This window comes from Muscardinus avellanarius (assembly GCF_963383645.1).
Source record: "Muscardinus avellanarius genome assembly, chromosome: 13".
NCBI classification, from domain to species: domain Eukaryota; kingdom Metazoa; phylum Chordata; class Mammalia; order Rodentia; family Gliridae; genus Muscardinus; species Muscardinus avellanarius.
This window is the reverse complement of record NC_137799.1, coordinates 84,186,948-84,331,126: the sequence shown is the minus strand read 5'-3', so window position 1 is coordinate 84,331,126 and position 144,179 is coordinate 84,186,948.

Genomic DNA, 144,179 nt, shown 5'->3' with positions numbered 1-144,179 from the left:
AGACAGTGGCCTTACTTGATTAAAGTTAAAATACTTCACTTTTGAAAAATTTGCAAAACATATGATTATATGAATTAATTTCAAGGGTTCCCCCTAAAACCTAAAAAGATACCTATTGAGAAGCAAGTATGAAATCTTAAATTTTAAGCTTCATTAGCTTCAAGATAAATTTCTTCCATAAGGTGGTGAGAAGATGTAAAGAAGAAGGGTTACGTCCAGGCAACACTCTCACAACCTAATGAAACTCTACTTCAAAATAAAAAATTAAAAAGGCTGAAAATGTAGCTCAAAGGTGGAATGCCCTGGAGTTCAATCCCTACTACCAAAGACACAAATAACAACAACAACAACAACAACAACAACAACAACAACAACAACAATAATAATAATAAAAGAATTTATAAGCATGATATTTTTTTCACATTGACTAAATAAATGACGAAGAAAAGTCATGTTTTTCATTCCCAACCAGCAGGGAAAAGATATGAAAATACTAACTTTTGACTTTTTTCTAAGGCAGATGCATAAACAATTTTTATTCCCCAATGAGAGGAAAATTTTATGGAAGAGGCCAGTATTAAGAAATACTCAGCTAGGTGGTTAGTTTCTACATCAAATTATTCTTTCCCTGCCTGTCAGTGTTGTTAACAGAGACTATTGTTTTACTAATTCTTATGACCCCCAACAATTTCTTTTTTTATGTTTGGAACACAGTAGGTGAGAAGTGGATTTGTTAAGCTGGGTTTATTCTTTTATATGTTCCTTCAGTTTTATGTTCATTTACTTATTGTACACATATGGCAATGAAAGCTGTGAAAGCAAACACTGTTATCCTTTAGAATAACAAAGTTCAGAGGCAGATGTTGTGTTTCTGAAATTATTTTTAAACCCAGCATTATTATGATTAAAGATTCTTTTCCTCCCCACCCCCTTGGAAGGGAGCCAGGGATTGCTTGCTGCTGGAGGCTTCCTAGAAATTCTGGAAAGGCTTAAATATCCCCAAATTGTGGCATTCCAGCCTAGGCACAAATCACATGAAAACATTGTGCATTTATTTTATTTTTATATCTTGCAAAGGTACTATTCAGCCCATTTGAGCTAAAAAAACAACATACTAGCAAACTTTAAAATCACTTGGATAAAGAAAATCACTAAAGTAGCATCATATTGTTTGTTATAGCTGCATTAAAAACACAAAACAGCATTTATTTCAAACTGAAAAATAATGTTGGCAAACTCAAAGTTACCATTGCACATGGGAGACTGGTCTTAGGAAAAGAAGACTTAATTCACACTGGGGTAAGAGGTTAGATAGCTTCTGTTTTGGGCCACATTTTAGTTTAAGAATTAACACCATGAAGAACATAGAATATAAAGAAAAGAAAGCATTCTTTGTATTAGAAAGAGAATTTAAAGTTTTTCTTTTTTTTTTAAAGTAAAATGCCTTTTCACTGAGATAGAAGAGCTATGTTTGCTTTCTTTTTTTTCTTTTCTCTTATCTCTGTTTTTAAAATAACTTTTACTTTGGATATTGGGTCTCTAAGCTGGGATAATCACAGCTGCCTTCTTTGAATAACAGCCTTTTTGAGATACTTCTTCTGTTCACCAAGTATCATTTGTCTCTTGATGGCATTGTCTACATCACTCACCAACAAGCAAGCATTTGTCCTATTACTAAATGCTGAGGATTCCTGATAAGAGTGGTGCTGAAAAGAAGAACTGAAGGTCAATATGTTTATTTTGCTCTCCAGTGCATTGGGGGAGGGGAGTAAATCTGAGTGTGTGTAGTGGGTAAAGACTGTGATGCTGTTGATGAACTTATAAGTTTAGAGCTGCATTAGGATGAGCATTTTCATTATCTTGAAGAGGAGAGTAGAGCTAATTTACAAGAGCTTCTAACTAAATGCATGAGGCAATGAGTAAATGATAAACATTTGTGCATTTACTCCTCCTCCCTCCCTTTTCAAGGTAATTGGAAATTTCAATCCATTTCAGAGAATCAACACAACCATCAGACATTTCCATAGCACCAATCTTCCAGGAGGAAAATACTGGAATACACTTAGCAACAGAGCTCCAGTAATAGTCCTTGTGTCTTAGATTTATATATGATCATTGGCCTGCATTCAATAGGCAGTCCACAAATTTACTACACATTAGGGTCAACTGGGGAAATTTGATAAATCTTCAAGCCCAGACTCCTCCCTAGAACCATTATGTGAGAATTTTTGGAGGGGGTGCCAGCGTCTCATAAAACTTTTTAAGTAATTCAGATGAACAAAAAAGTTTGAGAACCATTTCAATTATCAAACAAATATATTTTATACACAAGAAGTAGATACAATTATAATGGCAAAAGAATATAATAAAAAGTTGTCCTTCCATATCTGTGGGATTTGCATCTATGGATTCCAACAGTAGATCAAAATTAATGGAAAAAATAGTTGTATCTGTATTGAACATATTCAGACATTTTTCTTATCATTATTTCTTGTAAAATGCAGTATAACAACATTTACATAGCACTTATATTGTATCAGGAATTATAAGTAGTCTAAAGATTGTTTAAATTGTGTAAGAGGATGTGCTTGGGGTATATGCAACTATTACACCATTTTATATAAGAGACTTCAGCATCCTCATATTTTATTATCTGTGGTGGTCCTAAAAATAATGTTCTTTAGACACTCAGGGATAACTCTGTGTGTGTGTGTGTGTGTGTGTGTGTGTGTGTGTGTGTGTGTGTGATATGTGTATGTGTGTGTGTGTGTGTGTGTGTGTGTCTGTGTGTGTTAAACTATTTTCCTCTATTTTTCTTGAGTTTCAAACAGGCTGTGATATAAATAAACACAAATTGTAACCATAAGCAAAACCTACCCTCTCCCCCACAAAATAATTAGAGAACATAAGTTTTTATTTCTTTCGACTAAATACCCAAGATTTCAATTGCTGGACTGTGGGGAAAATATATTTTCAGGTTTAAAAGAGATTGCCAACTTATTTTTCAAGAGTGCCTAAATCATTTAATATTCCCACTAGCAATATATAAATAATTTAGTTTCTCTACATTCTCTTCAGTGTTTGAAATCACCATATTTAAAATTTTTTCTTATGTGGTTAGTGTGATATTATAATTTTAATTTGCATTTTTTCTAATGGCTAAAGATATTGAACATCTATTGATGTGCTTATTTTTTATTTATACATCTTCTTTGGTGAAATGTCTATTCATGTCTTTTGCTCATTTTGTAGCTGCATACTTTTTTTTTTTTTCCGGGTCTGGGGATAGAACCCAGAGGCATTTGACCTCTGAGCTACACCCCCTGCCCAATTTTTTATTCTTTATTTTTGAAACAGGGTCTCACTGATTTGCGGAGGGCCTCACTAAGTAGCTGAGGCTGTCCTCAAACTGTGATCCTTTGGTTTCAGCCTCCCAAGTGCTGGGACTACAAGTGTGCACCATCATACCCGGCTCCTGCATACTTTTTTTAAAGTTGAGTTTTGAAAGTTCTCTGTATATTTTTTATTCAAATCAGTCTAATCTGTGATTTGTAATTATGTTTTATCAGTAATTTTTCTTTTCTTATCTTAACAGGATCTTTTGCAATGCATTTTATAATTTATTGTAATGCTGTTGAGTTTATCACTTTTTCTTTTGTGAATTATGTTTTGGTCTAAGAACTCTTTACCTGGTACCAGATTTCAGAATTTTTTTCTTATGTTACTTCATAAAAGTTTCAGACTTTTATATTTGGGTTATGTTCCATTTGAATAATTTTTATAAGGCTTAGAGGCTTTAGTTGAGGTTCTTTTCTAAAAGAATCTATGTAATGTGTGCCAAATTGTTCCAGTACTATATTGTTGAAAGGTCTATTCTTTTATTAAATTTCTTTTGTGTTTTTAAAAATCAGTTAATTATATTCATGTGGGCCTATTACTGGATTTTCTATTTTGTTGCATTGATGTATGTGTATATCTCTCCACCAAACAGCACAATTTTCAAATAATGTGGGTTGACTTCAGCCAGTTTATTTTCTTAAAAAAATATTTTTTGTCCTCTACCTTTAACATAAATATTAGGGTAATTTTTTCAATAATGGGGATAGAACCAAGGGGTTTTCTACCTCTGAATGACACACCTAGCCATATTTTTTATTTTTATTTTTTTTTAAACAGGGTCTCACTGAGTTGCAAAGGGCCTCACTAAATAGCTGAGGCTGTCTTCAAACTGTGATTCTTCTGTGTCAGTCTCCTGAATGCTGGAATTACAAGCATGCACCACCACCACCATGCCCAGCTAATATTAGGGTAAGCTTGTACATGTTTATAAATATATTCATGGTATCTTAATATAAATTATGTTAGTTAGGCCTTATCAACTTGGGGAGAACTGCCTTTTTTTTCTAGCTTGAATTTTGTAATCCAGGAACATTTGTTGAGACTTCTTCATTTCCTTCATAAGCATTTTGTAATCGTCAGTATGTAGTATTACATACTGATTTACAGATCCTGTAAATGTCGTATTATTTTACATCTAAGTACTTCATTTTATTTTTTTGTACTTTTATTGGTGTGTTGTAGTCTCACATCATAATGCTGTTTATAGTAATATGGATACACATGCACATAGCACTTGTTTGGCTTTCCCCCAGCTCTCTCTCCACTCCCTGCCTTCACCATACAGGGCATTGAGACTGAATTTGGTATTCTCACATATGTATAGGTAATGTTGATGGAAATGATTCCTTAATTGATTTTTTAGCTCAATTTTAAGTGGTATGTTTTTCATTCCATTTCCACATTTATTGTTAGTATATAGAAAGTTTATTTTTGTTGATTTTGTGCCTTACAATAATTATTAACTTATATCTGTAAGTTTTTGTAGATTCCTTGAAATATTTCCTGTTTAAATTCTGTCGTTTGCACATACTTGTACCTCTCAAGTACTGGGTTATAGGAATGCACTACTGTAATGCCCTAACAAGAGCCAAACCAAAATCATTTAATTCTCCTCCTTAGTTTTTCAGGGAGTTAAAGTAACATCCTGCCTACCCTATAGTAAATGTAGCAAGCAAAGACCAACATCCTACTTACCCTATAGTTAACATTCTAGAACACTGAGCCCCACTAACATCAATAGAGAGTGTTAGATGTAGCAAGCATAGACCAATATCCCGCTTACATCCTAAAACATGGAGCCCCACTCCAGAAATGTTGCAGTTTTGTCAAAGTTACAATTTTATCAGACTTTTATTTCCCCTACCCTCAGTCACCTTTGCATGGCTTTTGCCTTTAAAAAAAAAAAAAAACAAAAACAACAACAACAAAAAAAACCCTTGTAAGTTCAGCTTTTGGTCGCAGTTCTGGACTGAGTGCAGGACTGTGTCCCTAGCCTGGCTAGTCTGTTATCCTAGCCTGGCCAATCTGTGTCCCTAGCCTGGTTAGTTTGTTGTCCCTAGCCTGGCTAGTCTGTTTTTTCTGTGGTTAAATAAACTGATCTTCCAAGTTCAGTTGGTGCTCTCTTTCTCTTCCTGTGACATTGGCCTGGGTGCAACACCATTATGCCCAGCTATATTATATTTATTGATATTCAAATACAACAAGCTTTGAATATCTGAAATAATTTGTACTTGGACATAGCTTATTATTGCTTTTATATATTTCTAGATTTAATTTTTAATATTTGCAGATTTTTGCATGTATTATAAGAAATACTGATCTGTATGTTTCTATACTATTTGGTTTTGGTGTCAAGTTACTAATAATCTCATAAAATTAATTAGAAAGTGTTACCTTTTGTTTCTCTTTTAAAATAGTATGTAATATCAGCATTAATTATTAAGTATTTTGTAAAAGTGAAGACATTTAGGCATGGTTATATTTTGAACTTTAAAATAAAAACCCTGTATTTAATGGTTGCAAGAAGTTCATATTTTTCAATTATGATGAGTTTTTGTAGTCTGTGATTTAGAAGAACTACCCTTTTTTTCTGTTATAACTTACCTGTAAACTGTTTATAATACATCCTTATTATGAAAGATTTATCTAATATACCTGATAATATTTATAATATGTGTAATTTGTGTCTTTTCTCGTATCTTCATTAGTCTTGCTAAATTTTTAAGATTATTTTTTAAAAAGTCTTTTTTTTTTTGCCAGGCATGGTGGCACATGATTATAATCCCAGCATTTGGGAGGCTGAGACAGGAGGATTGTGCAGGTTTGAAATGAGCCTTAGCTACTTAGTGAGGCCCTTTGCAACTCAGTGAGATCCTGCTTCCAAATAAAGAATAAAAAATAGCACTGGGGGTTTTGCTCAGAGGTAGAATGTTCCTGAATTCCATTCCCAGTACCTAAAAAAATAGTCTTTTAAAAAAATTTTATACTTTTATTGGAGAGCAACTGTTTTGATTCATTAATTTTTTTATTATTCTCATGCTATCAATTTTGTTTGCTTTTATGTTTATTATTTCTTTCTGTTTATTTTATATTTAATTTTATAATATCTTCATATAGGAAATTAGATTATAGCTGTGGGATATTTTTTCTTTTCTAAGTTAGCACTATATGCTTTTTTTAAAGTATGGCTTTAGCTGCGTCTCACAAATTTTTGATACATTTTGCTTTTTTATTGTATTCACTTTTAAAATTCCCTTGAAATTTTCTTTTCTACTTGTGAATAATTTGGAAGTGTGCTGTTTTATTTTTGTGTATTTGAAGATTTTTTGTTGTCTTTCTGTTACTAATTTTGGATTTTATTCTATTCTAGTCATAAAAACATACTTTGTTTTATTTCAGTTTTTTTTAAATCCACCAAACATCTAATGTACATGTTATGAAATAGTATATGGTCTAAGGTTAAATGTTCCATGGACATTATAAAGAAGTGAATATTTTGCTCTTGTTGAGTAAAGTATGCTCTAAAAACATCAGTTAAATCCTGTTGCATGATGGTACTGTTCAGGTCTTAGTGATATTGTGTTTTGTAGTTCTGTCAACTTCTGTGTTTATGTCTCAAATAATAATTGTGACTATTTTTATTTCCTCTTTTAGCTCTTTCAATGTTTGCTTCATGTATTTTGAAGCTCTATTGTTTGGTGCCCCACACATAGGATGATAGTATCATCTTGACTGGCTGATCTTGTTGTTGTAGATCTTTATCCATAGTGGTTTATTTGACTCTGAAGCCTTCTTTGCTATTAATATAGTCACTTCTTTTTTTTCACTAATGTTCACATGATGTATCTTTTTTATTCTTTCACATTAAGACTACATATATTTTTGGAAGTCCATTTATTATAAGATGCATATGGTTGTACCCTCCTTGGTACTTTTTAAGGTACTCTCCTAGTCTCTGAATTTTACTTGATATGCTAATACCATCTACATTTCTATAGTTTTGTTAAAAAGTAGACCAGATTTTTTAAAATATTTGTTTCTTCCAATTATCACTCCTCTATTTCTTTTTCTTTTTTGCCTTCCTGTGTTATGTGAACAATTTTACATTTTGTATTAATTTATTTATAAGTTATGATAGGTGTGTTATTATTTCAAGCAAAGTTTTTAAACTTTATTTCAATATTTAAGTATCTTATTTACATATTTTGACTTCTTTTTAGGAGTACTGGTGATTGAACCTAGAAGCATTCTACTTCTTTATTTAAATTTTTTATTGGTGCATTATAGTCATACATCTTAATGGAGTACAGGATGGTGGAGGTATAATATATACACACATCACCCAAGTAGTTCTTACCCAATTCCTGGCCCATTCTCCTCCTCTCTCTTTCTTATGTTTGACTTAATGATTGAATTTGATATGTTTGTTAATGTACATCATCATAAACATTAGTGAATTTTCCTCTCCTGCCTATAGTAACTTCATTTTTGTCTAGAATTCCCCCTATGATCAATTTTCTCCCTATCTTACATATCTAAGGGAGAGCATTTGATTTATTACTTTTTGTGACTGATAAATCTCACTTAGCACAATGTTCTCCAGTTTTATCCATTTCCTTGTAAATGATGTAATTGTGTTTTTCTTTATGGCTGCATAAAATTCAATTGTGTATATATCTGATAGATTTGAAATCCATTCATCTGTTGATGGACATTTTGGCTGGTTCCTTCATTTGGCAATTGTGAATTGTATAGCTATGAACATAGATACACATGCTTTAGTTTGAAAGTTTGGTTTCAAATTTTTGGTAGAAACCCAGGATTGATATTGCTGGATTATATGATAAGTTTGTTCCCATTCTTCTGAGGATCCTCCATACTATTTTCCAAAGTGGCTTCATTAATTTGCAGTCTCACCAACAATGTATTCCCATTTCTCCACATTTTCAGCAGCATTTGTTGTTGTTTGTGTTTTGAATGATTGCCATTCTAGTTGGAGTTAGGTGAAATCTCAGGGTAGTTTTGATTTGCATTTTTGATTGCTAATGATGATGAGCACTTTTAATGCATTTATTGGCATTTGAATTTCTTATTTTATGAAGTGTTTCTTAAGTTCATTAGCTCATTTTTATTGGATTATTTGATTCTTAGTTCTGAGTTTCTTGAGTTCTCTGAATATTCTAGATATTACTCTACTGTCAGAGGAGTAGGTGGCAAAAATCTTCTCCCATTCTGTTTGCTCTCTATTGAGGTTTTTGATAGTTTCCTTTGCAGTACAGAAGCTTTTCAGTTTAATGCAATCCCTCATATTGATATGCCTTTTAGTTTAGTTTTTTTGTGTCTTTGGAGTCTTGTTGAGAAAGATTTTACGTGTGCCTCTGTGTTGCAATGTTGGATCTATGACCACTTCAAGGAGCCTCAAAGTCTATGGTCTAATTTCCAAGCCTTTGATTCTTCTTGAATTGACTCTTGTTCAGGGTGAGAAAGTGGTGTTTATTTTCATTTTTCTGCATATCATTAACCAATTTTGCCAATATCATTTGTTGAAAAGCTTTTTTTTCCAGTTTTTATTGTTTTGTAAAAAACCAATTGGCTATAAGTGTGTGGCTTTGGTTCTGAGTATTCTATTCTTTTCCATTGGTCTATGTATCTGTTTTGTGCCAGTACCATGCTATTTTTATTACTATGGCTTTGTAGTTTAGTTTAAAATTCAGGTATTGCAATTACTCCTGCATGGTTTTTGTTGCTGAGAACTACTTTGGTTATTCTGTTTTTTTTTGTTGTTGTTGTTCCAAATGAATTTATGGGATAATTTTCTATGTCTGTGTTGAGTAATTTTGTTAATTTATTTGGTATCAAATTGACTCTGTATATCACTTTTGGAAGTATGACCATATTGATGATATTTATTTTGCGTATTAATGAACATGGAAGATCTTTCCATCTTCTAAGGTCTTCTTTGATTTCTTTTTTCAATGTTTTATAATTTTCTTTCTAAAGTTCTTTTTACTCCTTGGTTAAGTTTATTTTTAAGTATTTTATTTTTTGGTGGAAATTCCTGAGTGGAAGTGTTTTCTGGATTTTTTTCAGTGGATATATGGCTGGTATATAGAAAAGTTTCTGTATTTTAAGATTGATTTTGTATCCAGAATCCATGCTGAATTTGTTGGTAAGTTCTATAAGCCTTTTCCTTGAGTTTGTTGGGTCTTCAAAGTATAGTATCATGTTATCTGCAAATAGTGAAAGTTTGAGTTCTTCTTTTCCTATCTGTACTCCTTTGATTTTCTTTTCTTGACTTATTGTTCTGGCTAGAGTCTCAAGTATTACATTGAAAAGAAGTGGTGATTATGAACATCCTTGTCTTGTTTTTGTTTAAAGCAGAAATTTTTGAAATTTTTTTCTCAATTAATATGATGTGTTGGCTATCTATGGGGCTATTGTAGATAGCCTCTATGATGTTGAGATGTGTTCCTTCTATTATGATTTTCTGCAATGCTTTTATCATAAATGAATGTTGAATTTTGTCAAATGCTTTTTCAGCATCTATTGAAATGATCATGTGATTTTTGTATTTGGTTCTTTTTATGTGATGAATTACATGAATTGATTGTTTTATGTTGAACAAGTCTTGTATCTCTGGGATGAACCCTACTTGGTCCTGGTTTATAAATTTCTTGATGTGGTTTTTAGTGCATGTTGCTAGTATTTTGTTGGGCAGTTTTGCATCCAAGCTCACCAATATTATAGAAAAACCTGTAGTTTTTCTTCCTTGAGCTATCTTTATTTGGTTTTTGTATTAGTGTGATGTTGGCTTTATTGAAAGTATTTGGGAGAGTCCCATTTCTTTCTATTTCATGACTAGATTGAGGAGTATCAGGATTAGCGCTTCTATAAAAGTTTTATAAAGTTCACTTGGGAAACAGTCTGGTCTTTGGCTTTTCTTTGATGGTAGGCTCTTTATTGCTGTTTCAATCTCTTTGATTACTATTGTTAAGTTTAAATTTTCTATATCTTCTTGACTCAGTTTAGGAAGGTTGTATTTATCCAGAAAGTTGTCAATTTTGTCCAGATTTTTAATTTTTTGGAGTATAGTTTTTCAAAGTAGTTTCTAATAATCTTCTGGATTTCTACACTGTTGGTAATAATATCTCATTTTTCATCTCTTATCTTTGTAATTTGGGTTAAGTTGGCTAGTGGTTTATCTATCTTGTTAATATTTTTAAAAAAAGCTTTTGGTTTTGTTGATTTTCTGTATTGTTTTATATTCTCCACTTCTGTGGTATCTGCTCTTATTTTAATAATTTTCTGTCTTCTACTGGCTTTGGGGTTAGACTCTTTGAGTTTTTCAAGGGCTTTGAGGTGTGTCATTAGGTTATTTATTTGGTGTTTATCTGTTCTTATGTGGGCACTCAGTGCTATAAATTTTCCTCTTAATACTGCTTTCAAAGTGTTCCAGAGGTTTTGATATGTTGTATCTCTATTTACATTTGTTTCTAGAAATTTCTTGATTTTACTCATTTCTTCTATGACCCATTCTTCATTCAGCAGTGTGGTGTTCAGTATCCACATATTTATGTAGTTTTTCTGGGTCTTCTTATAGTTGATTTCTAGTTTCATTTCACTATGACCTGAAAAGACACATGGATATATCACATTTTTTAAATTTGCTAGTTATCACTTTTTGTCAAAGCATGTGATCTATTTTGTAAAAGTTTTCATGATCAGCTGAGGGAAATGTAAACTCTGATATAGTTGGCTGAAATATTCTTTATATGTCTAAGAGGTCAATTTGGTTGATGATGTTCTAACTTGTCTGATATCATAGTTGCTACTCCTGCTTGTCTTTGAGTTCCATTGGCATGAATTACCTTGCTCTAGCCCTTTACAATTAATCTGTTACTATATTTGTAAGGCATGTTTCTTGCAGGCAGCAGATAGATAGCTTCTGGGTTTTAACCCATTTTGCCACCTTATGTCTTTATACTGAGGGATTGAGGTCATTTTTGTTCAGTCTGATTATTTAGAGATGTTTTTTTAATTCCTAAAATATTGAAATTTAAATTCTGTTTGAGGTAGTGTTTGTTCTTCTTTGCTTAGTTGTTTGCTGGGAAGAAATTCTTTTTTTTCTGGTTCTTATGTGTATTACTTATTTCTTCTTTGCAGTTAATATCTTTGAGTATTTTCTCTAGTGCTGGTTTGGAGGTCATAAATTTCTTCAGCTTTTGTTTGCTGTGTAAGATTTACATTTCCCCATCTAATTTCAGAGATAGTTTTACTGGGTGGAAATTTTTAGCTACAAATTTTTAGAGTTTGGAATATGTTACTCCAGGCCCTTCTGTCTTTCATGACTTGGTTTGGGAAATCTAGAGTGATTTTAATTGGTTTTCCTCTGAATTTCAATCTGAATTTCAATTGGTCTTTTTGTTGTTGTTGTTGTTGTTGTTGTTGTTGCCTTTAAGATATTCCCCAGGGCTTCTACATTGCTCACTTTGACTATTATGTGGCATGTTTTTGTCTAAAGGGGTTTCTATAAGTTTCCTGTACCTGTATATTGACATCTTGCTCTATGTTCGGAAAATTTTCTGATATTACTTCTTTGAAAAGATTGCTTATCACTTTGGTTTTACATTCTATTCCCTATTCTATGCCAATTATTCTTAGGTTAACTCTTTTAAAATGTGTTCATATTTCTTTGGTGCTGTCAAATTGTTTTTTCTAAGTTATATACTATGTATTCATTTTTGGACTGATCATCTTCTAGGAGTGAAATTCTATTATCTATGTTGTCAATCAATTGTTCATAGTTTGAATTGATACCTTCACTTCAATTATTGCATCTTTTATTGCTTTCAGATTCTCTCTAAATTCTTTTTGGAAGTCCTGTATTATTTCTAAAGTTACATTCCTGATTTGACCTTCTTGAGATCTCTGAAATTCTGTGTTGTCAGGTTCTGTTATTGTGGTTCTGCAGGGGTTAGTTACTGCAGCGATTCCTTTCCCTTATCAAATAAAGCTCCTGCAAGTCCCCTGTCACAATACTAAATGTAGGGATTTCATCCCCAGGGTCTTGGGAGAAAGAAATCTGAAAAAATGACATGAAAAACTGCCTCTTGTGCAAAAACCCAAGGAAATTTATATTCTTCCACCAGTGAGATTAATAGTAAAAAGTGTAAACACCACAAAACAATAGTGAAGGACATATAAACAAGGTAAAAGGACACTAGTCCGGCATTGAAGATTAGCTCTGGATCCTGCGACCAAATCCAGCCACCTGCCCTTGCAGAAAGGCGGCTCCAGAGGGCAAATTCCAGAAGGCACAGGCACGCCCAGGGCTTGGAGAATTTGGCCTCTTATGGAATCTCCTTTACCTCTTTTCAGAACTTTCCATTCCTAGGTCTTACTCCATATAGTTAGCATAGGAAGATATGTCAATCCAAGGGGCTGCAATGGAGGTCTGCCAGGTTTTGTCTGCAACACCATCTGAAGTCTGAAAGCTTAAACAAGCTCACAACACAGTTTAGCAGATAAACACCAAAAAGTAACATGAAGTTTGTGATTTAATTGTCAGATGTACTTCTCCAGCTACTGAGCACTTTTCCTCAAGTGATAGGCTTATTAGAAGCCTATTGCTCTTTTAATAATCCATTTTCCTACCACAAACCTTCTGCAACTTCCTTTTAATCTTTATGATTATCCTGGTTCTGTCTTTCCTGTTTGGGACAATCTTAGTATAAACTCTTCTTCATACAAAAATGCTTTCTTATTCTCACAATATTTCCTTTCTTCATACCTGTATATTTATTATATCTGTCCTTTGTTATGACATATTCATTTCTTAACCACATGGCATCTCCCTATCTCAGGCAGCACACATACTGGGTGTAAAGTTCAAGAATCTTCCTAGCCTTTGGCTCTATTGTATCGGGCAGTATTGGCTGCTCATCAACTAGGCTGCTTTGAAGTCACACACAAAGTTTATCCTCTCTGTATCTAGGCCAGATCACAAGGAGAGGGGGTAAACAGAGGCACCGGTTGCCTCTCTTGCAAGTTTTTAGGGCTAATGGCTTCAGCTGACCCTCAAGGCTTTTACTATAGGTTAATGATTAGAATGAAGGTCAGAGATAGAGAGGAATTATGCATTTGTAATTGCTGCACCTGGACTACAGTTTGAGCAAAGCCAAGGACATTTAAATGCTCAGACAAATTACTAGAAAATTTATTTTCCACGGACTCAGTTTCTCCCAAAGTCCTGATCTTACATCACCGGAGCAATTCGTGTGGAAAGTTAAAACAATCATTACCAAAAGAATAATAGCTATGAAAGAATATCTAAGAGTGGGGGAGTACTCTGGCCAAAGACAATGCTCCTCTCTTCAGGGCACTGCTTTCTTTAAGCATTCAGCCAATTATGCATGCGAATTTCTCACACAAGCAGATGCTGAGGAAGAGGAAGCTGAGGCAGTCTGTATTGATGGGGCTGGATCTAGTGTTAAGCACAGGTTACCCTCCACACTTTACACAGATTTGGAGTCTCGTCTCTCCCAGCCTTGTAGGTGGTTGGTGCCTCTGAGACCAAATCCAATGTAAGAGTCTCTGTTCTCCACAGCTGTGGCTGGTCTGGTCTAACTTCTCCCCATTCAACACAATTGAGTGGTCTGTGATGATCCCGGATATCATACTAGTTGAATAAATGTTAAGCATAGGTCTCTCTCCACACTTTCTACTGATGCAGAGCCTGAGTCTGTTTGAGCCTCTGCTATGTCCAACAGCAGACTCCACTTCTGACTTTTGTAAAATACAGTTTTTAAGACAATGCAGATCGGGTATTAGCAGGACTGGTATGTGCTTTATGTCTTAGACAAGAGTGGGCTTACAGGCATGTACCTCTGTGCCTACCTAAACACCTTTTACACTTTAAAACTATTATTTTCTTTTGTATTTTTAATGCATACACTGAGAACCACATCAGGTGGTACCATAACTTTTGATTTACTGTCAAATAAGACGTAAAAACCAAGCATGATGGCACATGCTTGTAATTCCAGTACTTGGGAGGCTAACACAGGAGGATTGCAGGTTTGCAGCTAACCTCAGTTATTTAGTGAGTCTCTTGGCAATTTAGTGAATCACTGTTTCAAAATAAAGAATAAAATATTAGGGCTTGGGGTACAGCTCAAAGATAGAATGTCCCTGGGTTGTTTCATTCCCAGTAACACACACATGTGCACACACACACACCCTAGAAACTCATGAAGTAAACAAGTAAACAATACTCTTTTATATTTATAACTACTTTTGGTCATTTCATTTTTTTCTTTTTTTCTTTCTAAAATTCCCAGTCATCTTGTGTTGTATTTCTGTTTGTAGAGTGTCAATTGCAGTATGTGCTGCTGGGCTTCCAGTGCAATTGAGTATGAGCTTAGGAAACACTATTCCTGCAGCTAAGTGAAGGGTGGAAATATCTAGGGCCTGTTGGTCCAGAAGGTGCCACCAGATTAGGTTGTCAGAGTTGAGAAGTGTGAGACAGGTGATGGTCCCTATTCTGTCACTGACTAGATACTCTTCTACCACAAGCAGGGAACCACTGCTATTGTCACTGTTTTGCATTAGGACATTTTCACCCGGTGTGGGAGTAAAATCCTATTAAAGCTGCTACTGCTATATTAATAAGGCTGTACTCCAGCTTACAAATGCTTAGATATGAATGTATAACCTATCTCTTTTAGGACCTCTTCTTTGTTTTATTTCTGTTGTACAGATTTCCACAGATTACATGACTTAAAAATCATTTTATAGTTCCTTGTATCTGAAGTATGACATGGATCTCAGTAGGCTACAATAAATAATGAGGCAGCAGTGCATTCCTTTCTGGAGGCTTCAGGGGGTGAAACTTTTTCCTAGACTTGAACTTATAGGGCCTGTTTTTGAAACTTGACTCAGGGACCACTTTTTGTTTTTGTCCCAGCTACATTGCATCACTCTGACCTCTCTCTATTTCTCTCTGTCTGTGTGTTTTTTTCTCCCCAGGTAGTAGTGGTTCTCTGCATTTAGGGACTTGTTTGGTTAGATTTAGCACATAAGCGGATACAAAATAATCTGTCTGAGGTCTGTAGCTTTAAGGATATGTTACAACATGTAAGGTAAAATTTTTGGAGGTTCTGGGGCTTGGGTCAGTGCCTCTGTAAAAGACCATTATGCTGCCTATGAGATTATTACATAGCCTTGAGAAAATTGTTGAGCTTTTGTAACTATTTTCCTCATCAATAAAATAAAAATAAAGGTAGCTAGTTTGTGTTATGAAAAGAAAATGGCATATATGAAATAAAATACTATAGAAAATAACATTTTTTCTTGAGGACTTTCATCATTCTGAGGGTTTATTCACTTGAAGAGTTACTTTTTTAAAAACTGAATTAAGGAATTTCAAGGTTTGGGTGCTATAAGATTGTCAGAATTATCTGAGTGGCAATTAGCTAGGCCCAGGTGTAAAGCATTTGATTTCCTACTTCCTGTTAAATCTATAAGCCCTTGTCTAGCTGCAGGCTTGTTTTACTACTTAAACCTAGTTAAACTTAAATTCTCTCTACATCTCTATTATATGTGTAGAATTGGATATGGTTGTGGTTCTCAGCCATAGTTGCACATTGTAAGCACCTGACATAGTTGCACATTGTAAGCACCTGAGATACTTTCAAGAAACACTAATGCCAAATTTCTACACATTACACATATTTTGAGAGGGGCATGAGAAGGACCAGCTCTGGTCTGGGTTTCTGGAGCCAAATCATGGTCTTCACTGAGTAAAATGATCTGAGATATCATTGTCTACAATACACAAGTCACAACTAGTGTTTTTCTTTGCTAATATGCTTGATTTGTGCTGATTTGGGAAGAAACTGCAGTTTTTTTTTCTCCTGAATTACATCCTAGTGCTGTGCAGTTAGTGTGGCTCAGAGAGGGTATCTTCCCATGCCTATTTCTTTCTTCTGGTTCCAGCCTAATAGACTCAAATCCTGGGCCAGCTCTTAATCCACTAGACTGTTCTGCTTCTGGTCTTAGCAAGTCAAGTTTTCCAATGTTAAAAATAAACATTCTCTGTGACCCATTGGGAGTGTAACTCACTCTGTGCAAAATTAAGCACAGAACATTGTTTTTTGGAAAGGATTGAGTAAATTAAGTGAATAAAATTCTCACTGAGGTCTAAGAAACCTGTGGCTGGTATGGTTAATTTTAATAAGTAGTTTGGTGAGGCTGTAATACCCAGATATTTGGTCAGGTATCATTCTACATATATCCGTGAGGATGTTCTTTCTTGGATAAAACAAACTTTTAAATGGGTGGGCTTTGAATAAAGAACATGCTCCTCCTGAGCACAAAGGGATTTTACCATCTTATTGCCTTTGTATTTTAACAATAATTTTCCACTGAGTTTCCAATTGGCTGGCCTACCTTGAAAATTTCAGATTTACCACACCTCCACAGTCACATGAGCTCATTCCTTAAGAAACTCTCTCTCTCTCTCTCTCTCTCTCTCTCTCTCTCTCTCTCTCTCTCACACACACACACACACTCTCTCTCTCTCTCTCTCTCTCTCTCTCTCTCTCTCTCTCTCTGTTTCTCTCCGTTTACTATATATAATATAATATAATATAACATATTACATATATATATATATATTTCTGTTTTGTCTGAATAACCCTGACTAATATACAGCCTCATATAAATAAAGAATCAATCCCTAGTCATTCAGGTGGAAAGGGGCACAGTGAGAACTAGAACTTAGTCTGCTGAATCATTCACCACCATCTCTCATGTGGTGTGGGAGCCTGTGTCAAGGTCAAAGTTGGAATACATACTTAATGACCTTGAATCTCAAAGCAACTGTGAGTTTAATTATGATTCATTGTAATTCCACATCTCAGTAAATATATTGTTAAAAAGAGCTTTCAAAAAATCAACTGCGTAGATCATGTTCTTAGCCCATGTGAATGCCTGGGTTCAATCTCCTTCTGTCCCTAAAAAAAGGAATTGCTTCATGTAATTTAGTACAGGGCAGGCTTTTATGAAATTTCCATTTACTTTTTGAATTATTCAGTTTTGGTTAGAAGGCATGACTTTTGCTTTGTTCCTTTCCTAAAAAAATGCAACTTTTCAGACCTGGTACTTCATTCTACCGAGAGGACAATGCAGGTTTTTATAATTGGAAAAAGTGGGGCAGGCTGAGTTTATTCAGATAACACACACAAAAATTACTGGAATAACTGAAATTAGAACACGAGCTTCCAGATTTCCCATCCTGTGCTCTTTGGTAGGTAGCACCTGTCTCTTGGGGCAGGCAATAATCATTTTTGACCTTTAGCTCTCCAGCCTATTGTGAAGTACTTTTGGGCTTTGTTAGCTTTCTTATAGGTTTGTGCTAAATTGTGTCCATAAAGTAGACTAAATTCCTCAGGGAAGTGTGATAACTATATTACTGCATTATTACTTTAAAATGTTGTGTTGGTTACTTTTCCTCCCTTTTTGTCAAGCTCGATTTGGAACTTAAAAATATATATTTTCCAATATGAAAGATGTGCATCTGGTGAAAAACACTAATTTGAGTAAAGAGAATTCCTGGTGATTGATTCTGTCAACCCTTAAAAAACACTGAGCTTCATTAGTGAATTGACTGCCTTTAGATCTTTTCCTGGGAACACATCACATAATCGGCCTTTGTGTTGATTTCTCATCTCATTCTTTAGAAACAGAACAAATTAGAATAATTGGCTGGTAGGAGAAAATCACAAAGAACTTTCCTATATTTTCATTATGCATCTCTTAATAGAGGTTGGAAAGGAGATCAGAGGCATGACTGTGAAACTTGAAGGGCAATGGGGAAAGAATATTATTTCTTTATAAATATTCTTTTAGTGTTAGCTCAGAAAAGGAAATGGCAGAAATATAAAGCTAAGGAGAATATAAAAGAAACAATATGATTTTTGCATTAATGATGAGAGTATGGAATTAGAAAGAATCAGGAGGAATCCTTTTCAACAAGGACCCAGAAACAAATGAAACTGTAAATACTCTCTGCTCTTGGAAAGCCCTTTGTAGCAGAAATAATGGAAGATTAGAGGTAGTGCATCAGGACATAGGTATTGGGAGTTAAGGGGAGGAAGGAGGACAAAGGAGAGAGGGTATTTTTAGAGCTGTCATGTTCAAATTTACCTGCTTCTGCTTCAGTGCTTCATTGCCACTGTATTGGTCCAGTAAAGATCTTTCAAAGCAGACATATTTTAAAATAATTGAATTAGAGCAATTTACTTTAATCAAGGTCTACAAGGTTCAAGTGCATGGGGGAGAATGTGGCAAAGAATGAGGCTGCAAGATAATGTCACAAGGTTTCCCCAAACCTTAGTAACTTGGAGAAAATGACCAGGAGATGATGGCCTTTGAAGGAAAGCAAAACTATTGAAAGCAAAGTAACAAAATGTGAGCCCTGTTTGGAACACCTGCAGATGATGACAGCATTGGCTAGAATTTAATAGACCTGAAAATTTACAATTAAGAGTCTCCTGGGTAATGCATTCCAGGAGGGCATCAACTGAGTATTTCTGGTTTAGCAACATACCCTTAGATCCCAGTGAATTATTCATACAAATAAGTCTTAAAAGGGAATGTGTGTTGATTGGCTTAATGAGCTTATGTGTGTGATTCATATCCTCTTTGCTAGGAACTATGCTGTATTTGTTCACTTCCTACTATTATAACAGAGTACCTGCAGCCAATAAAAAAGTTGATTTAGTTCATACTTATGGAGGCTGAAAGTTAAATCCAAACAACACAATTTACCTTGTCACTGGTAGAATCCTTTGAAAGATACTCCATGACTCTAAATGATTGGATGAATTTGTGCAGGGCTGTACTGTCTGGTGGAGCCTATCTTAATTGGAAGTCAGCCTACATAGAATATTGCTCTGATCAAGCTCGTGTTAATGCTAAGACAGGGCAACCTGCTTGTAATTTGGATATGTTAATGGGACAGGGACCATTTGCTAATAATCAAAATGGGTACCCACAGCAGGTGTATGGGCAAATTAATCAAGCAGCATTAAGGGCATGGAAGATGTTATCAGGGACAGGTAATTTAGGAGCCAGTTTGTCAAAAGTTACTCAAGGACCCAATGAGCCTTTTGCTGATTTTTTATCATGGCTTGTGGAAAGAGCTTCTCTGGTTTTCCCTGATGTGGACGCTGCCATGCCATTGATTAAACAGCTAGCTTATGAGCAAGCCAATAAGCCTTGTCGGGATGCAATATGTCCCTATAAAAATAAGGGCCTAGATATATGGATCAAGGTATACAGAGACATAACTGACTCTGTCATACAAGGACAAGCCATAGGTGCTGCCATTTTTGCTGGGTTGCAAGGCAAGCCTTACAATCAAAAGCAGAGAGGCGGTTCAGGGAATTGTTTCCGATGTGGTCAACCAGGACACTTTAAAAGAGATTGTATACAGACTAATTCTGGAGCATCTTCTAGACCAGCCCAGAGGATTCCCAATCTGTGTCCTCAGTGTAGAAAAGGCAATCATTGGGCTGTAGAGTGCAGATCTCGATGGGATGTAGATGGAAAGCCTCTTACCCCCACCGCAATCAAGTGCTAGGCCAAAAAACGGGCAAAGGGGCCCTGTGCCTCAGGGCCCTCAAATGTATGGGGCAATTCAACAGGAGACAGGGAATGCAGGACCACAGATGAGGCAGGTGCCTCGATTTCAGCAGCCTCTCCCACCATACGGAGAGCAACCCCAGGGAGTGCAGGATTGGACGTCTGTGCCACCACCCGACTCATATTAACCCCTGAAATGGGAGTTCAAAAAGTAGATTCACATAATCATGGACCCTTTCCTTCTAATACTGTAGGACTGCTTCTAGGCCGAAGTTCCACTACCTTATCGGGTCTAGTGGTGCATCCAGGAGTTATTGACCAGGACTATACAGGCAATGTGAAAATATTAGTTTCTTTCCCTTGTGGGATTTCTGTTATAAATGATGGGGACTGCATTGCTCAGATAATTCTGTTGCCTAGTAAACATTCTCTTTTTCCTAGTCAAAGACAGGCAAGAAAAAATAAGGGCTTTGGTTCTACAGGTCCTCCTGGAGCATGGCTCACTATGGATATGGGGTCACATCCCATGTGTCAACTCACTATACAGGGAGTCTCTTTTTGGGGTCTCTTGGACTCAGGTGCAGACTGTAGTATCATTAGATTATCTGAATGGCCAAAAGATTGGGGATTACAACAGACAGATCAATTACTTAAGGGGTTAGGATATGCAAATAGTCCAAGCTGCAGTGCTGTTCACCTTAATTGGACAGATCAAGAAGGTCATTCAGGGACATTCCAACCTTTTGTTCTGGAGCTTCCTGTATCCTTGTGGGGTCGGGATATGTTATAACAAATGGGAGTAAAATTGACTACTGAATCTGTATATAGCCCTCAAAGTCAACAACTTATGCATGATGCAGGCTATTCAGGGACAGGTCGGCTTGGCCGATTTGAACAAGGTCGAAAGTCCCCTGTTCCCATGATGGGAAGAAACAATCTTAAAGATAAAAGAGGACTGGATTTTTCTATGGGGCCACTGAAAAATTAAAGATGAAATGGAAAACAGATGTGCCAGTGTGGGTCTCTCAGTGGCCCCTTCCTAAAGAAAAAGTTACAGCAGCCCACGAGCTGGTACAGGAGCAGTTATCAGCAGGACATTTACAGTCCTCCACATCTCCATGGAATACCCCTATTTTTGTTATCAAAAAGAAATCAGGTAAATGGAGATTGTTACATGATCTCCGAGCAGTAAATAATAGTATGGAGATCATGGGACCAGTGCAATTGGGGCTACCAGTCATATCAGCCCTCCCTGCCAATTGGCCCACTGTTGTGTTGGACATCAAAGACTGTTTCTTCTCTATCCCACTGCATCCTGCAGATACCCCTCAATTTGCTTTTACAATATCGTCCATTAACCATCAGCATGTGGATCAAAGATATGAATGGACAATGCTACCACAGGGTATGGCTAATAGTCCCACGTTGTGCCAAATATATGTAGATAAAGCCCTACAATCTATTAGGAGAGAATTTACCTCTTCCATGATTTGTCATTATATGGATGATATTTTATTATGTGCTAAAACCCCAGAAATTTTGGACGAAATGCTTATAAAAACTATACTATGTCTTAAACAATGGAACTTAATTATAGCTCCAGAAAAAATACAACAGGGAAATGTTAAACAATACCTTGGCACCAAATTAGAAGATACTATTATTTGTCCTCTTAAGGTTAGCTTGAGGGTGGACAATTTACAAACTTTAAATGATTTTCAAAAACTTTTAGGGGATATAAATTGGATTCGACCATATTGCAGACTTAATAATGCTGACCCAAAACCTTTGTTTGATTTGCTAAAAGGGGATTCAGATTTACTTCGCGATCTTTAACACCTAAGGCACGAACATGTATTCAACTTGTAGAGGAAATATTATCTGAAGCACAAGTGGATCGTATAGATTATCAGAAAAAACTGCTCTTATGTATTCTTACCACAGATCTCACACCCACTGGAGTGTTGTGGCAAGAGGGTCCCATAATGTGGGTACACCTCCCTCATTCTCCCAAAAAAGTGTTGCCATGGTATCCAGCCTGTGTTGCACAAATAATTATTAAGGCACTAAAGGCAACTCTGACTGCATTTGGGATGCAGCCTGATCTTATCATCACTCCATATACTAAAGAACAGCTTGCCACTCTAGCAGCCACCAATTCCGACTGGGCTATTGTCCATGTAATGGCCACAGGACAATTCGATAATCATTATCCACAACATCCATGGCTCAGATTTGTTTTGGCTCATCCTATTATTTTTCCTAAAATCACTCGATCTGCACCGATTGCTGGAGCGCCAAATATTTTTACAGATGAATCCAAAGGAGGTATGGGAGTGATATTCAAAGAGGGCTCAGATCCACAAACTTTTCTTTTTCCCCATTCATCAGCACAGGCAGTAGAGATTTTGACAGTGATTCAAGTATTTATGCTCTATGATTACACTCCATTCAAATTAATTTCAGATAGCTTATATGTAGTACAGGCACTTAATAGCCTTGAATGTGTAGGACATATTAAGGAACAATCTACTATTCTTTTTTTATTGGCTATGTTATGACAATATATTTGGAACCGAAAATGTTCCTTCTATGCAACCCACATACGAGCTCATTCAGGACTTCCTGGACCACTTGCTGAAGGCAATGCTATTGCAGATTTTCATACTTGAACTGTACTTATTTTTTCAAATGAGGACAAAGTGTTACAGGCTCAAAAATTTCACAATAAATTTCATGTAAATTCCCAAATGCTGAGACTAAAATTTAAAATCACTAAAGAACAAGCTCAACGCATTGTATTGCAATGCAAAAATTGTTTGACATTATTGCCACAGCCTACTACAGGAGTAAATCCTCGAGGTCTGCGACCTCTTCACCTATGGCAAATGGATGTCACGCATGTTCTTGAATTTGGCTCTCTTAAATATGTACATGTTTCCGTGGATACATGTTCCGGAGTCATCTGTGCCTCTGCTCATACTGGAGAAAAGGACCAACATGTAATTTCCCATTGTCTGCAGGCTTTTGCTGCCTGGGGCATCCCTCACCAAATTAAAACTGATAATGGACCTGCTTATGTTTCTCAGAGATTTTCTCATTTTTGTGCCCAAATGGCTATACACTTAAATCATGGATTACCATATAATCCACAGGGCCAAGGCATAGTAGAACGAGCACATGCCACTATTAAGTCTGCTTTAATAAAACAAAAAGGGGGAATAGGGGCTCAATGGAACACACCAAAAGATAAACTAAATCTTATATTATTTATTCTAAATTTTTTAACGCTGGATGCCAATGGATGAACGGCAGCGGAAAGACATTACAGGCCTCATGAGTGCTATGCAGGGCAAGCAATGGGGAAAGATATTCTTACAGGAGCATGGAATGGTCCAGATCCAGTGCTAACATGGGGTCGAGGGTCGGTGTGTGTTTTCCCACAGGACAAAGACTCACCGATTTGGGTTCCTAAAAGATTGGTGCACCATGTACAGGAGCCAATGGAAGATGCCAAGCAACAAATGGATATTGCTAACTCTGTTGGTAATGTTTCACATTGGAATGGGTGAAAAGATCTTTGGGGAATTATTTCTGCTTTCCCTCTTCCTTTACCTGTGTCCACCATTGCCATCATTTTTCTATGATTTCAGGGTGAACTGTAAAAAAAAATTGCAGCTATTCTCAAAATTTTTCCGATACTTTTGAGGCTAGCTTCAAGGTAAATTGTTCAATGGGACCACGATTCCCATTTCGGCCCACTCCTGTTTGTGTAACTACTCAATTTTTTTGGCTTGTTTCTAATAGTTCTTTGGTTAATGATAGTCTAGGTTGTTTTATTGATACCTGTTTTCTAACTTTCTGCTGGAATGCTTCTATGCACCCTTGGGCAGTAGCAATGCGACTGCCTATAGCAGTACCTTGGCCAATATGAGTGAATGTAAATTCCCTTCCAGTTTTGTTGAAATGAGAAAAGAGAAACTTTGGAATTTTTGCTCTTATTGCTGTAATTGTGGCCTCTGTGGCTGTGGCAGTTACAGCTGCTGCCGCTTTGGCGACATCTATAAATACTGCAGCCACTATGAATGCTCTATCCTCACATGTGGCTACTGCCATGGCTCAGCAAGCTCAAATAAATGGGCAACTTAAAGCTGGCATATTAATGGTAAATCAAAGAGTAGACCTGTTACAAGAACAGGTTGACATTCTGGGGCAAATGGCCATGGTACCATGTATTCATAAATTATCTGGATTATGTATAATGTATGTGCAGTATCAAAATTTCTCCCATGCAGGCAATTTGTTTCATCAATTAAGCAAGATGCTTCTAGGAACTTGGAGCTGTGAATTTGAACACGCCATGATTGAGCTTCGAGCATCTATCATTGCAATTAATTCTACCCGCGTAGAAGTCACCACAGTACAACAATGGATGGACTTGATACATGGAACATTGGGTTTCTTAAAAGATTGGGGTGGCATGGCATTCTGGACATTTTTGCTGGTGGTAGCATGCTGTTTCCTGGTTGGATATATCAGGCAAACTCGAAAACGCCCACTGCAACAACAGCTCATATTGGTGCAAGCTATGGCAGCCCTTGATGTTGGCTCATCTCCTTAGGTTTGGCTCAAAGACCCAGAAATAAAATCAGAAACTAAAATTCATAGAGGAAACAACCAACTCTTCAACTTATAGGTACTGGAATATACTTTTTCAATAAGAGCCCCTGAAAACTAGGAAATAAAACCAAGAATAAAGAAATGGAGTCATGTCAAATTAAAAAGTTTCTATTCAGCAAAGGAAATAGCCAAGAGTCTACAGAGAGAGCCTACAAAATGGCAGAAAAATCTTTGCCAGCTGCTCCTCTATAGATAAATAATATGTAGAAGATGTAAAGAACTCAAAACACCCAACAATAAAAAAAAATTAAAAATGTGCAATTGAACTGAATAGACACTTCTCCAAATGGCAAAAAAATATATGAAAAAAATGTTCGACACCATTAGTAATCAGGGTAGTGCAAACCAAAACTATACAAATTTTATCTAATTCCAGTTAGAATGGCACTCATAAAAGAATACAAACAATATGAAATGCTGGTGAGGGTATGGTGAAATAGAAGCTCATATAAACTCTTAGTATAATTGTATATTAATATGACCATTATAGTAATCAGTATGGAGGTTTCTCAAAATACTAAGAATAAAACCACCTTATGATGCTGTTATACTACTCCTAGGTATCTTTCCAAATTCAGAGTATTTTGGTGAATCATGAAAACCCATTTTTACAGCAGCAGAATTCACAACACTTAAATTGTGGAATCAACCCAGGTGTCCAACAACAGATCAATGGATAAAGAAATGTGGTATATATCCCCATTAACCACAGCAAAGGATATGCAGAAAAATTTTAAAATAAAAATTTTATTATATATTTTTATTTAAGTCTTCGTGGCATGTAATGGTAATTTAAAATATTCTAAGGTTAGTTTTTGGTCCACTTTGAAGTATTCTATATTTACCTTTTGTTTTCCCTCCATTTCTCCCTTTTTTCCTCTTTTTTTTTTTTTTGTTGGTACTGGGGGTGGAACCCAGGGGCTTTCTACCTCTGGGCTATACTCCCCAGACCTATTTTCTATTTTATTTGGAAACAGGGTCTCACTAAGTTACTGAGAGTCTCACTAGGTAGCTGAGGCTGGCTTCAAACCTGTGTGATCCTCCTGTCTAAGCCTCCCAAGCTTGGGGATTACAAGCGTGCACCACCATGTCTGACCATGTTTTTCACCATGTTTTTCTCTTTTGATCTTTATCTTTTCCTTTATTTCAATTTTTTAAAACCCACCATACTTTTCCTTGCATCTTTGAGATACCAGTTAATTACAGGAATGTTGTATGTAAATAGTGTGAAAGTTCTGAATGCATGCTGCCTAGATTCTATATTGAGGAGAAGTCCAAAATGGCCCACAGTAACTTTTCCTCCATTTTGTGTATACATACTAATGAAGTTGAGTTATAGTATCTTAATAAACACAGATTTCATAACAATTGCCTGAAAGATCTCATGAACATTGCCTGCTATTTACCACTGTATACCTTCTTAATGATGTGGTTACTAATGGCTTGTTAATTTTATGGCCAAATACTATTGTAATTTATTGTGTGCTTTAGTGTGGAAGTCAGAGACTCTATAAATTCTTGTGCATTTGCCCCCTTTGGGATGTTAAACAGAAATCAGGCAAAGCAATAAATTTATTTTAAATGCATTTGATGGGCAAACATTAATTAGGACTGATGGGCCATATTTCTTCTACCAGCAGTGACTATTTTTAAAGATTATAGGATTCAATTCATTGGGATCACTTCTTAGAAAAATAAGGAAAATTTTAAGATGGCTATCTGTGGCTTATTCAAATACTGACTAATCTGCTACATCTTGGCTAAAATATAATGTGCAATAATCATTTAGCCTTTTATTAAGTCTTATTACTTTATCCTGTGACTCATGAGAATATATCATTAGACTCTTAAAAGATGCTAGATCATCTTCAATCTCTGCAAATCTAACTATAAAAGTACTGCCTACTTGTCTAATTTGTCTATTGTCTTTTTGAGTAATCAGGGTTTAATTCTTTCAAAATTGAAGCAGATGAAGAAAATGCAGTATTTCAAGAAGCCACTGAATTTTGGAGCTAGAGAAAAGCAACTTGAAAGTTAAGTGTAATGCTTGACCTACGGAGACCTACTTAAGAAAATGGCCACACGCAATTTACAAAAAGAGAGAGGAGATCAGGTTTCTGGGTGAGAGACTCAGCTAAGACTCAATCAGACTACCTCAGAAACTAAAATATTGGCCATGAGTGTTTGGAGAACACTGGAGTCTGGGCACAAGATTGAGGCTTCAGACTCACAGTGACCTAGTAGGTGGGTCCTGAGCTCCTGCAGTGGGCAGGACTGCCAGCTACACTGAGCCATGCCAATACCCCATACTCCTTGATAAGGAAGTAGTTTAAAATAAGTTTAACCACACATGCAACAATAATTATGAGGCTCAAGATTTTACACCAGAAATTTTTCTTTTTTGGCTTCCAAAAGTAGAAAGAAAGAAGAAAGAGAGAAAGAAAGAAAGAAAGAAAGAAAGAAAGAAAGAAAGAAAGAAAGAAAGAAAGAAAGAAAGAAATTAGCTTTTTTGTTTTTGGTTAAATTCCTAGATATTTATGACCATAATAAAAAATAAAATTTTGTTTTATATCTTAAACTTTGATCTGAGTCAACAGTGAATATTGTAGTGTGCATGAAGACTGCGTGTTAAATATAGTTCCTAACTTCAAAGAACATTTAACTTGCTGGGAAAAACAGAGATACACAAAGTAATCATGGCAACTGTGTTTACTAAGTGAAAGTGAAATGGATAGAGTGCTATGGAAGCTTTGAATAGCCACATAAGATACAAAAATAGATATGCAGGTTTTGAAGATTAGTTTTAAGAGATAACTTGCAACATTTTCCCAGCTACATGTAGAAAATAACATAGCATTAAAAAGACATGACTTTAACTTTTAACAGTTTAGCATCTTGACTTTCTGAACATAATCATAATGAAATAAAATCTAAAAGGAGGTTTCTCTTTATGATCTCTTAAAATGGCCCTGCTCTCCCACAATATTTTTCATAATCACAAAGGTGATACCAAGGGCAAGAAATTACAATATTATTAAAGTTTCATAAAGCTAAGGAAATTTTAACAATATAATGTTCTGCTTGAGATGTAACTCTGTGGTAGACTGCTAGCCCCTGGGTTCTGTTAGGTGCACGCAGGAAGTAAAAGGGACAAGAGAGTTTTAATGTGATCCTCTCTGGGATGGGGGCTGGACTGCCCCAGAGACCTTTGGTCCCTCCGAAGCTGGAGGGAAAATGCCTCTCTTTTTAAGGTTTACATCTTGGGGGTGGGACTGTTCGTGAGAATGCCGCTTCTCTCATGATATTGCCTGTCTCGAGGTATCACCTGCGATATCTCCTAGCAGAGTCTCCTCTTCCTTCTCCAGGGTTCCACCTTAATTATGAAGCAGGAGGGACCCAACTTGTCAGGTTCAATCCTTAGCATCTCCTCTCCTCAAACAACAACAACAAAAATATATTAGTTCCAAACTGCCAAAGAGCTTCAACAATAATTTTTAAGTAATTCTAAATTATTTTCTACTTCTCAAAAGGCAGAAATATTTAAGTTGAGTTAATAATGATAGAGAGAGTACAGATTCATCTGGCTCTATATTGTAAATGTGATATGCAATAGATATATGGGGCTATTTATATATAATAAAATTTAAGTAAAATTTAAAGTTCAGTTCTTAAGGATTCAAAATGGCGTCTGAGGGACACAGCACTTCTCAGTAGCTGAAACAAATAAAGTTCAACTACTTAGAGGGCAGTGTCTTAATCAACAAAATAAATACATACCAGGAACCAAAACAGACCCAGGTACCTCAGCAGAACCCTGAACTTGAAGAAGAAGAACAAAGATCGACATCAGACCTGCTGCAGATACAATCAGGATGTCCGCCAGTGGGCTGCCTGCATGGCTACCTGCCACCCCAAATGGCGGCACTCCCGAGCCCTGACTGAAATCACTGTGGCAAGATAATCCGGGACTGAAAATGGACATAGGACCTCATCTTAAGCAGCGAGCAGCACCCACATCAGAATTCTGTGTGCTCACCAGGGACTGGATCACAAAAGCACGGGGACTCCCATGGAAGCCTGAACCAAGGAAGCCAGGTACCTGAGTGCATCCAAGGAAAGTGTGGGTCCTAGCATGCACCCCAGCCCCAACCCCAACACTGGCCCGGGGCATCTGTCCCATGCCTCAGGACCCAGCACTGTCCTCACGCACACTGTCTGTGCACCAGACCACTGCTAGTAGTCAATGCCTGTGCCACTGCCACCCCTAAATGGGAACCTACTTTTTGTGTCTAGCCCCTGTCCCCCACTGGAGCCCAGACATCCACCTTGCCAGAGGCCTGCCTTCCAGGCAGCGAAAGCTCTGTGCGCCCCTGAAATCTCCTCCCCCCCCCCCCAGCTTCTACGTCCCGCGGGAGGCAGAGATCACTGCTGTACACCACGCACTGCCTAGGCACCCGGACCCTTGTGCACCTATCCTGCACCCCTGGCCCACCGCTGGGAGTTCCCGCCTGCCTGGTAGCATGATGCTTAGTTCTAATCGAGAACACAGCTCAATACACCTTGGAAGAGTATAGCAGCAGCAATAGGCAGCTGCACCCACTCATAACTGGGTCCAGTAATAGCAATACACCCAGCCTGCACTCTCAGAATAGGCAGAGCTCTGGCTGTAAATGTGGGCATCCGGGAACCGGCATCTCTTTGTCCAGGGTACATCTTGGGACCACACCGGCTAGCCCAGTTGGAATTTCCAGAGACACAGGAAAATCCATTGAGACACAATATCTGCAAAGAACCTCAGGGGGAGGTTCCAAGTATACTTTGGACATCCTCCACCCCTGCTGTAGGGAAGCACATGTGGGAGTCTAGGGTGGTGAGTGCAGAGGTGCTGACTACAGGTTAGAATTTCGCAGAACCTGGGAACTGTACAGAATCTAATAACAGTGGAACCAGACATCCTGACACATAAACCCAGAGCAGTTAAAGGAAAGAAAGGTGTCCAAACACCCAGAGTGACCTAAGAAGATAAAAATAGAGTACAAAGAAAACTAAGAGACATTGGATTATATTCTGAAAGCTACCAAAGCAATCAGATATGCAAATATTACATGGACCTGACCACATATTCATAAATAAGTAGGACTGTTTGTTTTACTTTTATTGTGGATGTTTTGTTTTGTTTTGCTTTTACAGTGCTTTTGTTTTGGTATGGTTATTGCTGTTTTATATTTTTTTCCTTAACCCACCCTTCTTTTACTTTAACTTGTGGTTTTTTTTTATATAAATATTTGATAGTTTGCCTTATTTTCTGATTTCACACAGCTGCTAGTTCCTTTTATTTTATTCTTGTCCTTTTTTCCTCTTTCTTCCTCTTTCCTTCCTTTTTCGTTCTCCTCCTTTTATTGGTTTTTCCTTTCTTTTTCTTGGATTACATAATAGTCTTGGTATCTTGTGTGGAATTTTTTTTTGTCTGATCTTTCCATCACCCCTCTTTACAAACTTTTCCACACTAACCTACATTCTCTTCTCCTCCAAAACTTTTCCCCATAAATTATCTCCTTGTTTAATACTCAAAGTATTTCATATATCCATACTTATTCTACTAATGACAAGAGCTCTACTAGTTAACTCTCTCTCATTCTTAGCAAGATATTACCTTATCATACTTAAAGTCTTTCTCAACCTAAACATATCCTCTACCTAATCCGACTCCTTTACCCATCACCCCAGCTCCTCCCATATCACCCACCCTCAACTGGAAAAGCTCTGCTGACTTGCTGCTACCCCTAAACTCCTAATATTAAGATTGGACTAAGCATAATACTCACAAACGATGGGTAGAAATCAGAAAAACAGGACAGAGAATGCTATAAATATGAGAACCAGAAATTATGAAGAGACAGCAAAAATCATGAATACTGACCTACTGAAATGCAAGAAGGGGAGTTCAGAATCTTGATGTACAATATGATGAAAGGATTTAAAACAAGTATAAAGGAGGTTAAAGGTGAGTTATAAACACTAAAAAAGAATCAGAAAGAGGTCTGAAATGAAATGAAAGAAGCAATAAGTGAAATGAAGACAGCAATAGATAGAAATTCTGTAAAATTAGATGAAATGGAAAAGAGAATATCAATATTAGAAGACAGTACATCCCAAACCCAAAACACAGTCAGCGATATACAGGAATCTCTACAGCAACAAAACCTAAATATCCAGCAAATATGGGATAATATGAAACATCCTAACTTACGGATAATAGGCATTGAAGAAGGAATAGAGGTACAGACCAGTGGTATCTGTAATGTCTTCAAGGAAATAATCTCAGAGAATTTTCCAAATTTGGAAAGAGACTTGGATCTTCATGCCCAGGAGGCATACAGAACACTGATGAGACAGGACAAAAGAAGGACCACCCCATGCCACATAATAACCAAAATGACCAACATAGAGGCCAAGGAAGGAATCTTAAAATCAGTGAGAGCAAAAGGAAGGATGACATATAGAGGCAAAACAATAAGAATCACCCCAGACTATACAAGCCAGGTCAGGAATGCTAGGAGAGACTGGTACAACCTGATTCAGTCCCTGGAAGAAAATAACTTCCAACCAAAGCTCATGTATTCAGCAAAACTACTATTCAAGATCAATGGTGAAACCAAAGTCTTTCAGGATAAACAGAATCTTAAAAAATTCATGAATTCAAAGCCAACACTAGAGAAAATTCTTAAAGAAATAAACCATAAGGAAGAAAAAAGAAGCAGACTTCAGAACCAGAGAAGAGAGGAAGTTAATAAGTGGGCCATTTAAGTAAAGAAGAAAGATCACACCACCCAAGAGTAGACAGAACACAAAATGGCAGAAAATAAAAATCATATTTCAATAATATCTCTTAATGTCAAAGGACTTAACTCACAAATCAAAAGACATAGACTGGCAATATGGATTAGGAAACATAATCCAAATAAATGCTGTCTGCAAGAAACTCACCTCACAGCCAAAGACATTCACAGGCTGAAGGTGAAAGGATGGAAAACTATATACTATGCCAAACGGTGACCAAAAAAGAGTAGGGGTCACAACCCTGATATCCAACAAAACAGACTTTAAAACACATCAAAAGAGACAAATCAGGGTATTTCCTTTTATTAAAAGGAACAATACACTAAGAAGATATAATGATAGTAAATATTTATGCCCCAAATGTGGGTGAAACCACATTTGTAAAACAAAACCTTCTGGACATAAGATTCCCCAATACAATAATTCTCGGAGACTTTAATATGCCTCTCACACCACTGGATCGATCTTCTAGGCAAAAGATGAGTAAAGATGCTGTTGAACTAAAGGAAACCATATACCAAATGGAACTAATAGACATTTTCAGAGTATTTCAACCAGGAACTACAGAATACACATTCTTCTCAGCAGCCCATGGAACCTTCTCCAAAATAGACCACATCCTGGGAAACAAAGAAAACACCAGCAAATTAAAAAAAATGTGATATAATTCCTTGCATCTTTTCAGACCACAATGGAATAAAAGTAGAAATCAACAACAGGAAACTCGAAAGGAAGTATTCAAATTCATGGAGAATGAATGATACACGATTGAATGATAAATGGGTAAGAGCAGAAATTAGGGAAGAAATAAAGAAATTTATGGAAACAAACGAAAACAGAGATACAACCTACCAAAATCTATGGGACACCATGAAGGCAGTATTAAGAGGAAAGTTTATTGCCTTGAGTGCCCACATAAGGACAGAAAACCACCAAGTAAAGAACCTAATGACACAACTCAAGGACCTAGAAATTCTGCAACAGTCTATTCCCAAAGCCAGCAGAAGGCAATAAATCATTAAAATTAGAGCAGAAATAAATGAAATAGAGAACAAAAAAAAAAACAATTCAAAGAATCAATAAAACATAAAACTTGGTTCTTTGAAAAGATTAATAGAATTGATAAACCCCTGGCCAACCTAACCAAAAGAAAAAGAGAATCAACTCAAATTTTTAAAATTAGAAATGAAAAAGGAGATATCACCACAGATAGTGAAGAAACTCAAAAGATTATCAGAAACTACTTCAAAAATTTATACTCCAATAGACTTGAAAAAAAGGAAGAAATTGATAGATTTCTAAGCACAGTTAACCTTCCTACACTCAACCAAGAGGACATAGCAAGCCTAAACGAACCAATAACAACCAAAGAAATAGAAACTTCAATAAAAATTCTTCCAGCAAAGAAAAGCCCAGGCCCAGATGGGTTTCCAGCTGAATTCTACAAATCCTTCAGTGAACAACTAATACCAATACTTCATAACATGTTCCAGGAAATCGAAAGAGATGGAACTCTCTCAAATTCCTTCTATGAGGCAAGTATCACATTAATCCCCAAAACAAATAAAGACACCTCAAGAAAGGAAAACTACAGACCAATATCCTTAATGAACATAGATGCAAAAATTCTAAACAAAATACTAGCTATACACATTAAAAACTATATCAAGAGAATAATGCATCATGACCAAGTCGGTTTCATCCCAGAAAAACAAGGCTGGTTCAACATATGCAAATCAACACTTGTTATTCAACACATAAATAGAACCAAGAACAAAAACCACATCATCATAACAATAGATGCTAAAAAAGCATTCGACAAAATCCAACATCCATTTATATTAAAAACACTGCAAAAATTAGGATAGAAGGAAAGTACTTCAACATCATTAAGGCAATAATCTGTAAACCCAAAGCCAACAGTATATTGAATGGGGAAAAACTCCAAGAATTTCCTCTAAAGTCGGGAACAATACAAGGATGCCCACTATCACCACTCCTTTTCAATATAGTCCTTGAGACTCTTACTGCAGGAATCAGACAAGAAAAGGAAATCAAAGGAATTCACATAGGAAGAGAGGAATTAAAATTATCCTTATTCACAGATGACATGATCCTTTATCTGGAATACCTAAAGCACTCAACCAAAAGACTTCTGGAGCTGATTGACAAATTCAGCAAAGTGGCAAGTTACAAAATCAACCTAAAGAAATCAGTGGCCTTTCTTTACACCAACAATGAATCCACAATGAAAGAAACAAAGAAAACAATTCCATTCACTATATCCTCAAAACCAATAAAATACCTAGGAATAAACCTAACCCAAGATGTAAAAGACCTCTACAACAAAAAACTATAAAACATTAAAGAAAGAAATTGAATAAGACCTTGGGAGATGGAAAGATCTCCCATGCTCATGGATAGGCAGAATAAGTATCATTAAAATGGCCATTCTGCCAAAACTGATCTATAGGTTCAATGCAATTTCCATTAAAATACCAGTGACATTCTTCAGAGACCTAGAAAAATCAATCATGAACTTCATACGGAGAAAGAAAAGACCTAGAATAGCCAAAGCAATTCTCAACAATAAGAAACATGCAGGAGGCATTACAATCCCAGACTTCAAACTATACCATAGAGCAATAGTAGTAAAAACAGCATGGTACTGGCACAAAAACAGATATACTGACCAGTGGATTAGAATAGAAGATACAGAAACAAAGCCACACATCTTTAGTCAATTAATCTTTGACAAAGGGGCCAAAGACATACACTGGAGAAAACACAGCCTTTTCAACAAGTGGTGCTGGGAGAACTGGCTAACCGTTTGTAAAAAGATTAATCTAAACCCCTATATCTCACCAAACACAGGAATCAACTCAAGATGGATCAAAGACTTAGAAATTAGACCTGAGACTGTAGAGTTAGTAGGGGAGAGCATAGGTTCAACACTACAACATATTGGCACAGGCAATAACTTTCTCAACAAAACCCCCAAAGCTCAGGAAATTAAAGGAAGAATAAACAAGTGGGATAACATCAAACTAAAAACTTTCTTCTCATCATAGGAAACTATCAATAACCTAAAGAGGAAGCCTACAGAATGGGAAAGGATCTTTACCAGCCACCATTCTGATAGGGGGCTAATATCCAGAATATACAAAGAGCTCAAAAGTCTCTACACTAGCAAAACAAACAACCCAATCAAGAAATGGGCAAATGAACTAAATAGACACTTCACAAAAGAAGAGATACAAAGGGCCAATAGATACATGAAAAAATGTTCTTCATCACTGGCCATCAGGGAGATGCAAATCAAAACTACACTGAGATTTCATCTAAGCCCAGTCAGAGTGGCAAGTATAAAGAAATCAAACAACAACAAATGCTGGTGAGGATGTGGGGAAAGAGGAACTCTTTTACACTGTTGGTGGAAATGCAAACTAGTTCAACCACTATGGAGATCTATGTGGAGATTCCTAAGAAAGGTGGGAATAGATCCACCATATGATCCAGCTATACCACTCCTGGGTATCTTTCCAAAGGGGTTGAATTCAGGGAAATACAGAAACATATGCATACCTATGTTCATAGCAGCACAATTTGTAATAGCCAAAATATGAAACCAACCCAGACCACCATCAACAGATGAATGGTTGGCAAAACTTTGGGAAGTACACACAATGGAATTTTATTCAGCCATAAAGAAGAACAAAATTATATCATTTGCAAGAAGATGGAAAGCCCTGGAAAACATTATGTTAAGTGAGATCAGCCAAGCACAGAAGGAGAAGGTACATATGTTTCCTCCAATATGCCCAAACTAGGAAATGCAAAGGATACCAGTGGGACTCCAAATAATGGAGGGGAAATACCAGCAAAGTTTGAATGGAAAGATAGGAGAGGAGGAAGGCTGATCTTGATTGATGAGGGTCTACATCTGAATCTGTGTAAAATTATGAATAAGACATGTTTAAACTAGACAACCATTGGTGGGAGGGGGGAAGGGAAAACGGGGGCAGGGGGAGAGGGCACCAAATATAGTTTAAATGTATACAATTTATGTTCAATAAAAAATTTTAAAAGAAAAGTAAATTAAAATCTTATTTAAAAAATATGGCAGGAGGTGTAGCTTGGAGGTTGAATGCCCCCGGGTTCCATACCCAAACCTGCAAAAATAAAATAAAATAAAATAAAATAAAATAAAATAAAATAAAATAAATAAAATAAATAAAAGCCATTTCTTTTTTTAAAAAAAAAAGAAATGCTAAAAACTGTGGTGAAATTTTATTTCAAGCAGGTTTATTTGTTTCCACACATTACTAACTCAGTAAAATATCTATTGAGTGATACAATTTTTTGCTTTTTCTCTCTCACGTTTTTATTCTCTAGTGACCTAGAAGTACAGCTTGATTTAAGGGAGAAGGGGTACTGGGGATTGAACCAGGGGCATTCTATCTCTGAGCTACAACCTCCAGCCCTATTTTATTTTTATTTTTGAAACAAGGTCTTGATAGTTTGATGACAGTCTCACTACTTGCGGAAGCTGTCTTCAAGACTGCAGTCCTCAGCCTCCCAAGTCCTGGGATTACAGGCCTGCACCACCACACTCAGCACAAGTACTTATCAACCCTCCTGGACATGGTTGAAGTCTTCAGCCTCCAGGCAGGCTCCAAATCCCAAGTTTGAGTTTTGCCCTTTTATGACATTTACTGGAATTTCACATCAATACTTTCAAGTACTTCATTTGCATTTCTCTAACATCAGCTACATTAATCCCATTCTATATTATTAATTTGTGAAGCCACACTCTGATATAATTCAGAAAATTGCAAATGAAGAGACTATATGAGCCGTCCACACCTGGGCCATTGGTGCATCTAAAATGGAGATAATAATTACCTGAGAGCTTACAGTGTTATTGAAATGGATTTAAAACTTTTATTTAAATTTCATAGATTAGTTTACAAATGTATTTACCTGAAAATATTTTAAGATGTCAAGACACCCTGTCACTGGAATAAATCCAATTTTATTAGAAAAATAAACTTCAGTTCTTCAGTTATATAAGCCTCATTTCAAGTGGTTATTAGTTAACATATAGAAATGAATACCATATTGAACAGAACTAATAACATTCTATTTATTAGAGAAAGTTCTACTGAACAGTCCTAGAAGATATGGTTAGATATTTACAGATATGTAAACAGGTAAAAAGAAATGTAACTTTTTGAAGGTCACACAGTTGTTTTCCTAAAACACAGAATGATAGAAAGAAAATAGTAACAAAGGGATAAGGGAAACCCAATAGCTTCTGAAACTGTCCAGGTAGGTTTTTTATAATGAACAGTTATCTGTAGGCAGGATTGGTCCTCCTGATGATTGGCAAGATCTACCTGTATGAATCTGAACACTTTATGTTTTGTGTAATCAATTTAGTAACATAACTCATCTCAACAAACTGCTGCGAGCTCCACATTTTTAGTTACTGTCCTACTGCCAAATTATGTTAATCAGTCTCAAGCACAGGGTACCACTCCACAGTGTGATCTCTCCCCAGAGACAACAGGGAACCTTGTAGAGGTTGTGGCTATATAGAAAAGGCTGATTTTTAAAAGCATCAGGCAGACTGGCTTGATTTTAAAATAGACTCCTGACATCTCATAATCAAAATGTGAAATCTTTTCTCACCTTGCAAAAGTCAAAGACAGTCCCCGAATTTTCATTATTTTGTTGAAATCCAAATATTATTTTTCCATTCTCTAACTTATTTTCATCATACTGTGATCAACTATTTCCAGGAAAGAAAAGGTTAGCTTTATCAATCAAAGTTTGCTACAGGGCCTATAAATAATTGAACCCTCAGGAGAAGCAATCCTTGTATCTTCTTTCCCTGTTGTTTCAATATCTTCTTTAAAAGTCATTTCAATATGTCTGGTTCTGTAGCAGAGATTCTAGAAAGTGCTTATCTTTGTCCTCTCTCCAGGAAGCCTGTGAAGCAGCTGAGAAAGAAGAGTGAGGCCAGGCATAGAGTGAGGAGAGGCACATTTCTGAGGAAAGAACCCTGCTCCCAAGAGTCCAGGCCAAGATCTTCTCTAAACAATTTGCATTACTGAGTAGCTCTATACTGGGTCATGTGATCAAAATTTTTTCTAGAAATAGAAATTGGCCTCTTTTACTCATCTCTTGTTAAATAATAAACTGCTCTAAAATTTAGTTGCTTAAAATAATAATTTATTATTTCCTATGGTTCTGTGAGTTGATTGGGCCCAATTGAGAAAGTTTAGATTGTGGTCTCCCTAGAAATTAGGTGCCATGTCTTACTGGTTTCCTGGAGACTCAATGTGGCTGAATGTCCAAGTTGGCTCCCTTATAAGACACACAGTTGATATCAGCTGTATTGTGGAAAATCAGCTGGGGATGTAGAATGGGGTGTCTATACTGACTTCCCCATGTGGCTTGGGATTCTTCAACCATTGCAGATGAGTTTTGACAAAGAGAGGCTTTTAAAAGCAAGTACTCCAAGAACTAAGATGAAAACTTTAAGGCTCATCTCTTCCTGTAAGATGCAGAAAGTGCCTTTAGGAAGGACTAACTTTATGGCACTCTTCTTTGTAGACTGTATCAGCTGTATTCTTCAACCCTCCAAGGATGACAGGATCACATACACTTCCATTACATTTTCATTTCCCAGTCTTTTTCTCATCTATTATTTTATTTTGGTGATTTTGTGTGTTTACCCATGTGTTCATGCACTCTCCCACACACAATTTGTCACTTCTATTCTTTAAAAATGTTATTTGGCTATCTTTAAATTCTATTATGAAAAGTGCTGTTATGAAAAATCATGTACATATATTTTACTGAACACATATAAGCACAATGATAACATGATAAAATCTGAATAAAAGACATTGTGATAAATATAATATCTCCTCCACCAAGACACAACTTCAGATCTCTCCAAAAGCCATCAGAAGCACTTACATAAGTGTGGCATATACCATATATAGCTTTTTAAAGATGTTTGTTTCTCATGAGTTGCTATCATTCAAAGCTAAGGTCCTTATCAACCATTTTGAAAATTGTTTTCTTTTCTACAAATTCTTTGATTACTTCACCCCATTTTTTCTAGCTTTTCCTACCCCAAACTACTCTATTGTCACAGCCTGATTATTTTATGAAATTGGAATGGTACATAAAACCCAGAGCATATTATTTAAATGGAAGACAATATTGTATTTCTCTCTAGTTCTGAGGTAAACTTCTTCGTACCTGCCAATCTTATTTGACTAATGTATTGTTTTCACAGTGCATTAGTGGAAATTAAATGGTAAATTCAGTCATATAGTCATTTCATACATCAAAAAGAAAAATCAGTCAACACAACTGTATGACTTAAATGAATGGAGAAAACAACTCAGTGCAAACAATTGTCCCAGTAGACTTTTACAAATGCAGTAGTGATACCATGTGCAGAATTAATCTTTCCCCTCTCTTAACTGGGAACATTCTGCCAGCAAATTCAGTCACTCAAATAATACTGAATTGTAATAGTCCAGTTTCATTTACTCTAAGTAATGGTAGCTGCCCTTCATTCTTCTTCATCTGTCAATCAATGGAAACAGTTAGAGCAAGAGAATGGATTAGTAATACTGGTATATTTTAATGTACTGACTTGAATTCTACAGTTTCAAAATTCTCTAACTCAATGATGATCTTAAAAAGCCTGGTGCAGAAAGATATGTAAATTGAATAACAAACCGTGGGCAGTTCCTTTCAACACTAACACCCCATATCTCTGGCTCTAATATATCATAAAATACTTCAAGAAGAACATTTTTAAGTGGTCAGCAGAAAATGGCCCCAAGGTAGTCAATCTGAGAAGAAACACTGTCATCTCTGATTGACTTTAAAGATGAATTGTCTTTTGGAAACTGGAATTACAGATTCTGCTGGGGAAGTGTGCTCAGTTATCTTTATTGTTTCTATGCTCTAACATTTAAGATGAGTTGCCCTTAAAATAGTTTAAGCATTATTTGAATACTATATAAGGGTTGCTTTTATTTTTAGATTGCAATTTGCTAGAATAAATTTTTATGCTTAAAGTGCTTAACTGCAGTTTGTGTATAGTACATAAAAAGCAAGAAAAAAATATTTTTTTCTGTTTTGAAAAAACACCACTTGTGTACATAAGCAAGAGAACACATTTTTCATGAAATAATATGTCAGGATAAAAATGATTTTTTTGGTATAATTTGTGGTACAGAAGACTCTAATAATATATTTATAAAGAAAATATGCATAAAACAGAATTATCTTTAGAAGGGATAAACCAAGTGTTTGCTAAAAGTGTTTGCTAGAGTTAACTGTCAAGTTGGTTTAGTTTTCCACTTTATAGCATATCTGATAATATAAGTATTGAGAGCTTTAGGTTAATAGAAAATGAAAGTTGCTTGGATCAATAGTATGTTTTTGATTCTTGGGTGAGTTTATATTTATTTAGGAGGCCAAATAACAATTGAATACATAGTATGAGTCAATAGAAATGTGTGAACTACTAATTCAGCAAATAAATGCATATTCAGATACCATACATAAGCCAAAAAATGTCTTTATTTGTTCTGCTCTTGCATCTCAACATTAACGGACATTGGGGAAATCTATCAATCCATCATCTATCATCTATCTATCCAGACACAAACATTTCTGAATTTTATAGGTTGGTTTTCTCTGCACAAATTTCCTCTCAGATATACTCCTTTTTTGCCTTGTTCTGATGACCTCTGGAGGTTGCATATCCAGGAATACACTGTTAACTGCCATGGTTTGCTTTAGCCAGTGGGAATTTCTGATGTGAGACTGGGGAGCAAGAAAGAGTCAATTTGAAAAAAAGAGTATGTTTTTTGCCTTTCCTTCTATCTTGGTGACATTTTATGGCACTAGTCTCTTCAGTACTGAAGTTCTAGTCCCTGCCTGAAAAGCTGAATCAGTCAAATAATCCCATTTTCTGGGCTTTTATGACACACCTGCTCCCCTGGGTCCTCCCGGCTAAAGCTAGTGACTTCCTTTTAATTTTCTCTGGGTTTTCACCATCCCTTGCTTCTTCTCAGAGCTCTTCCAGTGATGCCAACTTTTTATTCTACATTCCCTTTATTTAAATATGTAATTTTATTTGTTAAATCCTAAAGGATATATTGGATAGGACTTTTTTTCTAAAGCCTCACCATAGATCAATGTGTATTAACAAATTCCTAATAATTGCAATATTTTTATTTTTTTCAGCTTCTTTTTTTTTTTGGTGGTACTGGGGTTCCTGGAAGCCCTTCTACCTCCGGGCTACACTCCCATACCTATTTTTACATTTTTACTTGGAAACAGGGTCTCCTAAGCCAGCACGCGCGGCTGGCTTCGAACCTGCGTGATCCTCCTGTCTCTGCCTCCCAAGCGCGGGGATTACAAGCGTGCGCCACCATGCCCGGCATTTTTTTCAGCTTCTAAGTTGCACCAACTTAACTGTAATATCTCAGCCACCCTTAGAATGTCTCTCAAATAGCATGGTATTTGGGGCCACAGGAGAGCCCATATGCCTCCATTATTCACTTTATCAATTCTCCTTCCCATGGTCCTATAAAAATTATTTTTTAACCTCAAAACAACTAATAAACGGGAGGATGATTGTAATGATAAAGCCTAATAAGTATGCTGGGGTCATATTCACACATGTGAAATGTCAATCACACTTCTATTTGTTTTATAACAGTAAAAAATTTAAATATTTGGTTTCTAGAAAACCTATAAACATATATAAAAACATCTGAGATACACTACTTTCATACCTAATGTTTTTCTACAAGATATTTTCCCCACAACCTTATATAGTAAGTCTACTCTCTCTCTCTCTCTCTCTCTCTCTCTCTCTCTCTCTCTCTCTCTCTCCACACACACACACACACACACACACACACACACACACCCCTTAATATCATCAGTGAATTAGTTCTAGAATCTCTCAGTATTTAAATCTGTATATGCTCAGTCTTTTATATAAAATGGTGTAATATTTGCATATAGCCTATAAATATGCTTCCATTTGCCTTATTTTTTTCTAATAAAATATGATACCTAATGTAATACAAATGCTATAAAGTAATGCTTACAATGTATTGTTTTTGAAAAACAAAAGAAAAAGTGTACATATTCATTATATATCCAGTTTTTTACAAATATGTTTAATCCATTGGTGGTTGGATTCACAGATATGAAACCCAAAGATTTGTGGGACCAAATATTTATATATCATATAATGTCTCTATTAAAAAATCCTTATTTCAGATAAAACCACCAGTTTGACAAATGTACAGTGTCAGTGTCTAGTGCACTGGAGACCTAAGGGTAAAGCTGATTAATCACAGGACACAGGGGATGCAGGTTTCATGTACACTGCATGTTTTATTGAGAGAACAATCAGACTTTTATAGAGAAAGCTTCTATGGGATCCATAGACAAATTAACTATTTTAGACATTACAAGCTATCTTAAAGCAACAACGGATGTGTGTGAGTAAAGCCAAAGGACTAGTCTCAAAGTAACTCTTTGTTTTACAAATAGAAGCAAAGAAGACCTGTGACTGCTCATAACATCTCAAGCTGTTTATCATACCAGTAAGTTTTCTGAGAGATGTCTATGCTGGGAAGGACATGCAAAGAGGCCCAGAGCTGCTTCCCGACCTTGATGAGAACTTGGCAAAACTCATAGCTCACTGATTAGAGGCATTCCAAGCTGCTTCTCAGGAGCCAGAGGTGCTTTGTTAATGCTTTAATCAGGAGCCTGCATCTCAGTACTCTCACAGTACGGTACCAGACAATAGTGGGAAACTTAAATTGAAGAAGAAATCTGAGGGTTTTACTCTACTTCAAAAAGTGGGGAAGGACTTGGTTTTTAATAGCAAAGGTCAACTTGCAAATACTCTGCGATCAGATTAGATGGGTCTCTTCTCTGGAGGGAGGGATTTCAAAATATCATAATTTAGAATCCAGTTGCCATGAATACACTTCACTTTATTTATAGTCTGGGTACTGTTTTCAAATTGTAACCATCTTCCTCTTTTTATTCCTCAGTGATTTCATGCTAACATAGGATCAGATCACTCTCACTGTATGCCTGACACTCCCAGCTTCAGATTCATCTTGTACAAGTAAATGTTTAGTAATCAGCTTACTATAAAAATGAAGCCCCAATTACCCTGGGCATGGTGGCTCACGCTTGTAATCCCAGTATTTGGGAGGCTGAGATCAAAGGATCGCGGTTTGTGGACAGCCTCAGCTCCTTAGCGAGGCACTCTGTAACTCCGTGAAACCCGATTTCAAAATAAAGAATTAAAAAATAGGGCAGAGGTTGAGTGCACATGGGGTCCATCCCCAGACCCCACACACAAAAATGAAGCTCCAATTATAGTCTTGGTCGATTTCTATGATGTGAATGCTCCTACCATGATGAATTTTAAGTTACTAATGTGATGTCACTGAAGTTATAGTTGGGAAGAAATGTGTCCTAGTACATATTTCTATAGTATTTCTGCCATGCCACTTTATCATATGTAAATAACTTGAAGAGCACAGACAATAGTAAAATAATTAGGGAATTATGATTTTAAGTATTTACTGACTGTTTTAGCTAATTTATTTTATTTATTTTTATTTTTATTATTTATTTAGTTATTTTCCATATTTGATTTATAAGTGGAACATATTGAAAATGTACATTTAGATTGTGCATTGTGCCCTATATTCCTCCACTTCCCTCCCCCCTCCCAATAGTGTCCAGGTTAACCATGTTATATTTATTCTATTACACATATTCAGATGTACCTACTATATCGAACAACCTCAGCTTTCTTCTTCTCCTATCCTTCCATTCTAGCTTTGCTGAGATTTTTCCTCCATGATCTGAAGTCCCTCTGGTATTACCACTATTCCCTAGCTTGGAAATATTAGAGAAAATATATGTCCCTCCTCTTTCTCTGCTTGACTAATCTGACTTAACATAATGGTCTCCAGGAGTTTCCATCTTCTTGCGAATTACATGATTTTGTTCTTCTTTATAGCTGAATAGAATTACATTGTGTGTATTTCCCATAATTTTGCAATCCATTCATCTGTTGATGGGAACCTGGGTTGGTTCCATATTTTGGCTATTACAAATTGTGCTGCTATGAACATAGGTATGCATATGTTGCTGTAGTTCTGTGATTTCAACCCCTTTGGAAAAATACCCAGAAGTGGTAGAACTGGTTCATATGGTGGATCTATTCACAGTTTTCTAAGGAATCTCCACACAGATCTTCATAGTGACTGAACTAGTTTGCATTCCCACCAACAGTGTAAGAGAGTTCCTCTTTCCCCACATCCTCACCAGCATTTGTTGTTATTTGATTTCTTTATGCTTGCCAATCTGACTGGGGTTAGATGGAATCTCAGCATAGTTTTAATTTGTATCTTCCTAATGGCTAATGGTGTAGAACATCTTTTAATGTATCTATTGGCCATTTGTATCTCTTCTTTTGTGAAGTGTATATTCAGTTCAATTGCCCATTTCTTGATTGGGTTGTTTGTTTTGCTATTGTAGAGTCTTTTGAGCTCTTTGTATATTCTGGATATTAGCACCCTATCAGAGTGGTGGCTGGTAAATATCTTCTTCCATTCTGTAGGCTTCCTCTTTAGGTTATTGATGGTTTCTTTTGATGAGCAGAAACTTTTTAGTTTGATGCCATCCCACTGTTAATTCTTCCTTTAATTTTCTGCATCTTGGAAGTATTATTGAGAAAGTTACTGCCTGGGCCTATATGTTGGAGTGTTGATCCTATGTCTTTCTCCAGTAACTTCACAGTCTCTGGTCTAAATTCTAAGTCTTTGATCCATCTCTAGTTGATTCCTGTGCATGGTGAAAAATAAAGATTCAGATCCAACTTTCTAAAAATGGATAACCAGTTCTCCCAGCACTATTTGTTGAAAAGGCTGTCTTTTCTCCAGCATATGAGTTTGGCCCCTTTGTCAAAGATCAATTGACTATAGATATGTGGGTTTGTTTCTGTATCTTCTATTCTTTTGTGCAAATACCATGCTGTTTTTACTACTATTGCTCTATAGTATAATTTGAGGTTCGGGATTGTGATGCTTCTTGACTGGTTCTTGCTGCTGAGAATTGCTTTGGCTATTCTGGGTCTTTTCTTTCTCCATACAAAATTCATAACTGATTTTTCCAGGTCTTTGAGAAATGTTGTTGGTATTTTAATGGGAATTGCATTGAATCTATAGATTACTTTTGTCAGAATGGCCATTTTGATGATATTTATTCTGCCTATCCATGAGCAAGGCAGATCTTTCCATATTCCAAGGTCTTTTAAAATTTATTTCTTTAATGTTTTGTAGTTTTTTCTGTAGAGGTCTTTTGTATCTTTGGTTAGGTTTATTCCTAGGTATTTTATTGGTTTAGAAGTTATAGTAAATGAAATAGTTTTCTTTATTTCTTTCATTTTGTATTCATTGTTGGCATAAAGAAAAGCAACTGATTTCTTTAGGTTGATTTTGCATCCTGCAACTTTACTGAATTGGTTAATCAGGTCCAGAAGTCCTTTGGTTAAGTTTATTGGATATTCTAAATAAAAAAATCATATCATCTGCAAATAAGGCTAATTTTAGCTCCTCTCTTCCTATTTGAATTCCTTTGATTTCCTTCTGTTGTCTTATTCCTATGGCAAGAGTCTCAAGGACTATATTGAAAAGAAGTGGTGATAATGGGCATACTTGTTTTGTTCCTGATTTTAAAGGCAATTCTTGCAGTTATTAACCATTCAGTATGATGTTGGCTTTGGGTTTATTGTATATAGCCTTAATGATGTTGAAATATTTTACTTCTATTCCAATTTTCTGCAGTGTTTTAACATAAATAAGTGTTGGATTTTGTCAAATGCTTTTTAGCATCTATTGATATGTTCATGTGGTTTTTGTTTTTGGTTCTATTTATGTGGTGAATAACATGTATTTATTTACATATGTTGAAACAGTCTTGCTTTTCTGGGATGAATTTAACTTGGTCATGGGGGCTTGATATGGTTTTGAATGCTTATTCTGTATATGTCTACTAAGACCATTTGGTTTATAGTTTTCATTAATTCTCAAGAGTCTTTAATCATCTTTTGCCTTAAAGGTCAATCCCATGGTGCAAGAGGTGTATTGAAGTTTCCCACTATTATTGTATTTAGGTTTATTTGAGATCTGATGTCCAAGATGGTTTGTTTTACAAATGTGGCTACACCCACATTTGGGGCATAAAATTTACAATAATTATATTTTCTTGGTGGATTGTTCCTTTTAATAATAAGGAAATGCCTTACTTTGTCTCTTCTGATGTGTTTTAGCTTAAAGTCTATTTTGTTGGATATCAGTGTTGCTACTCCTGCCCATTTTTGGTTCCCATTGGCATGATATATCTTTTTCCATTCTTTCACTTTCAGTCTATGAATGTCTTTTGCTGTAAGGTGTGTTTCTTGCAAAGAGCACATATTTGGATTATATTTCTTTAACCCACATTGCCAGTCTGTAGTTTTTAATTGGAGAGTTAAGTCCTTTGACATTCATTGTTATTATTGAAATATGTTGTTTGTTTTCTGTCATTTTGTGTTCTATCTTCTGTTGGATATAGTATTATTTCCTCTTACTTAGGTGCCCTGCTGATCAAGGGATGAAAAAACTTCATCCCTTCTCTGGTTCAGGAGTTGGCTTTTTTTTCTTCTTTATGGTTTATTTCTTTAAGTATTTTCTCTAGTGTTGGCTAGAATTCATGAATTTTTTGAAGTTCTGCTTATTTTGAAACACTTTTGTTTCTCCATCAATTTTGAATAATAGTTTTGCTGCATATAGCAGTTTTGATTGAAAGTTGTTTACTTCCAGGGTCTGGATCACATCATACCAGTCTCTCCTGGCATTCAGGCCTTGGGATATAAAGTCTGGAGTGATTCTAATTGTTTTGCCTCTATACCCGTCCTTTTGTTCTCATTGCTTTTAAGATTCTTTCCTTGACATCTATGTTGGTCATTTTGATTATTATATGATGTGGGGAAGTTATTCATTCTATGATCTTGTCTTAATGGTGTTCTGTATGTCTCCTGAACATGAAGATCCAAGTCTCTTTCCATGTTTGGAAAATTCTCTGAAATTATTTCTTTGAAGAAATTATGGATGCCCTTGGTCTTTCCTTCTATCCCTTCTTCAATGACATTTATCCATAAGTTTGGACGCTTCATATTGTCCCTTAGTTGCTGGATGTTTAAGTTTTATTGCTGTAATTACTTCTGTATGCTGTTGACTGTGTTTTCAGTTTTGAATGAACTGTCTTCTAAGTGATATTCTACTTTCCATTTCATCTAATCTTCCAGAATTTCTTTCTATTGCTGTCTTCATTTCATTTATTGACTTTCATTTCATTCCAGACCTCTTTCTGATTCTTTATTAGTGTTTCTATTTCCTCTTTCATTTTCTGTAGACTTGTTTTAAAGCCTTTCATCATATTGTAGATCAAGATTATGAATTCCCCTTCTTGCATTTCTTGTAAGTCAGTATTCGTAATTTCTGTTGTCTCGTCATTATTTTCAACATTCTCAGTCCTATTTTTCTGACGTCTACCCATTGTTTGTGAGTATTATGTCTAATACAATCTTAGTATTAGGAATTTGGAGGTATCAGCAGGTCAGCAGTGTTTTTTCCAATGTTGAGGTTTGGGTGATGGTGGAGGAGCTGGGGTGATGGGTACAGGAGTTGGGTTAGGTAGAGGATATGTTTAGGTTGAGTAAGAATTTAAGTATGATAAGGTAATACCTTGTTGAGAATAAGAGTTAAATAGGAGGACTCTTGTAGTCAGTAGAGTATTTAAGTTTGGAGATATAAAATGCTTTGAATATTAAACAAGGAGATATAGTATGGGATAAAGTTTTGAGGGAAGGGAGTAGATAGGTTAGAGTGGGGAGTTTTGTAAGAGGGGTTGGGGAAGGAGCAATGTCTCTTAATTTGCTCTGTACTCAATTGCCAGCTTCTTAAGCCACTCTCTATGTGTTTGAACACGTTTTTTTTTTTCCTTTGGCACCTTTGGGTTTAGGTGTCAGGGCATCTGGTGTCACTGTTAATAAATTCTGTACAAGTCCTGGGTTCTGTGTGTTTCCAGCCTGTAATCAGCGCCTCTGAACTCTCCACCCTAGACTCAGGTCTGTGCTTCCCTACTGCAGGAGTGGAGGATGTCCAAAGTAGTGTTGGAACCTCCCCCTGAGGCCCTGTGCAGGTATTGTGTCTTGATGATTTTTCCTGTGTCTCTGGAAATTCTAACTAACTGCGTTAGCCTGTGGGGTCCCAAGATGTACCCTGGGCAAAAGGTTGCTATAGGGTCCCTGGGCACACACAATTACTGTCAGAGCTCTTCCAGATCCCAGGGCATGGGCTGGGTGCACAGCTATCACTGGACCCAGGCTCAGGTGGGTGCAGATGCCTAGTTCCTAGTCCTGGGCTTAGGTAGGGTGCACATGGCAAGATCCTGACCCTGTGCACAGGCTGGGTGCTCTAGACTAGCACCAAGTCTCTGGCTACAGGGAGGGCACAGCCAGCCAGCAGTAGGTCAGGGGTTTGGGGCGGGTGCAGATGGGTCCTGGGGGTGCAGACATAGCACAGGGTCTATCACTGGTCTCTGACTCAGGCAGGGCATATGAGGGTAACACTAGGTCCCAGGGCATGGGGCGGGCATATACGGCTAGTGCTAGACCTGGTGCATGGGCTGTGGGCTCAAAGATGGCTCCTAGTCTCCTAGGATCCTAGTCTTGCAGGCAGGGCCTGCAAGGTTAGTGCCCAGGCTCAGGCAGGCCGAATAGGCTAGATGCACAAGGTGAGTGCCTAGTCTAGGACTGCGGGTGGCACTGACAACTAGTGCAGGTTCTGTGGCATGGGCAGAGCATAGGAGGATAGTTCTGGGCTCTGGAGCATGGGACAGGTGCTTAGGGCTAGTGCTGGACCTGGGCCACACGCCAAGACCTGCAGCTTCTCTGGACGCACTCAGATACCTGGCTTCCTTTATCCAGGTGTCTGGAGGACTCACTGTGCTGCTCTGGTTCCATCTTTGGTGAGCACACAGGCTTCTGGCTTAGGCACTGCTCGCTGCTTAAGATGTTGGAGCTCTATGTCCATTTTTAAACTCTTGGGGGGTTACTTTGACACGGTGGTGTCAGTCAGATGCAGGGATTGTAGGTTTGGGCCGGCAACTCACGCTGGTGCTGGTGAGTGGCCTGGTTGTGTCTGCAGCAGGTCAGATGCCCAAAAGTTTTTTGGTTTTGTTTTGTTTTGTTTTGTTTTGTTAGTAGATCTCGCAGTTCAGGGTTTCTGGATTCCTTCTGCTGAGTTTCCTGGATATGTTTAGGTTCCTGAGATATATTTATTTTATGGTTTAAGACACTGCATTCTAGGTAGTTGAACTTTATTTATTTCAGCTACTGAGAAGTTCTGTGTCCCACATTGCCATTTTGAATCCACCCCTAGGTAATTTATTTTCCAATGAATTTATAAGGGAGCCTGGTCTATGCTATATCTCATGAACCAAAACAGACTCGGAGACCAAGACAGAAGAAATCCATTAACATTGACCTGTGAGATTCACCACAATGCACACAGACAAAAGCACAAGCAAGCTGCAGATGCAGGCATCTGCCAGTGCCATAATGAGCCACTGGCCAAAACCAGATTTTTGGAACTGCCAGTCTGTGGTAGTCCAAGAATTGCTCAAGAGTCTGAAAGTGGCCTAGAGTTCTAACATCTTAAGCTGCGATCTCACCTGAGCACCTGAATGACATTGTTTGCTCACCAGAGGTGGCACCCACAGAGGTGCCGGGAGACCTTCAGGGACCCAGAACTGGACCTGATAACAATGAAGGCTGAGAATCAGCGGGATATGGAAGAGCTTCCAGCCTTTCAGATCCCCAGACTGGGCTGCCAGGTAACAGCATGAGCTTAAATGAGCCACGGGACTTAGCGGGCACACGGTGAGTGCCACCAGATGCGGTGATAACTGTGGGTGTCAATGTGAGCTGAGGGGGCAAGTTCAACTCCAGTGACACAGGAAGGGCATGATATCTGCACAGGGCCACAAGGGGTCACTCCAAGCAAGTAAGAGACACTGGCTTATACACCATATATTCATCAAGTAGTAGGACTGTTTATTTTTTCTTTTTTTTTTGCAGCTTTGTTTTGTTTTTTGTTTTTTGTTTTTTGAGGGATTATTCTTTTCTTCTCTTTTAACTTTTATTTGGGTTTCTTCAGTGCTTTCACTTCATATCACATGGTTGTTAGATTGTTTTATTTTATTTTTATCCTGTTTATTCTCTTAACCCTTTTTGTTCTCTCTTGGCAGGCTATTTTTGTTTTTGTCGATGTTGTTGTTTATATTTGATGTATAATATTAGCCTTTGTACCTTATTTTGGTACTTTGCTTGTTTGTGTTTGCTCCTTCCCCCCACTCCTTCTACAAAAGTCTCCAATTTAGGCTATATACTATCTTCCCTCAAAACTTTCTCTTTGTCCCCTAACTGTATCTCTTTGTTTAATATACAAAGTTTTTCACATTTCCATACTTAAATATTCTAATAAATACAAGAGTCCTACTATCTAACCTTCTTCCATTCTCAACCTGATATAATCTTAATATACTTAAATTCTTCCACAACCTAATTATATCCTCTACCTTACCTGACTCCTGCACCGATCACCCAAACTACTCCACAATCACCCAACCATCACCACTTGAAAAAGTGCTGCTTGCCTGTTGATTCTTCTAAAGTTCTACTACTAAGTATGGACTAAATATAATACCCACAAACTATGGGAAGACATGAGAAAAACAGGCCTGAGATCTTTGAAAATATGAGAACTGGGAATAGTGGAGAAATGACAGAAGTCATGAACACTGACCTACAAGAAATGCAAGAATGGGAGTTCTGAATCTTGATCTATAGTATGATGAAAGGATTGAAACAAGTCTAGAGGAGATGAAATATTAACTAGAAATACTAAGAAAGAAGGAGAAAGATGTCTGGAATAAAATGAAAAGAGTCAATAAATGAAATGAAGACAGAAATAGAAAAAATTCTGGAAGATTAGATAAAATGAAAAGTAGAATATTACTGTTAGAAGACAGTTAATCTCAAACTGAAATCACAGTCAACAGTACACAGAACTCATTACAAAACCTAAACATTCAACAAATATGGGACAACATGAAGCATCCCAACTTACAGATACAAGGCATTGAAGAAAGGGTAAAGGTACAGACTAGAGGCATCTGTAATCTCTTCAAAGAAATAATTTTGGAGAATTTCACAAACATTGAAAGAGACTTGTATTTTCATGTCCAGGAGACATACAGAACACCATTAAGACAAGATCAAAGAAGGACCATGCCACATAATAGTCAAAATGACTAACATAGTGGCCAAGAAAATTATCTTAAAAGCAGTGAGAACAAAAGGACTGGTGACATAGATGCAAAATGATAAGAATCACTCCAGACTATAAAACCTTGTCATGAATGCTAGGAGAGACTGGTATGATGTAAATCAGACCCTGGAAAAAGTATCTTCCAACTAAAAACTACTATATCCAGCAAAACTGCTATTCAAAATTGATGGAGACACAAAAGTGTTTCAAGATAAACAAAATCTCAAAAAATTCATGAATTCAAAGCCAACACTAGAGAAAATTCTCAAAGAAATAAACCATAAAGAAGAAAAAAGAAGCAGACTTCAGAACCAGAGAGGAGAGGAAGGTGATCAGTGGGGCTTCTAAGTAAGGAAGAAAGAACAAGCTACCAAACAGATGACAGAACACAAAATGACAGAAAAAAAATCACATTTCAATAATTAGTCTTAATGTCAGAGGACTTAACTCATCAATCAAAAGACATAGACTGGAAATGTGGATTAAAAAATATAATCCAAATATATGATGTTTGCAAGAAACTTACGTAACAGCCAAAGACAGTCACAGACTGAAAGTGAAAGGATGAAAAAATATATACCATGCTATTATAGAACAAAAAAGGGCAGGGGTAGAAACCCTGATATCCAACAAAACAGACTTTAAACTAAATCAGCAGAGACAAAACAGGGACCTTCCTTTTATTAAAGGAACAATACACCAAGAAGATACAATGGTAGTAAATATTTATACCCAAATGTGGGTGCAATCTCATTTGAAAACATACCCTTCTGGACATCAGATCTCAAGTAGACCAGAATACAATAATTCTGAGAGATATTAACACACCTCTCACACCACTGGATGGATCTTCAAGGCAAACGATGACAAAAGACTCTTTAGAACTAAAGAAAACTATAAACCAAATGGACTTAATAGACATATTCAGAATATTTCAACCAGGAACTACAGAATACACATTATTCTCATCAGCCCATGGAAGCTTCTCCAAAATAGATCACATGCTGGTACACAAAGAAGATACCAGAAAATTCAAAAGATGTAATATAATTCCTTGCATCTTTTCAGACCATAATGGAATGAAAGTAGAAATCAACTACAGGAAAGTCAAAAGAAACTATTCAAATACATGGAGATTGAATGATACACTATTGAATGATGAATGGGTAAGAGTGGAAATTAGGGGAGAAATAGAGAACTTTATGGAAACAAATGAAAACAGAGACACAATTTACCAAAACCTATGGGACACTATGAAGGCAGTATTAAGAGGAAAGTTTATAGCATTGAGGGCTCGCATAAGAAGGACAGAAAATCACCAAGTAAAGAACCTAATGAAACAATTCAATGACCTAGAAAGACTGCAACAGTCTAATCCCAAAGTCAGCAGAAGGCAGAAAACTATTAAAATTAGAGCAGAAATAAATGAAATAGAGAACAAAAACAAATAAAAGAATCAACAAAACAAAACCTGGTTCTTTGAAAAGATTAATAGAATTGATAAAACCCTGGACAACCTAACCAAAAGAAAAAGAAAATCAACTTAAATTAGTAAAATCAGAAATTAAAAAGGAGACATCACCACAGATATTGGAGACATTCAAAGGATTATCAGAAACTATTTAAAAATTTATACTCCAACAGACTAGAAAACATGGAAGAAACTGATAGATTTCTAAGTAGAGTTAACCAACCTAAACTGAACCAAGAGGACATAGCAAGCCTAAACCAACTAATAGAAAACAAATAAATAGAAATTCCTCCAATAAAGAAAAGCACAGGTCCAGATGGGTTTCCAGCTGAATTCTACAAAACCTTCAGTGAACAACTAATACCAATACTTCATAACTTGTTCCAGGAAACTGAAAGAGATGGAACTCTCCCAAATTCCTTGTATAAGACCAGTATCACATTAATCCCCAAACCAAATAAAGATACCTCAAGAAAGGAAAACTACAGGCCAATATCCTTAATGAACATAGATGCAAAAATCCTAAACAAAATACTAGCCATATGCAGTAAAAACCATATCAAGAGAATAATACATCATGACCAAGTTGGTTTCATTCCAGAAAAACAAGGCTGGTTCAACATACGCAAATCAATACATGTTATTCACCACATAAATAGAAAGAAGAAGAAAACCCACATCATATTAGCAATAGGTGCTGAATAAACTTTTGACAAAATCCAACACCCATTTATGTTAAAAACACTGCAGAAAATTGGAATAGAAGGAACGTTCTTTAACATCATTATGGCCATACACAACAAAATGAAAGTCAACATTATATTGAATGAGGAAAAACTGCAAGAATTTCCTCTAAAATCAGGAACAAACAGGAATGCCCATTATCACCATTCCTTTTCAATATATTCCTTGAGACTCTTGGTGCAGCAATAAGAGAGGGAAATCAAAGGAATTCAAATAGAAAGAGAGAAATTAAAATTATTCTTATTTGTAGATGACATGATCCTTTATCTAGAAGAAACAAAGAACTAAACCAAAAGACTTCTGGAGCTGATTAACAAATTCAGCAAAGTTGCAGGATACAAAATCAACCTAAAAAAATCAGTGGCTTTTCTTTACAGCAACAATGAATACACAATGAAAGAAATAAAGAAAACAATTCCATTCACTATAAACTCAAAATTAATAAAATACCTAGGAATAAACCTAAGCAAAGATGTAAAAGCCCTCTACAAAAAATCTATAAACATTAAAGAAAGAAATTGAAGAAGACCCTGCAAGATGGAAAGATCTCCTATGCTCATGGATAGGCAGAATATATTTCATCAAAGTGGCCATTCTGCCAAAAGTGATCTACATATTCAATGCAATTCCCATTAAAATACCAATGGCATTCTTCATAGACCAAGAAAAGACTCAGAATAGCCAAAGCATTTCTCGGCAATAAGAATCATGCAGGAGGCATCACATTCCCAGACTTCAAATTATACTATAGATCAATTGTTGTAAAAACAGCATGATACTGGCACAATAACAGTTATACTGACCAGTGGATTAGAATAGAAGATACAGAAACAAATCCACACACTTATAGTCAATTAATCTTTGACAAAGGGGCCAAACTCATACACTGGAGAAAAGACAGCCATTTCAAAAATGTTGCTGGGAAAACTGTCTATCCCTTTGTAGAAAGATGGAACTAAATCCTTACCTTTTACCATGCACAGGAATCAACTGAAGATGGATCAAAGACTTAGAAATTAGATTAGAGACTGGGTTGTTATTAGAGGAGGGCATAGGCTCAAAATTACAACATATAGGCACAGGCAGTAACTTTATCAACAAAACCTCCAAAGCTCAGAAAATTAAAGGAAGAATTAACAGTGGGATGGCATCAAACTAAGAAGTTTCTGCTCATAAAAAGAAACCATCAATAACCTAAAGAGGAAGCCTACAGAATGGGAGAAGATATTTACCAGCCACCACTCTGATAGGGTGCTAATATCCAGAATATACAAAGAGCTCAAAAGACTCTACAATAGCAAAACAAACAACCCAATCAAGAAATGGGCAATTGAACTGAATAGACACTTCACAAAAAAGGAGATACAACTGGCCAATAGATACATAAAAAGATGTTCTACATCATTAGCCATCAGAAAGATGCAAATTAAAACTATGCTGAGATTCCATCTAACCCCAGTCAGATTGGCAAGCATAAAGAAATCAAATAACAATAATTGCTGGTGAGGATGTGGGAAAAGAGGAACTCTTTTACACTGTTGATGGAAGTGCAAACTAGTTCAGTCACTATGAAGATCTGTGTGGAGATTCCTTAGAAAACTGTGAATAGATCCACCATATGAACCAGTTCTACCACTTCTGGGTATTTTTCCAAAGGGGTTGAAATCAGAGAACTATAGCAACATATGAAAAACTATGTTCATAGCAGCACAATTTGTAATAGCCAAAATATGGAACCAACCGAGGTCCCCATCAACAGATGAATGGATTGCAAAATTATGGGAAATACACACAATGTAATTCTATTCAGCTATAAAGAAGAACAAAATCATGTAATTCGCAAGAAGATGGAAAGTCCTGGAGAGCATTATGTTAAGTGAGATCAGCCAAGCACAGAAAGAGAAAGGACAAATCTTTCCTCTAATATGCCCAAACTAGGTAGCATTGGGGATACCAGATGGACTCCAGATAATGGAAGTAAAATCTCAGCAAAGTGTGAGTGGAAAGATAGGAGAGGATGAAGGCTGAACTTGATTAATTATGGGCTACATCTGAATATGTGTAAAAGTATGAATATAGCATGGTTACCCTGGACATTCATTGTTGGGAGAGGGGAAGGGAAGATAGGGGTGGGGGGAGAGGGCACCAAGTACAATTCATTCAAAACCAAAAGTACAATCTAGAGCATAAAGAAGTCATTACAGCAACAAAACATAAACATCCAACAACTATTGGACAACATGAAGCATACTAATGTATAGATAAAAGGCATTGAAGAAGGGATAGAAGTACAGACCAAGGGTATTTGTAATCTCAGAGAAATAATTTCAGAGAAATTTTCAAACATGAAAAGAGACTTGGACATACATGTACAGGAGACATACAGAACACCATTAAGACAAGATCAAAGAAGGACCTCCTCATGCAATGTAATAATCAAAGTAATCAAAATAAAGGTCAAGGAAAGAACCTTAAAAACAGTGAAAATTAAAGAATGGGTGACATGGGCAAAACACTAAAAATCATCTCAGACTTTACAACCCACGTCATGAATGCCAGGAGAGCCTGAGATGATGTAATCCAGACTCGGGAAGAAAAACTTCCAACCCAAACTGGTATATCCAGCAAGGTTTTCAAAATTGATGGAGAAACAAAAATGTTTCAAGATAATCAGAATCTCAAAAAGTTCATGAATATAAATCCAATACTAGAGAAAATACTTCAAGAAATAAACCATAAAGAAGAAAAAAAAGAAGCAAATTTCAAAAGCAGAGAAGAGATAAAGTTGATCAGTGGGGCAAGTAAGTAAAGAAGAAATAGCATTATACTTAATGGAAGTTAGAACTCAAATGACAGAAAGCAAAAATCATATTTTATAATAACCTTGAACATCAAAGGACTTAACTCACCAGTTAAAAGACATAGATTGGTAATGTGGAATAAAAAACATAATACAAATATATGCAGCTTGCAAGAAACTCACCTTACAGCCAAAGACATTCATAGACTGAAAGTAAAAGGATGAAAAAACATATATCATGTTAAAAGAGATAAAAAAAAATCGGCAGGGGTAGCAATGTTGATATTCAACAAAACAGACTTTAAGCTTAAACACATAAGAAGAGACAAAGAAGGGCATTTTCTTTTATTAAAAGAAACAATTCACCAAGAAGATATAATAATAATAAAAGTTTAAGCCCCAAATGTGGGTGTAATCACATTTGTAAAACAAATCCTTCAGGACATCAGGCCTCAAATAGACCCAAATAAATATTGGGAGACTTAAACACACCTCTCATGCCACTAGATGGAACTTAAAGGCAAACAATGAATAAAGACTCTTCAGAACAACAACAACTAAAACCCTATAAACCAAATGGACCTAATAGACATATACAGAATATTTAACCAGGAACAGCAGAATGCATATTCTTCTCAGCAGCCTATGGAACCTTCTCCAAAATAGATCATGTCCTAAGCAAGAAAGCTCCAGCAAATTCAAAAGACGTAATATAATTCCCTTGATCTTTTTAGACCACAATTGGATGAAAGTAGAAATCAACAACAGGGGGACCAAAATAAACTATTGAAATACATGAAGACTGAATGATACACTATTGAATGATGAGTGGACAAGATCAGAAATAAGGGGAGAAATAAAAAAAATATTGAATTAAATAAAAATAGAGGCAAAACTTCCCCAAATCTATGGGACACTTTGAAAGTGGTGTTAGGAGGAAAATTTATAGCATTGAGTGCCCACATAAGAAAAACAAAGAGTTGCCAAATAAACACTGAATGACACATCTCAGGACCTAAAAAAACTGCAACAGTATAATCTGAAAGCCAAAAGAAGGCAGAAAATTATTTAAATGAAAGCAGAAATAAATAAAATAGAGAATAAAAAACTATTCAAAGAATATAAATAAAAAGCTAGTTCTTTCAAAAAACTAATAAGACTGACAAACCCCTGGCCAATCTAACCAAAAGAAAGAGAGAATCAACTCAAATAATTAAAATCAGAAATGAAAATGGAGACATCACCACAGAAATTGGGGAAATTCAAAGGATTATCAACAACTATTTTGAAATTTTAAACTCCAATAGACTTTTAAACATGAAAAAAATCAATGGATCTCTAAGCACATATAATTCTACCTAAACTGAATCAGGAGAACATAGCAAGTCTGAACAAACCAATACCAAGCAAAGAAATAGAAACAGCAATAAAAAGTCTGCCATCAAAGAAAAGCCCAGACTTCCGGGAAGATGGCGACCGAGAAAAGCGGGGCTTAAGATCCCCGCTAACAACAAATCTCCATTACCACAAAATCAGCGCCTTTCAAAGCCAGAAAACAACATCATGAGAGAAACAAAAAAAATCACCAGGCTCCAGAGAGAAAGCGGACGAGAACAGAGCCACAGAGGAGATCCTTACGTCCGAGGATGCGGCAGACGCGGCAGCAGCGCCATACTGCCGGCGGCACCAGCGAATTCACAGGACGGCCACAGCAAGCCGAGGGGAGCTGCTGCGGAACAGCCAGGAGGGATTTCTCGGCTCAGAGGACATCTAAAGCTCCCAGTGGCTGAGCTCAGCACACGCTGCAGGGATTCAGAGTGGAAATCAAAACCAAGAAAAAAAAACGCCAGCCCAACAGCCGAGGGCGTAGCAGCTGCGCCATATTGCCACTGGCGGCAGCAGCACCGAATTCACCGAATTCAGTACAGCTACATCTGCGTACTCAAGAACAGTGAGTCAAATTGCGGGCCACAGCAGAGAAATCCAGTACTGTACTCACTGGGACTTGACCCAGTGGGAGAGGGGCAGTGGCAGTGATATCACACCATAGGAGAACGTGCAACCTGGCACCCCCCACAGTCTAAAGCAGCCTCTATCGACTCTCTGGGTCAGAGACTCTGTGATACAACCCAGTAAAGGAGTAGTGGGGTCTGAGATACTACTGACTCGAGATCCAGAACACCTTAAGTGAAGTCATAGTGACCCAAGGGAAGAACCCAGAGAAGGCACAAACTTCCGAAATCATGGGAAAGAGGAATAATACTGGAGCAATGAATGCCCACAACCCCACAACATCAGAACCCGATAAAACAGAAAATCAGAGATTTCTAGAAGATCAAATCAGGAAAATAACTGTAGAAATAATAGAGGTGCTTCGAAAAGAACTCAGAGAGAGCCAAAAAGAGATAAAGGATGCAATTAATGAAGTAAAGGCCTCAATTCAAAGCACAAACAACCGATTAGACCACATGGAGAACAGAATCTCGCTCTTAGAAGATGATCATTCCAAAAATGAACGCATAGTTTCTAATCTAGGAAAAAATATCTGACAGCAGGAATCTGATATTGAAGAAATATGGGCCCATTTTAAGAGAGCTAACCTAAGAATAATTGGAATAGAGGAAGGAAAAGAAAGTGAAACCAAAGGGATCAACAATCTCTTCAAGGAAGTAATAGCAGAAAATTTTCCAGACATAGAGCAAGAGGTCGATACGAAGGTCCAGGAAACTTATAGAACTCCCTTTAGACAGGATCGGAGAAGAGTATCCCCACACCACATAATTGTCAAAATGACCAATGTGGAAGCCAAGCAGAGAATCTTAAAGGCAACAAAAGCAAAGGGCCAAGTGATATTCAGAGGCAAACCAATTAGAATCACTCCAGACTTCCCAAACCAAGTTATGAGAGCCAGATGGGCTTGGAGTAACATATTTCCAATTTTGAAAGAAAACAACTTCCAGCCAAAAATTTCCTACCCAGCAAAACTTTCTATCAAATTAGATGGAGAAATAAGAAGCTTCCATGACAAACAGAAACTGAAGGAATTTATGTCTTCAAAACCAGCACTAGAGAAAATACTCAGAGATTAACTACAAAGAAGAAATAGGTAACACACATCAGAACTAGAGAAACAAGATTTTCCATCCAAGAGACAACTAAGATTGGTTATCTGTGGAGATTCATTATTTATGTTAGTCTTTTACCTATCTGTAAAGGGTATTGTTTGCCTTTATTGTTGTTAATTTTTAGGATTTCTAGTTGGAATATTAATATACCTTCAGATATAGCATTTGGAAATATTTTATCCCATTCTATTAGTAACTGTTAACTCTGTTTACATTGTCTTTGGATATACAATATGTTTTTTATTTTTTAGGGAGTTTGTATACTCTTCTGTTGCCTGTGCCATTGAAATCATAACCAAGAAATCACTGCCAATTTCAATGTTGTAAGATTTTATGACCCAGATTTTCTCCTAAAAGTTTATAGTCTTATAATTTATATTTAGGTCTTTTATCTATTTTGAGTTAATTTTTATATATTGGATTAGGTAAGGGTCCAATTTTATTCTTTTCCATGTAATTATTATTTTTCAACAATATTTAGTTAAAAGATTATTATTTCTACCATCAAATGTTCGTGGAAACCTTGTCAAAAATAACTTGACAATATAGGGAAGAATTTAGGTCTAGGCTTTTATTTAACTCCAATGGTTTATATATCTGCCTTTAGAATAGTACTACACTGTTTCAATTATTGTAGCTTTATATGGTTTGAAATCAGAGAATATATATCTTCTGGCTTTGTTCTTTTTCAAGATCGTGGTGGGTACCTAGATTCCATATTCCATACTTCATTAATTGCAAAAATAAATATATAAATATAAGATAGTTTCACCTAAAAAATAGAAAAAATAGATTCTCTGGTAAGAAAGAAAGCAAAAAGAAATATTGAAATGTTATCTTTAAGACAGCAAAAGCTTGGTATCAGAGAAATGAAACAGTTATGTGAGATTATCATTTTTAATTTTTGATAAATTGCTATAATACTAGATGTCAATAACTAAGCCAAGCATGTGAGGCGGGGGATAGGGAGAGAACGGGTTGGGGATCGGGTGGGGGCTGACTGGGCAATGTGTGCATGCATGTCTACAAAAGTATGTATCCCACTATGATGTATGAATACAGTGCACCAATTAAAAAATAAAATAAAAATATATCTTAAAAAAAAAGAAAAGCCCAGGCCCTGCTAAGTTTCCATCTGAATTCTACAAAACCTTCAATGAAGAACTAATACCAGTACTTCAAAATTTGTTCTGAGAAGTTGAAAGAGATGGAATCCCCCCAAATTTTTTCTACAAGTACAGTATTACATTAATACCAAAACAAAATAAAGATACCTCAAGAAAAGGAAATTTCAGACCAATATCCTTAATGAACATGGACCAATGGAACAGAATAGAAGATACAGAAACAATCCCACACACCTATAGTCAATTGATCTTTGACAAAGGGGCCAAACTCATATGCTGGAGAAAAGACAGCCTTTTCAGGAAATGATGCTGGGAGAACTGGTAATTAATTTGTAGAAAGATGAAAGTAAATTCTTACCTCTCTCCATGCACAGAAATCAGTTAGAGATGTATCAAAGACTTAGAAGTTAGACCAGAAACTCTGAAGTTATAAGAGGAGGGAAGAGGTTCAACACTTAAACATATAGCAAAGGCAGTAACTTTCTCAACAAGACATCCAAAGTGCAGAAAATTAAAACAAGAATTAACAAGAGTGCTGGCATCAAAGGAAATTTAAAAAACTAAAGAGAAATCCTATAGAATGGGAGACCTTTACCAGCCACTGCTCTGATAGAGGACTAATATCCAAATATATAAAGAGCTCTAAAGAATCTACACTAGAAAAACAAAGAACTGAATCAAGAAATGGGCAACTGAATGGAAAAGAAACTTAAAAAAAGAAGAGGAACAAATGGCCAGTACAGGAAAAAAATTGTTCAACATCATTAGCCATCAGAGAGATGCAAATCAAAACTACCCTGAAATTTCATCTAACCCTAATCAGAGTGTTAATCATAAAGAAGTCAAATAACATCAAATTCTTGTGAGGATGTGGGAAAAGAAGAACTCTTTTACACTGTTCTTGGGAGTGCAAACTAGTTCTGTCACTATGGAGATTAGTGGGGAGACTACTTAGAAAACTGGGAATGGATCCACTATATGAGTTGGCATTACCACTCCTGGATATCTTTTAAAAATGTTTGAAATCATAGAACTACAGTAACATATGCAAACTCATATTCATAGCAGCATAATTCATAATAACCAATATATGGAACCAAGCTAGGTTTCCATCAACAGATTAATGGATTGCAAAATTATGGGAAATAAACACAATGGAATTCTACTCAGCAATAAAGAGGAACAAAATCATGTCATTCGCAAGAAGATGAAGAGACCTGAAGAACATTATGTTAAGTGATATCAGCTAATCACTGAGACAGAAGGGGCATATGTTTTCTCCAATATGCTCAAATTCGGAAGTATTGGGGATATCAGAGGGCCTCCAGATAATGGAGGGGAAACCTCAGCAAAGCTAGAGAATAAGGTTAGGAGAGGAAGAAGGCTGAGGTTGATTAATGCAGCTATATTTGAATATGTGTAAAAATATGAGTGTAGCGTCATCAATCAGGATACTCATTTTTGGGAGGGGAAATAGGGGAAGTGGGGGAGGAAGGACATCAAGCATTGTCTGAATGTATGCCATTTTCAATATGATTGACATAAAAATAAAAATTAAAAAAAATGTAATAAAGAAAAGTTTAATAAAAAAGGAATAATAAAAAGTCAAATAGAGCCAGATGTGGTGGCACATGCTTGTAATTCCAGCATTTGGGAGGCTGAGACCAGAAGATCATGGTTTGCAGACAGCCTCAGCTACTTAAGCCCTATGCAACTCAGTGAGATCTTGTTTCAAAAATAAAAAGAATAAAAAATAGGCCTGGTATTGTTGCTTTGAGATAGAATGCCCCTGGGTTCCATCCTCAGTGCCTAAGGAAAAAAAAGAAAAGAAAAAAAGTAAAAAGAACAAAAAAGAAGCAGATAACAAATGCTGGAGAGAATGTGGGAAATAGGAACTCTTTTACACTGTTGGTGAGAGTACAAACTAGTTCAGCCACTATGAAGATCAATGTGGAGATTCCTTAGAAAACTGGGAATGCATCCACCATATGATCTGGCTATACCACTCCTGGGGATCTTTCCAAAGGGGTTGAAATCAGAGAACTACAGTGACATATGCATACCCAGGTTTATAGCAGCACAATTTGTAATAGCCAAAATATGGAACCAACCAATCCATTCATAGATGAATGGATTACAAAATTCAAAATACACACAATGAAATTCTACTCAGCAATAAAGAATAAAATCATGTCATTTGCAAGAAGATGGAAAGACCTGGAGAACATTATGTTAAGCAAGATTTGCCAAGCACAGAAAGAGAAGAGGCATATGTTTCTCTAATATGCCCAAACTAGCAAGTATTAGGTATGCCAAAGGGACTCTAGATAATGAAGGGGAAACCTTAGCAAAGCCAAAAAGGAGGGGTAAGGGAAGAAGAAGGCAGAGGTTAGTCAATACAAAAGGTATGCGGTTAGGCTTGGAACCACAGTATTGTGAGGGAGGAAAAAGGGAAAATGGAGGTGGGGGAAGTGCACCAAGTATTTTGTGAATATATGCCATTGTTAACATGATCCAGATTTTGATGTGAGACTATAGTGCACCAATAAAATAAAATAAAAAAGATATTGGTAAAAGAAAAAAATGAGAGTTGAGGAAAAGAACAGTTTAAATAAGTTTATATTTATACACGGTCTCACTATTAACCTCACTAACATTTATGGGGAAGTGAGAAGAGGAAGGGGTGTGTATACAAAGGAAAATACACCAAGTATGGTGTGCATATATGCTTTTATCACTTTGACTCTTATTATGATTATAATTACACTGCACCAATAAAAGCATAAAAACAAATAAGTAGTCAAGTTCCACATTTTCCCAAATAAGCACACAAATGACCAAACCAAATGATACACACAAAAGACCTAATAGACAATAAAGTGACTCATGTCCTTTATCAGCACTATATCCTAAATTTTTACATTTCAGTAGACCTACTCTTATAGAAAAATATGTTATCTGAAGGCATTTGTTATCAATATTAAGTCTACATAAGATTCTATTCATATGTTTCTATTTTATTACTTGGCTTGGGTACTTTAAATGCATCTATCATTTTAAGTATACAAAACATAGAATAATATTAAATTTTATTTCTACATAAATCATACAGAATTTAATAGACATTTTAAAATTGAAAATATCAACATAGACAAAAAAGCATTGGGTTTTAGTTCTGAGAAGGCAGATTTAAATTTTTTTTGTTTGTGTGTGGTACTCGAGGTGGAACCCAGGGACTTTTCTACCTCTGGACTATACTTCCAGACCTATTTTATATTTTATTTGGAAACAGGGTCTCACTAAGTGGCGGAGAGCCTCACTAAGTAGCTGAGGCTGGCTTTGAACCTGTGCGATCCTCCTGTCTCAGCCTCCCAAGCACTAAGATTACAAGCATGCGCCACCATGCTCCACCAGTGGATATGAATTTATATATCAAGAATTTTGTTTAAATACCTTCCTCTAGATTCAGCTTTGTGTTTTGTGATGTGGCCATATTTCTTCCTTAATAAATGATTTGTCATGCAAAACTTATATATATATATATATATATATATATATATATATATATATATATATATATATGGAAACCTTTGGGTGTGATAAAAAGCATTATTAGTCTCTATTTGGGACAAATTTGCAAAGAATGTGTATATTAAGGTAAATATAAGTGGGAGGTAAAATAAATCTACAGTCATATCTAGTAGGATTCTTCCTGCTTAATTTCTTAATTTTTTTCTTTTATGAGTGTACTGTTAAGTCTACTTTCATCTGCTTAGTCAACAAGAACAAAAAGTGACAGAGAGAAAAGACAGTTTTCCAGGAAACATTAAGCTTGAGGTTCTTGCCAAGAACTAGGCAGGCTTTCTCCAGAGCAAGGTGTTATGGTTATTGACATTCATTTCTTCCTTCTCTTGGGATGCATAAATTTGCTAAATATTCTCCAGTTTCTACCCAGACATTAAGGAGCCTGGGTGTATTGTTGGCATGAGATTATGCCTTCCCAAAGGACCTGCCCTCTCAGAGACCCACTACTATTCTTCCTACCACAGTAGAAATACACTGTAATCACCGGAAAATTTATAGGTTCATGAGCTGAAATTGGTTGTCTTACATTTCTGATTTTTAAATACAAATTATACAAATTGTTTTAAATGGAAAATAGGTTGGGATGGGACAGAATGATATATGACCCTTAGTATTAACATTCGCAGTTTACAAATGCCCACTTATTTTTAGTTTCTGGATTAATAGAACTCTGACTTGGCTCCAGCGTCTGTCAATAAGAGAGGATAATAAAATGGATAAATGTAAACACAAGAATTAGAAGGCTGCATGGTAAGTGTCATTTTTTTCAAGTAAAAAATGGTATTTATTTAAGGAAAAACTAACAAAGATTTTAAAAGCCAGTACCAGTTCAGCTGCTGGGATTTGTTTAAAATCTATCACTGACTGAGGTTTTAAACTTGCATTTGATACAGTAAGTCTTTTCTACTGTTATTTTAAAGAACTGAAATGCACTTTTATAGCAAAATTGCAAAATTGTCTCAAATAAAAATACATTTTTATAATCTCACTTTGTCATAAATTTTGATTCAAGTTTTAGCTCCACAATATATGCAGAGGATACATTATACAGGAATGGGAAGGTAGCATGCACAGTAAATTGGTTGAGGGGAGAGAAAGAGAGAGAGAGAGAGAGAGAGAGAGAGAGAGAGAGAGAGAGAGAGAGAGAGAGAGAGGAAGAAGAAGAAAAAGAAGAAGAAGAAGAAGAAGAAGAAGAAGAAGAAGAAGAGGAGGAGGAGGAGGAGGAGGAGGAGGAGGAGGAGGAGGAGGAGGAGGAGGAGGAGGAGAGGAGAGGAGAGGAGAGGAGAGGAGAGGAGAGGAGAGGAGAGGAGAGGAGAGGAGAGGAGAGGAGAGAAAGAGAGAGAGAGAGACAGAGAGAGAGAGAGACTCCCATATCATTCACATGATGAAAATACTAAATAGTACATTCTTGGTCAGAAATGGTCAATAAACATATATTGAAACACCAGATTAATGATCGTTGCTCAAGAATACCTCCTTTATTTGACATAATGTATGTCATACATACAAGGAATTTTTATATTAAACGTGGTTAAAATTTCTTCTCTTCTACTGTACTTCCTGAAGCATTATTAAAAATTCCATAAGACAGGAGTGGCTAATTTATATGATCCTTATACAAACATTTCACAAATTTGGTGTTTTGAAAAAATTAAAGGTATATCTCTATAATGAACTAAGTTGTAGCTCTCACTTTTACAAGTTTAAAAACAAACAGGTTTTATTTTTGTAAATATCTATTTCTGTGGAAGTGTAAAAGTGAAGGATACAGGCTTAATATAGCATCATATCATTAACATCTTATTAACCATCAGCAATCGTATGCAATAGATTATTTCAAAATGCATGTTAGTAGTTATCAATGATAGAGAACAAATTTTTAGGCAAGCTTTGTCTCACAGTAAAATTTTCTTTATAGAGTATAGTAGTTTTTTTCCTATCTTAGAAATTTGGGCATTCTAGAAAAACATTTAAAATAATAATTAGATGATGAAAAAATAACAAGACACTGTTTTCCTTTTACTTAAAAAATCTGAGATAATATGCTAGTGATTTTCAAATATAAATTTCTCAATCTAAAGCTTTAGTGTTTTGAGACTCCAGTATATTTATATACATGCACATTTGTGTATAATAGGAGGCTCATAATGTGCCTTCCCTTACATTGCCATTGCCAAGTGTTCTTACGGAAATTTGGACAGGATAAGAAATGTGAGACTGCTTTGGAAGTTAAAAATTGAAACCATTGTCTCTTTTGCCAAATATTTCACTTGATGCTTTTTATATTTATGAAAATGTTAACTCTTGGGACAACTTTGTATAGCAATTTTATCTTGTGGGAGGGCCTCAATGTGAGTTGAGATGATTTTCATTTGCTATATGGATTTGGACTGCTAGCATGGAAGAGCTAGACTGAATCTGGCATCATGATAAACCAAGAACACTTTTCCGTTACATAAAAATTCTAAGTAAAAAATAGTGTTGTTAAGATATTGTGTAGTGAGTAAATCTTTTAAGAAATATTAATGCAACTACATACTACTGTTAGGTATTTTGAAAGGTAGTTCTTTCCAACAAGAAATTTGTGATAATAAGAGAAACAGCTCTTGTGACTTAGAAAGCAAGAAAGCTCTTTGATCAAAAAAGTTATGACTTATTTGCATCATTACTTAGAATAGTAATTCTAAGTAATAGTAATTCTAAGTAATTCGTAAAGCTAGTTACTTATTACATAAAAACTATCAAATTTGGTTTAAAAGCTGCTGAGTTCAAGGCAAAAAAATATTGAGATATCACATGTCTGCATGAGTTCAGCAAGTAAATTCTTGAAGAAGCAGACCATATGTAATGCAGATTCTTAACAAATTAAGCTAAGGTATTAACTAAAAATATAAACTAGCAGTATTTCTTTAAATCCATTTAATCAAACATTTATTGAACTCTTACACCGAGTAAGATTTTGTTTCAGGGGATGTGTAAATAAACACAAACCTGACCAAATTATTTGCATGTAAAAATACATAGAAATAAATCCCACTATTATATGTAATTATAGTGCATCAAGAAATAAAATATAAAAATTATTCTAGATTTCATTGACCTTGAAATTGAGTTTGAGAAAAAGTGATAAATTATTTAACTATTCATTAATCTGCCTAAAAAAACCCAATATTTCTTTTTATTAAAACCCCAAGGTCAATCCTATTACAGAGTATCTAGTCACAGGCCAGCCAATGTCTTTGTCTAATGTAAACTCCCAGTCTTTGTTGATAGTAGTGTCACATATCAGCAATAATTTGATTCAGTCCAATTTACTAAATAAATTAATGTATCAATTACATTGTGTCCAGTATAATACTTTCAACAAAAATGTGACTGCAATTCAGATCCTGTCCTGGAGGAGTCATCACCTGTAAAACATGTAATTGATTAAACAAAATAGTCTGTGACAGATTTAGGAAAGAAAATATAAATTTCATGGATACAAATTTCTATATTTGGAGTTAGTGTGTTTGACAATTTGTATTAAAATATTTGAAATTCTTATTTTAACTATGCATTGGTTCTCTCTAGTTTTAAGTTATTTGGGGATTGCAAAATTCTTTAGTTCATCAGTCAGTGGAAATGGAATGGGAACAACAAATTTATTTGTGTGAATACATTTTTCTTATAGGTAAACCTTTTAGACAAGATACTAGGTCATTACTCAGCAGCCTCCTATAACTCAAAAGCATTGTGGTTCAATATCTAACCATAAACATTTGCCCATTTCTCCAGAGTCATCATTGTACAGAAAAGCATCATCACTTGTATTTTCTTCTTAAACATTGACATTGGCATGAGTAGCTTCTAATGCAATTATGTAGGTCTTTAAGTGCTAATGGATAAACCTCTCCAAAGCTGTTTAATTTAATCAAGATGCCAAACTGTTAATAAGTGAATACTATAAATAAGCAGGGGAAATTTATATTCTGGCATCACTCTACAAAACTGAGTCTAATAAGAAAAACTATGAAACATGACTGAATTTGAATATAATGTTTGATGTTATGCTTGGTCTGATCAAGTCAGCAATTAAATATAATCAGAAGAAAGAGTTGTTTTAAAATGTTTCTTTTGTTAACTTTGGTGGAACACCATTCTACAGAACACATCTAAAATTATGAAGGTTGTGTGTAGCTAGCTTGATCAAATATTTAGTCAAATGTCATCTACCTATTATTTCCATTTTACAATTTTCCATAACACCTAAAAGAATTAGCTAATTTTAACATTTCTGTTGACTTTCTCAATTGAGTATTATTGTTTTATGCTTTCATCTTCAAGTTGTCACAAAATCTCTTCCTCCTTCTTCACCTTCAGTTTCACAGGGAAAACCAACTGGCATTAGTACACAGAGCATTTAGAAGCTCAGCTGACCTAAACCAAAGTTCAGGACACATCCAAGCTTCAAAGTGGAATTTCTGTGCTTTATTGTAGTTTCCACTTCACTCTCTCAAATGACATCTTTTTTTTAATCAGAAGGAAAATATGAAGAGATGTATTATATTTCAGACTAGACTATGGACTAAGGACTGGACACTTAAGTAGAGACCATTTAATTAAAAACTGTAAGTAAGCCAGGCATGGTGGTGCATGCTTGTAATCCCAGCATTTGGGAGGCTGAGACCAGAGGATCATGGTTCGCAGACAGCCTCAGCTATTTAGTGAGGCCCTCTGCAACTCAGTGAGACCTGGTTTCAAAATAAAGAATAAAAAATAGGGCAGGGGGTGTAGCTCGGAGGTTGAATGCCCCTGGGTTCCATTCCCAGGTCTGCAAAAAAAAATGTAAGTAAGTAAGACTGTAAAATCCAATGAGTTCTATGTAAAAACAGCCTGTTTGCTAGAACTGAATGATGTGTTTGATTAACATACGTGAATTTCTGAAAGAAAGAAAATAGCTTTGAATATTATTAACTTTTATTTACTTTATTATCTTTAGGTTCATGATTGCAGACTAAAACGTTATTTAAAAGGAAGAAAGGAGAAAAGGAAAAAAGGATAAATGAATAAGAAAAAATCAACTATATGAATATATAATAGCTGATTGCAATCATTGAATATTATTCTAACTGGGTTGTCTAATAAAAAATGAAAAAATACTTTTCAATAATTTGTCAAATAGTTTAGCAGTGATTAGGGCCATGTATGACTGCACTGTGGGTTTCAAAATAGTTTTAATATAATTTGCAGTAAAAAAAAGCAGGAATGTGGAAGAATAATTTTTTTATATTTGCTAGGGGCACTATGGGGCCATCTTTAAGTTGTTCCTTTTGAGTTATTAGTGGTTGGTCCATTTTAACTATCTGAGTTTTTACAAAAGATGAAGTATTACTTTGATAATTATGGAGTTTACAGCTTTATAATGGATTTTATTTACGTTCTTTTCACTCTGCACATATCCTGTGCCCTTCAAATTCTATTTTTTCAATTGGATTTCAGAAATAGAAAACACAGAATTATAGTGGAGGTTTAATCTAAGAATTATCCGAATCCAGCCTCCAATATGAAGAATAAACTTTGTTTTTTCCTAAAGTTGTGAGGCCTGAGATCCTCATAGATTTTGGTGCTAATTTTTTTGAATATTGGGATTTGAATCCAGAGAAATATTTATTATATTTTTGAAGTAAACATGAGGGAATTTCAGAAGCAAGGCCCTATCCTTTCCTATTATCAGCAGATCCTGGCCCACCAAGTTCAAACTAACAATTTTTGAAAGCACCTGGAAGAGGACAGTCCCATCAGTCTTGGTTTAGAGAATTTAATTTTGGGGTGAAAAATAGCTCTGAAGCCACTACTGCTTGTACCTCAAAAGAGCTTAATCAAGACAATTTGGCCTTCCACTGATGCCATTTGCCCATAATAGAGTTCCTTGACTAAATTGAATTTGATATTTTTATGCTTTAGGTAAAGCCACTCAACTCAGAAATTAAGGGAACAACTTTCACTGTAAATGTTCCAACCATGGGCAGGCAGAGAAAAATCACAAGATCAGCAGGAAAATGGATAATCCCTCACTTGATTATTCATAGTGCTTTCAGACATATTGTGGCTTTAGCTCAAGTTATGAAGGAATACATCAATGATTTGCTTGCCAGTTAGAGCAGCAGTCAATGGATTCTGCAAGGAGTCTTCCTGGATCACATATATTGTGATTAATTAAACTTCATTTTTAGGTGGCTCAGTTCTTGGAGTAGTCATTCTGCCATGACCAATTTTTATAGCAGCCACCCTAAAATGACCAATATCCTTGTCTAAAGATAATGAGGTAGACTTCAGCCACCAATTACATTCTGAGTATTATTTGGATATGTAATTGTTACACATTTAGTAGGCATGTTTACTCCCTTACTAACACATTTCTGATTGTATTGGGTTTGTTAATTTCCCAGAAAAAAACAAATACCAAATTCTCCAACCTTTCTGTCAGATAAAGTTTTCCATATTAAAGATTTATGACTAAAAATATTAAGACAATTTTTTTGTTTGAGTGCCATAATTTGTCCCCTATGAAACTTGGATTGCCATTGCAGAAAGTTTGGGAGTTGGGGGTCTTTGGAAATTAGGTTATTAGGCCTTTCTCAAAGGAGTTTATTTGTGAGACTAGGTTAGTTACTATGAGCATAGGTTGTTAGAAAGCAAGCTGCCTCCTGAGTTTTATCTCTTTTTGAACACACCCTCTTGTCTGTTCACCTTCTGTCATGTTATGATAGCATTGTCAGATACCACAACTATGCTCAGACGTCCCAGCATTTACAACAATAAATCAAAATAAACCTTTACTGTATAAGCCACAAAATGGACTAATACAATGATGCTTTCAAAAAATCATCCAAATTGGGACAAATTTGCTTGGATTGTCCTACATACTTTTTGTTTTCAGTCTTTATTTCTGAAACCTATTAATAAATAAAACAGAGTAGGAATCATTATGTGACCATGGGGTTACAAGCATATAATGTACTAGCTGAGCACAAAGATATAAAGAGTCAAATTCCTACTAAAATCATAGAGCCTCTTATCAGCACTGTGCTATTTAATTCAGTATAGATTTCTTATCACTTGATAAATCAAACCCTTACCTGACATAAACTACTGGTAGTTTGGTTTTCCTTTTCATACAGTTGAAATAAGTTTTCACCTAATAAATACATATCTTATTAAAGACCAAAGCAATTGACATAAAAAGTATACTTTATTAAGTTTTAAAAATATCTTTGAGGCTTCTTATTTTTATTTGAAAAATTAAAACATTTTATATTTTACACTGTAACATATTTCCTCATAAAACATATTTAGGTAAAATTATTGATGATTCAGGAAGCATTTTGTCCACTGGCTTTTCATAGCCCAACAAGTGACTCTATATGCAATATGGAGAATACAAAATTGAAACAAAGTCTGGGAAAATATGCAACAACACACATTTCTAGCCATTCTAGGAGTAGATTTAACCTTTAATTTTCTTATGTAAGAAATAGTAACAAACTGAAAATGGAAATTAATTCCACTTTCTCACCCTGCACAAGAGTCAATTTAAGATGGATCAAAGACTTGGAAATTATTTTTTTTCATATTTATAACTTACATTTATTTTAACAGTTTGTGACATTCAAGCTGTATTAACTGAACTTTTTAAAATTTTATATATTTTTATTGAAAGTAAATATTATACATTTAATCTGTATTTGGTGCCCTCTCTACCACCTCATTTTCCCTTCCCCCCTCCCAACAATTAATACCCAGGCTAACCTTGCTATATTCGTACTTTTACACCTATTTGGAAGTAGCATCTCATCAATCAAGTTCTGCCTCCTTCCTCTCTTAGCTTTCCATTCAAACTTTGCTGAGGTTTCCCTTTCATTATCTAGATTCCCTCTGGTATCCCCAATGCTCACTTGTTTGGACATATTAGAGGAAACATATGTCCCTTTTCTTTCTGTGTTTGGCTGATCTCACTTAACATAATGCTTTCCAGAACTTTTCATCTTCTTACAAATGATGTGATTTTGTTCTTCTTTATAGCTGAATAGAATTCCATTGTGTGTATTTCCCATAATTTTGCAAACCATTCATCTGTTGATGGGGGCCTAGGTTGTTTCCAAATTTTGGCTATTACAAATTTTGCTGCTACGAACATGGGTATTCATATGTTACTGTAGTTCTCTGATTTCAACCTCTTTGTCCAAATACCCAGGAGTGGTATAGCTGGATCATTTGGTAGATCTATTCCCAATTTTCTAAGGAATCTCCACACTGATCTCCATAGTGGCTGAACTAGTTTGCACTCCCACCAACAGTGCAAAAGATTTCCTCTTTCCCCACATCCTCACCAGCATTTGTTGTTATTTGATTACTTTATGCTTGCCAATCTGACTGGGGTTAGATGGAATCTCAGTGTAGTTTTGATTTGCATCTCCCTGATGGCTAATGATGGTTCTTTGAAAAGGTTAATGGAATTGATAAACCCCTGGCCAACCTAACCAAAAGAAAAAGAGAATCAATGCAAATTACTAAACTACAAAGAAGAAAAAAGAAGCAGACTTCAGAACCAGAGAAGAGAGGAAAGTGATCAGAGGGGCTTCTAAGTAAGGAAGAAATAAAAACATACCAAATAGATGACAACACAAAATGACAGAAAACAAAAATTGTATTTCATTAATAACTCTTAACATATTGCCCATTTCTCGATTGGGTTGTTGTTTTGCTACTGCAAAGTCTTTTGAACTCTTTTTATATTCTGGATATTAGCCCCCTATCAGAGTGGTGACTTGTAAAGATCTTCTCCCATTCTGTAGGCTTCCTCTTTAGGTTCTTAATGTTTTCCTCTGATGAGAGGAAGCTTTTTAGTTTCATGCTATCCCACTTGTTGATTCTTGCTTTAATTTTCTGAGCTTTGGAGGTTTTGTTGAGAAAGTTACTGCCTGTGCCTATATGTTGTAGTGATGAGCCTATGTTCTCCTCTAATAACTTCACAGTCTCTAGTCTAATTTCTAAGTCTTTGATCCATCTCGAGTTGATTCCTGTGCATGGTGAGATATAGGGGTTTAGATGCATCTTTCTACAAATGGATAGCCAGTTCTCCCAGGACCATTTGTTGAAGATGCTGTCTTTTCTCCAGCGTATGAGCTTGGCCCCTTTGTCTAAGAATAATTGACTGTTGGTGTGTGGATTTGTTTCTGTATCTTCTATTCTGTTCCACTGGTCAGTGTACCTGTTATTGTGCCAGTACCATCAGTACCATGCTGTTTTTATTACCTATAGTATAGTTTGAAGTCTGGGATTGCGATGCCTCCTGCAAGATTCTTTTTTTTTTTTTTGAAAAAGAACAAAGCTAGAAGATATATATTTTCTGATTTCAAACCATATAAAGCTACAATAATTGAAACAGTGTAGTACTATTCTAAAGGCAGATATATAAACCATTGGAGTTAAATAAAAGCCTAGAGCTAAATTCTTCCCTATATTGTCAAGTTATTTTTGACAAGGTTTCCATGAACATTTGGTGGTGGAAATGATAATCTTTTAACTAAATATTGTTAAAAAATAATAATTACATGGGAAAGAATAAAATTGGACCCTTACCTAATCCCATATACAAATATTAACTCAAAATAGATAATAGACCTAAATACAAATCTTAAGACTATAAACTTTTAGGAGAAAATATGGGTCATAAAACCTCACAACATTGAAATTGGCAGTGACTTCTTGGTTATGATTTCAATGACACAGGCAACAGAGGAGTATACAGACTCCCTAAAAAATAAAAAAATAAAAAAATTGTATATCCAAAGACAATGTAAACAGAGTTAACAGTTACTAATAGAATGGGATAAAATATTTCCAATTGCTATATCTGAAGGTATATTAATATTCCAACGAGAAATCCTAAAAATTAACAACAATAAAGGCAAACAATACCATTTAGAGATAGGTAAAAGACTAACATAAATAATGAATCTCCACAGATAACCAATCTTAATTGTCTGTTGGATGGAAACTCTTGTTTCTTTAGTTCTGGTGTGTGTTACCTATTTCTCCTTTGTAGTTAATCTCTTTGAGTATTTTCTCTAGTGCTGGTTTTGAAGACATAAATTCCTTCAGTTTCTGTTTGTCATGGAAGCTTCTTATTTCTCCATCTAATTTGATAGAAAGTTTTGCTGGGTAGGAAATTTTTGGCTGGAAGTTGTTTTCTTTCAGAGTTTGGAATATGTTACTCCAAGCCCTTCTGGCTCTCATGACTTGGTTTGGGAAGTCCTGAGTGATTTTAATTGGTTTGCCTCTGAATGTCACTTGCCCCTTTGTTTTTGTTGCCTTTAAGATTCTCTGCTTGGCTTCCACATTGGTCATTTTGACAATTATGTGGCGTGGGGATCCTCTTCTCCAATCCTGTCTAAAGGGAGTTCTATAAGTTTCCTGGACCTTTGTATCAACCTCTTGCTCTATGTTTGGAAAATTTTCTGCTATTACTTCCTTGAAGAGATTGTTGATCCCTTTGGTTTCACTTTCTTTTCCCTCCTCTATTCCAATTATTCTTAGGTTAGCTCTCTTAAAATGGGCCCATATTTCTTCAATATCAGATTCCTGTTGTCGGATATTTGTTTCTAGATTAGAAACTATGAGTTCATTTTTGGATTGCTCATCTTCTAAGAGCGAGATTCTGTTCTCCATGTGTTCTAATCGGTTGTTTGTGCTTTGAATTGAGGCCTTTACTTCATTAATTGCATCCTTTATCTCTTTCTGGCTCTCTCTGAGTTCTTTTCGAAGCACCTCTATTATTTCTACAGTTATTTTCCTGATTTGATCTTCTAGAAATCTCTGATTTTCTGTTTTATCGGGTTCTGATGTTGTGGGGTTGTGGGCATTCATTGCTCCAGTATTATTCCTCTTTCCCATGATTTTGGAAGTTTGTGCCTTCTCTGGGTTCTTCCCTTGGGTCACTATGACTTCCCTTAAGGTGTTCTGGATCTCGAGTCAGTAGTATCTCGGACCCCACTACTCCTTTACTGGGTTGTATCACAGAGTCTCCGACCCAGAGAGTCTATAGAGGCTGCTTTAGACTGAGGGGGGTGCCAGGTTGCACGTTCTCCTATGGTGTGATATCTCTGCCACCGCCCCTCCCCCACTGGGTCAAGTCCCAGGGAGTACAGTACTGGGATTTCTCCTCTGTGGCCCGCAATTTGACTCACTGTTCTTGAGTACGCAGATGTAGCTGTACTGGCCTCGCTGAATTCGCTGCTGCTGCCGCCGGTGGCAATATGGCGCCACTGCTACGCCCTCGGCTATGCGGCTGGCGTTTTTCTTCTTGATTTTGATTTCTACTCTGAATCCCTGCAGCGTGTGCTGAGCTCGGCCACTGGGAGCTTTAGATGCTCTCTACGTAGAGAAATACCGCCTGGCTGTTCCGCAGTGGCTCACCTCGGCTTGCTGTAGCCGTCCCGTGAATTCGCCGGTGCCGCCGGCAGTATGGCGCTGCTGCCGCGTCTGCTGCATCCTCGGGCGCAAGGCTGGTTATCTCCTCTGTGGCTCTGTTCTCAGTCCACTTTCTCTCTGGAGCCTGGTGATTTTTTGTTTCACTGGTGATGGTGTTTTCTGGCTATGAAAGGCGCTGATTTTGTGGTAATGGAGATTTGTTGTTAGCGGGGGTCTTAAGCCCCGCTTTTCTCGGTCGCCATCTTCCCGGAAGTCCTCCTGCATGATTCTTATTGCTGAGAATTGCTTTGGCTATTCTGGGTCTTTTCTTTCTCCATATAAAGTTCATGATTGCTTTTTCTAGGTCTGTGAAGAATGTCATTGGTATTTTAATGGGAATTGCACTGAATCTATAAATCATTTTAGGCAGAATGGCCATTTTGTTGATATTTATTCTGCCTATCCACGAGCACGAGAGGTCTTTCCATCTTCCAAGGTCTTCTTCAATTTCTTTCTTTAATGTTTTATAGTTTTTGTTGTAGAGGTCTTTTACATCTTGGGTTAGGTTTATTCCTAGATATTTTATTGTTTTTGAGGTTATAGTGAATGGAATTGTTTTATTTCTTTCATTGTGAATTCATTGTTGGTGTAAAGAAAAGCCACTGATTTCTTTAGATTGATTTTGTATCCTGCAACTTTGCTGAATTTGTTAAATAACTCCAGAAGTCTTTTGGTTGAGTTCTTAGGGTCTTCTAGGTAAAGGATCACATCATCTGCAAATAAGGATAATTTTAATTCCTCTCTTTCTATTTGAATTCCTTTGATTTCCTTCTCTTGTCTTATTGCTGTAGCAAGAGTTTCAAGGACTATATTGAAGAGGAGTGGTGATAGTGGACATCCTTGTCTTGTTCCCGATTTCAGGGGAAATTCTTGCTTTTTTTCCTATTCAGTATAATGTTGACTTTAGGTTTGTTGTATATTGCCTTAATGATGTTGAGGTATGTTCCTTTTATCCCAATTTTCTGTAGTTTTTTAACATGAATGGGTGTTGGATTTTGTTGAAAGCTTTTACAGCATGTATTGCTATGATGATGTGGTTTTTATTATTGATTCTATTTATGTGGTGAATGACATGTGTTGATTTATTGATTTGAGTATGTTGAACCAGCCTTGTTTTTCTGGGATGAAACAAACTTGGTCATGGTGTATTATTCTCTTGATATGGTTTTGAATGTGTATGGCTAGTATTTTGTTTAGAATTTTTGCATCTATGTTCATTAAAGATATTGGTATGTAGTTTTCCTTTCTTGAGGTATCTTTATTTGGTTTGGAGATTAATGTGATACTGGCCTCATAGAAAAAATTTGGAAGAGTTCCCTCTCTTTCAATTTCCTAAAATAAGTTATGCAGTATTGGTATTAGTTATTTACTGAAGGTTTTTTAGAATCCAGCTGGAAACCCATCTGGGCCTGGGCTTTTCTTTGATGGAAGTATTTTTATTGCCATTTCTATTTTATTGTTTGCTCTTGGTTGGTTTAGGTTTGCTATGTCCTCTTGGTTCAGTTTAGGTAGGTTAACTGTGTTTAGGAATCTATCGATTTCTTCCATGTTTTCAAGTCTATTGGAGTATAGATTTTTAAAGTAGTTCCTGATAATCCTTTGAATTTCTTCATTTTCTGTGGTGATGTCTCATTTTTCATTTCTGATTTTATTAATTTACATTGATTCTCTTTTTCTTTTTGTTAGGTTGGCCATTCCATTAACCTTTTCAATTCCATTAACCTTTTCCATTAACCTTTTCAAAGAACCAGCTTTTTGTTTTGTTGATTCTTTGAATTGTTTTTGTTCTCTATTTCATTTATTTCTACTCAAATTTTAATAATTTCCTGTCTTCTGTTGGCTTTGGGATTGGACTGTTGCAGTCTTTCTAGGTCCTTGAGTTGTGCCAATAGGATCTGAACTTGGTGATTCTGAGTCCTTCTTATGTGGGCAATCAATGCTATAAATGTTCCTCTTAATACTGCCTTCATAGTGTCCCATAGATTTTGGTAAGTTGTGTCTCTGTTTTCATTTACTTCCAAAAATTTCTTTATTTCTTTCCTAATTTCTGCTCTTACCCATTCGTCATTCACTAGTTCATCATTCAGTCTCCATTTATTTGCATAGTTTCTTTTGAGTTTCTTGTTGTTAATTTCTACTTTAATTCCATTATGGTCTGAACAGATGCAAGGGATTATATTACATCTTTTTGAATTTTCTGGTGCTTTCTTTGTGTACCAGGATGCGATATATTTTGGAGAAGGTTCCATGGGCTGATGAGAAGAATGTGTCTTCTGTAGTTACTGGATGAAATATTCTGTATATGTCTATTAGGTCCATTTGGTTTATAGTTTTCTTTAGTTCTAAAGAGTCTTTACTCTCTTTTGCCTTGAAGATCGATCCAGTGGTGTGAGAGGCATATTAAAGTCTCCCAGAATTATTGTATTTGGGTCTATTTGAGACATTATGTCCCAAAGGGTTTGTTTTACAAATGTGATTGCATTCACATTTGGAGCATAAACATTTACTATCATTATATCATCTTGGTGTATTGTTCCTTTTAATAAAAGGAAGTGCTCTGATTTGTCTCTTCTGATGTGTCTTAGTTTAAAGTCTGTTTTGTTGGATATCAGAATTGCTACCCCTGCCCTTTTTTGTTCTCCAGTAGCATGGTATATATTTTTCCATCCTTTCACTTTCAGTCTGTGAGTGTCTTTGGCTGTTAGGTGAGTTTCTTGCAAACAGCATATATTTGGGTTATATTTTTTGATCCACATTGCCAGTCTATATCTTTTGATTGGTGAGTTAAGTCCTCTGATGTTAAGAGTTATTAATGAAATATTTTTGTTTTCTGTCATTTTGTGTTCTGTCATCTGTTTGGTAGCTTTTTCTTTCTTCCTTACTTAGAAGCCCCTCTGATTACTTTCCTCTCTTCTCTGGTTCTGAAGTCTGCTTCTTTTTTCTTCTTTGTGGTTTATTTCTTTAAGTATTTTCTCTAGTGTTGGCTTTGAATTCATAAATTTTTTGAGATTTTTTTTGTGGTACTGAGGTTCCTGGAAGCCCTATTACCTCTGGGCTACACTCCCAGAACTATTTTTTTTATTTGGAAACAGGGTCTCTTAAGCCAGCGAGGCTGGCTCCAAACCAGCGCGATCCTCCTGTCTCAGTCTCCCAAGCACGGGGATTACAAGCGTGTGCCACAACGCCTGGCTTGAGATTTTGTTTATCTTGAAACACTTTTATTTCTCCATCAACTTTGAATAATAGTTTTGCTGGATAGAGCAAGTTCGGTTGGAAGTTATTTTCTTCCAAGGTCTGGATCACTTCATACCAGTCTCTCCTGGCATTCATGACCTGGGTTGCATAGTCTGGGGTGATTCTTATTCGTTTGCCTCTGTATGTCACCCGAACTTTTGTTCTCACTGCTTTTAAGATCTTTTCCTTGGCCTCTCTGTTAGTTATTTTGACTATTATGTTGCGTGGGGAGGTCCTTCTTTGAACTTGTCTTAATGGTGTTCTGTATGTATCCTGAACATGAAGATCTATCTCTCGTTCTATGTTTGGGAAATTCTCCAAAATTATTTCTGTGAAGAGATTACAGATGCCCCTTGTCTGTACCTCTATCCCTTTTTCAATGCCTTTTATCCATAAGTTAGGGCATTTCATGTTGTCCCGAATTTGCTGTATGTTTAGGTTTTGTTGCTGTAATGACTTCTGTTTACTATTGACTGTGTTTTTGGTCTTGAATGAACTGTCTTTTAAAAGTGATATTCTACTTTCCATTTCATCTAATCTTCCAGAATTTACTTCTATTTTTTACTTCATTTCATTTATGGACTCTTTCATTTCATTCCAGACCTCTTTCTGATTTTTTCTTGGTATTTCTAACTTATCTTTCATCTCCTCTAAACTTGTTTTAAATCCTTTCATTATATTGTGGATCAAGATTCGGAACTCCCCTTCTTGCATTTCTTGTAGGTCAGTATTCGTGACTTCTGTCATTTCTCCATTATTCCTAGTACTCATATTTTCAAAGTTCTCAGGATTGCTTTTCTGCTGTCTTCCCATCGTTGTTGAGTATTATTTTTAGCCCAGTCTTTGTATTAGGACTTTAGAAAAGTCATCCAGTAAGCAAAACGTTTTCAAGTGGTGAGGGTTGGGTGATGGTGGAGTAGCTAGGGTGATGGGTACAGTAGTCAGGTAAGGTTGAAAATATGATTAGGTTGTGGAAGAATTTACATATAATAAGTTCGTATATGGTTGAGAATGGGAGAAGTTTAGATAGTAAGTTGTTGTAATTATTGGAATATATAAGTATGAAGATGTGAGAAATTTTGTGTATTAAACACAGAGATACATTTATGGGACAGAGATAACATTTTGAGGGAAGATAGTATATAGCCTAAATTGAAGCCTTTGTAGATGGGGTGGGAGAAAGGAGCAAAGACAAACAGATAAAGAAACAAAATAAGGTACAAAGGGTAACTTTTATGTATCATGTATAGACAGCAACTTCGACAAAGAAAGAAAAGATACCACCCAGAGAGAACAGAAGAGATTAAGAGAATAAACAGGATGAGAATAAACTAAAATAAAACAAAACTCTAAACGCCATATATATAAGTAAAAAAGGAAGGAACCAAAACTTATCCCCACAGAAAACCAAAAACCAAATCAAACCCAAAGACCAAAAAATAAAACAAACAATACCAAACCACAATAATAAAAAATAAAATATAAAATGATAGAATAATAATAAAAATATAAAAAAGATAAGTCCTACTATATTACTGATATATGTTGAATGCACCACTGTCTTGTATTTGCTTGGAGTGTCCCCTTGTGGCCCCGTGCAGGTATCATACCTTAAGTACCATTCTGTGATACCGGATTTTGAGGTGGCCCACTCTGTGCACACTGGCACTCACAGTTATTGCATTCAATGTGTGTTCACCGAATACGTGGCTCCTCTGAATTCACACTGACAGTCCAATCTGTGGCTCTGAATCTCTGGCAGCTCTTCTGTATCCCACTGACTTTCTGCTTCTATGGTGAGCAGGTTTGCTTCCCGGTCCCTGCAGATCTCTGGGCGTGTCTGTGGGGCCGTCTTTGGTGGGTGAACAGTGCTTCTCAGGAGCTCCAGTTAGCTTTCAACTTTAGGTATTGGAACTCACTGGACACTTTCAGACTTTAGAGCCTCTCTGGGAATGTTAAGGACCCAAAAGTCCTGACTGGGCCAGTGGCCCTGTGGTTGCCTGCACCTGCGCCTGCGCCTGCGCCTGCACTCCGCCGGCCGCTGTGTCTTCAGCTCACTTTCTGCTTTCTTTGTGTGTTGTGGTGAATCTTGCAGTTAAGTTGTAGGATTTCTTCTGCCATACTCCCCAAGTCTGTTTTGAATTGTATGTTTAATTTTTTCTTTATTAAGATGCTTCTGTCTCAGTAGTTGAATTTAATTTGCTTCAGCTAGTGAGGAATGCTGCGTCTCTCCATCGCCATCTTGGAGCTCTCCAAGACTTGGAAATTAGACCAGTGACCTTGAGGCTCCTTGAAGAGGGCATAGGTCCAACCCTGCCACATGTAGGCACAGATAAAAACTTTCTCAACAAGACCGCAAAGGCATAACAAACTAAAAGGCATATCAATATGTGGGACTGCATAAAACTAAAGAGCTTCTGTTCAGCAAAGGAAAATGTCAGGATTCTCAACCGAGAGCCAACAGAATGGGAGAATATTTTTACCACCTATGCCTCAGATAGAGGACTAATATCTATAATATATAAAGAGCTTAAGAAACTCAACACCGAAAAAGCAAATAATCTAATAAAAAACTGGGGAAGGGAACTAAATAGAAACTTCATGAAAGAAGAAATTCAAATAGCCAATAAATGCATGAAAAAAATGTTCAACATCGTTGGCCAATCAGAGAGATGCAAATCAAAACTACCCTGAGATTTCATCTAACTCCAACTAGAACAGCAATCATTCAAAACACATACAACAACAAATGCTGGCAAGGATGTGGAGAAGTGGGAACCCTAAAACATTGTTGGTGGTATTGTAAATTAGTACAACCACTATGGAAAAAAGTATGGGGAGTCCTCAGAAAAATGGGAACAAATTTACCATTTGACCTAGCAATACCACTTCTAGGTATCTATCCAAAGAAAGCAAACCAAACTACCAAACTAATCCATGTGTATCTATGTTCATAGCTGCACAATTCACCAGCGACAAACTATGGAACCAGCCAAGATGTCCATCAACAGATGAATGGGATATGTACACAATGAAATTTTACTTAGCTATAAAAAAAGTTATATCATTTTCAGGGAAATGGATGGAACCGGAGGACATTATGCTAAGCGAGGTTAGTCAGTCACAAAAAGTAAGAAAACAGATGCTTTCACTAATATGTGAAAGCTAAATTGAAATGGGTCATAGAAGGAACTCTAGATAAAAAAAGGAGATCCCATAGAGGAACAAACAAGGCAACATAACTGAGGGAATGGGAGGGGAGAAGAGGGAAACTCTCTAAAGCCCATGATGTACATAAAAAAAAAGATGTCAATCACTAAGCCAAGCATGGAGGTAGGGAAGGGAAGGGAATGGGATGGGGAGAGGGTAGGATTTAATGGGTGATGTGTGCATGTATACCTTCACAAGCTTTTTATCCCATTAAGATGTATGAAGTCAATGCACCAATAAAAAATAGTAATAAACTACTAAAAATATCTCACTTTTATGAGGAATGAATATAAAAATTAACCTAACACTATATTTAGAATACAACATACACTCAAAATTTTATATATGAAACATATACTATGAATCTTACATCTAAATTTGCATGCTCTCTTAGCATTCTCAATGCTACAATCCAAATACCTGACCATATAGCTTAGGGGAAGGAAGATTTATTAGCTCACAATTTTATTGGAGATTTGGGAAAATCAGTTCATGTGAAGCCAGGAACAGCAGATCTCAGAAAATGGCAGTGGGACATAGAAGGTGCACATGGGCTTTGCTTCTCACAACTTGAAAGTCAAAAGAAAGACAGAGCAAGCAGGAAAGGCAAGATAAAAGCAAAATCCCTAAGGCCACATTTCCCCAGGGACCCTCCTTCTCTAGCCACACTCCACTAGCATAGGTTACCACCAAGATAAATCCATACCAATGACTTTATGAACTGATGAGATTACAACCCTCCTGACTTAACTATATCAAAATTGAGCTTTTCAGGGTTTGGTCAATTTACATATGCAATGATACTTTACATAAAGTACTGCAAATATAGGTTATATTATGGAATTTTAGCATATTATCCATGTATGTACTTATTTAAATATTAATATAAATATTCTTACTTATATTTATATAAGCATTCATACTGATATTTTACTGTGTTTATATAACCATTCTTACTAATATTCACCCAACAATATGCTTTGTGGCAGATACTTTTTTCTATGTGAATGCAGTGTTGAACAAGATAAACTTGGCCTCTGTGTTGAGTCTATTATGCTATAGAGAAGATATCTTTGAAACTGCAAAATTTTAAGAGTACTCATCTTCCAAATATTTGAATTAAATGGAAAAAGACTGTTACAAATATAGATAAATTAAAAAAGACAAATTTTATATCCCTTTTACAAAGAGTCATTTTCCAGAAAATTCCAAATTCTTCAAGATGTCTACAGAAAAAATGATAACATGACATATTATAATCTCAGTGTAAATTATATTTAAAGTAGGTCTCTAGCATTCCTTGGGGTCATCACTACCTTATGGCTGTCCTAGGAACAGGCCTTCAAAACACAAAATTACTTATAGTTCAGGAACTCTCACTAAGACACTCATATTATCTTAACAACCTGATCACAGTTTTCAACAAATTTTCCATTTTTTCTTAAAAATAAAAATAGAATCTTACCTAGAGGAGTCATAGCATTAAATCTTAATACATTCATCAACTATATTTTAGTCCTTTGCTTTCTAAGCATGTATAAATTTACATTCCCTAGCTCTCTTGTCTTTAATGGAGCCATGTTGTTAGTTTTGGTTTGAGGATTTTGTGTGGAATTATGTATGTAACCTATAGGCTAAACTTAAATGAACTGAGACAAATACCAAGCTCACTTTCCTCTAGCACCATGACCTTCACCATTCAGGAGTTATTATGATGAGCAGAGCCCCACAGTTTACACATTCATATGTAGTATAAGCAAGAAATACACTTTGTAGTTTAAAGCTATGTGATTTCAATAGTCATTTGTAAGTACAGAATCATTTCTCTTTGTCCTGATATTGGACAGCACATGCAGATAACCCTTGAGTGTGTATTGTTTCTATGCTGTGTATTTAAAATCTTTCTCATGGAGGAAAATATTATTATTATAATCTATTTTCAAGTTCTTTTTAAAATTTGTTCTCTGCTTAGATTGGGCCATCATCATCTCTTGCCTGGCTAGCTTCCTAATCTTGTAACCTGCTTTTTTTTGTCTTTACCTCCTCTCTTCTCTACTATGTCTGTGACTTGCTAAGCCATTCTCCACTTAACATCCAGGTGCTATTCTTAAAAATATTAATTTGAATAAGTAATTCCCATATAGTTGGCAATAAATAAAAAATCTCTGCACACATCTAAGAGGTCATTAAGCATACTCACCCTGTACACCTATCTCCTTAATTTAGTGAGGTCTAGTTATATTATTGATCATTTAGTTCTTTAAAAACATCAATTCTTATCTAGCGATCATTGCCTAAACTTTTATACCTTCATTAATTTTTTTCTGTAATGTCTAATTTTTAACCCTTTCTTCTCCTTAAGGTTTCAACTCTTGTAAAACCTTCCCACAATGTTCCCCAGATCCCCTTTGTTTAACAACAGTCTTCTTTCTCCAATATTCTTACACACACACAGACACACACACACACACACACACACACACACACACACACACACACACACGTCTTAGACCATAACAGTTGAACATATAATAAGAGTCAGAAACAGTGTGAATTAAAAAAACAAATACAACAACCAAAAACCAAAACAAAAAAAAACTAAGATTAAAAAGTTTTGTTAAAAGATATACTTTCAGCTCATGAATGCTAGAATTGGCCACATAAATCTATCATTATCAATACAAATTAAGTCTTTTAAAAAAAAACAAGTTTAAAAATCCTTAGCTATCAAACAGATGCCAAATTCCATTTGTGGACTTAAAAGTTGCCCACTGCCAAAATATAGAGATTGGCTGTGTTTCACACCTAAAAAAGGCATGGCATATAACTTATTTACAAAAGAAAATAATCTAGAATGTTTCATAAGTGAAGAAAGCACCATGTTTTGACATTTATCTGGATTTGATATGGGAGAAAAGAAAAACAAACAAAAGAAGGCTAATGTGACAAAGTATAAAGAAATATTTAGATGTTGACAGCCATCTGATTATGAATTTGTATAGCATTTACACAAAAAATTGTCATATGTAATATCTATTAATCTATTTTATGGAATATACTGAAAGAGAAATGGACTTTTGATTAGATTCTCTTTCTGTTAATAGGAAAGTGGTTTAGAGGCCATGGAGTTTAATTAAAAATGACACCAGTTTGCAAGTCAGGAGAGCTAGCTATAATTAAAGCTCCATCTTCAAGACATTACTTTATGAACAGTACTTTTCTAGGTCTTAGTTTACTCAATAGAAAATGAGAATAACAGTCTTTAGATGAGAGTAATTCAATAATTCTTGAATCAAATATAATACCTAAATGTTACTAGTAGAGATTTAGTTTACAGAAAAACTGTTTCAAAAATAGTCATTTTTTGGGCTTATGTGAAGTAGTACTATACATGACAGTGCTCAATATAGCCAAAAAATTTTAAGCATCTTATATTAGGCAAGCTGAATTGGAGGACATACTAAGCATACTATGACCTTCCAAAGCACTGGACAAAGAGATAAAAGAAATAGGAGGAGTTATAGGTTGGGCTAGATTGCAGCAATAACCTATGGATACTGTTTATTGTGAAAAGGTCATGATAAATTAAGACTTCATTCAGGCAAATGTTTATATTAAAATGAGTCTTATTGACAAACTTTTCAGGATAGCTAGGGGTTCCAGGCAATAATCAAGGTCAAAGGCTATTAGGAATATGGCCCCATATGATCGATGAACTCAAAAGAGACCTGAGCTGGTGACTGAAAAACCATCAAAAATATGAGCAGGCTTCTAAGACCTGAGCTCGGTATCACAAGAGGTATCATTTTCCTTCTCGGAAAGTTGCATACCAAGCTCAAATTTAGAATCAAATTTGTTGGATCAAAGCATTTATATTTGGTCATTGTGATAGGTTTTATCAACCTTCTAGAGATTTTTTTTGCATGTGGTATTGGGGTTTCTAGAAACCCTTCTGCCTCTGGGCTACACTCCCAGACCTATTTTAAACTTTTTATTTGGAAACAGGTTCTCCTAGGCCAGAGGGGCTGGCTTTGAACCTGCACGATCCTCCTGTCTCCGCCTCGGATTACAAGCATGCACCACCATGCTCGGCCCTTCTAGAGATTTTATGAATTCAAACTTCCATTAACACAACGTAGAGTACTACTTTTTTCCCCTAAATTTGCAAACTAATAGTGTGTTCCCCAATATTATAATTTTTGCTCATATAATAGTGATAATTCATATGTTTTTGATAGGCTATTGATCTGTCAATGGCTTGGGATTTTAGTGTATTACACTTTTAAAATGTCAATTGGATCTGCCTAGAAGCTATTAATGACTAGTAACTTTAAGGCCACTCTGTAGTATAAGTAGCCAGAAGAAGAAATCATGTACTATGTATCCAAACAAATCTGGCTTCGAAACCCATCTACACAATTAAGTTGCTTAGCTATGAACCTTGACAATTTAATTAACATCTCTGAACTAGTTTTCTCTTCTATAAATGAAATTATGGGGTTTACTGAAAATTATAATGCATATAACCTTTTAGTATGCATATAAGACCCATTAAAATAATTACACTCTTAAAGTTATTGGATGTGTGTGTGTGTGTGTGTGTGTGTATTTCATACTAAAGTGCATTTTATCTTATTTGTGTGTTCTTTTGCAGTTAAAATACATAAATTCATTAATAGAGAAAGGATTATGGCCTGAACATTCCAGGTAAGCAATGTAAAATACCTTGCTACATTTTTTAACTGCTAATATGTAGTTAGATCAACAAGCTAAATTGTTATACCAATATTTTTCATTCATTTTAGGCTTCATAGTAGACCCTAGTTCCTATTTTTTCTTTTTTATTTAGGTACTGGAGATGAAACCCAGGGGGCATTCTACCTCCAAGCTACACCCCCAGCCCTATTTTTTATTCTTTTTTTGAAACAGGGTATCACTGAATTTTGAAGGTCCTCACTAAGTAGTAGCTGAGGTTGACTGCAAACAAAGATCCTCTTGTCTCAGCCTCCCAAGTGCTGGAATTTAAAGCATGTGCCACCATGCCCAGCTCCCATTTCTTTTAAAATAACTTTTTCTAAAGCATTTGGAATTGCTATATGGAAATAGAATGTCTAGAAGTAATAATTTTTATAGTATTAGTCCTTTATTCTCAAACCTCATACATCACTGAAATTGACGTTAATGAAATATACCTTTTGCATTATCTAAGAAAACTGAAAATTTCTCTTTTGTTTTAATTTTTTCTCCTATATTATTGGACAAATTGCATGTTTTCAACTTGCTTCATATCTTGTAACATTAGGTAGAAAAGAAGAGTTCTATATATCAACTTTATCTTATGTCTAGCCTATAAAACTTACTTAATCTTCTGGTGTCCATAGATTATGTTTTTAGCCTCCTTACTACTGTTTTAATTCGTTGTACTTGCCACACATTATAATTTTACATTTGTGTATGTATCTCTTTCTTAAATATTGACTACTTACCACAAGAATGCAAGTTCTGCAGTTAGAAAATATGTTTGTTTTATGAACTACAATATACCAATTCCAAAAATTGTACTCAACCAGTAGAAGCCATTAATATTTATTCAATTAATGCATTTATATCTGTATTGTTTGATATCTATGGAAGATTCCTAATTGTATAATGAATAATTTAGCACAAAGTCCTATTTTTTTTCTTTTTTCATTTGGAATGCATCTTCTTAAATCTGAATAAATTTATTTTCTTCGGGTTGAAATAATCTCCTGATTTTATATTTGATAAATTATATGTTAATTAGAAATCAATGAATCAAAATTTTAATTTTAGTCTCTTCTTTAGCATGAGAATATGTGTTTCTTCTTCAAATATTAGGTTTTGATAAAAAGAGCAATGTTTTTGTTCAATAAGTTTCTCTGTCTGATCAATGCAATAATATTTTTGGCACTTTCTGAAATGTTAAAAGAGAACACAGTATAGATGTTCATCACAATCTAAAAGATAAAAATCTAAGGGGTTATTATAACTGAAATTTTTCCAAAAGACCAAAAGAAAAATCTATTTAATTTTCAAAGCTAAGTTTACTAGACCTACTATAGGAAGAAAAAAAAATTCAACCTTCACAGGGAAACTTAGTGGGTGGAGGTAAGCGTTTAGGGACTGAAAAGAATAATTTTAAATAGGGTCTTATAAAGAAAGACTTGTCAGAGTTTATGATCTAATTACTTTGGATTGGAATGACACAAAAATGAGGGTCCAGAGTTGAGGCAGAATGACTAAACAATTCTTGTTTGTAAACAGTCAGATTTTCTAGGATCAAGCACCTCCTGGTTAAAACACCTAAGTTTACTTTGCTTATTCTTTGTGCTATTTAATGCAGAATGTGTATTTCAGTTCCAGTATAGTTTTTTTTTTTTTTTTTTTTTTTTTTGTGTGTGTGTGTGTGTGTGTGTGTGTGGTACTGGAGTTCCTGGAAACCCTTCTACCTCCGGGCTACACTCCCAGACTTATTTTTATATTTTTATTTGGAAACAGGGTCTCTTATGCCAGCAAGGCTGGCTTCAAACCTGCGCGATCTTCCTGTCTCCACCTCCCAAGTGCGGGGCTTACAAGTGTGTGCCACCATGCCTGACCCAGTATAGTTTAATATAGGATCAGAAAATAATTTTGGTATATGATTTAAGTCCTTTTTGTTTCCCAAATCAGGCTTAATTGAAGAAGAGACTGTTTTTATATAGACCTATGACAAATCCACATCTGCCCAATGTTTGTTATATTTTTGTTGTGATATAGTTTTTGGTGATAATCATTTCAGATTTTTCAAGTTGCAGATTTTCTCCTATTTTGCTTAAAAGATAATTTATTGTGCCATTTTGTCTGATGGGGAGATAATATTTAGTACTGTGAACATTTATCTGTGAAATAACATTTAGGACTCTGGAGATTCCACATTTAAGAACTACAACAGAAAAAAATCACTAATTAAATTATTTTTATTAGAATTATGGTCTATTTTTAATTTACCATTGAAGAGTTCTCAAATTTATTTATTTTTTATTTTTTATTTTTTATTTTTTTGGTGGTACTGGGGTTCCTGGAAGCCCTTCTACCTCTGGGCTACACTCCCAGACCTATTTTTATTTAGAAACAGGGTCTCCTAAGCCATCGCCGCGGCTGGCTTCAAACCTGCGCGATCCTCCTGTCTCCGCCTCCCAAGCGCGGGGATTACAAGCGTGCGCCACCACGCCCGGCAAGAGTTCTCAAATTTAACCTTGAGAATGGATCAAAATTTTTATTCACATTTCTGCATAGGGCCACTAGCTAAATTATTTCAGTTTATAACTACTCTTTCTCATTTTTTTTTTTTTGGTACTATTAAAGATGTAAAAGAGCCGGGTGTGGTGGCACATGCTTGTAATTCTCGTGCTTGGGAGGCTGAGATAGGAAGATCACACAGGAGGATCACACAGGTTTGAAACCAGGCTCAGCTACTTAGTGAGGCTCTCAGCAACTTAGTGAGACCCTGATTCCAAATAAAATATAAAAAAAAGGTCTGGGAGTATAGCTAGAACCTCTGGGTTCCACCCTCAGTACCACCAAAAAAAAAAAAAAAAATCAAAAGAGTGTGAGATACAAGTTAGAATATTCTTCCTTAAAAACAAGGATTGTTTGTAAAAAGTATCAATTTTGAGCCATTTCTTGTCTAGTTTCAAGAACCTCTCTAGATGCTGTTCTGTTATCTAAGTGACATTGCCTAGTTTTCTTAATATTTTCTGTACCATAACATAAGACCTCTCCACTTTTATGCCTCATGGAAAAGTATGGGATTAATAGCCTTGAGAAATAGAGGTAAAATGGCTATAGGTTTAAAATTAAAATCAAGAACAAGTTTTCTCCTCTTTAAAATGTTTAAAATTTTTTTCCTAAAGAAAGAAAATGAAGTGCCAAAATAGGAACAATATTATCAGAGACAATACTGATGGTGCATACCAAACCAGTCTCTGGTTAAGCCAATGAGCCCTGACAAAACAGTCATGTGGTGTACCCAGACAACATAATTAATTGGGTTTATTGATAATTTAATATGGTTTGGGCACTACTTATGAAGACTGGTCTGGTTTGAAAACTTGTGATAACATAATATCATCAAATAGATCTAAAGCCAGAGGGTTTAGTTAGTGTGCCTGCAAGTGAGATAGATTCATCACGTGGACTACTGTCTTGGTGCTACTTTCTAACATCTAGTTCTGCTTAAAAAGTATCTTCTCTTCTTCATTTCTATGAAGGTCATAATGAAGCCACAGAAAACATAAAAAAAAAACCAATGCTCCATCTAAGTTGTCAACCACTTATGTTATATAATTTTGTATGTAAAAAAAAAAATATATATATATATATATATATATATGTATGTATAAAGAGGGAAATATGAACACATCGATTTCTAATGTTTGAGATGATTGCTATATTTAGTATGATTTAGGCATTATTAATGTATACATGTATCAAAACATTCCATGGCACATCATTGATATTTGCATTGAAATATAAATTATGTTGACACTGACATACATATACATACTCATGGTGCCCCCTATCTTTCCATTTTTCTCCCTCCCAATACAGAGTACCCAGATTGACCTTGGTATATATTCACATGTATACACCATAGTCTATGTTAGTATTTCTATTAGTGAACCTAAGTCTTCCTCCACCCTTACCCTTATCTTCTCCATAGCTTCCCTGAGGTTTCTCCTCATTATCTGGAGTATATCTTGTATTCTAATTACTCCATATCCTGCACATATTAAATAAAACATATAAAAATTCAGTCTCCCTGGCTAATCTCACTTAAAATAATGTTCTCCAGGTTCTTCCATTTTCTTGCAAATGATATAATTTTATTTTTTATTTCTGAGTAAAATTCTATTGCTTGTACGTCCCATATTTTTGTAATCCATTCATTTGTTGATGAACACATAGGCTAGTTTCAAAGTTTGGCTATTGTGATTTGTGCTGCTATGATCATGATTATTCATGTGTTATTGTAGTTCTCTGGTTTCAACCCCTTTGGAAAAATACAGATCATATGGTGGATACATTCCCAGTTTTCTAAGGACTCTACTCACTGACCTCCATAGTGGCTGGACTAGTTTGCAATCCCACCAGAAATGGAGAAGAGTGCCTATTTCTCCACAGCCTCACCAACGTTTATTGTTATTTGATGTTATTGAATGCTTTTCATTCTGATTGGGGTTAGATAAAATCTCAGTGTAGTTTTGATTTGCATCTCCCTGATTGCTAATGATGTTGAATATTTTTCTCATGTATCTATTGGCCATTTGATTCTCCTCTTTTGTGAAATGTTTAATCAATTCAGTTGCCCATTTCTTGATTGGGTTATTTATTTTTCTAGTGTAAATATTTTTACATTTACATATTATTATAAATAAGTTTTGTGCATATTCTAGATACTCGACCTCTGTCAGATGGATAGCTGGATCTTCTTCCATTCCCATTATGTAGGCTTTCTCTTTAGACTCATGATGATTTCCTTTGATGAGAAAAAAATTAGATGCCATCCATATATTAATTCTTGTTTTTTTAAAAATAATTTTATTGAACATAAATGGTATACATTTAAACTATATTTGGTGTCCTCTCCCCTCCACCCCCGTTTTCCCTTCCCCCCTCCCGACAATGGTTATCCAGGTTAACTATGTCATTTTCATAATTTTACACATATTCATATGTAGACCCTCATTAATCAAGATCAGCCTTCCTCCTCTCCTATCTTTCCATTCAAATTTTGCTGGTATTTCCCCTCCATTATCTGGAGTCCCACTGGTATCCTCTGTGTTTCCTAGTTTGGGCATATTAGAGGAAACATATGTACCTTCTCCTTCTGTGCTTGGATGATCTCACTTAACATAATGTTTTCCAGGGCTTTCTATCTTCTTGCAAATGATATAATTTTGTTCTTCTTTATGGCTGAATAGAATTCCATTGTGTGTATTTCCCACAGTTTTGCTATCCATTCATCTGTTGATGGAGATCTGGGTTGGTTCCATATTTTGGCTATTATGAATTGTGCTGCTGTGAACATAGGTATGCATATGTTGCTGTAGTTCTCTGAATTCAACCCCTTTGGAAAGATACCCAGGAGTGGTAGAGCTGGATCGTATGGTGGATCTATTCTCACCTTTCTTAGAAATCTCCACACAAATCTCCATAGTGGTTGAACTAGTTTGCATTCCCACCAACAGTGAAAAAGAGTTCCTCTTTCTCCACATCCTTACCAGCATTTATTGTTATTTGATTTCTTTATGCTTGCCACTCTGACTGGGGTTAGATGGAATCTCAGTGTAGTTTTGATTTGCATGTCCCTGATGGCCAATGATGTAGAACACCTTTTCATGTATATTGGCCCTTTGTATCTCTTCTTTTGTGAAGTGTCTATTTAGTTCATTTGCCCATTTCTTGATTGGGTTGTTTGTTTTGCTAGTGTAGAGTCTTTTGAGCTCTTTGTATATTCTGGATATTAGCTTCCTATCAGAGTGGTGGCTGGTAAAGATCTTTTCCCATTCTGTAGGCTTCCTCTTTAGGTTATTGATAATTTTCTTTGATGAGAAGAAATGCTTTAGTTTGATACTATCCTACTTGTTAATTCTTGCTTTAAATTCCTGAGCTTTGGAGATTTTGTTGAGAAAGTTATTGCCTGTGCCAATATGTTGTAGTGTTGAACCTATGCTCTCCTCTACTATCTTCAGTCTCAGGTCTAATTTCTACGTCTTTGATTCATCTTGAGTTGATTCCTGTGCATGTTGAGATATTTGGGTTTAGGTTCATCTTTTTACAAATGGTTAACCAGTTCTCCCAGCACCATTTGTTGAAAGAGCTGTCTCTTCTCCAGCATATGAGTTTGGCCCCTTTGTCAAAGATTAATTGATTAAAGATGTGTGGATTTGTTTCTGTATCTTCTATTCTAATCCACTGGTCAATAAATCTGTTATTTTGCCAGTACCATGTTGTTTTTACTACTATTGCTCTATAGTATAATTTGAGGTCTGGGATTTTGATGCCTCCTGAATGTTTCTTATTGCTGAGAATTGATTTGGCTATTCTGGGTCTTTTCTTTCTCCATATAAAGTTCATGATTGCTTTTTCTAGGTCTCGGAAGAATGTCGCTGGTATTTTAATGAGATTGGATTGAATCTATACATCACTTTTGGCAGAATGGCCATTTTGATGATATTTATTCTGCCTATCCATGAGCAAGGCATATCTTTCCATCTTTCAAGGTCTTTTTAAATTTCTTTCTTTAATGTTTTATAGTTTTTGTTGTAGAGGTCTTTTACATCTTGGCTTAGGTTTATTCCTAGGTATTTTATTGTTTTGAGGTTATCGTGAATGGAATTGTTTTCTTTGTTTATTTCACTGTGGATTCATTGTTGGCGTAAAGAAAAGCCACTGATTTCTTTAGGTTGATTTTGTATCTTGCAACTTTGCTGAATTTGTCAATCAGCTCCAGAAGTATTTTGGTTGAGTTCTTTGGGTCTTCCAGATAAAGGATCATGTCATCTGCGAATAAGGATAATTTTAATTCCTCTCTTCCTATTTGAATTCCTTTGATTTCCTTCTCTTGTCTTATTGCTGCAGCAAGAGTCTCAAGGACTATATTGAAAAGGAATGGTGATAGTGGGCATCCTTGTCTTGTTCCTGACTTTAGAGGAAATTCTTGCAGTTTTTCCCAATTCAATATAATTTTGGATTTGGGTTTACATTGTATTGCCTTAATGATGTTGAAGTACATTCCTTCTATCCCAAATTTCTGCAGTGTTTTTAACATAAATGGGTGTTGGATTTTGTTGAATTCTTTCTCAGCATCTATTGAAATATCATGTGGTTTTTGTTCTTTGTTCTATTTATGTGGTGAATAACATGTATTGATTTGCATATGCTGAACCAGCCTTGTTTTACTGGGATGAAACCAACTTGGTCATGATGTATTATTCTCTTGATATAGTTTTGAATGTGTATAGCTAGTATTTTCTTTAGAATTTTTGCATCTATATTCATTAAGGATATGGGTCTTCTTGGTTTATTGTTCCTTTTAATAAAAGAGAGTGCCCTGATTTGTCTCTTTTGATGTGTTTTAAAGTCTGTTTTGTTGGATATCAGGGTTGCTACCCCTGCTCTTTTTTGGTCACCAATGGCATGGTATATCTTTTTCCATCCTTTCACTTTCAGTCTGTGAATGTCCTTGGCTCTAAGGTAATTTTCTTATAGACAGCATATATTTGGATTATGTTTCCTAATCCACATTGCCATTCTATGTCTTTTGATTGGTGAGTTAAGTCCTTTGACATTAAGAGATATTATTGAAATATGATTTTTGTTTTCTGGCATTCTGTGTTCTGTGTACTCTTGGGTGGTTTGGTCTTTCTTCTTTACCTAAATGGCCCACTTATTAACTTCCTCTCTTCTCTGGTTCTGAAGTCTGCTTCTTTATTTTTCCTTATGGTTTATTTCTTAAAGAATTTTCTCTAGTGTAGGCTTTGAATTCATGAATTTTTTAAGATTCTGTTTATCCTGAAACACTTTTGTTTCCCAATTGATTTTGAATAGTAGTTTTGCTGGATAGATTAGTTTTGGTTGGAAGTTATTTTCTTCCAGGGTCTGAATCAGGTCGTACCAGTCTCTCCTAGCATTCATGACCTGGGTTGTACAGTCTGGGGTGATTCTTATTGTTTTGCCTCTATATGTCACCTGTCCTTTTGTTCTCACTTCTTTTAGGATTCCTTCCTTGGCCTCTATGTTGGTCATTTTGGTTATTATGTGGCATGGGGTGGTTCTTCTTTTGTCCTGTCTCAACGGTGTTCTGTATGCCTCCTGGATATGAAGATCCAAGTCTCTTTCCATGTTTGGAAAATTCTCTGAGATTATTTCTTTGACGAGATTATAGATGCCCTTGGTCTTACCTTATCCATAAGTTAGGATGCTTCATGTTATCCCATATTTGCTGGATGTGTAGGTTTTGTTGCTGTAAAGATTTCTGAATATCACTAACCATGTTTTTGGTTTTGGATATACTGTATTCTAACAGTGATATTCTGTTTTCCATTTCATCTAATCTTCATTTTACTTATTGACTCTTTCATTTCATTCCAGACCTCTTTCTGATTCTTTCTTAGTGTTTATAACTCATCTTTCATTTCTTGTAGGCTTGTTTTAAATCCTTTCATCATACTGTAAATTAAGATTCTGAACTTCCCTTCTTGCATTTCTTGTAGGTAAGTATTCGTGATTTCTGTTGTTTCTTCATTATTCCTGGTTCTCATATTTATAGTATTCTCTGTCTTGTTTTTCTGATTTCTACCTATTGTTTGTGAGTATTATGTTTAGTTCAATCTTAGTATTAGGAGTTTAGAGGTATCGGCAAGTCAGCAGAGCTTTTCCAATGTTGAGGGTGGTTGATGGGGGAGGAGCTGGGGTGATGTGTAAAGGAGTTGGATTAGGTAGAGGATATGTTTAGGTTGAGAAAGACTTTAAGTATGATAAGGTAATATCTTGCTGAGAATGAGAGAGAGTTAATTAGTAGGATTCTTGTAGTTAGTTGAGTACGTATGGAGATATGAAATACTTTGAGTATTAAATAAGGAGGTATATTATGGGAAAACGTTTTGGGGGAAAAGAGTATATAGGTTAGTGTGGGGATTTTGTAAGAGAGGTGATGGAAGGAGCAGACAAACATAAAAAAAAATCCACACAATATACCAAGACTAACTCTTATGTAATCAAAGAAAAAGGAAAAAAAAGAGGAAAAAGAAAAAATGAAAGAAAGAGGAAGAAAGTAAAAAAAGGACAAGAATAAAATAAAAGGACTAGTGGCTGTGTGAAACCAGAAAACAAAGCAAACCATAAAATATATATAAAAAACAATTTAAATTAAAAGAAGGATGGGTAAAAAATAAAATGGCAACAACCATAACAAAACAAAAGCAATATAATAACAAAACAAAACATCAACAGTAAAAGAAAAACATAGTCCTACTTATTTACAAATATGGGGTCAGGTTCATATAATATTTGAATGTCTGATTGCTTTGGTAGCTTTCAGGATATAATCCAATGTCTCTTAATTTTCTTTGTACTCTATTTTCCTCTTCTTAAGTCACTCTCTGGGTGTTTGGTCACCTTTCTTTCCTTTGACTGCTTTGGGTTTATGTGTCAGGATGTCTGGTGTCACTGTTAATAGATTTTGTACAATTCCCATGTTCTGTGTAATTCCAACCTGTAGTCAGTGCCTCTGTACTCACCACCCTAGACTCAGGCCTGTGCTTCCCTACAGCAGGTTTGGCAGATGTCCAAAGTAGACTGGGAGCCTCCCACTGAGTCCCAGTTCAGATATTGCATCTTGATGAATTTTCCTGTGTCTCTGGAAATTATAACTGGGATAGCCAATGTGGTCCCAAGATGTACCCTGGGCAAAGGGTTGCTGGTCCCTAGACACACATACTTACTGCCAGAGCACTGCCAGTTCCCAGAGTGCAGGTTGGGTGAACTGCTATTACTGGACCCCGGTGTTAGTGGGTGCAGATGCCTAGTGCCTCCTGCTATACTCCACCAGGGTGCACTGGGCTGTGCTCTAGACTAGAACTGAGTCTCAGGCTGCTGGGCGGGAGGGAACTACCAGCGGTGGGCCAGGGGTGCAAGTCTGGGGGCGCAGGCACTGCGTGGTGTCCAGCACTGGTCTCTGGTTCTGCTCTGTCTCCGGCAGGGCATACAAGCTGGGGTCCCCGAGGAGATCTCATGGGTGGACAGAGCTTCCACTGCCTGGGAAGCAGGCTGCAGGCAAGGTAAGTGCCTGGGTCTGTTGGGGAGTGGGGACTAGGTGCACAATGTGAGCTCCGAGTTTAGGGGTGGGAGTAGCGCAGGCACAGGCTACTAGCGGGGGTCCTGGGGCACAGACAGGGTGTACGAGGACAGTGCTGGATTCTGGGGCGTGGGACAGATGCCCAGGACCAGTGCTGGACTTGGGGCGCATGCTAGGACCCGCAGCTTCCCTGGAGGCACTCAGGTTCCAGTGCTGCTGTGGTCCCATCTCTCGTGAGCGCACAGGATTCTCTTAACTCGTGTTTTAAGTTTTTGAGCTTTTGTGGTCTTGTTGAGGAAGTTTCTACCTGTGCCTAAATGTTGGAGTGTTGAACCTATGCCTTCCTCTAAAAGCTTCATAGACTTAGATCTGACTTCCAGGTTTTTGACACATTTCAAGTTGATTTATTTGCAGGGTGAGAGGTAAGGATTTAGTTCTATTTTTCTACAAATGAATAGCCAGTTTTTCCAAAAATATTTATTGAGAAGGATTTTTTTTAGAATATTTATTTGGCTTTTTTGTCAAAGATAAGTTGACTATAAGTGCATGGGTTGGTTTCTGTATTTGCTATTTTGTTTCATTGGCCTATGAGCTTCTTTTTGTGCCAATATCATACTGTTTTAATTAATATAGTTTTGTAGTATAATTTGAAATTAGGAATTGTGATGCCTTCTGCATAGTTTTTGTTACTGATAATTGTTTTGTCTATTTTGGGTCTTTTGTTTCTCCATATAAAATTATGGCTGATTTTTCTGGGCATATGAAGAATGACATTGGTATTTTAATAGGGATTGCAAAAGTAGATCACTTTTGGTAGAATGGACATTTTGATAATATTTATTCTACCTATTCAAGAGCAGGGGAAATCTTTCCATATTCCAAAGTCTTCTCCAATTTCTTTTTTGTGTTTTATAACTTTTTGCAGAGGTTTTTTATTTCTTTGGTTAGATTTATTTCTAACCAAAGTATTCCTAACCAAAGTATTCCTAAGTATTTTATTTGTTTTGAGGTGATTGTGAATGATATTTTTTCTGTATTTTTTCTCTGTGTATTAATGGTTAGGAAATAGAAAAACTACTGATTTATTTAAGTTAATTTTGTATCCCTCTGCTTTCCTTAATTAATTGATTAATCAGCTCTAGTCATCTTTTGGTTGAACTTTTTGGATCTTCTAAATAAAGGATCATGTAATCTGCAAACAAAGATAATTTTAATTCTTTTTTATTTGAATTTCATTGATACTTTTTTTTTTGTCTTATTACTCTGGCAAGAGTCTCAAGAATTATATTGAAAAGAAGTAGTGATAATGGATATCCTTGTCTTGTTCCTGATTTTAAAGGGAATTCCTGTAGTTGTTCCTCATTTAATATGATGTTGGTTTGGGGTTTATTGTACATTGCCTTAGTGATGTTAAGATAAGTTCATTCAATTTCAATTTTCTGCAATTTTTATTAATATATCCACACTTTGTTAGTTATGACAGATATTCTAAGCAATAGTAGCAGCAATTGAAAAGATTTGTTTTACCCAAAGGTGCTGTTTATTAATTTATCTTAACAAATAATGATGCTGTGTCAAGGTAAAACATGTTTCTTCATATGCTGCAGGATTTTGTTGAAACTTGAATCAAGCTCGATGCTTGCTTATTTTTTCTTTTTTAAAATTATACATATATATATATATATATATATATATATATATATATATATCATACTGAAAATGGTAGACATTTATACTGTGCTTGGTACCCTTTCTCCCCCTCCAATACCCCTTACCCCCCTCCCAACAATGAGTGTCTAGGTTAACCATGCTCTATTCATACCTTTACACATATTCCCTACATTCTCCTTCATTTACACATATTCTCCTTCATTAACCAACCTCAGCTTTCTTTCTCACCTATTCAATTCTAGCTTTGCTGAGATTTCCTTCCATTATCTGCAGTCCTTCTGGTATCCCCAATGCTCCCTAGTTTGGCCAGATTAGAGAAGACATATGTCCCTTCTCTTTCTGTGCTTGGTCAATTGCACTTAACATAATGTTCTCCAGATCTTTCCATCTTCTTGCAAATGGCATGATTTTGTTCTTCTTTATAACTGAATAGAATTCCATTGTGTGTATTTTTCCATAATTTTGTAATCCATTTATCTGTTGATGGAGACCAAGATTGGTTCTCTATATTGGCTATTACAAATTGTGCTGCTATGAACATAGGTATGCATATATTACTGTAGCTCTCTGATTTCAACTCCTTTGGAAAATTACCCAGGAGTGGCAGAGCTGGATCATATGGTGGATCTATTCCCAGTTTTCTAAGGAATCTCCACACTGATCCCCATAGTGAATGAACTAGTTTGCACTCCCACCAACAGTGTAAAAGAGTTCCTCTTTCCCCACATACTCATCAGCATTTGTTGTTATTTTATTTCTTTATGCTTGTCACTCTTGGGTTAGATGGAATCTCAGCATAGTTTTGATTTACATCTCCCTGATGGCTAATGATGTAGAACATCTTTTCATGTATCTATTGGCCATCTGTATCTTTTCTTTTGTGAAGTGTTTATTCAGTTCAGTTGTCCATTTCGTAATTGAATTAATTTGTTTTGCTAGTGTAGTCTTTTGAGCTCTTTGTATATTATGGATATTAGCCTTCTATTCAAGCGGTGGCTGGTAAAGATCTTCTCCCATTCTGTAGGCTACCTGTTTAAGTTCTTGATGGTTTTCTTTGATGAAAAGAAACTTTTCAGCTTGATGCCATCCCACTTGTTCATTCTTGCTTTAATTTCCTGTGCTTTTGGAGGGTTTGTTGGGAAAGTTACTACCTGTGCCTATATTTTGGCACAGTCTGTGGTCTAATTTCTAAGTCTTTGATCCATCTCAAGTTGATTCCTGTGCATGGTGAGAGGTAAGGATTTAGTTCCATCTTTCTACAAATGGATAGCCAGTTCTCTCAGCACCATTTGTTGAAAAGGCTTTCTTTTCTCCAGTATATGAATTTGGCCCCATTGTCAAAGATCAATTGACTATAGGTGTGTAGGTTTGTTTCTGTATCTTCTATTCTGTTCCACTGATCAGTACATTTGTTGTTGTGCCAATACAATGCTGTTTTTTTAACTACTATTGCTCTATAGTATAATTTGAAGTCCAGGATTGTGATGCCTTTTGCATGGTTCTTATTGCTGAGAATTGCTTTGGCTATTCTGGATGTTTTTTTTTTCTCCATATCAAATCCATTACTGATTTTTCTAGGTCTATGAATAATGTCATGGGTGTCTTAATGAGAATTGCATTGAATCTATAGATCACTTTTGGCAGAATGGACAAAATGTTGTTAGTGTTCATCCTTGTCTTGTTTCTGATTTTAGAGGAAATTCTTGCAGTTTTTTAACCATTCAATATGATGTTGGCTTTGGGTTTATTGTATATTGCCTTAATGATGTTGGAATATATTCCTTCTATTCCAGTTTTTTGCAGTGTTTTTTTTTACATGAATGAGAGTTGGATTTTGTCAAATTCTTTTTCAGCATTTTTGATATGATTATGTGGTTTTTGTTCTCAGTTCTATTTATGTGGTGAATAACATGTATTAATTTGCATATATTGGACCAGCCTTGCTTTTCTGGAATGAAACCAACTTGGTCATGGTGTACAACTTTCTTGATGTGATTTTAAATGAACATGGCTAGTATTCTGTTTAGAATTTTTTGCATCTATGTTTACCAATGATATCAGTCTGTAATTTTTTCTTGATGTATCTTTATTTGGTTTTGGCAATAACTTGATACTGGCCTTATAGAAGAATTTTGGAAAAATCCTTCACTTTCAATTTCATAGAATAACTTGTGAAATATTTGGATTAGTTTTCTAAATGTTTTGTAGAATTCATCTAGAATAAATAACCTAAATTTTTTTTATTGGTGCATTGTAGTCATGCATCTTGTGTGTGTGTGTGTGTGTGTGTGTGTGTGTGTGTGTGTATGTGTGTGTGTGTGTGGTACTGGGGGTGAAAACCAGGGCTTTTCTACCTCTGGGCTATACTCCCAGACCTATTTTATACTTTATTTGGAAACAGTCTCACTAAATTTCTGAGAGCATCACTAAGTAGCTGAGGCTGGCTTCAAACCTATGTGATCCTCCTGTCTCAGCCTCCCAAGCACTGAGATTACAAGTGTGTGCCACCATGCCCAACTGTAGTCATACATCTTAATGAGATAAAAAGATAGTGGAGACATACATGCATACATACCCGGGCTTTTCTTTGATGGCAGAATTTATTATTGCTGTTTTTATTTATTTGCTTTCTATTGAATGCTTTAGGTTTTCTATATCCTATTGGCTCAACTTAGGTATGTTACACATGTTTAAAAATCTGTCATTTCTTCCATGATTTTCAGTTTATTGGAATATAAGTTTTCAAAATAGTTTCTGATGATCCTCTGAATACCTCACTGTCTATGATAATGTATCCTTTTCATTTTTTATTTTAATTATATGAGTTGACTCTTTTGGTTAGGTTGACTAGGGTCTTTGTCAATCATGTTAATCTTTTCAAAAAACCAGCCTTTTGATTTGTTGATCCATTGTATTGATTTTTATTTTCTATTTTTTTTCTGCTTTGATTTTAATTATTTCCTGCTTTCTACTGTCCTTGTACTTAGCCTGTTTCTATTTTTCAAGGTCCTTGAGTGTATCATTAGGTTATTTTCTTGATAACTTTCTGTTTTTCTTTTTAAAAATGTATTGGTGCATTTTAGTCATACATCTTAATGGGATAAAAGATGGTGAAGACATACATTGCCTGATTAACCCTTACCTAATCTCGACCCCATTCCCTACCCATCCCTCCTTCCCATGTTTGGCTTAGTGATTCCATGTGTACATATCCCACAGTTTTGTAATCCATCCATCTGTTGATGGGAATTTTGGCTGGTTCCATAGTTTAGCAATGGTGGATTTTGCAGCTATGAACATAGATACACATGCATTAGTTTGGTAATTTGGTTTCTTTTCTTTTGGGTAGATACCCAGAACTTGTATTTCTGGATCAAATGGTAAGTTTATTCCAATTCATCTGAGGATCTTTCTTACTGTTTTCCAAAGTGGTTGCACTAATTTGCAATCCCACCAACAATGTTTTAGAATTCCCATTTCTGCACATACTCACCAGCATTTGTTGTTCTTTGTGTTTTGAATGATTGCCATTCTAGTTGGAGTTAGGTGAAATTTCAGGGTAGTTTTGCTTTGCATCTTTCTGATTGCCAATGATGCTGAGCATTTTTAATGTATTTATTGGCCATTTGAATTTCTTCTTTCATGAAGTGTCCACTTAATTCACTTGCCCAATTTTTTTTAACTTAGGTTATTTGTTTTCTTATTGCTATGTACATTTCTAGGATGTTTTGGTTTGACAATGTTTGCACAAGCTTTCTTTAATATTATCATTCTCTTTTTTTATGTGAGCTTTAGTTAATTTCTTTATACTGTACTTTGGGGTATATTTGAACGTTAGCACCTCTAGAGCAGAAAGAATGACTTTTCACTATTTATGAAGCTAAGAATTTATTTTAGGTTATATTTATTTATTAAAATGTAAAATATTTTCAAAGGTTCATTAAAATAAAATAAACAGGTTTCTAAAATATTAAATCCTCAATTTTTTGGATAAGGAAACTCACTAGCTCAAAATCCAGGAGATAAATTTGTGGGTCATTAAATCTGGTGTTGTAGGGTAACATTTTTATAGCATTGCTAATTATTAAAAATAGGTTATTTTATGATTTTAGAATTTTAAAGATCTGAATCATTGAAATTGGGATAATTTAAGGCATAAACAAAATACTTTGGAGAATACTTAAGCAAGAGAAAATATTTCTTGCCCTCTAAGTGAAGGAATCAAAATAGAGAAGACTTTAGTATTAATGTGTTATCTTCATGGATAGATTTTTGCTGCAAATCTCCAAATAGGTTTGTGAGAACTGACACTAGAAAATAAATTGCGCTCAAATGTCTAGGTAGACCCTAGGAAGGCAACAAGCCCCAAGAGTAAGAATACTCTCTTTTTTATTTAGGACTTTTACTACCTGTATAATTTCTCATATTCTAACTTTATGTTGTTGGATGTGCCCAAGAACACACGTTAAGGTTTTTCAGAAAGGAAGATTGCCACCAGATCTAAGTGGATTAGGTATATGATACTGATAACTTGTGTGGACTAATGACTGAGACAGACAGACTGACGGACATCTTAGATTATCATTGTTGAAAGAAGACAGAATGGTCCAAATGCCTACTTCTTTGCACTCACAGTTTGTTGTCCAATAGACAACTCATACTTGAGTAATCACATCACATTGTAGTTGGTAGGAAAAAATTCTGTTAATTTTCATATACAATGTTTTCTTACATCTCTTTGGCCAATGTAACCACACATCCACATCTTTCTGAAAAGAAAAAAACAAAGTAGAGAATCCAGTGTTTATCTAATCAACAATACATCCAATTGTTAAAACTTGATTGTTAAGAAATTCTCTTTCTGTATAACTCTCTTCTCCTCAATCCTTGCCTAGAAACTCTAATCACATTCTTATCTCCAGACTTGAAGGTCTATTATTCTCAACTTAAGTAGATTCCTGGGCCCTTGCTTGTTTCTTATCTTGAAGAACTTCTTTTCTGTCTCAATATCTCAAAACCCTTTCTTCTTTCATGTCCCCCCCTTTCCTCCCTCCGTCCATCCTCCTCTTTTCTCTTCCTTAATCTTTCTCTCTCTCTCTCTTTCTCTCTCCCCCTCCATCCCTCCCCTTTTCCTTCTGTTTTTCATTTTTTATTTGGAAACCAGATTCCTGTTATTTTGTCTTGGCTTATAGTAAAAGTTCACTTTCTCATATTTATTTTTATATTTCTCATCTTTATGGTGCTTTGCAAATTATGTGGGTATTATTTACAAATTGCAGAAAATAAGTAACATTTGCATATACATTTTGCTTTATGGTGGAGACAAAGTGCTTTTGCGTGTTTTCATTTCTGTATCTGCCTCCATGGAATTTGACCCCGGGGAATATGTGAATTGGATCAAGAAGTGAATGTGCCTGCAAGGCACTGGATATATAAAATTAGTATTCAACATCTGATTAAGACTTTTTGTATGAATGACTAAAGCCAAGAATAGCAATAAACAGAATATAATGTAAACTACTTCTATATACTTTAATGCTTGACCAGTATTAGCAAAAGTTTGCCATAATGCTTAGTAATTAATGCATTTTAATAAAGATTCTGAGCTTAAGGGATGAGTTGTTATATTATATAGGTCAAATATGAGCTCTGACACAAAACATTTTCAAGGTAATAATTTCCCTTCTATGAACCTCAGTTTCTCCTTTCTTTCCTTTTCTTTTTTATATTAGTACTGAAGATTTAACCCAGGGGTGCTTTGACACAGGGATACATCCCTTGCCCTTTTAATTTAAGATAGAATCTCACATAATTGTTCAGGCTGTTCTTGAAACTTAGCTTTACAAGTTGCTGCAATCCTAGACATGCACCACCATGCTGATTTAGTTTTCTCTCCTTGTATATGGAGGGAATAAGCTTTCTGAGCTTTCTATACCAAATTTCTATGTTTTTGTGATATGCTTTTCTGAAGGTAAGTGAAGCAGAGTAAATTTTTTATAGATGGCAGTGGTTGCTTGTTCCTAAGCTTTGCCTTACCTACCCCTCACAAATCTTATTTTTATTTTTCATGTAAAACTTCCATTTTAACCTCCAAGGTTTGGATATTCTTGATAATTAAAGAAATTATATTTTAGTGAGTATTTTGTTTGATACATTATCTTGCCTCCTAAAACTAATTTTTTGCTAATGCCACAACAAAACAGATACACAAATCAAAAGAACTGTCATGTAATAGAATTAGTGATTACAATTAAAATGAAAAAGGTCTTAGGATATAAACAAAGTTGACCAATGTAACTGGATGTTTTCTGTTGACACATTATTCTTTATAAGTTCTTTGTGGCTCTTAGCACCTTAGTGAGACCCTGTTCCCAAATAAAATACAAAATAGGTCTGGGAGTGTAGCCCATAGATAGAAAGCCTCTGGATTCTATCCCTGTCACCACACACACAAAAAAAAGTTCTTTGTGGGAGATGTGCTTAAATTTTCCATCTTATGGATATGCAACAGTTTCATAGATGTGAATTCTATTACTGCTATATTGTTTCTAATACATTTTAGAGAAACAAAATGTCTTCATACCACAAACAATATCTACTTGGAAGTGAAGAGGGAACAAAAGCTCATAAAACTGCAATAAAATATTTATTTGTCTTCAGCAAAAGGATTAATTTTATCACTGTAGATTTATGACCCCAGAAATTTGTTGCTAGATATTTAATATATCAAAATAGCAGAACAAAGAGCTTGTATTAAGAAGTATGTTCTGAAACTCATGATTTACCAGAGAGAACATATTTTTCTTTCCTTTTTTTCCATAGGACTTAATAAAACAACAGCAAAATTGAATTAGCTTGGCATAAAGTTTAGTTGCCTGACAAAAAATTTGATGCTGCTGTTGTATTACTATTTATATACAACATATATTGGACTTATGGATCATCATTTCTCTGAACTCCCAGACTGACTAGGGGAGCTAATGAGGCAACAGGGTTGTAGTGCTAGTGTCTGGGACTCTTCCTTCTGAGTGCCTCTTCCTATTACGAAGAAGGAAAATACTGCAATGACCTTTCCAAAAGGGAATATAGGGGTTTATCGCTTGCTGCCTCCTCTAATACAATTTCTTTGTTGAAAGCCTGTCTCTTCAGGAATTTCTCTTCTCTTAAATGCTATAGCACGTTGAGATAGTATGCCTTAGTGACATTCTATTTATGTATCTGGGAGCATTTTTATGATGAAAATAGTCTGATAGCAGAAAGTCATAAAAGAACATAGTAAATCTTCAACAGTCAAAGATTCTGTTTTGAATTTGGCTATAGCTATAAATTACTTTCTATCTGATCATATTTTCCCCTTACCTTTTGAAGTTCCATAAGGAGTAGGTATACACTTAAGAAAAAAATGAAATCTCTTGAGATTATAATGTAGAAGTTAAACATCTTCATGTTCAGAAAGGTTTGAGTAATATGGTCTAACTGGGACAAACAACTTTAGTCCTCATAATTCAGCTAGCACAGAATTTGAGAATACAGTCACTAAATTAGTGATGTGGCCATAGAGTTTACATCCAGGGACCACCTCAGTTCTTATTCATAAAGCATATAACAGCTAACTTTCTTGGTAATTGTATGAATTTCCAATCTGAAGAACAGTCTCTGGAGGGCAGTTGAATCTGGATCATTGTTATAGAAAGTAATTGAGTAAGTAAAACACAGAGGGAAAAGCCAACAGTTTTCCTGTAGTTTTATTTAAGTTTAAAAAATACTAAATTTATTTTCTCTTTGCCATGCTTATGCCTCCTGAGTTCTTGGTAGTTGAGCTTTTAAAGTATGTCATCAAGATCACCACTACCACTTGCTTTTCTTCAGAGTCTGATTTTCTCTTGCCCTAGTACCACTTCTGGGAAGGATGAACATATGCAAGTTGATGTAGTCCTTAGGAGGCCAGCATTTTCAAGTTTTGGACCAAGTCATATGAAAGGCTCTAGTTCCAAACCCAATCCCTCTTTATTGATTATCTAGCTACAGAAGATACTAACTATGCCAGAAATGATAAACTCGAATAGACACTAGACTTCTGTCTGTATACCTTTCCAAAACTTATTAGTTGTAAATCCAACAATGATATTTTTGTGTGGAAAATTCCACTCAGGAATGTAAAGAAATTAGGTTACATAGGTACTTTGCTAGTTTTTACCTACTGTTAACTAGGGTTTAACTGTCTCATTCTGAGACCCTTATTAATATATCCCAGTTGATTTAATAATAAGAAAAACCTCAAAATCTCACATTAATACCTTTACTAAAAGAATACTATAAAGCTACACTATATAAAGCAAAGTCAAATTGCACACCATTCATAAACATATTCACAAATATTAAGAGCAATGAATGAACTAAAATATATAAACCTCACTTAAATAAAATATATAATGGTGGCAACATTAATATCAAGCAAATGAGATTCAGTGCCAAATATATTAAATGCACCAACAATACTATATTTATTTTTGAAGAAGGGCACAATATTAAAAAATATAAAACTTATAGCCTTTGTTCAGATAAAAAACATCAAAATACATTAAAAATCAAAATATGTATTTGGTAGGAATCCAAAAGAAGTTGAAAGAAACAATACTAGTAGAAAATTAATACATGTTTTATAGTCCTGGAGAGATAAGGAACACAAAAATAAATTAATAAAAAAAGTATCCTGCAGAGACTTAGCATTTCTTTCCCAACACTTATTGCATCATTTAAAAAACAAAGATCAAATATTCAATAGAGAATATGTTCTTTGCCATAGGACAATGAAAAATAAGATTGTAATGAAATAAAAATAATAATATTCAATAACTCTACCAATCGCCCAAATTTTCAGGGACAAGCTGACCTTTCAATTTCAGTATGTATTTTTTCCGATTCTTTCAGCTTCTTAATCTAAAAGTCATTTTCTGCATTTAGTGCACAATAAAAACATTTCATAATTTTCTAATTGTGGCTAGTAACCTCTGTACTATGATTTTTTCTTACCTCTTTGTAATTCTTGAAACTGTTTTACCTGTGCCAAAGACATCACATCATTGCCAATACTAGAAAGGCCTAAATTGTTGAACATGGTGAAATATGCTTATAATCCCAGTGCTTGGGAGTCTGAGGCAGAAGGATCACATGTTTGAGGCTAGTCTCTACAACTCAGTGAGATCCTGATTAAAAAAAAAAAAAAAACATGTTTGGGAGCTTTATGGGTGCAGCTTGGTGGAAGAATGTCCCTAGGTTCAACCCCTTGTACCAATTAAAAATAAGTATATAAATAAAAGAAAGTAATTTGTGTCCCTTTTATTATTCTTATGTGCCTTTTTTAGAGCATTTCTTTGTTTTATAACATTTAAGCATGAGACTGACAATTTTTCTACATAATTCTTCTTTGAGTCACTTTTCATAATGACTTTAATTACATTACAAACTAAGTATTTAATGAGGATGATATATAGGTTTGAGCAATGTAACTTGACGTTTTTACTCAAGTAACATTTACATACAGTTTAATGTATAGCTGGGAAGTTGAAAATTCAACAAATTTAGAAAAAACTTAAGCATCTGAGGAGCTATCCACAACTGGAGCCAAACTCTAGGACATTTCTGCTACCACGGAAAGTTCCCTGGACTCCTTACCACTGAGTCCAGTGGTAAAGAACTCTTCACTTTTTAAATTTATATCACCAATGACTATTTTTTCCCTTGTAGTTAGAATTCATCTAAATGCACTGCTGGAGTATGCCCTTTTCATCTCTTGCTTCTTTCCTTCAGTGTGAGGTTTTGATGATCCATTCATGCTGTTAGATCTGCAGTTCATTTCTTTTTATTGTTGGGCATTATTTTGTCATATGCATATGTCACCCCTTGTTTATCCATTCAAATATAATGGATATTTGAGTGGGTTTCAGTTTTGGGGTCCTTATGAATAAAACTTCTGTAGAAAATCTAGTATAGTTTTTTTCCCATACAAGTCTGTTTTCATATATATGTACTGTCAATATCCTCTCCCAGACTGTAGTTTGCATTTTCATTTCTGAGTCATGTCTTTTTTTTCAGTTTTTTTTTAAATTTTATTTTATTAGTGCATTGTAGTCATACATCTTATTTACAGGGAAATGGATGGAACTGGAAGACATGCTAAAAAGTTTAGTCAGTCACAAAAAATAAGAAATCAGATGCTTTCTCTAATATGCAAAAGCTAGGGAGAAATGGGTAACAGGAAGAACTCTAGATGAAGAAGGAAATCCTATAAAGGAGCAAATAAGGTGACCTAACTGAGGGGATGAGATGGGGAAAGAGGGAAACTCTCTAAAGCACATGATATATTTAAGGAAACATCAAAATTAATCACTAAGCCAAGCATGGGTAGGAGGAATGGGGAGGGAGTTGGATGGGAATCAGGTAAGGGTTAAAGGCTAATTGGATGATGTGTGCATGTATGTCTCTTCAAAATTCTTAAATTCAGGAGAATATGTATGTAAATTAAATGATATGTAGAAAAAATGTCAGTACTGAGAACATTGTATCTCAAAACTTATGGGAAGTATTTTTTCAAGTTCTCAGATTTTATTTAGCATGCCAACATGATTTACTTCATAATAAATTAATATGTACAGTTATAAAGAATGGTTGATACTACCCAAGAAAAATGCTGAATGTGTCAAGTACAGGCAAAACCCTGTAAACAGCCAGCAAATTTCTAACTCAAAAATGTGGTAACATCAAGTTAGTGCAGGACACTCGAGTATTCCTTGTAATTCAAGATTTAGATAGTTCTGTGTTTATAAAAATTTTTCAACTGCCCTTTGTCTCTGAAGCTTCCACACCTGAAACAAGAACTGGCCAGGAGAAGCCGCCTGAGCCATTTCCTACTTGAACAGATGATAAATCCACAGCTCAGCTTCAGATTACAAAGCTACTCAGAGCGAGCCTGGGTTCCTGATCAGTGCTCAGAGGAGCTCCAGAAATGCTGTGGGGCTAAATAAGGCACACTTATAAGTTACTGAGAACTCCAGTCATTCCTGAAGAACCTTAGTTTTACTTTCCAGTTAATACACGATTCATTCCTAATTTGCTCCTTTGTGGTTCCCAGAGTTGGTGACTCAGTTGCTTGTAAAGTAAAATTATTACCGTTGCTGCATCATATCAATAATCACTGATTCCCCATGCAGTTCATGCTTCTTCTCTCCAGGAGGTTTGAACTTGGACTTTTCTTATCTGTGTTCTTCTATGCTCACAGGGGACCTACATGAAAGGAGTCTATTCTTGTTTAAAATTCATCACTATCAGAGAAAGTTGACACATTCACACTATCTACAAAACCACCAATGCGGGCATGGGACAGTTCACTTCTCTGCAGCTCACTGCCCCCAGTCAGCACTTCCCTGCTCTGTTCATCTGAGTGGTTGTTTTGCTTCTCAAAGCAGTGTGGGTAACTTCTGGCATGTCAGCATTCCAAACAACAGTGAGATTTTTCATCATATCAAGAATATGCCATATAATGTAGCAAGTACTCTGGCATCCAATTTTTGATTTATTATGTCTCAAACTAGTAGCTGCATTTAGCCATGCTGCTACCAGGTTAAAAAAAGTTCATTTGTTTTAATTTATACCTTCAATAAGTGTGTACAGCATATTTATCAATCAGTATGGAATATTCACTTTCCACAAGCAGAAGTCATACCCAAAACAACCTGCCAAAGAGTAGATCATTTTCAAAATGTCATACATATGTATATACACATATAGATATATTCATATTATACATACACACATACACAAAGAAATGTTGTATTTATCAAGGGAAGTTTTCAATTTCTAAGTAAGTGATTCTAATTTCTTGCTAGTCAGCACTGAAACAAAGTAAGACTTACGCCCATCTTACCATCTCTTTCTCCAGGGCCACATTTCTCTGTAGAAGCGCATGTATGGTTTGGGTGCATGTTATGGATGCATATTAGATCTTTTTTATTTTCTGGTATATTTGTTCAGAACAAACTCCCATTTTCAAGCTCAATCTCTTTTGTAGAAACTTTACTTTTAGGAGACAAATAAAGAAAAAATCTGGACACAGGAATATTTGCTCTAACCTGGCAAAATCCTTTAAGCATTCCATGTATTAGGTTGGCACCTTGCACTCTTCTCTTTATTATAAATTTCACTTTCTTCTGCAGTTTTTCTTTATATCTTGTCCTGTTGTTCAAGGAACATGCACAATATAGGGAAATCCCAATTCTTTGACCATTTCACTTAGACTTTTCTTCCTTATTCAAAATCTTGTGGTTATGAAAAATTGTGGCCTTACCATCTTTTCTCTTTAATACCACAATTGAACTCTGGATGAAGTATCACGGAAATGGCATCTGAACAGAACATGAACATTCTAGTAACAGCCAAGACTCAGGAGACTGGCTTGGTGATGGAATCGAAATGCAGTACCAACAAAGCAATTTTTCTGAAGTTTAGAACAATAATGCTGATTTCAAATTTCAAAGAAAGGGCTCATTTTAATCATCTTAATAACTAAGTGAAAACAATCTTTTTGATTAAAACCTAGTTGACAAAGGTAGATGCTGCTGCTATCAGATATTGAATTGGGTTTAGGAAATAAAAATTAACAAAGCCAGGCATGGTGGTGCATGCTTGTAATCCCCGCACTTGGGAGGCTGAGGCAGGAGGATTGTGCAGGTTTGAAGCCAGCCTCAGCTACTTAGTGAGGCTTTCAGCAACTTAGTGAGACCCTGTTTCCAAATAAAAAATATAAAATAGGTCTGGGAGTATAGCCTGGAGGTAGAAGGCCTCTGGGTTCCACCCCAGTACCACCAAAATAAACAAAAAACAAGAAAGAAAGAAAGAAAGAAAGAAAGAAAGAAAGAAAGAAAGAAAGAAAGAAAGAAAGAAAGAAAGAAAGAAAGAAAGAAAATTAACTAAAAATACTGATGAAAACTTATCTTCCTTTATAATTATGAATACTTCCAATTCAAAGTTTTAAGGATGAAAACTAGGTATGAGACATCATGGACTGACTTCTGAATTTGAAGATAAATGCAGCAGTTTATGAAAAAGATTCACAGAAAAGATCTAACAGAATAGCAAGCCATAAAACAGCTCTTCCTGTGAAGAAGCCAGCAACTGTACCTTTGATATTTCCATCTTGGCTCATTCTCAACTGTCCGGAATTTGGATTCCTGAAAGCCTACTAAGTATTTAACTAATTGTTTTTTGGCTGAATGGGCTGGGACTGTTTCTCCACACATAAATTGATCTTTGTCATAACTCACTTTTATAATGAGAGAGCAACTAGGACATGTTGCTACGTCTTCTCCATTCTCCAAATCATCATTGATGATGGCGAAGTTATCCCTGCACGGGCACAGGTAACAAGCTCTTGTTTTATGTTTAGATGGTATAAATAGTGACCCAAATATTAGATGGAATAACTGTATAGCTGGCTGAGCATTTGTACTCTGTAGTGCAGTGACAGACTTTGATTTCATTGTTACTATTGTTGTTCTTAAAAATGTCTTATCTTTTACAAGTGCCTTTGGGAAAAATCTCCAGGGACAAATCTCTGATGTCTTCTTTGCTGCCAGTAGTTTGACAGCAGTGCTGCATTCACTCAGTGAAGTGATGGAAAATATTGAAGTTTATCATGAGTTTTGGTTTGAGGAAGCCACAAACTTGGCAACCAAACTTGATATTCAAATGAAACTCCCTGGGAAGTTCAGCAGAGCTCAGCAAGGTAACCTAGAATCTCAGCTAACCTCGGAGAGTTACTATAAAGAAACCCTAAGTGTTCCAACAGTGGAGAACATTATTCAGGAACTTAAAGATATATTCTCAGAACAGCACCTCAATGCTCTTAAATGCTTATCTCTGGTAACCTTAGTCATGGGATAGCTCAAATTCAACACATCAGAGGAGCACCATGCTGACATGTACAGAAGTGACTTACATAATACTGACATGCTCTCAGCTGAGCTTCACTGTTGGAGAATCAAATGGAAACACAGAGGGAAGGATATAGAGCTTCCATCCACCATTTATGAAGCCCTCCATCTGCCAGTTATCAAGTTCTTCCTAATGTGTATGCCTTGCTGAAGGTTCTACGTATTCTTCCTGTGATGAAAGTTGAGAATGAGTGCTATGAAAATGGACAAAAGGACTTCTGGGAAGATGGCGACCGAGAAAAGTGGGGCTTAAGAGCCCCGCTAACAACCAATCTCCATTACCACAAAATCAGAGCCTTTCATAGCCAGAAAACACCATCACCAGAGAAACAAAAAAATCACCAGGCTCCAGAGAGAAAGCGGACTGAGAACAGAGCTCAGAGCCACAGAGGAGATCCGAGGACGCGGCAGCAGCACAATGCTGCCGGCTGCAGTAGCAAATTCACCAGATGGCTACAGCAAGCCGAGGTGAGCCGCTGTGGAACAGCCAGGAGGGATTTCTTGCCGCTGGTAAAATCTTAAGCTCCCAGTGGCTGAGCTCAGCACACGCTGCAGGTATTCAGAGTGGAAATCAAAACCAAGAAGTAATACGCCAGCCTCACGGCCGAGGGCGTAGCAGCGGCGCCATATTGCCATGGGCGGCAGCAGCAGAGAATTCACCAAATCCAGTACAGCTACATCTGCGTACTCAAGAACAGTGAGTCAAATTGTGGGCCACAGAGGAGAAATCCCAGTACTGTACTCCCTGGGACTCGACCCAGTGGGGGAGGGGCGGTGGCAGAGATATCACACCATAGGAGAACGTGCAATCTGGCACCCCCCTCAGTCTAAAGCAGCCTCTATCGACTCTCTGGGTCAGAGACTCTGTGATACAACCCAGTAAAGGAGTAGTGGGGTCTGAGATATTACTGAATCGAGATCCAGGACACCTTAAGTGAAGTCATAGTGACCCAAGGGAAGAACCCAGAGAAGGCACAAACTTCCGAAATCATGGGAAAGAGGAATAATACTGGAGCAATGAATGCCCACAACCCCACAACTTCAGAACCCAATAAAACAGAAAATCAGAGATTTCTAGAAGATCAAATCAGGAAAATAACTGTAGAAATAATAGAGGTGCTTCGAAAAGAACTCAGAGAGAGCCAGAAAGAGATAAAGGATGCAATTAATGAAGTAAAGGCCTCAATTCAAAGCACAAACAACCAATTAGACCACATGGAGAACAGAATCTCGCTCTTAGAAGATGATCATTCCAAAAATGAACGCATAGTTTCTAATCTAGGAAAAAATATCCAACAGCAGGAATCTGATATTGAAGAAATATGGGCCCATTTTAAGAGAGCTAACCTAAGAATAATTGGAATAGAGGAGGGAAAAGAAAGTGAAACTAAAGGGATCAACAATCTCTTCAAGGAAGTAATAGCAGAAAATTTTCCAAACATAGAGCAAGAGGTCTATACACAGGTCCAGGAAACTTATAGAACTCCCTTTAGACAGGATCGGAGAAGAGGATCCCCACGACACATAATTGTCAAAATGACCAATGTGGAAGCCAAGCAGAGAATCTTAAAGGCAACAAAAACAAAGGGCCAAGTGACATTCAGAGGCAAACCAATTAGAATCACTCCAGACTTCCCAAACCAAATCATGAGAGCCAGAAGGGCTTGGAGTAACATATTCCAAACTCTGAAAGAAAACAACTTCCAGCCAAAAATTTCCTACCCAGCAAAACTTTCTATTGAATTAGATGGAGAAATAGGAAGCTTCCATGACAAACAGAAACTGAAGGAATTTATGTCTTCAAAACCAGCACTAGAGAAAATACTCAAAGAGATTAACTACAAAGAAGAAATAGGTAACACACACCAGAACCAGAGAAACAAGAGTTTCCATCCAACAGTCAACTAAGATTGGTTATCTACGGAGATTCATTACTTACGTTAGTCTTTTACCTATCTCTAAATGGTATTGTTTGCCTTTATTGTTGTTAATTTTTAGGATTTCTAGTTGGAATATTAATATACTTTCAGATATACCATTTGGAAATATTTTATCCCATTCTATTAGTAGCTGTTAACTCTGTTTACATTGTCTTTGGATATACAATATATTTTTTTAGGGAGTTTGTATACTCTTCTGTTGCCTGTGCCATTGAAATCATATCGAAGAAATCACTGCCAATTTCAATGTTGTGAGGTTTTATGACCCCGATTTTCTCCTAAAAGTTTATAGTCTTAAGATTTATATTTAGGTCTTTTATCTATTTTGAGTTAATATTTGTATATTGGATTAGGTAAGGGTCCAATTTTATTCTTTTCCATGTAATTATTATGTTTCAACAATATTTAGTTAAAAGATTATTATTTCCACCACCAAATGTTCGTGGAAACCTTGTCAAAAATATCTTGACAATATAGGTAAGAGTTTAGCTCTAGGCTTGTGTTTAACTCCAATGGTTTATATATCTGCCTTTAGAACAGTACTACCCTGTTTCAATTATTGTAGCTTTATATGGTTTGAAATCAGAAAATATATATATCTTCTAGCTTTGTTCTTTTTCAAGATCGTTTTGGGTATCTAGAGTCCATATTCCATATTAGGATAGATTTTTTTTCTGAAAAATAAATATATAAATATATGATAGTTTCACCAAAAAATAGAAAAGAATATTATCTGGTAAGAAATAAAGTAAAAATAAATGTTGAAATGTTATCTTTAAGTCATCAAAAGCTTGGTATCAGACAAATGAAAGTGTTATGTGAGATTATCATTTTTAAGTTTGGATAAATTGCTATAATACTAGATGTCAACCACTAAGCCAAGCATGGGAGGAGGGATGGGGAGAGAATGGGGTGGGAATTAGGTGGGGGCTGACTGGGCGATGTGTGCATGTATGTCTACAAAAGTTTGTATCCCACTATGATGTATGAATACAGTGCACCAATAAAAAATTTAAAAAAAGAAAAGAAAATGGACAAAAGCGTCTCAAACATACTTGAGGAACACTTTGACAGACCAAAGGTCAAGTAACTTGGCTTTGCTTAACATAAATTTTGATATAAAACATGATCTGGATTTAATGGTGGACACATATATCAAACTATATACAACTAAGTCAGAGCTTCCTACAGATAATTCAGAAACCATTGAAAATACCTAGGAGACTTAAAATGGGCTTTTTCTTATATTGGATATTTCAAAGAAAAGCTGTAAGGTATATGTGGGCCACTTACTGGATATCTTTGCCTACAGGCCTCCCAGTGCATACATTAGCCATTGGTAATTTGCCTCTTTAAATGGCTCCTATCTGAACTCTCACGCTTCAAGGACCTGTCTGTTCTTTCAGAAGGTAGGAAGTACCACACACCTCAATTCTATGTGACCTCTGCTAGTGGCATTCTAGAATTGTTTTAGTTAAGTCATTTTAGATATAACATTTATGATCACTGTGGAACCAAGTAGTCAGTTATTGAGTTATCAGTTCTTAAAGAAATTTTGAGATGATTTGGGAGGAAGGAATGTATCGTTTTAAGATATTACAATGAAGCCCACTGTTGATTAATAGAAGTTTTGAATGTGTTGTTAAAAGTCTGTAATAGAGATGAAGAAAATGGCAACTGAGGGACACAGCACTTTTCAGTAGCTGAAACAAATAAAGTTCAACTACTTAGAAGGCAGTGTCTTAATCAACAAAATAAATAAATCCCAGGAACCAAAACAGATCCAGGTACCTAGGTGGAAACCCTGAACTTGAGATCCACTGGAAAAAAACAAAGAAAAGAAGAAGAAAGAAGAACAAAGATTGGGCATCAGACCTACTGCAGATCCAACCGGGCCACCGTGGGTGGGCGGCCCAAACTGCACTCCCTAGTCCTGACTGATACCACCTTGGCAAAATAACCTGAGACTGAAAACAGTCATAGAGCCTCATTTTAAGCAGCAAGCAGCACCCACACCAGAATCCTGTGCCCTTCAGACCACAGTGGCATAGAGTTCCACACAGATGCCTGGATCAAGGAAGCCAGGTACCTAAGTGCATCCAGGGAAGCTGCGGGTCCTAGCATGTGCCCCAGGTCCAGCACTGGTCCTAGACATCTGTCCCATGCCCCAGAACCCAGCACTGTCCTTGTGCACCCTGTCTGCACCCCAGGACCCCAGCTAGTTGTCTGTGCCTGCGCCACCCCCACCCCTAAACTCGGTGCACACATTGTGTGCCTAGTACCCGCACCCCGCCCAGGCACTTACCATACTGGCAGGCTTGCTTCCCAGGAGGCCAAAGCTCTGTGCACCCGTGAGATTCCCTCGGGCCCCCAGCTCATATGCACCACTGAACTCAGAGACCATTGCTGGACACTGCACTGCAACCTGCACCCCCGGACCAGCGTACACCTACCCTGCACCCCTGGCCCACCGCTGGGAGTTTCCACCTGCCCGGCAGCTGGAGACTCAGTTCTAGTCTAGAGCACAGCCCAGTGAAACCTGGTGGTGCCTAAAACCAGGCACTAGGTATCTGCACCCACTCACACCGGGGTCCAGTAAAAGCAGTGCACCCAGCCTGCACTCTGAGAACTGGCAGTGCTCTGGCAGTAAGTGTGTATGTCCAGGGTACATCGTGCTACCACACCGGCTAGCCCAGTTAGAATTTCCAGAGGCACAGGAAAATTCATCAAGATGAAATATCTGCACAGGACCTCAGGGGGTGGTTCCAAGTCTACTTTGGATATCCTCCACCCCTGCTGTAGGGAATCACAAGACTGAGTCTAGGGTGGTGAGTGCAGAGGCGCTGACTACAAGTTGGAAATACACAGAACCTGGGAATTGTATAGAATTTATTAACAGTGACACCAGACATCCTGACACCTAAACCCAAAGCAGTCAAAGGAAAGAGAAGTGACCAACACCCAGAGAGTGACTTAAGAAGAGGAAAATAGAGTACAAAGAAAATTAAGAGACATTGGTCTATATTCTGAAAACTACCACAGTAATCAAACATTCAAATATTATAAGGACCTGACCCCATATTCATAAATAAGTAGGACTGTTTTTTTCTTTTGTTTTTGATGTTTTCTTGTGCTTTGCTTTTTATATTGCTTTTGTTTTGTTATGGTTGTTGCTGTTTTGGGGTTTTTTTTGTCCCCATCCTTCTTTTACCTTTACTTGTTTTTTTAAATATATATTTGATAACTTGCTTTCTTTTCTGGTTTCACCAGCCACTAGTTCCTTTTATTTTATTCTTGTCCTCTTTTCCTCTTTCTTCCTCTTTCTTTTTTCTTTTTCCTTTTTTGGTTTTATTTTTTCTTTCTTTGATTACATAATAGTATTGGTAGCTTGTGTGGATATTTCATTTATATTTGTTTGCTCCTTACCTCACCCCTCTTACAAACTTCCCCACACTAACCTATATACTCTTTTCCCCCAAAACTTTTCTCCATAATATACCTCCTTTTTTAATACTCAGTATTTCATATCTTGATACTTACTCTACTAACCACAAGAGTCCTACTCATTAATTCTCTCTCATTCTCAGCAAGATATTACCTTATCACACTTAAAGTCTTTCTCAACCTAAACATATCCTCTACCTAATCTGACTCCTTTACACATCACCCAAGCTCCTCCCCCATCAACCACCCTCAACATTGGAAAAGCTCTGCTGACCACCCAATACCTCTAAAATCCTAATACTAAGATTGAACTATACATAATATTCACAAACAATGGGTAGAAATCAGAAAAACAGGACAGAGAATGCTATAAATATGAGAAATAGGAATAATGAAGAGACAACAGAAATCATGAATACTGACTACAAGAAATGCAAGAAGGGGAGTTCAGAATCCTGATTTACAATATGATGAAAGGATTTAAAACAAGTCTACAAGAAATGAAAAATGAGTTAGAAACACTAAGAAAGAATCAGAAAGAGGTCTGGAATGAAATGAAAGAGTCAATAAGTGAAATGAAGACAGCAATAGAAAGAAATTCTGGAAGATTAGATGAAATGGAAAACAGAATATCACTGTTAGAAGACAGTACATCCCAAACCGAAAACATGGTCAGTGATATTCAGAAATATTTACAGCAACAAAACCTACACATCCAGCAAATATGTGATAATATGAAGTGTCCTAACTTACGGATAATAGGCATTGAAGAAGGGATAGAGGTACAGACCAAGGGCATCCATAATCTCTTCAAAGAAATAATCTCAGAGAATTTTCCAAACATGGAAAGAGACTTGGATCTTCATGTCCAGAGGTCATACAGAACACCGTTGAGACAGGACAAAAGAAGAACCACCACACGCCACAAAATAACCAAAATGACCAACATAGAGGCCAAGGAAGGAATCCTAAAAGCAGTGAGAACAAAAGGACAGGTGACATATAGAGGCAAAACAATAAGGATCACCCCAGACTACACAACCCAGGTCATGAATGCCAAAAGAGACTGGTATGACCTGATTCAGACCCTGGAAGAAAATAACTTCCAACCAAAACTAATCTATTCAGCAAAACTACTATTCAAAATCAACTGGGAACCAAAAGTGTTTCAGAATAAACAGAATCTTAAAAAAATTCATGAATTTAAAGACTACACTAGAGAAAATACTTAAAGAAATAAACCATAAGGAAAAAATAAGAAGCAGACTTCAGAACCAGAGAAGAGAGGAAATTAATAAGTGGGTCATTTAGGTAAAGAAGAAAGACCAAAGCACCCAAGAGTAGACAGAACACAAAATGGCAGAAAACAAAAATCATATTTCAATAATATATCTTAACATAAAAGGACTTAACTCACCAATCAAAAGACATAGACTGGCAATGTGGATTAGGAAACATAATCCAAATATATGCTGTCTGCAAGAAACTCACCTTCAGCCAAAGACATTCACACACTAAAAGTGAAAGAATGGAAAAAATATACCATGCCATTGGTGACCAAAAAAGAGCAGGGGTAGCAACCCTGATATCCAACAAAACAGACTTTAAACTAAAATACATCAAAAGAGACAAATCAGGGCACTTAATTTTATTAAAAGGAAAAATACACCAAGAAGATATAATGATAATATTTTTGCCCCAAACGTGGGTGCAACCACATTTGTAAAACAAACCATTCTGGACATCAGATCCCAAATAGACCCAAATACAATAAATCTGGGAGACTTTAATATGCCTCTCACACCACTGGATCAATCTTCAAGGCAAAAGATGAATAAAGACTCTTTAGAACTAAAGTAAACCATAAACCAAATGGACCTAATAGACATTTTCAGAATTTTCAGCCATGAACTACAGAATATACATTATTCTCAGCAGCCCAAGGAACCTTCTCCAAAATATACCACATCCTGGGACACAAAGAAAGTGCCAGAAAATTCAAAGGATGTAGTAAAATTCCTTGCATCTTTTCAGACCACAATAAAATAAAAGCAGAAATCAACAACAGGAAACTCAAAAGAAATTATTCAAATACATGAAGATTGAATGATACACTATTGAATGATGAATGGGTAAGAGCAGAAATTAGGGAAGAAATAAATAAATTTATGGAAACAAATGAAAACAGAGACACAACCTCACAAAATCTATGGGACATTATGAAGGCAGTATTAAGAGGAAAGTTTATTGCATTGAGTGCCCACCTAAGAAGGACAGAGAACCACCAAGTAAAGAACCTAATGACACAACTCAAGGACCTAGAAACTCTGCAACAGTCTATTCCCAAATCCAGCAGAAGGCAATAAATCATTAAAATTAGAGCAGGAATAAATGAAATAGAGAAAAACAACAACAACAACAACAACAACAACAACAACAAAACAATTTCAAAGAATCAATAAAACAAAAAGTTGGTTCTTTGAAAAGATTAATAGAATTGATAAACCCCCGGCCAACCTAATCAAAAGAAAAAGAGAATCAACTCAAATTATCAAAATTAGAAATGAAAAAGGAGATATCACCACAGATAGTGAAGAAATTCAAAAGTTTATCAGAAACTACTTCAAAAATTTATACTCCGATAGACTTGAAAACAAGGAAGAAATTGATAGATTTCTAAGCACAGTTAACCTTCCTACACTCATCCAAGAGGATATAGCAAGCCTAAACCAACCAATAGCAATCAAAGAAATAGAAATGGCAATAAAAATTCTTCCACCAAAGAAAAGCCCAGGCCCAGATGGGTTTCCAGCTGAATTCTACAAAACTTTCAGTGAACAACTAATACCAATATTTCATAGCTTGTTCTGGGAAATTGAAGGAGATTGAACTCTCCCAAATTTCTTCTATGGGGCCACTTTCATATTAATCTCCAAACCAAATAAAGATACCTCAAGAAAAGAAAACTACACAATATTCTTAATGAACATAGATGCAAAAATACTAAACAAATTACTAGAATTCAAAACTATATCAAGAGAATAATACATCATGACCAAGTTGGTTTCATCCCAGAAAAACAAGGCTGGTTCAACATATGCAAATCAATACATGTTATTCACCACATAAATAGAACCAAAAACAAAAACCGCATCATCATAGCAATAGATGCTGAAAAAAGTATTCGACAAAATCCAACACCCATTTATGTTAAAAAAAAAAAAACACTGCAGAAAATTGGGGTAGAGGGAATGTACTTCAACATCCTTAAGGCAATATAATGGAAACCCAAAGCCAACATTATATTGAATGGGGAAAAACTCCAAGAATTTCCTCTAAAGTCAGGAACAAGACAAGGATGCCCACTATCACCACTCCTTTTCAATATAGTCCTTGAGACTCTTGCCACAGCAATAAGAGAAGAGAAGGAAATTAAAGGAATTCACATAGGAAGAGAGGAATTAAAATTATCTTTATTCACAGATGATATGATTCTTTATCTGGAAGACCCAAAGAACTCAACCAAAATACTTCTGGAGCTGATTGACAAATTCAGCAAAGTTGCAGGATACAAAATCAACCTAAAGAAATCAGTGGCTTTTCTTTACGCCAACAATGAATCCACAGTGAAATAAACAAAGAAAACAATTCCATCCACTATATCCTCAAAACCAATAAAATACCTAGAAATAAACCTAACCCAAGATATAAAGAACCTCTACAACAAAAACTAAAACATTAAAGAAAGAAATTTAAGGAGACCTTGGAAGATAGAAAGATCTGCCTTGCTCATGGATAGGCAGAATAAATATCATCAAAATGGCCAATCTGCCAAAAGTGACCTACAGATTCAATGCAATTCCCATTAAAATACCAGCAACATTCTTCAGAGACCTAGAAAAATCAATCATGAACTTTATATAGAGAAAGAAAAGACCCAGAATAGCCAAAGCAATGCTCAGCAATAAGAAACATGCAGGAGGCATCACAATCCCAGACTTCAAATTATACTATAGAGCAATAGTAGTAAAATCAGCATGGTTCTGGCACAATAACAGATACACTGACCTGTCGCAGACCAGCTCAGTCTAATTGGGGCACGAGTCCACTCGCGGTCGAAAACATCAGCAAAGATGGGGAAGGATTAGAGTGAAGTACTGCAGCCTTTTCTCTGCAGCGATTCTTTCCCTTCTAGGAACTAAGAGTTCCTAGTGACGGCACTCTCTAGAAAGAATCTGACATGGACAAAGGCTTCTTGAGCCAATGACACTTTATTACAAACCCCCCCCCCCAAAATTTATACCCTTCACCAGTAAAGTTAATAATAAGAGAAAAGGGAGTAAATGCAATCACTGTGAAATAATAGTGAATGACGTGTAAACAAAGGAAATAAAACTAGTCCTTCAGCTGGCTGTTGGCCTTCGAGAGATTAAATCCAGATTCTTTCCAAGGTCTTGCAGATAAGCAGTTCCAAAGGGCAACCTCCCAAAAGAAACAGGCACGCCCAAGGCTTGGAGGCTTCTCGGGGAATCTTCTTTAACTTTCTTGGAACTTTCCGTCTTTTGGGCTCATTTCATATAGCAAGTGTGGGGAGATGTGGTGATTCAGGTGGATGTGATAGGGTTTCTTCAGGTGTTGGCATCTTATCTTCTAAATCTGAAAGCTTAAGCAAACTCACAACACAGTTTGGCAGACAAAACACCACAAACAACACCACGGAGTTCTTGGATTTAATTGTCAGATGTATTTCCTTAACTGCTAAACACTCTTCTTTAGACAACGAGCCTATTAAAAGCCTATTCATCTTTAATAATCCATTTCCCTGTCACAAACCCTCTGCAACCTGCTTCTAACCTTCTAATTCCTTTCTTTCCCAGTTGGGACTTTCTTATGATAAGCTCTTCTTCATGCAAAAATGCTTTTCTTACTCTTATGGTATTTCCTTTCCTTCATACATATATATTTAGAATGTCTGTCCTTTATTTTGTCATATTCATTCCTAACCATGCGGCCAGTTTCTTTGTCTCCAGTAATGCTCATACTGGGCGTAAAAGTCAACAATCTTTTTCCTTGGGTCTATTGTATTTGGGCAACTAAGTTGTTTATCTTCTCTGTCTCTAGGCAGGATCTCAAGGGTAAACAGAGTTAGCTTACCGGAGTTAATGGCTTAACCTAAGTTAGTGATAGGAATGAGGGGAAGTTAATGGCTTAACCTAAATTAGTGATAGGAATGAGGGTCGGAGACCCTTTGTGATTGCTGCAGCTGGAATGCTTATCACAGCATCAGAGTTCTGGCCAGTTTTTCATTATTATTGAGCAAAGCCAAGGGCATTTAGACAAATTATTAGAGAATTTATTTTCACAGACTCAATCTCTTTCATAGCCCTGGTCTCACATCACCGGAAAAATTCGTGTAGAGAGTTAGAAGGAATCATTAATAGTCATGAAGGGTATCTAAAAGTGGGGGGTACTTTGGCCAGAGACGACACCTCCTTCTCGGGGCTTGTTGCCGATTGGCTATGTGGACTGGGGTCTCAACACATAGATGCTGAGGCAGCAGGCAGTCTCGGCACTGACCAGTGGATTAGAATAGAAGTTAGAGAAACCAATACACACATCTTTAGTCAATTAATCTTTGACAAAGGGGCTAAACTCATATGCTGGAGAAAAGACAGCCTTTTCAACAAATGGTGCTGGGAAAACTGGTTTACCATTTGTAAAAAGATGAATCTCAACCCCAATATCTCACCATGCACAGGAATCAACTCAAGATGGATCAAAGACTTAGAAATTAGACCTGAGACTGTGAAGATAGTAGAGGAGAGCATAGGTTCAACACTAAAACATATTGGCAGAGGCAATAACTTTCTCAACAAAACCTCCAAAGCTCAGGAAATTAAAGCAAGAATTAACAAGTGTGATAGTATCAGACTAAAGTGCTTCTTCTAATCAAAGGAAATTATCAATAACCTAAAGAGGAAGCCTACAGAATGGGAAAAGATCTTTACCAGCCACCACTCTGATAGGAAGCTAATATTCAGAATATACAAAGAGCTCAAAAGACTCTACACTAGCAAAACAAACAACCCAATCAAGAAATGGGCAAATGAACTAAATAGATACTTCACAAAAGAAGAGATACAAAAGGCTAATAGATATATGAAAAGGTATTCTACAACATTGGCCATCAGGGAGATGCAAATCAAAACTACACTGAGATTTCATCTAACCCCAGTCAGAGTGGAAAGCATAAAGAAATCAAATAACAACAAATGCTGGCAAGGATCTGGGGAAAGAGGAACTCTTTTACACTGTTGGTGGGAGTGCAAACTACTTCAGCCAATACGGAGATCTGTATGGAGATTCCTAAGAAAGTTAGGAATAGATCCACCATATGATCCATCTCTACCATTCCTGGGTATTTTCCCAAAAGGGTTGAATCCAGAGAACTATAGCAACATATGCATACCTATGTTCATAGCAGCACAATTCATAATAGCCAAAATATGAAACCAACCCAGGTCTCCATCAACAGATGAATGTATTGCAAAACTTGGAAATACACAAAATGGAATTCTACTCAGCCATAAAGAAGAACAAAATAATATCATTTGCATGAAGATGGAAAGTCCTGGCAAGCATTATGTTAAGTGAGATTAGCCGAGCACAGAAGAAGAAGGTACATATGTTTCCTCTAATATGCCCAAACTAGGGAATGTGGAGGATACCAGTGGTACTCCAAGTAATGGAGGGGAAATACCAGCAAAGCTTGAATGGAAATATAGGGGAGGAGGAAGACTGAACTTGATTAATGAGGGTCTATATCAAATATATGTAAAATTATGAATATGGCATGGTTACCCTGGACAATCATTGGGGGGGGAGGGAAAACAAAGGCGGGGGGAGAAGGCACCAAATATATTTTAAATGTATAACATTTATGCTCAATAAAAATAAAAAAACAAATTATACACAAAAACATTTTTTAAAAAGTCGGTAATAGAGCTGGGCGTGGTGGCACATGCTTGTAATTTGGGAGGCAGAGACCAGAGGATCGTGGTTCGTGGATAGCCTCAGCTACTTAGCAAGGCCCTTTGCAACTTAGTGAGACCCTGTTACAATAATGAAAAGACTAAAATATAGCACTGGAATTGTAGCTTGTCTGTACAATACCCTTGAGTTCTATCCCAAGTACTGCAAAAAAAAAAAAGTCTAATTGGCATTTTATGAAATTACTGGAGAAATTTATGGGCTCATCAAACATGTCGGTATAGATTTTATCTTTATCAAATGAATTTAAAGGAATGAGTTACAGTTAGTTTGAATGGAAGAGCCACGCTACTGTTCTGCATCTGGTTGTTGCTATTTACATTCCTTTGTTGAGCCTACATCTTCATATGCTTTTTAGCAGGTAAATGTGGAACAGTTCTGCTTCGTGGTAGACAGAATCATAGGCTATCAATATGGGCAACTGGCTTAACTGTTTTCTTCTGTCTCTTTCCATGACTATGTGTACTGCCTCATTTTGATTTATAAGCAAAACCTGGAAAATATACAAAATAAATGTTTTGTGGTTTATCTAGAAATAATGCAGAAGATATTGCTGTTATTTTTGGTGAAGGATATCAATTTTGTATAGTTTATTTTAGTCTTAATAAAATGTGAATTTTGTTTAAAAATAAGTTTCCAAATCCTCATTATATTAGAAGTCCTCGATCTCCACTTCGTAGTGAAACACTGTCATGGTCCCAGGAGCTGGCCAAAGGCTGGAGCCCTAGCCACCCCACAAAGCAGAGTTCAGTGGGTCTAACTTTGCTGGCACAGCCACCACACACTCTTATGGGAAGTTTTTAAAATTGCAGTCCAAGGAAAATAAATGTCTGTATGTGTTTTAAATGCTAAAGAAAAGCCGGGCGTGGTGGCACACACTTGTAATCTCTGCTCTTGGGAGGCTGAGACAGGAGGATCGCATAGGTTCAAAGCCAGCCTCAGCTATTTAGTGAGGCTTCCAGCAACTTAGTGAGACCATGTTTCCAAATAAAATATTAAAACGGTCTGGTAGTATAGCCCAGAGGTAGAAAGCCTCTGGGTTCCACCCCCCAGTACCATACAGAAAAAAAAGTTAAAGAAAAAAAATAAATTTTAAAATAAATTGCATTCAAAGGTTTACAAAAATTGCATCTAAACTAAAACAGGGTTGGCAAACTGCAGTCTGGGGGCCAATTTTAATTTTCTGTCTGCTTTGGTAAATAAAATTATATTGCAATGTAGTCATGCTTATTTCTTGTGAATTTTCTGTGGCTTAGAGCTCAACCTCTAAGGGCAGCCAATACTGTGGTTTGAGGATGTTCCTTCTTAAATTACCCATGTGATAGTCATAAGAGGTGAGGTCTTTAAGAGGTGATTAAGCCATGAGGTCTCTCTCCTTAATGGCCAGAATCTTATAAAATGAGCTTCACAGAACAGTTCAGTTAATTCTTTTAGCTTCCTAGCAACTTACCTGTAGATAACTTGTCTCACAGTGTTTGCACTCTTCCAAACAATACCAGGATGTCTTTCAACAGGGATTTTTCTCTTCACTCTGTTGAGGCTATGGTGCCCTGCTCTAGGAAATGGATCTCTTTCTTCTTGGGTTCAGATAGTTTCTTGAGACCACAAGGGCATCCATCCCACATCACTACTCCATAATAGATACCTAGTTCTTTGGACCACATCCTTTATTTGTTGTGGTAGTAGTAGTTGTTTGTTTGTTTAGAACTGAATTGTTCAGAAAGTGTAGGAAAGAGGTTGAGGTAGAGGAAGAAGAAAATGACAATGTGTTTCTTGAGAAATAGGAGAATTAAATAAGTGAAAATTAAATAACTCACATGCATAAACACATGTGAATGGTTTTAAGAGATTAGAGCTAAAGAAAAAGCTTAATACAAAATGCAAAAAGTTGCCTGGCATGGTGGTGCATGCTTGTAATCCCAGCATTTGGGAGGCTGAGACAGGAGGATCCAGCTTCTTGGCCAGCCTCAGCTATTTAGTGAGGCCCTCCACAATTTAATGAGATTCTGTTTCAAAATAAAGAATAAAAAATAGGGCTGGGGGTGTAGCTCAAAGGTAGAATGTCCCTGGGTTCCATCTTCTCAGCACTGCAAAAATAAAAAAAAATTAAAAAGTTAATTTTGTTTTACATATGGATGTCAAAGGTGTAATTCAAAATCATGTTAAGCAAAGATAAAAGCAAAGTGTATATTGTAAATAATGTTACCACATACAGTGCTTAATATTTTCATTATTATAACTATATGAAGCACTCTTATAGTCAATAAAAAATACCTCAGTAGTAAAACAAGCATACTGTGGATGGAAATTTACAAACATTAAAAAGTACAAATAACCAGTAGCTTTTTTACATTAAAATAGAAATGTTCAGCATTCTTCAACAATAAAAATAAAAACAAACCATTTTTCCTTTCAAAATAATATACTTAAGTGAGAAACAGAATGATTGGCAAATATGAATAGTCTAATATAATACACTACTTAAGAGAATGTAAATTAGAAAAACATTTGTGAAGGAAAATTTTGTAATAAACGTGTTAGAAATATATATATAGCCTTTGAACTAGTAACAGTACTTTGAGGAATAAACCAAAATAATAATAATGCTTGGACAGAGGCTTATGATAGTGTTTATTTAAATAAAAATTGGACATACTTGATCTAAAAGCCTGAAGTCAGATTTTCTTCATGTAATAAAATAATTTTATGATCTCCAAAATTTTTAATTTAAACACACGTTAGTCTCTTTATTGATGTACAATGTTTAACTAATTTTGTATTTCAAAAAGACTTTTTAAAAAATATTTTCTATAAACTTTCATAACCAAACCTCCAAAGCTTAGGAAATGAAAATAACAATTAACAAGTGGAATGGCATCAAATTAAAGTTTCTATTCATCAAAGGAAATTATCAAGAGTCTAGAGAGAAAGCCTACAGAATGGGAGAAGAACTTTACCAGCTACTCTTCTAATGAGGGCTAATATCCAGAATATACAAAAAGCTTAGAAGGCTAACAAAACAACCCAATCAAAAAATGGGCAACTGATATATATATATATATATATATATATATATATATATATATATATATATATATATATATATTTCACAGCAGAAGAGATACTATTTTATGTATCTATCAAATGGCCAACAGATACATAAAGAAATGTTCAAAATTATTAGCAATCAGGGAGAAGAAAACCAAAACTACACTGAGATTCCAACACCAATCAGAGTGACAAGCATAAAGAAATCAAATAACAATAAATGTTGGTGAGGATGTGGGGAAATAGAAACTCTTCTACACTGTTGGTGAAAGTACAATAGTTCAACCACTCTGGGGATTAGTAGCCACTGACCTCCAAAAGCTATTTTCTTAGAAAAGTGGGAATACAGCCACCATATGATCTGGCTATACCACTGGATATCTTTCCAAAGGGATTGAAATAAGAGAACTACAGTAACATATGCATACCCATATTCATAGCAGCAGAATTCAGAATAGCCAAACTATTAAAATAACCTAGGTGTTCATCAACACATGACTATAATACAAAATTATAGGAAATACACACAATGGGCTTGTACTCATCATTAAAGAAGGACAAAATTACATCATTCATAATAAGATGGAAAGACCTGGAAAACATTATGTTAAATTAGATAAGTCAAGACAGAAAGAGAAGGGACAAATGTTTTCTCTAATATGCTCAAGCTAGGGGGTATTTGGGATAATAGGAGGACTCCAGATAATAGAGGAGATCCTCAGTGGAGCCATGGAGGAAGGATAAGGGAGGAGGAAGGCTGAGGTTCATAAATAGAAATACTACCTGTGGCATGTGACTATAACATTGTTAACTTAAACACTTGGTATTGGGAGGAAGAAAAATGGGGAGGCCAGAGTATGCCACTGTCAATATCATCTACATTATGCTGTAAGACTTTAATGTGTCAATAAAAATATAATAAAATAAAAAATTTATTAAATATTTCCTATATTTAGATAAGCTATATTAAATGTGCATATGATGTGTGTGTATGTGTGTGTGTGTGTGTGTGTGTGTGTGTGTGTGTGTGTGTGTGTAGATGGGAATATGGGAACTAAACCTAAGTGCATTGTAACTCTGAACTACACCCCCATCATAAGTCTCTGTCCAAACATGATTATCATTTTGGTTTATTACTTAAAGTGCTATAATTAGAGGAACTATAAATGATAATTCTTGTAGTTTGAGAAGTTATTAATGACTGCTGCTTTTTGTTGTTTAAAATTTTCTGTCAAACATACTATATTTTTATATTTCCAAGAACAAAGTAAAATTATTGAATAATATTCCCATCAACTCTGACTCAGTTATAGAGCCAAGAGAAGCTTTACTACCTGGAAAGCTTTGCTTTATTTAATTGTTCATCATTCCACAGAAAAAAAGAAATGTGTGCCAGCTTTTCTTTAGAATGGACACTAGGCAGAATAAGAGTGTGTGCCATTTATCTACTAAGTGAAGATAATAATCATTATCTGCTAGATGACATACAAAGGGTGGAGATCCAGCAATTCTGCACATATTCTGCCTTAAATTTTTGAAAAAAAAATCTGTCTTTATATGCCCAGTGAGAAATACAGTCCTGAAAAAGGTGTGATTTCTAAGTAGAAATGAATAATTCTACAGTGTATATAAACAAACAACAACAAAAATTAAAGACCTGTATATCAGTTGTTCATTACTCTAAAGTATAATAAATATGTTCCTCTCATTTGTACCATAACATTTATGAAGCCATTAGTGCTTCTCATAAATTAACAGTACATGCACAACAGTCTTACTCTTTCTCTTTGTACTTTAACATAATATGATTCTTTATTAAGTTTTCATTAAAACCGATATAATAATTCATTAATCATCTTATTTTATTTTACTACTCTTTGTATTTATTAAGACACCAACACTTGATGCCTGAGAATTCACAATAAATATTATAAAACCTCAAGATATATCTGCTTATTCACAATTAAGAAAATCAGCATTTTAATCCTTTAATATACTCTAGAAACCAAATAACTGAGCTAGAACAAGAATTGTTCTATCTAGTTCAAACACTTGAGGGTCAGAGTCTCAGAAGAGAGATTTTTCACAACATATTTATTTGTTCTAATTCATATAATTGGCACATTAAAATGAGCAAATTAGAATCAAGCAACCAGAGGGTGCTGGATTAGCAGGAGTCTTAAAAGCTTTGCAGCTTTTTCATATAATTATTGAGGAAGCATATTTAATTAGTATAACACACATTAGTAACAATTAAACATATTCAAGACCAAGAAATTAACACTCTTACAGTTTAAATTTGGCATTTTAATTTTATAATACTCTCAACCCAGCCCAGATGTTTTCTTTCAGTGTGATATTCTGATACTGGCATAAAATTTAAACTCCCACTTTTGATATCACTATAATACATCAATTTATAGGTAGGAAATTGAGTTTTATATTGCATAAAGATTCCTATAAACATGACAGTTCAGTACTCTAAAGATTGGAGATGCACATACAATTAGAAGTGATGACATTTTCCTAGCTAGACTCTCTGAGCTGAGTGAACAATAGAATGGAGAGACTTAAATACTTTCTCCATTTCCTAATCCCACATATTGTACCTCAAATGAAAGGGGTTAAGAACCCATTATATTCTCTTCTTGGTCTATAAGCTTCTTTTCAGCACCTTTACCAGGTTGTGAGGAAAATTTCCTGATGGTTAGCCATTAAAGATTACAGTACTCCTAAAAACACTTGACTTAAATCTTGAAGCATGGGTCATTTTAATTATCTATAGATGAAAGACAGTGGTTTGACTTTAACTTACTTTAGGTGTCTTTTATGATGTATAACATTTTAAGGTTCTAAAATACTGAATCATTACAGTGTGAGGAACTGCTGTATGTTCTCAAATTTCAGTTTTTATTTCTATGCTGTATAGCTGGTTGCTACTAATGCATCAACTCAATCCTATAAGTGATAGATTGAGGAAATTAAAAAAGTATAAATCTGGAAAACAATGGATATGTAAGGATATTATCTTTGTAGTTTTTATAATAAAATACTCTCTTTTTGGCTAAAGGTAGCAAAATTAGTACCAAAATTTATTATAAGAACCAGAGAATAAAGAAGGTGATGGAAATATAAAAGTACTTTGTGATCATTATATATATAAAATGTTCACAATTAATAGAATGACATTTATTTTCTCAAACTCATTTTAGAGTACTTTTATGATGAAAAAGAGATTACAGCCCTTTGATTATACTTTTATTAATTACTTGTACTATCTTTAATGTATTTGAGATACATATTTATTGCTCTATGGCCCTTTGTTAATTGTGGTTAATATTTGGTGTCTCCTATCAAAGTTCAAAATAAGAAAGCAATGGAAGATGAATTTTGTAGGGGGATATAGATAAGAAGGCTGATAGCTCTCTTCAGAGCTGAGGCTGGATTCTGTCATTTTGATGAGTTTACTAAAGCCCAGCATCTTTCCTTCTGTTCTGAGGCTTGGAATAAAAAAAATTTTAGAATGCTGAATGCAATTTATTTTCTCAGGAGGAGGATTACAGTAAACACAAATAATATATAAAAATGGAAATTTAAGGTTCAGATGCAATGGTAAAGAAACAATGTAGATTTTATAGAACTCTGCATCTCTTTATGTTGTACATCTCCCTGAAGGCTGGGCTACCATTGAAATAAAAAGCAGACAGCATTTGTGAACTTTTCTGTATATATCCATACCTGCTCAAAAACATTACAAAATGAGAATTTGAGCATGGAATTAGAAAAGAACAAGCCCAATATTTAATTAAATGATTTAACTGTAGCTCCAATATAGTGTGATTGTGTGTATGTGTGTGTGTGTGTGTGTGTGTGTGTGTGTGTGTTGTTAAAAGCCAGGTTCTGTGCTTATTCCTGGAGTAACCCATAATGAGCCAAAAAATGTCATATAAGAAGAATAAAATAAAAGCAAATTCAATAACAAAAATACAGAAAAAAATAAATACCTTGGAAACCAAACTGGATGATAAGATCGAAAACAGTGTATATTTAGGCACCTGTCTATGAGTTCAGTAAAATTCTCAATGAGGAGTTATCCTCCACTGAAACAAGAAAAATGCATAATAGCCAGGCATGTGGAGAGAAAGAAAAATCTTATTGGGGCAGAAAACAATGTAGTTCTTTGTAGCTAGCTAATGTATTAAATGAGCAGTATGGATTTGGGTATAAGAACGGCTTCATTAAAATCCCAGTCTACTGGCTGACAGCTATTCAAATTATTAAGTTAGGGCAACATATTCATTTGAAAATTAGAATATTAATAATAGCTACCTCAGTGGAGTTTTAAGAATTAAACATGGAATAGAACATGCAAAGTACTGGCATAATTAAAATAGTTATTTTTAACCACAAATTTTCTTAAGTTCAATATGCAAATATTCCATAATCATTCAGTGAACTCAAGACAATCTTGGAACATATTCTTTATACTATTTTTCTTCAAATTTCTGTTCTTCCTTTTTTGTCTCCATTAATTCTTTCTCATCTTATGTTTTATTGTATCATTTTTTTCTTTTTTCTCCTAAAGAATCATCTACTTTGTAAAAGGTCTTTATAAGGACTTTCCTCATCCCTAAGAAAGATGTTATCAAAATACCTCCGTTTTGTCCTTACAAATAATTCTGTGATTATTTTGATTTGGCATTTGCCATATTTTAATAAGTTTTCTATTTATACATTATTTTTCTCACTAAGACAAACAAACAACTTTTTAAAGGTAATTATTGTGGCCCTTAAATGTCTTAATAAAGCATCATCTGGTCTACTCTCTCCCCTTTTCATCTTCCCTTCTTTATCCAATGTCCTCTTTCTACTACAGTGTTGTCCCATTTTTTTCTCTCCCCTCTGCTTCTGTCTCTTTTCTTGCTTTCCATTTTCTATTACATTTGTTCTTCTCTGTCAAACTCCTCCTTATTCTATTATCAAGCAAAATTCCTTCATGGTCTCCATGGTCTCTACTTCTCCTTGCTTACTGATACCCACAAACTCTTATGAAACATTCTTGGTTCACTTCCCCATCTCCTAGCATACCCATGAATGGCACTGTCATTTTAGAACATTTTAGAAGTAGTTGTACATTTTAAAACCAGGTAATGTTAGCAGAGCATGGTGAAGCACACCTCTAATCCCTGTACTTGGGAGGTTGAGACAGGAGGAGTGCAGGTTTAAAGCCAGCCTTGGCAAAATTTAAAAATAAATAAATAAAATAGGGTTGGTAGTGTAGCTTAAAGATAGAATTCCCCTGGGTCCCATCCCAGTACCGCAGAGTGGGGGAAAAACTAGTTAATTTTAATCAGTTCTTTTAACCTCAGGCCTAAGTATCTTCTTTCCCATTTAAACCATGTTTTATTCTAAAACCTAATTTATCCTCTTACATTCATATTCAGGAAAAGCAAAGGTAAAAAAATAATTCTGTGTGTCAAAACATAGGAGGTGGAATTCTGATCCAGATCATCAAGAGGAACAAAGATGCCATGGACAGTTATTTAGTCCAATTTATGAACATCCATCCATTGCCTGATTGGGCATTGTGTAATCTTTAACTCGTATGTACATAACACAGGAGTCCATGGAACAAAATGTAAGATGTGTTTCAAATTTTATAGAAAGTTAACTTTATCATTCCCAAATGCAGCTAATAAATTGTATTCAGTTAACTTAAGTAATATGAATCTTTGTATATAAATGGGAGTTTTCTTAAAATTTTTACTTCCCTTTTAACAATTCCTCAAAACCACCTCTCTTTATCACTGCATAAAGAAAGGTTGACAAATACATCATATTTCAATATAACTTGTGATTATTTCCTAGGATTCTACAAAAATCTCAAACTTTTAATAAAAAGATCAGTATCTTATTCCTTATTTTTGTCAGTTTTTACTATTCTTTCTATGGAGGCCTCACATTTCTTACATGGTATATGAGGTGCATAGATTCCCTAATATCTATGAACCATTACAATGTTTATATTTTCTAAAAAGGAAGGGTTGAGCCAAACACAGCATCTTCTTTAATTATTAGCCAAGTTTATAAAATGATTACCTACTAGATCTACTTGTCTGAGAGCAAACATGCATATTCATGTATATTGTAGTATACTGGTTTTATAGTGCTCAAAATGAATATATATATATATATATATATATATATATATATATATATATATATATATTTTTTTTTTTTTTTCTTGTGATCCATGAAATCTTTATTCCAGAGCTCTATTAGATACCAAAGCCCATGTGTCATCAAGTCCTTTGTGTAAAATGGCCTCATATTTGCATACAACCTATGCACATGATCCTGTGTACTTTAATCTCTAGAATGCATACAATATCCAATAATGTAAATACTATGTAAATATTTGCTGTACTGTACTTTTTATGAAATAATGGTAAGAAAAGGTCTGTACATTTTCAGTAAAGACACAATATATTAATTCTATTTTTATCTGTAACTAGTTGAATCTGTAGATGGTAATTTGCAGGTATGGAAGACCAATTATTCACACTTACAGAAATAAGTCCCTTGTGGCACAGTTTAAACGTTTTCTTCTTTCCTAGGCAAGAAAGATTTTCTATCTTTGAATATTATTTGTTTTTATCCCCTAGGTCTGAAAAGATGGCAGGGTTTTCAGGTAGAGGAAAACAAGCACTTTTGGTGGCAGAGACAATGTGAAAAAAGGCAGAAAAAGAAAAAAAATGGTATTCGAGAATGGTCTGTGACCCTGTATGGGTAGAGCAAGGTTCTAATCTCTGCTCTGCAGAACACTGTTTTGGGGATGTGTTAATGTGGTTTTAAAACAAAGGTGTTTGGGAAAGGTGTACATTATATCAGATCATTAGAAATTCTACTTAAGATGGGCACTTGTAATCCCAGTATTTGGGAGGCTGAGATAGGAGAACCTGGTTTCCAGACAGCCTCAGAGACTACTTAGTGAGGCCCTCGGCAACTCAGTGTAAACTTGTTTCAAAATAAAGAATAAAAAATAGGGCTGGGCATGTCGCTTGGATGTAGAATGTCCCTGGGTTCCAACCAAGTACCACACATGCAAAAGAAATTCTGCACTTTAGATTCTGAAAAGTTTTGGGGAGAATTGATTTAATTCAGTCTTACTCAAGTGCACTTGACATCTGAACCCATTTCTTAGAACAAATCCTTGACCAGATGATGGTACTGTTTTGTGGAAGATCAGCTTAAGTAATGTTAAGACAGGGCTTAGAATATCTCTGTGTTGGCATAGGCATGCATTTTTTATTATTTCACAATGTAACATTTATCACTTTGCAGAGCTTAGCCTTCTGATCATATTTGAGTCATCATATCCTTTAAGAGCTCTGGAGGCTTCAACTCTACTCTGGTTTCTGAGAGCTCCTGATACTAACCATTCATTTCCTTTTTATTGCTTTCCTCTAACTTCAAATGTTTAATGAATAAGAGCTAAAAGTTTATACAGATTCCAGCATAAAAAACAGCTATCCCCTCATCTTTGTAGCCTCAGTTACAAGGTGCAATAGTAATTTTTTTTTTTTTGGTGGTGGTACTGGGGTTCCTGAAAACCCTTCTAATTCTGGGATACACTCCCAGACCTATTTTTATACTTTTTTATTTGGAAACAGGATCTCTTAAGCCAGCACGGCTGGCTTTGAACCTGTGTGATCCTTGTGTCTCCACCTCCCAAGCACGGGGATTACAAGTGTGCATCACCACGCCCGGCTAGTAAATAATTTTATATGTGTAAAACATATATATATATATATATTTCTCTCTGTGTTCAGTGGTGTCCAAATACTTTCAAAGTAGAGCCACTTAATTTATCCTTTTTCTATAAACATCAAATTAAGTTATTTTCTTACCCACTATGTTACTTAGCTTTCCATTATAATGAAATACTAGAGATATTCTACTTATAAAGAAAAATTGGTTTATTTAGTTCATGGTTTTAGAGGTTTGAGGGAATAGCACTGGCATCTACTCAGTTCTTGGTTGTGTTGCATTATATAATGAATAGCAATGGTGGGAGTGTGTGCATGAATGAATGATTACACCTAAAGTCAGGAGCAGAGCAAGCTGAGTATTTTCAAACTCAGGCTTTGCAGCAACCTTTTTTTGAGAACTACCTTCCATGAACTACCTTCCAAAATTATAAGCCCAGTAACCTAAGGACTTCCGACTGCCTGACCTTCTGAAGGTCCCACTACCTTCCCACAGCACCACTCTGTGGACCAAATCTTCAACCACAATGGACCCATGAGAGACACTCAAGCCACAGTCAAGCCTTAGCACCCACATCATCCCTTGTTTTTATTTTTTTTAAATTTTATTTATTTATTTAATTTTTTTTCTGGTGGTACTGGGGGTGGAACCCAGAGGTTTTCTGCCTCCAGGCTGTACTCCCAGACCCATTTTATATTTTATTTGGAAACAGGGTCTCACTCAGTTGCTGAGAGCCTCACTAATAAGTAGCTGAGGCTGGCTTCGAACCTGCGCGATCCTCTTGTCTCAGCCTCCCAAGCACAGGGATTACAAGCATGTGCCACCATGCCCGACCTCATCCCTTGTTTTTAAAGGTGAGATACTAGTCCACAATGAGCACAGTAAAACTAATTACTATATTAATATCTTGGCTATTTTTTGTGGTACTGGATATGGAATCCAGGGGCATTCTACCTTTGAGCTACATCCCATCCCCAGTCCTATTTTTTAAATTATTTATTTTGAAACAGGGTCTCACCAAGTTGCAGAGGGCCTCACTAAGTAGCTGAGGCTGGTGACAAATTGTGATCCTCCAATCTCAGACTCCCAAATCCTGGAATTACAAGCATGTGCCACCATGCCCAACTTCTTGTTCTTTTCTTGATTAAAATTTCCTACTTATAACTTATGGCTAATGGATTTATAAAAGTATACTTACAAGTAAAAAATACCAATTGACTGATTACAAGTGAATTTTTATATTTTACATGACTATATTTACCACAAGGTTAAAATATCATAAAACTTCCAGCATTCTAAAATATTCTTAGGTACCTCTTCCAAGTATTTACTCCTGAGAATTAACTGTTATGCTGACCTCTGTCACCATGTATTAGATATTTGAAAACTCATGCTATGTATTCTCATGCAACTGGCATCTTGATGTGTATCAAGTATGTCAGAAGTTTACTAGGCATGGTGGCTCATGTATACAATTTCAGAGACTTAGGGTGCTGAGGCATGAGAACTATAAGTTCAAGGCCAGCTTAGGCCACTTAGTGAGATTCTGTTTCAAAAGAAAATATTTTGAAAATAATAAAAAAAGGGCTGGGGATTTAAATTCAGTGGTAGAGTGCCCTTAGGTTCAATCCACAATATCAACACCACCAAAAATTAAAAATGTATATTAGTAGCTTGTTCTTTTCCTCTAACTTCTTGTTTTTTAACTAGACATTCTGCTGACAAAATTCCATTGCACTTGTATTTTTATATGGATATATATCTGAAGGGACATTCCACAGTCTTCTAACTTGCCTACTTACATCATTTTTAGTCAAATTCTATTTTATATAACTAATCTCTTTTTGCCTTACTTTTGCTGTTCTTCAACATGTACCACTCTTCTGTTGAGCATGGCTACTCCTTGTTTCATAAGCCTATTCTGATCATACCTGACACTATTTCTTTTCCTACATGGAAGTCCTTTGTAGTATTATGAGGGCTATAATTCAAAACACCTAATTATTACAACTTAGAGGAGATTTACAATTCTGGAGATTTAGGGGTTCAGCTGATGTTAAGCTGGGTGAAGTCTGCAGACCTTAAAACATGGTGGTGGGAGGAATTGAGAGAGAGTTAGAGGCTCAAATCAAGAGAGAGAAAGCTATAAAAGGGATTCAAGGACAAAAGCACATTTCCCAAAGCAACACCTCCAGTGACCCACCTCCAGCCACACCTCCCCTGCCTAAGTATTTATCCATTGATGAGATTATGAGCCTTGTGGTATAATGATATCAACTCTGAGAATGATCAGTACATGAGCTTTATTAGATTAATAAAAACAAACACAAGCCCACAAATGAGATGAAAAAAGAGAACTTATCTTGGAAGAAAGTGGAGAGGTATGTTCTATAGAATATTATCTGAGTAGAGATGGTAGGAGAATTAGATGATGAAGAACTGTAGAAAGTGTTGCAAGACCTTCAAACAGAAAATTTTGGTATAATATTCATCATCTAGCTTTTCCTGACATGAAGACATCCATCAAGTCATATCAAGTCTTTGCCATAGTGGGTCCTTATTTGAGAAACTGGGTCAAATCAGTAAAATGGTCAGTGCCTTGGCTAGCTTAGGCTACCAGAATAAATAAGGAGGGGGAATACTAAAATTTTAAGAGACATCATTAAGCAGTGATTTCTTCTTTCATTTATATACTTAGTGTCCCTCATAATACTTTTTTATTTCCCATTGATAACAGGAAATAGATTGAAAAATCAGGTGAAAAGTTCTTTACAGAAACTTGATTTAATATAGAAAATAAAAAATAAGTTTAAAAATCATGCTAGCTTTTTAGTTACTGTGACCAAAATACTTGGGAAGAAAGAGTTAAAGAAGAAAATATTATTTTGGCTTACTGTTTTAGAAGTTTAGTTCATAGTTGACTGACTCCAAGGCTGAACCATCATGGTGTCAAGGTGTGGCAAAGGAAACCTTCTTGGGACAACTGGAAAGCAGAGAGAGAAAATTATCAGGAGCATATAGTTCCTAAGGCCAAATGCCCAGTGACCTACCTCCTGTAATCACACTTTACCTGTTTTTAGTTAACATCCAGTTAGCACACTTAAATTGTTAATCCATCAGTAGACTTACCCACTGATTAAATTAGAGCCCTGGTTCAATTATTTTACCTCTAAACACTTCTGCATTGCCAATATAGAAGCTTTTCTGGAGACTTTCATATCCAAACCACAATAAAAATAAAATTCTAAATCTTTAGTTAGAATTGTCAGAAAATTGAGATGATAGTTTAGTAATCAATTAAGATCAGATAGGATTGGGAAATATTTTAAAAACTGGTTAAATTTTTAAAAATCTATTTGAAGGCATCTGAATGTTTAAAATAGCCAATGCAATGTGGGCCAAGCTTCTATTAAGAAGAGAAACACACAATTTTTTATCTTGGGGAATATGCTGATACTAACCTTACAATCCAGAGACTGAGAAGCCAAGGAGTTGAAAGAGTAAAAGTAGAGCAGCCAAATGGCAACAGCTCAAGCAAAAAGCAACAACTAAGAGAGTGTACAGACATTCTTAAGTAAACTATACATAGGTGGGAGAACAACTTAATTTGAAGTTCAAGTAAAGGGGAGAAGAGAAAAATCCTTTCCAATAGTGACTGCAAAGGGCATTACTCTAACATGAAGTGAAAACCACAAAAAATAGCTCAGAATTAGCTTAAACTGAAATGGACTAAATTTTAATCCTAACTGCCATAAGCAAAAATGAATAATTTCAAAGAAAGATAGCAGCATTCAGAATACGGAATTTTCTCTGTATATTTTAATAAATAATCCCCATTTTAATTAAAATTATTTGCAACATAAGAAAATAAGACTGAATAATTAAAAGCTAAGAAAAATTTTAAAATATAAACAAATACAGAAAAAGATATTGGAGTTACCATATCTTAAAAAATTATTCTGTGCATTGTACATTAGCAAACATATTGTCAATCACTAAGCAAAACATGAGAAGGAAGGGGGTGGGAATGAGGCAGGAATTGAGTAAGGGCTAAATGGGTGATGTGTGGATATATGTCCCCACCATCTTGTACACCATTAAGATTTATGACTACAATCCATCAATAAAAATTTTTAATAAACCATCACAAAATAAGCATATTAAATATGTAAATCATATGTTATTAGAGAGTTGCAAATTAAAATAGTGTAAGATAACAAACACTAAACGCCTGTGAGAATGAGTAAAATCCCCAAACTGAAATACAAAGTTTATGATACTGTAAAACAATGGGAATTATCACTTGTTATTGGTGGTAACAATGAGAATACAAAATGGTATTGCTGCTATGGAAGACAGTTTGACAGTATGTTATAAAACTCAGCATGATTTTATTATCTAATTGAGAATTACTCTTTTTTGTACTTACTTTACATCCACACAAATATCTGCACACAAATGTTTATAGTAGTTTTATTAATATTACTACGACTTGAAGACAGCCAAAATATTTTTCTACAAAAAAGTGAATAATTAAACTATGACATACTCATGAAATGGAATTTATTCAGTGATGAAAAAATGCATTATCAAGCCCCAAAAGCATGAATGAAACTTAAATGCCTGTTCCTAAGAACATTCTTAAATGCCTGTTGCTAAGCTACATTCTATATGATTTGAACTATATGAAAAACAGAAATGGATCCGTTATAGGATCTGGCTATCCCACTCCTGGGTATCATTCCAAAGGGGCCAAAGTACAGTAATATATGCAGACCCATGTTCACAGCAGCATAATTCACTATAATCAAATTATGGAACCAACCTAGGTGTCTACCATCAGATAAATGGATTAGAAAATTATGGGGAATACATGTGATGGAATTCTACTCGCAATAAAGAAGAACAAAATTATGTCATTTGCAAGAAAATGAAAGTACTTGGAAAACATTATGTTATCAGTTTTGTTTCCTTAGTTGTAGCAAATGTACCACATTAATGTAAGATATTAATAGTAAGAGAAATTGAATATAAAGGTGAGTGGGTATATGAGAACTCTACACATTCAATTTTCTTATAAACTTTAAACTGCTAAAAATAATTTATTAACTTAGTCTAAGTACCTAAAAATTGTCATTTTAAAACTGTGATTAAAATAAGACAACATGTGCATCTTAAACAAGAAGTATCCATGAAAATCAATCAAAGGAAAATATAAAGCTGTAAAAGCATTAGCTGAAATTAAGCACTCAGTATATATTTTAACATTATATTAGCCAATACATAGAAAGTATTACTAAAATAATAAAAAAGAACCAGGCAAATATTTGGAGAAAAAATAATGTAAAATAGAAAAATAAACCCTTAAGAAATATTCAATAACATTCCAGACCCAAGTTACAGGTTAAAGAGACAACACTCATTCTGCTGGAACTACTGATACTACCCCATAAGAAAACAGAGTCTCTGATGCCAAAAGGAAATGCATTACAAAGACAAAGACAATTGCAAACTACAACTGAGATACACCAGTAATTGCATAGGCTGCATAGAATTTTATTCCAATACAAACAATAAGAAAATGTTGTTAGAAAGTACTAGATATTGTATTAAAAATACTAGATATTGCTGAGGAAAAGTGTACTGGGATAGAGCATTCTTAAATTTACAAGATGTTGTAGGAACAGGAAAAAAAGACACTGAGGTAAAAAGAGAAATTATCGGGTGTTTGAAAGCACCATTTTAAAAGGCTATACAAGGTTTAATATCTGAAAACTTTAATTACCCTGTGTTATTAACTACCTCGTTTTTCTGTATTTAAGTAGAGTACGAAGAAGTCAAAAAGAGGTAAAAAAAAAAGTTTATTGTGTTGCCACTGGAGAAAAGACAAACCTTATCAGTAGCAGAAGGTCCACTAGTATTTTTCCTGATGGAGCTTATTCAGGAGAAGGGTCTAATGCCATAGAACAATTTTGAAAGCAAAAAAAAGGCTACCAAGGTGTCATCCAATATATAATATTTAGTTTTAGTGGCATATAATGAAGGAGCCATGACACAGCGGGCAGAGCTGGTTGAGCTGTTGAAAACAGTTCTTGAAACTTGTAGGAACTGGATAATGGAGATTAAAAGAACAATATAAATCCAAAAATGCAGAAGGATTCAGTTAATAAAGAAAAATTCAAAAGAGAAGAATATAAGTAAATTTGACATATAAGACCAAATACCTATTCTTTTAAAGACCATTAGTAGCCAGTAATACATAGCTAGTATTATGAAGATTTAACAAGCTATAAAGCAGAAGAAAGATTATTTTTATTGCAAAAGTACTATATGACAATGCATTTGAAAATCTGGAGGAGCATTTTAAGCTCCGATATCCTAATAAATATTAAAAAATAAATTTCAAGAATATATTTTAAAAATAAGTCATTATGATTAAGTATTATTGATCACCATAAAGCAGAATTTTGAAAGTAGAATAATAGGTGGAATACAGAGAGAAATGTTCATATCAGTATCAAAATGTACTTCAAAATTTCAATGTTTTAAAAAATTTGGTAAGGTATAGTAGTATTTCAATATTTATTGAACCAGAAGCGGAAATAATAGATATATAGAAAATGAACTACATGATAAGGTAGATGTTATTCATTTTTTTAAATTGCAAAAAGCACTATGTAAGCTAAAAATGTAAAAATATAATCTTAACAATGAGGAAAAATTATTATTTTATGACCTTAATATTTTTCTGACAAACATTAGAAAAATTTCTTCCTGTTGATTTTTTTGGGGGGTCTGAGGATGCAACCTAGGGGCATTTGACCTTCAAGCTACACCCCCTGCCCTATTTTTTATTCTTTATTTTGAAACCGGGTCTCACTGAGTTGCAGAGGACCTCACTAAGTAGCTGAGACTGTCTGCGAACCGCGATCCTCCCGGTCTCAGCCTCCTGAATGCTGGGATTACAAGCATGCGCCACCAAGCCCAGCTATTTTCCTGTTGATTTTTAAAGATATAAATAAATTAAAAATGTAACTTTTATATTGAGTGCACTTTAATTTAAAACATTATAAATATTGAGGAGAGGAAATGGAGTGGAAATTGGGTAAGGGCTAATTGAGTGATGTGTACATGTATGCTTCTTTTTAAAATTTTATTGGTGCATTATATTCATACATCTTATTGGGGTAAAAAACTTGTGGGTACATACCTGTACACATCACTGATTTAAACCCTACCCAATTCCCACCCCATTCCCTCCCCGTCCCTCCTTCCCTTGCTTGGCTTAGTAATTGACTTCGATATATTTAAGTGTGTTTTAGAGATTTTTCTCTTCCCCCTCCTTTCTCCTCCTTTAGGTTGCCTTGTTTGCTCCTCTATAGGATTTTCTTTTTCATCTAGAGTTCCTTCTATGACCCATTTCTCCCTAACATTCACATATTAGGGACAGCATCTGCTTTCTTATTTTTTGTGACTGACTTAGCATAAAGTCCTCCAGTTCCATCCATTTCCCTGAAAATGATGTAATTGAGTTATTTTAGTGGCTGAGTAAAGTTTCATTGTATACATATCCCACAGTTTTGTAATCCATTCATGCCGAAAGCCAGCTTAATCCAATCGGGGCATGAATTTACTCGCGGTCGAGAATCTCAGTAAAGATGGGGAAGGATAGAGTGAAATACTGCAGATTCTTATCTGCAGCGGTTCTTTCCCTTCTAGGAAAATAATCCTATTAGCGGCGCTCTTGAAAAGAACCTGATATGGATCAATGCTTCTTGTGCAATCGAACACTTTATTCTGGACACAAAATTTTTTATATATTTCTCTCTCCCAGTGATTTTCTAGTAAAAAAGTGCAAAACACCCAAGGTACAATAGAGAGATACACATGCAGATTACCAACCCTGAACAAGACAAAAGTAAAGGCCTGGGATATCACAGGTCTTTGTGATTGAAATCAGTCCCATGATCTCAGGTGGGTCTTGTGCTCTGAGCCAGCCCCTTATGACCTTGCAGCTGCAGAGGCTTTTAGTAGGCTAATTCCAGAAGAACAAAAGTCACACCCAAAATCACTTGAAGAGTCCATTTTTTAAGAGTTTTCTTTAACCCTTTCAGAACGTTCATTCCTAGGGCTTAGTCCAAAGTCCTTTTCTATCTAGCAACCTCCTTTGAGCTGAATGGGGGATGAAGTCCGAGATTCCAGCTTTCATATAGTTGGCGTAGGGAAAATCTGTGTTCCTTTATGATGATTTAGAGAATTTTGATGAATGTCTGCTGGATTTTGTCTGCAATACAATCTGCTGTCTCAAAGCTTAAGCAAACTCATAACACAGTTTAGCAGGTAAACACCAAGAAATAATATGAAGTGTTTAGATTTAGTTGTCAAATATACCTCTCTAGCTGCTGAGCACTTTTCCTCAAACGATAGGCTTATTAGAAGCCTATTCCTCTTTTAATAATCCATATTCCTATCACTAACCCTCTGCAACTTCCTTTTCTTTTCTGAT